At 36.4% G+C, this 107844-nt stretch overlaps 2 protein-coding genes across 3 annotated transcripts; one reads left to right on the top strand and one right to left on the bottom strand.

The window, feature by feature from the left end:
* Positions 1 to 18445: 18445 nt before the first annotated feature.
* MS3_00000720 (uncharacterized protein) lies at positions 18446 to 27376 on the top strand. Its single transcript, XM_051208380.1, has one exon. The coding sequence runs from the start codon at positions 26042 to 26044 to the stop codon at positions 26396 to 26398; it is 357 nt and encodes a 118-aa protein (XP_051065077.1). The 5' UTR covers positions 18446 to 26041; the 3' UTR covers positions 26399 to 27376.
* Positions 27377 to 39951: 12575 nt separating this feature from the next.
* On the bottom strand, positions 39952 to 89470 carry MS3_00009306 (uncharacterized protein). 2 transcript variants are annotated; one of them, XM_051217658.1, is made up of 14 exons: positions 88793 to 89470; positions 88615 to 88757; positions 85369 to 85444; positions 77008 to 77110; positions 74931 to 74970; positions 68945 to 69001; positions 68721 to 68832; positions 63945 to 64051; positions 62265 to 62324; positions 60972 to 61042; positions 57748 to 58190; positions 53357 to 53599; positions 43698 to 44029; positions 39952 to 42141 (listed from the first exon to the last, which is right to left on the bottom strand). In XM_051217658.1, exons 1-14 carry the CDS (start codon positions 88956 to 88958, stop codon positions 42046 to 42048), a joined length of 2049 nt encoding a protein of 682 aa, XP_051065075.1. In that variant the 5' UTR covers positions 88959 to 89470; the 3' UTR covers positions 39952 to 42045. The 2 variants fall into 2 exon arrangements, with proteins under 2 accessions (XP_051065075.1, XP_051065076.1); XM_051217659.1 differs by lacking the exons at positions 60972 to 61042; positions 62265 to 62324; positions 63945 to 64051; ... (5 more) ...; positions 88615 to 88757; positions 88793 to 89470 and adding an exon at positions 53651 to 53760 and having other exon boundaries at positions 39952 to 44029; positions 57748 to 58463.
* Positions 89471 to 107844: the final 18374 nt, after the last annotated feature.

Raw genomic sequence — 107844 nt, 5'->3', positions numbered from 1 at the left:
TTGAAAAGTGGGTATTTTTGCACCATTCCCATCATTGTTTCATGGTTGTCAATGTAGCTTGTTCCAAGAGTCATAGCTCAATATTATTTCTTGATACAACCAATCACAAGTAGTTTTTTTACAGTTAACTCTTATTAGTGGTAGTACGTTTAGAGACCATGAACGTCCTATACTGGCCATCCTTCTTAATCAGTCAAGTTTAGCAAATTAGTATAAACTTATTTCCTCACCTATTTTTATATCGTGATATAGATCTTCGATTTATCCACTACTCTGGTGATAATCTTGTCACTAAACGATTGTCGTTGAAATCTTTATTCTATTTCTACCAATGTAAGTATTTGTTTAAACACTATTAGTGAACACAAATTAACAAATATGTACCGACCCAACTTGTCCTGTTTCAACTAGACACAATGAACGGAAGCTAACATAAAGAACGGAAAAATATTAGAGATATTAATAGGTACTGAGAGTAGTGGGAAACTCAGTCAGCCAATAACAACGTAGAACTTCGTGCGTACGTACATCAGTTCAAGTTATCATACCACATTAGAACAGAGATACATTGGTCGATTCAAATCTCGTAGTGGTAGAGGTAGTAAGAGTATAAGCAGTAATTGGAAAGATTAGGGTTTGAAGATGTTATTCAAGGAGTATAATCCAGTGAAATAAATTTGGAAAGAGAAAAGAGAGAGATAAGGAAAGTTCAGAAGACTAGAATTTGGGAGAACACAAAGAGTGGATGCACCTGCTCACACCATTGCAAACGATTTTGAACCATGTTATCCAAGGTCTCTAACCATCGGTTGCTATCGTCTCACGGATCCCAACCAGGCTCAGTTCACTTATCAGTGACTTCATGGATTTATGCCATGTTTTGGTCTGGCCGCCCCTAGCGTTCTTCAAACCTACTCCTACACCATAAAACATTGCACGTCAGGGCAGTCGGTGGTTGGGCATACGTAACACATGTCCCAGTCATCTCAACTGATGAAGTTTCATTACTTCATCAATTGGTTTGCCATCTTTACCTAGTATCCGTTTCCTAGCAACTGCATTACTTACTCGGAGGTCCCAGGATATACGAGCAATGCTTCGAAGACACCTATGATCGAATACTAGTAACCTACGAATATCCTCTACTTTTACCGGCCATGTTTCACTGCCATAAAGTAGGACGGAACGAATCGCTGCACAGTAAACACGTCCTTTGATTGATAGACGTTTATCTCGCCTACGGAAATGTGATGCAATCCAATAATAATAAGAGATATTATTATTATAAAAGCCTTATTCATTACCAGAAATGTTGATGTAAAGATATCTCATCACCAGTTGTGCAATATTATTGATGTGAACAGGGAAACAAAGAAGCCATGACAAACAACAAAAGCTGTTTTTGGGGGACATTATTTCACTTAATTGAAAGGTTGCAGAACACTAACATTTAGTTTTACACCTAGTTTATTCTACACACCATAAGCTTTCGTTTGATGCATGATTCACTCCTGTACCCTATTCAGCTTCAAATCTGTAGTAATTTAAACGCAACCTTCACTAATCTATTTTTCCACTGGAATTCCCAGATTTGAACATAATTATATTTTCCTAATTGTCTGTGCGTTGTGATCATTTTAGTCATCTATTTGCTCGTATGTTATTCTTCACTAATCTGAATTGGAGTTGTGAGTTGTAAATTGGAAATCGGAATCAGGAATGAACCGAGTAGTGTTTTAGTTGACTCATCTTCTCTCTATCTTTATCATTTATCAAGCAATCGGGTGATGGAATAGTTTTTATCTCTCTAACTAAGGTAGTTAGTGTCACCTGGAACTCATACGTTTCTAGCGTCAAGGCTAAACCAGTTAGCCTATTGTATCAAGGCTTTTATCTGGATTGAGACAAGTTATTTTGTGTATATTACTGGGTAGACTGGTCAAAGACCTAACAGATGTGATTGCTTTGTTTTCTGGGTCTTTGATTATCTTTGAACTATCAGGTTTAACTTAATTCATTGGAACTTCACCAACTGTATACACTGACTGGAACTAAGAAGACTTGTTTTGTGTGGTCGTGTAATTATTTTCAAAACACTTAATATAAATGCATTTGAGCGTCTAGTGTAATTGTTGAATATATTAAGATTATTCTGTTTGTTTGTGAATTCCGAATTCTCTCGACTTTCATCATGAGGCGTCATAATTCTTCTAAATGAAGTTACTTAAATTCCCAGTTCAGAGTTTAAATGCTTTAAGTTGTTTATTCCTGTTAGCGTATTTAATAAGATGGTTTTCTATGGGACAGAGTTGCGGACTACTTCCCCAACCCTCCTCCTTTACCCGAGTTTAGGGCCGTCAGTAATCCTAGTTCAGGTGGATGATTTTGATGGAGTTTTGTTCTCTGAGCTGGATGGTTTGAACATGGAGCTTTCATCATTCTTCTAACACAACATCATCTGCATAAACTTTACGAAAAAACACATATTTCCATCATCAGTTTTTCTAAGTAAAAAAATGATTTGCGAACATGAACATAACACGAACAAAACGTGTTAAAGTCATATTTTAACCGGAAAACATGATTTTTAAAAGTTCAATACCTGGAATATGAAGTGAATTATAACAGTGAATTAAGCCGAATTCAAATTTATGGTGATATTTCAAAAGTAAATGATAAGTAATTTAATAATTGAATTCATGAATCAATTGAATCTAGGTCACCATGGTAAACCTGGAAGCATTGGACGACCGTTTCGTCTTAGTATTATACTCCTCAGCAGTGCACATTCACGATACGCCTAGCGAGATTCTAACCCAAGACCTATCGGTTTCGCGCACGAATGCTTAATATTCATTATTTTAAAATTCATAGAAATACATCCAACAAGGTTCATTCAACTAGTAATGTAAATTGTGTTGTATGAATTTTCGATGTTCAAACTTTGAATTTGACTAAAGAAAATAGTTTTGTTCCAAAATATTGCTCTGTTTATCACTATTTCTACGTAATAAACTGTACATTACAAATGTAGATGATCTGTATCAAATGATTGGAGGTCAACTAACAACTTAGTCACACTTTAGGGTTAGTACCTAATGTGCATTACCTATTTGTCGTATCCAAGTACTATGTCTATCTTGATGACTGTACAGTACAAAAGACGTTATTACAAAACTAGATTAGCAAGATTAAGTAGAAAGAAGAGAGTGAGATCACCACCGCATGGCCCCGCCCATAGCGTGGAATCAATTTCCAATATCATGATGGACTGAAATTTATTACATAGGATGACTATCAAAAATGTTGAGATAAAAGAGGTTGAGGTCAAAATCATTGACTTAACATTTTCTAGTGGGGAAGTCGTGTCTCGAAACATTCCTTTCATTATGTGTTCTCCCAGTAACCTCCAAATTATATGTGATTTACTTTTATATCAGAAGCTCTATTTACCTGTAAGCATTCAAGATGTTCATTGATAAATGCGAGAATCAAATTCCACTATCTTGACTTTTTTGTTTGATGTCATGTAAACTCAAGGACACAGCTGATGTATTAATTATAGATTGATTTCTGGTCCTAACACGTCATCGTTCTTCGGTCCTTCTTTAATTTTGAATATGTCGATGGGACAGAAACGTCACGTTTTTGTTCGTATTAGCTGTGTGTACTATCGAACTGCTTTGATTATCTCACTGCATAAGTGTGGGATCACGATGTTAGTTTCAGGTTTTGTTCAAGGGAACTTAATGATCACATTCTAGTGACAGTAAATCTGGAAGACTTCAGACCGTAAATGAACATCAGTAACTAGAGCTGATCTTCTATCATACATTTGAGCTTAAATTGTGTTCATTCTGTGTTTACAACGCCGACATGCTATACGAGGTCATCTGTCTCATTCATTATCAAATTCATTCAGAAATATCAAGTAACAAATAGTGAGGAATTAACATCAAACTATTGATTTTGATTAAGATGGATGTCTCATGAAATGTTCTTACCACATGGGTCTTAGGTTAGTATTCGGTTGCAATATTAGTATAATACCACTAAGTGGACACTTGAAGTATCATCTTACTCACTAGAACCAACTTTATACAAGTCATTGTACTTCCACAATCATGTATCAAACGTGACATTTACTCCTAGATCATAGACAAATACAATATCCTACTACTAACAATACAATCTGTTGAAGGTGGACCAATGTGAATAAGAACTTATGATATTGTTTCAATACCATCTGGAGGTTCATCAATGACACAAACTTCATTTCAAAAGGATATATTCTCTCCAACACTACATCACAACTTCATATTAATTCGTTAACAGAAATAAATCTTATCTACATGTTGATATCATCACAATAAATGTCTAGGACGTTGAGAAAGGATTATTTAAATGACTAATATTTGAACGAGGAATGTTCTTTTCGATAAATCCACTTCACATTCTAAATGAATAATCTGATGAATTGGTCAAGTTAATGACAAAGTACATCGTTTAAATTTTGTGAAGTATGTGAATTGTAGGATTGTCAAACAAAATAGAATAAAATTGTTCATGTTGATATGACTGACTCACATGGAATGTTAACTTGAATCAGATTACAGGTTAAGTGAAAAATTTTCAGATCCATCATCAGAATATAAATATAGGTCAAATAGGGTGAGAGAAATATTAGTGCAATTACAATTCAATCAAATGTTTAATGGATGACTGACTATATTGTGTAAAAAATTATTATTAAGATATAATAATTTAATAGTTGAATTCATGAATTGATCTAAGATAGACCACCATTGAAAAGCTGGATGCACTGGGAGGGTGTTTCGTCCTAGTATGAGACTCCTCATCAGCGCAGGTGCACGATCCCGCACGCGAACGCTTAAACTCTAGATCACTGAGCTAACCGGCATCCACTGGTGTTAATGTCGAACTTCAACCAATCCACATAATAAGGTGGGATGAATGTGAAGTAAATGAATCATGTATTGAGAAGTTTAATAATGCTTTTTAAGCAAGAGTACTACTACTACTACTACTACTACTACTACTAATAATAATAATAATAATAATAATAATAATAGTAATAATAATAATAATAATAATGCAAAGATTTGTGAATAATGATAACAGAAACAAGTACATTTGACTATGAAATGTCGTAAGTGCAATAGTCAAATTAGGGTAGAAAACACTAATCGTAGTTCTCCAGCGTTGAGAGATTTTTGTATCGTTCTGCGTAATTTCTGGGTTGATACTTTGCTAGTCGGATGACCTTCGAATTGTAGGCGCATGAACAGAGATTTCTTATTCGCCGTTTGTATTTCGCCAATTCTCACCTTCGTGATCATATATTTAATAATAAACTTTCTAGGGTAACCGTCCTCCCTAAGAGTATTACGCAAGGTGTTTAGCTCATCTTTAAGTATATCCGTAGAACATATAGTGCGTTTTCGGTAACTAAGAGTTTTGATAAGGTTTCGTTTGTACTAAAGAGATACAAAGCTAAGGAAATATGTATACTGCCCAGTCCAGGTATTTTTTTCCGTTTAAATTCCCTTTTTAATGATCCATCCGCTCTCTTAGTTGGGAGGACTTCCAAAAAGGCTATTCTACCATCATTTTCTTCCTCAAATTCAAACTCAATGACTGGATGCACTTCATTAAACTGCTGAAATGTATTATCTTTACAGAGGATGAATGTGTAATCCGTATATCGACAGTAAAATGTGAATTTTTGAATAAACTTTCTGAGTGGACTATTCTCTAGTTTGGCTAGAAAACTGTCAGCTAGTATAAGGCCCAATGGTGAAACCATAGCAGCACCATCCGTTTGTTTACCCATTTCTCCGTTGAATTTGAAATTCATATTCATGGTGCATTTCAGTAATAACTCTTTTATGACATTGTTAGGAACTGTAGTTTCAATTTCATGTCCACTCAGTTGTTCACATATATATTCTACGGTCTCTATGAGTGGGACATTTGTAAATAATTATGTTACATGTAAAGATATCATCTTTAGTCCCAAATTATTTGTCGTTTTGATCTTGTCAACAAATTGGGTGGGTGTCGAGTAGAGTCAGGTATCAACCTCAGATCCTGGGTTCGAATCTTGCGTGCGGGATCGTGCACCTGCGCTGATGAGGAGTCTCATACTAGGACGAAACACCCTCCCAGTGCATCCAGCTTTTCAATGGTGGTCTATCTTAGATCAATTCATGAATTCAACTATTAAATTATTATATCTTAATAATAATTTTTTACACAATATAGTCAGTCATCCATTAAACATTTGATTGAATTGTAATTGCACTAATATTTCTCTCACCCTATTTGACCTATATTTATATTCTGATGATGGATCTGAAAATTTTTCACTTAACCTGTAATCTGATTCAAGTTAACATTCCATGTGAGTCAGTCATATCAACATGAACAATTTTATTCTATTTTGTTTGACAATCCTACAATTCACATACTTCACAAAATTTAAACGATGTACTTTGTCATTAACTTGACCAATTCATCAGATTATTCATTTAGAATGTGAAGTGGATTTATCGAAAAGAACATTCCTCGTTCAAATATTAGTCATTTAAATAATCCTTTCTCAACGTCCTAGACATTTATTGTGATGATATCAACATGTAGATAAGATTTATTTCTGTTAACGAATTAATATGAAGTTGTGATGTAGTGTTGGAGAGAATATATCCTTTTGAAATGAAGTTTGTGTCATTGATGAACCTCCAGATGGTATTGAAACAATATCATAAGTTCTTATTCACATTGGTCCACCTTCAACAGATTGTATTGTTAGTAGTAGGATATTGTATTTGTCTATGATCTAGGAGTAAATGTCACGTTTGATACATGATTGTGGAAGTACAATGACTTGTATAAAGTTGGTTCTAGTGAGTAAGATGATACTTCAAGTGTCCACTTAGTGGTATTATACTAATATTGCAACCGAATACTAACCTAAGACCCATGTGGTAAGAACATTTCATGAGACATCCATCTTAATCAAAATCAATAGTTTGATGTTAATTCCTCACTATTTGTTACTTGATATTTCTGAATGAATTTGATAATGAATGAGACAGATGACCTCGTATAGCATGTCGGCGTTGTAAACACAGAATGAACACAATTTAAGCTCAAATGTATGATAGAAGATCAGCTCTAGTTACTGATGTTCATTTACGGTCTGAAGTCTTCCAGATTTACTGTCACTAGAATGTGATCATTAAGTTCCCTTGAACAAAACCTGAAACTAACATCGTGATCCCACACTTATGCAGTGAGATAATCAAAGCAGTTCGATAGTACACACAGCTAATACGAACAAAAACGTGACGTTTCTGTCCCATCGACATATTCAAAATTAAAGAAGGACCGAAGAACGATGACGTGTTAGGACCAGAAATCAATCTATAATTAATACATCAGCTGTGTCCTTGAGTTTACATGACATCAAACAAAAAAGTCAAGATAGTGGAATTTGATTCTCGCATTTATCAATGAACATCTTGAATGCTTACAGGTAAATAGAGCTTCTGATATAAAAGTAAATCACATATAATTTGGAGGTTACTGGGAGAACACATAATGAAAGGAATGTTTCGAGACACGACTTCCCCACTAGAAAATGTTAAGTCAATGATTTTGACCTCAACCTCTTTTATCTCAACATTTTTGATAGTCATCCTATGTAATAAATTTCAGTCCATCATGTCTACAGACTACTTTACTGAACTACTGAGATAATTTTCTGATTTTTTCGAACATGCTTTGGTTGATCACAAAACTCTGAAGACAGTGTTTTGATTAAAACCTAGTGTCTCATCTGTTTTTTAACCCAAGAAATTCATTCTTTCTAGATCCTTGACGAAATTTGATGAGGAGATCATATAGATTACTGCAGATGAATGTCACTACAACCGTCACTTGCTCAGCCTGGCCCATCCCTATTTTCATCATGGATAAACCGAAGTGATCTTTAAGAATTTGTGCTGATTGTCAAACGGATCTCAAGTCAGCTTCAGATCAGAATCACTGTTCTTTTCCAGTAGAATAATGACTTATTTACCATTCTCAATTATGGATATCTTTTCACAAAATTTGAACTGTCGGATGCATACTTGCAGGTAGAAGTTGCCCTAGAATGTCACAACTTACTGAATATAAATATATTTCGTCCTCTTTTCTAGTATGCCCAACTATTTTTTGAAATAAAAACGGCTTCAGCCTATTTTAAAAAGCTGATGGACACTATTCTAGTCGTATACTTGTATGATACATTGGTTGCTGTGAGAACATTGACAACTCTTCTCAGTCGAACTGATGCAGTCCTAAAACGTATCTACTTTGGTTTCCACAAATAAATCTTCCTTAGAAGATTTGTATTTTGAAGTAACTAGAATGTAGATAAGATGGAAGCTGTTGGATCCTGATATTGAATTGTTATCTCAGTTACTTTACAAACAGTTTCTTTTTATTGTTAATGTGTAGCTGGATACTTAAAGAACATGTACAATGTGTCATTTTAGAGTAACTGGAAAATTCAGAGATAGACCCTTTCACTCTAGAGTTAATCAATCATTTTCAACATTGAATATTACTCTGTCAATATTTTTTTTTCAGTGGGTAACAAGAATGTGTTACTAAGGATCTATCTTTCAACAATAACCAAAGATCCATACGTATTATATTAGAAATCTGTTGTACATTCATTCATAGTAATGAGTTCTATACCTACTGTCAAGGCTTTGTTAGAATCCTCAATAATCATTTATGCAAAAAAAGAAATAGCTAATAACACCTATCATAAGAGTTCATATTACTGACAATGAATTACGTAATAATCATTTCGAATAAATGAACTTAATTTAATAGTTGAATTCATGGGTCATTTGAATCTGGACCGCCATAGAAAACCTGGAAGTATTGGATGGCCGTTTCGTCCTATTGTGAGACTCCTAAGCAGTACGCATCCATGATCCCACCTCTCAGGATTCGAACCAAGGATCTATCAGTCTCACACGCGAACGCTTAACCACTAGACCACTGAGTTGGCCAGCACCCAATGGTATTAATGTCTAACTTCAAACAATCCATAAAATTGCGCCACCGTCCACCATTGTCTTCAGTGAGTTACTATCTCACAACAGACCCGGTTGAACTCAACTAGTCACTTCTTCTCACTAGAACTCCAGGAAATACCTCTTGGAGACCGTCACTAGTGAGCATATGATGATTATAATTAGAGAAGGGTTTATGTAGATATTATAGTAATGTATTAGTTGAAATCATGAGTCAATTGAAGTTAGACGAATATGGAAAACCTGGAAGCACTGGACGACCGTTTCATCCTAGTGTGGGATTGATATGATGGAAAGAAAAGTCAATTTTCGATTGAATTACTCATTATGAGTTTTATTCAACATTACATCCGTTTGATTCAACATGAGGATCATTCAGTGTAGTATTTGATTGTTTTCCCAGTATGATATTTTCTTCTGTATAATATACGATATTCTTGTATCACAATTGATTGATCACTGGGTGGTGATCAATGTCATGCTTGTCTAGTCCTTATTCTTGTATTCACTTGACATGAACTATGCTCACTAAGTGATTTATTATAACTGAGTATGTGATTTAATCCTAATTATTAATCAAAATGGGTGTACAATCAATATATAAACCAGTGTATTTTAGACTATTGTGATTCATTATTATTATTATCATCATCATCTTCGTTGTCATAGTGTTTTGGGGCTAATAAATCTTCACTTATACCAGTCTTTGTGTCCTTACTTTCGTATCGTAGGAATCGGAGAGGTCCCTCGTTCCGAGTATAAGTGATCAGCGTTTTTTTTCGGTACAGAAATCAGCGACGACCAAATATAACAGGGACTCCTCAGTGGGGCGCATCCATGATCCCGCCACATGAGATTCGAACATAGAACTTATCAATCTCGCGCACGAGTGCTTAACCACTAGACCACTGAGTTGGCCAGCATCCAATGATATTAATGTCTGACTTCAACCAATCCATGGTGGTCTAGCTGCAATTAACTCATGAATTCAACTATTGAAATTGCTATAATATCCACAAAAACCCTTCTTAAATTCACTTAAATCCTAGTGGTATCCATTTTAATTGTTATATTTGATATCGTCACTGATTTCAAGCTTGAAAATTACACTCACCTTTAACCTATTCTGAAATGTATATTTTTTTCTGAAATCAATATATATATACCTTTCATTATAACACATTAATTATGTTCTGTGGTATACATTTCTTATAAGTAATAGTACTCCATGATATGTTTGCTTGTATATGATCTCAATTTAAGCTAATATGGATCTGATTAAATACGAAGGTATCATGTAAATTAATTATGTTTCGTTGATTATCATTTCATTCTATGCATAGAACAGGTCACATTTATCGATTAACCGTTATTTTATTTGTGTAACTGAGTATTTAAGTGAATCAGTATGATAAGATTACAAATAGAAGTTAAGGGAAAGTAACTAATTTCTTTTTCTGAATTATTTTCAATCTCAAAAAAGTGTATGTAGCACTTTATTTATTATTTATTTATTTAAACACATAAACATTAGTACAAGGGGGGGCACCAAATAGATATGCGCCACACTTGGTCATTCGATTTGTTTGAGGGCTGAAATACTACGCAGGTGTCCAAACTGAAACAGGTGGTTTTCTTAGAGGGCCACACTCGGAGCCTTTGACCTAAAGGTCCGACCCATAAAGCAGTAGAGCAACGTAAGGAGATGCAGTCTCATGGAAGCCGGTGACTGACAATAGGTCCATACACCATTTGTTCATTCAGGATCCTAGAGCCCATGTACAGCATTGGTTTGGAATGAGGTTTTTCAACTCCCCTAGATGGATCCTCTGTATCCACCAATCCGGTTAAAGCCACAAACTTTCGCTTCTCGTCCTCTCTATTTCGTAAACAACACCCCCGCCACGAGAAGGAGTTGAGTAGGACTTCACCGACAGTGGTTATATGCACGTGGCCACTTGAGAGCATTGCGAGAGGTAGAGCTGACTCTTTCCACCCTTGGTCGTACCAGGGCATTTGGGGGCATGTAGGAGTTAAAGTTTTCAGACCATTTCAACATCATCAAAATAAAATCAGGCTTACATTCTCAGAAAAATAACCAATGAATTATTATGATTGAAGCTTGTAACTCTGTAAGTATTTAAGCGCTTTATTTAAACTGACAAAGTAAGGCCATTGTTAAAATGAAGTGTTGATTCAAAGTAGGTAGGGACCCTATTTCCATGATACGTTTTGTACACCTAGTCTATAGTTGACGATCTAATTATTGATCTATTACTTGTTCCCACACACTAAGCTCTAGTTTTTGAGATGATACAAAAAAATGTATAGCTCAGGTGAAACAATGGATTCAGTGGTATTTCGACTTTGAGGAGTCCCATATGAGGACGAAACGGCCTGTTGAACAAATAGATTTTAAATAGTTTAACTACGATGAAAATTTTTAATTTCCTTGAAATCACCATACTTTATACCTTTCTAATTCGTTCTTCCTGTACTATATCCCTATACACAATCTTTCTCTTTATACATTACTACCAATGAAGTAACTACTTCTATGAATATGGTGTTCATTTTGTTGTGCTAATGAGGTATGGCAACATAGACCTATGCGTATACGTGCCTTGTCCTACGTCGTAGCTGACTGATTGACTGACCTTAACAGAAAATACAAGATTTTCATTTAAAGTATGGAAGAAAAAAGAAGGGAAACAATAGGAAACCATACTGGATGTTCATTGTGAACTAAATTATGTAAATACTTTTTTAAGAAATAACAAGTGGAAGATTATTTTAATAATTTTTGTGAGGACTAGACGTTTTTATTGTTGAAATCATGGACCGATCTTCTTATTAGATTAAAACTTGGTAAGTTGTAATTTGATTGAGATCATGAACTGATTGATGTTAGACCACCATTGAAAATCCGGAAGCACTGGACGGCTGTTTCGTCCTAGTACGGGACTCCTCAGCAGTACGCATCCACGATCCCGCCTCTCGAGATTCGAACACAGGACCTACCAATCTCTCACGCGAACACTTAATCTCCATACCACTGAGTCGGCATCCAACGGTGTCACTGTCTAACCTCAACCAATCCACGAAATTGCGCAACCATCTTCGATTGTACTGAAGTAGATACCTGTCTCTACCCACTTCACTGGTCACGGCTTTGTTGAACGTGTTTCTTTGTAGCACGGCAACAAATATCCTATAGAATATCCACAATTCATTGACAAGAAGTTAGTAAATCACTTCGTGATATTCGATGACTTGTACTTTACGGTTGAACAATTACACATCAAAGCAGTAGCATGTAAAATTTCAAATGGCATCATGTTTTTTCTTCTCTAATGAATGACCGATTCCAATCAAACTACTGACTTTATCCAATAAATTGTGCCAAGAAACAAAGAATTTACACTGAATGTAGTTTTTAAAAGACAAATGAAGTGTAGTAGTAGTAGTAGCAGCAGCAGTCATCAGTTCAATAGGAAATAAACATTCATTTTCTTTCCAATGGTCAGAATGATATGCATTAATAACTAAAACACATTCTAGTCAAACAAAAATTGTGTATAAATTCACTTGGTGCTGTTTTACTTGTATCTTCCATTTGTTATTTAAAAAAAAAAAAACTGCAATTGGTCAGTTTCATGTTGACATATGTGTGCATCCTGTGCAAATTGCTTTGATTATATATAGCCTTAAGTAACAAACTTTTTATATGTATGTTGCTAGGAGAACAAAATTAATCCGACCCACCATCTTGACATTGATTCAAAACCCCCAATACTGTAGAAATATAAAAAACAAACAAGATATTAAGCGAGAAAATTTGTTTGTTACCAAGTTGGTCAATAAATGAAAATATCATGATAACACCATCATCTTATGATCACATGTTATCCATCTCGAATACTTTCAATGTAATAGAAAGAAACATTAACTCCCCCCCACCGTTCATCTTTTCAAAGTTTAACCAATCAACTAGAAGAATGTAACTAATCGAAGTGGTATAGACATATCTTGATATATATATATATATATAGTTAAAGTAGACATGTCTATCCTACAATTGCATACAAATCTATTATTAATCCTATTCTGATTGGTTTATTGAAGTAAGATAGACAGCTCTATTTGAAGTTAATATATAAATATTTCAAATGACAGATCAATATTTCTAATCAATTCGTTTTGGCTTATCCATCTATCAGTGACTGATCTTAGTATTCAAATGCCTTGTATCTTCCAATCTGCCTAGCCTAGGACAATAGATTACATGGGTTACTAATCTAGGTTGTTGGTTTCCTTTGTCCACATGACCCAAACAATAAACCATCTATAGAAGTCATTTGATCTTCAAACATCTAGTGATTATTTAAATCAATCTGTTTTCTTTTTTTGTATAAATCTCATCTCTAGAATTTGGGCACAAATCATGAGTCAATTGAAGCTAGACCACCATGGAAAACCTGGAAGCAGTGGAAGGCCGTTTCGTCCTGGTATGGGACTCCTCAGCAGTGCGCATCCATGACCCCCGCACCGCGCGGGATTCGAACCCAGGACCTGCTGGTTTCGCGCGCGAGCACTTAACCATTAGACCACTGTCTTTTTTATTTGTATTTACGTAAGACGGTCATCGTTGATTCCATCATTAAGATCGTCAGAATTTCAATTGTGAAAGGGAAACTTACCATCTTCAACTGAGAAAATCTATATTCCAAGTTAGAAAGTTATTAATTTTAATGAAGATTTTGTACAGGTTAACAATCATCAGCTACGTTTTTGTAGTCACTAAAAATCTATACATTCAGGGATTCAAGCCAGTGATATTCAATAATTCATTCAGATACATTACTACCTGTATGTTCGAACATCGGGGCGTACCATGTGCTCACTAGTGACTAGCTTCGTCAGGAAATTCTCGGAGTTCTGGTGAGAAGCCGTGACCAGTGGAGCTAATCCGTGTCGTGTAGAAACAGGTGTCTACCTCAGTACAATGGAAGATGGTCGCGCAATTTCGTGGATTGCTCGAGGCTAGACATTACCACCATTGGATGCCGGCTCAGTGGTCCAGTAGGTTAAGCGTTTGCGCGTGAGACTGAAGACCCTGCGTTCGAATCCCGCGAGAGGGATCGTGGATGCGCACTGTTGAGGAGTCCCACAATAGGACGAAACGGCCATCCAGTGCTTCCAGGTTTCCAAAGGTGGTCTGACATCAATCGGTTCACGATCTCAATCAGAAATAGATGTGTTTGATTTCTCCGTTTTGTTACATGAACATCATTCTTGATCTTAGATTACAAGTGAAATTTCACGTTCTATTTGTTTCTTATTGACATTCATCAACAAAGCATACCTGTTGCATTGGTGGAAACAGATGCTCTTTTAAAGGTGTTAACCAGAGTTACATCTGAGAATCTTATTGTCGAGTCTATATGAATTGGCTACAATATTAGATAAACAGTGTTATTTGATTTTACCTTCAATACTAACAATATTTCATCAATGAAATTCTAACACTCATTCGACCTGACAGTTGATTATATGTTCATAATGCAAATGAATTTCAGCATAAACAGGTTAATATTCCTCTTTTTTGGATGAGATGGCTGTTATTGCTGTTATTTTTCTTATCCTATAAAAGAAAATAAGTAATATCTTAAAATATAACGCCTTTGTAATTTTTTTCTAAACTGGACCATGTTGTATGACGATTTTCATGACAGAATGATTCAATCTCTGTTGGTATATAGTCACCTTGAGTGGATATCTTGATATGGTCTTTATTTAGACTTTGGTTTCATACAATTTTATCGTGACTATTTGTGAGATTTTGTCTGGACACTTTGTCATATCTGAGACTCATCAAGTAGATATCCTATAATCTCCAAGATTGTTATTGTGTCCCCTGAGAATCATAATCACAGTCATTTGAAACATTGAATAGTTATTTATATTGTAATGATGTTTTAAACCTTGTTCTGGAAGATATTTTGATGATATTAGAGCCTTCCCGTACTTCTTTGAACAGAATCGGTGTAATTCTTTGTGTGGTTGGAATTTTCTTCTTCATGATTGGAGTACAACAACATCTCTCCTGAATTTAGTTTCTTCTGTTCAGTTTGTGTGCAGTGGGTTTCATTGATTCCAGACAGTGCCAGGTTTTATCTGTTCATTCCTTCTGCTATTTGAGTGACCCTACTTGTTTACCCTCCATTATCTAAGCATTCCATTTACCACCATTACTCTTTGATCTGGTTTTTAACAGGATAATCTGTCTCGTGGCTTCCCGATAGTCTCGGCCTTCATTATGAGATGTAATAAATCTTTTATGAAAGACCTTCGATTCCCAGGGCAAAGTTTAAACGGATTAGTTGATTTATCCTAAGTCAATGTTTTTAAAGCGATGTTCTTTCTTATGAAGTGGGGTTGCTAACCCTATCCTCAACTCTTGTCTCTTATTTGGGATTGAGATTGGCAGTAATAGAAGGCTTCCTGCGTAGATCATAGTGATAGATGGTAGAAAGCTAATCATTCACTAGTTTACATATCCATATATTTAGTGAGAGCTGTTTCTGACTTGATTTATTCACTATTTACATCAAGACTGTGTTGAATCTGTGGCAGCGATTATGAATCGAGGTTCGGTTGAGTTTACGATGATTTCCATTTACGTGCTATTGAGATAATGCCAATACGAAAAAGGATCAATTACATACACAATAATACAGTAATTGATATACACACTGTTTCAATTGTAATCCTCCAACGATGGTACTCACAAAGAAAGCAAAAATGAAGAGAAAGATTGATGCCCAGAGAAAACAAAAGTGACTCAGAACCGATCTATCAAAACTAACAAGATATGACATTAAGACGCAGGAAAATGCTGTAATAACTAATCAGAAAATGGAAAAAAGTCATCAGTGGTTGAGATCATGAGTCATTTGAAGCTAGACCACCATGAAAAACCTGGAAGAACTGGATGGCCGTTTCGTCCTATTTTAGGACTCCTCAGCAGTGAGGACCCACGACCTCGCCTCACATGAGATTTGAACCCAGGATCTAATCAGTCTAGCTTGAATTGACTCATGATCTCAACCACTGAAATTATTATAATATGATATGAAATATGAATTAGTAAAATCTACTCGAGGTTATTTTTATAAGGAAGAAATTAACATTTATTAACAAACACTAGATAACTCGACGCCTTTCTAACAGACTGTCTTTGTATTAGTTTATCAAATGGAACTTATTCAATTCTACAATATGAATTCCTTCATATAGACTAATTATAGTTTGGTGTTATTGTATTATAATAAGCTGATAATTATTGATATCTATTGTGTTTTTATTTAATCAGTAGTATACTGTCTAAGTGTCTAATTATGAAACGCCGCTTTTGAATCTTGAAAATCAGAAAACCTATAGTTTCAGTCACTCAGCAACAACGTAGAACTTCGTACATACGTACGTACATCAGTTCAAGTTGTCATACCACATTAACACAGAGATACAATTGTCGATTCAAATCCCACAGTGGTAGAGGTAGTAAAAGTATAAGCATTAATCGGAAAGATTAGAGTCTGATGATGTTATTCAAGGAGTATAATCCAGTGAAATAAATTTGGAAAGAGAAAAAAAGGGATATGAAGAATTCAGAAGATTAGAATTTGGGAGAACACAAAGTGTGGATGCACCTGCTCACACTATTGCAAACGATTTTGAGTTATGTCATCCAAGGTCTCTAACCATCGGTTGCTATCGTCTCATGGATCCAAACCAGGTAGTCTACGCCTACCAACATGGTTCAGTCCACTTGTCAGTGACTTCATAATGTGAACTTGAATCAATTTTTAGGTCATTCGAAGCATATTTTTAATGAAGTAGCAAAACGTGAATTTCATCTAAATTCTTCAATAGATTCACTTGGGTAATGTCAATTATTAATCAAAGAGCTAGTCCTTTAGCGTTAATCAATTTTACTATGTGGTTTAAGTGGTTTAAAACAGCATACACTGTGTTGTGGCACCAGGTACATTAGTCCCATCAAGAATACAAGTATATCTTGCTGATGAAAATCAAACTCCACAAAATCTAGTCTTAAAGTTTCTTATCAGAACGGGTTTTGTGGAGATTTTTAGAAATTTCAATAGTTGAAATCATCAGTCAGTTGAAACTAGCGCTCGCGCGCAAGACCGATATATCCTGGGTTCGAATGTCGTGGGAGGTAGGATCGTGGATGCGCACTGTTGAGGAGTTCCACAATGGGACGAAATAGCCGTTCAGTGCTTCCAGGTTTTCCATGGTGGTCTAGCTTCAATGTACTCGTGATTTCAACTACTAAAGTTTCTTGTTGGAAAATTCCAACTACTTAAACATTTCACATTTCCATCACTTAGTCAATTCTTCACAATATATTCCATATTGTCTTTTACATATGAATCAACCTATTAAGTTCGATAACGTCCAAACTGTTGGACTAATTCACTTGAGGAATAAATAATCATCCTTTAATTTATAATTCCACTTCAGTTCATGAATAAGATTCAGCGATGAATGCATTTCTATGTAAAGAAAAGAGAAAGAAATAGAAATTACTTGTAATGAATGAGAAACTAGATCTAAAGAACAATCTAATCAATTTTAGGCTATTCAATAATAATGATTTAGATACAAATGTATTATTGATTAAAATGAAAAACGGAATAATTTCTGAATGATCATTGTTGAATATATTGACCTAGAAAACATCATTATGACCCAGTTATATTGATTTAAAAGAATTCATTTAAAGAATATTGATATTCTTGGTATAGGGATTAGTGGAGATTGTAGTATTATCATAGTTGAAATCACTGGTCTATCTAAGCTAGACCACCATTGAAAACCTGGAAGTACTGTATGACCGTTTCGTCTTAGTATGGTACTCCTTAGAAGTGCTCGTGGGACTCGAACCCGAGACCTACGGACTTGTGCGCAAACTCTTAACCTCCATACCGCTAAGCTGGCATCCAACTGTGTCAGTGTCATTAGATTAATTGAAGCTAGACATTAACACCGTTTTATGCCAGCTCATTAGTCTACAGGTTGAGTGTTCGTACACAACTTCGAATATTTTGGGTTCGAGTCCCGTGCACACTTCTGAGGAATCCCATACTAGGATGAGACGACAGTCCAACTTTTAAAAATTGATATTCACTAATAAATCTGTAGTGAAATTTACTTTATACGCAGATTTCATGATAAAATATTTGTAATAGGGAAACTAAAGATTTTGGTACCTTATGTAGACGACATATTTACTCTTGTAAAAAGTATCCAACTGGAAAATATTCATAAGTTGATCAACATTTTTTCTGATGAAGCTAAATTTAAAAGATTTCATTCTTATTTCATGTCTTTATGGTCAGATAAAACACAAAAATTTCGTAAATATATAAATCAAATTAAGAATTACAGTTGTGACAAGCCAACATTACATCGGTTGATGAGGTTGTTAATCTTCATCGACTGAGATGGTTGGGCCACATGTTACGTATGCCTGAACACCGATTACCACGACGTGCAATGCTAACCGGTGTTGGACATGGTTGGAAGAAAGTTAGGGGCGGCCAAACCAAAACGTGGCATCAGTCCTTGAAGTCACTAACTTCTAGTTTGAGCCATGTTGATAGATGCAGACTACTTGGTTGGGGTCCGTGTGACTATCGTAACCAACGGTTGGAGACTCTGTGTGACGTGGCTCAGAATCTATCACAATGGCGTTGGAGTATACACTCTCTGTCTTCCCTTAAACTATGAGATTAAATTCGCTTCATATCTTTCTTTCTAAGAACTGATTCTTTCTTCCTGTACTATATCCTTATATGCAATCTTTCTTCTATATATTACCACCATTGAATTAACTACTTTTATGAATCCGGTGTCCATCTTGTTGTGTTAATGAGGTATGGCAACTTGGACTGATGCATATATTTGCCTGGTCCTACGTTGTAGCTGACTGACTGACATTACATCAGAAGCATTCTATGCTAACGTCCTGAAAAGCTGAAACTTATTACGTAACTCACATTACAGAAATTTGGAGAAAATCATATTACATCATACTTATTCACTCGGTTTTATTAATATAAAGATTTTCATGGACTTTGTTAGTCTTCTTTCTCTGTATCAGTGACTAGTCAATTGTTAGAAACGATGAGTTCTCACTGAATCGAATTGATAGAATAAAATAAAGATCCAAAGTTCAACTTATGGAATGCCATTGTAGTAAAAATTCTGATCAACTGTGACATCAGATGAATACTTATTTAAAATCCAGAAAGAAGTAAATAGTTGTTTTCTTTTGAATGTAGATAGAAAACATCTTTGACATTTTGGTATAAACTTTAGTTGTAACTCAGAATTTCAGTCTTCATTCATACATTCAAATGTATGCATCTAATACTAGATTCTAGTACTTAGAGAGAGGAAGACTAAAGAACACATTATCCTGAGAAATGGAAACAGACATAAGAATGAACAAAAATTGGACAGAACTAGAATGGAAAGCCCCAGACATAGTGGATTGGAGAATGCTGGTCGGCGGCCTATGCTCCATTAGAAGTATCAGGCGTAAGTAAGTACTTAGAGATAATTGATAGCAAGAAATCATTCCAGCTGTCATTAACATTTCATCTTTCACGTATAGATATCTTGCTTATTCCATTATTTATATTTCTCGAGATAACTGAATATCTTCCTCACAATAATCAAGAAGTTGGCTTAACATTCATTGAAGAATATTCATTGATTATTCAATGAGCTCAATTTTTCATTTTGGTTGGTTGTTTGTTATTCTGTACTCATTTCATTGTCACGTTATTTCTTCATCTATATGTAATATAACAATTGAATTTATGAATCAATTGAAACTAGACCAACATCGAAAACTTGGAAGAACTGGACGGCCGTTTCGTCCTGTTGTGGGATTCCTCAGCAATGCGCATCTCTTCTCATAATAACCATCATATGCTCACTAGTGACTGGCTTCAAGTGGTATTTTTCGGGGTTCTAGTAAGAAGCAGTGACCAGTGGAGTTCAACCGAGTCTGTTGTGAGATAGTAACTCACTGAACATAATTTTGGAAGTGTCGTTCAATTTTGTGGATTAGTTGGAGTTAGACATTGACACCGTTGGATGCCGGCCGGCTCGGTGGTCTAGAGTTTAAGTGTCTGCGCGTGAGACCGTTAGGTCCCATGTCCGAATCCTGCGTGCTGGGTCGCCCACGTGTACTGCTGGTGAGTTCCACAATACTAGGACGAAACGGCAGTTCAGTGCTTCCAGGTTTTCAATGGTGGTCTAGCTTAGATCAACTCATGAATTCAACTATTAAGTTACTTATCATTTACTTTTGAAACACCACCTTGAATTTGGCTTAATTCATTGTTATGATTCACATCATCCCGCCTCGCGAGATTCGAACACAGGACTTATCAGTCTCACGCGCAAACACTTAGCCTCTGAACCACTGAACCGGCCGGCATCCAAGGGTGTTAATGTCTAACTTCAACCAGTTCACGAAATTGTGCCACCGTCCACCGTTGTCTTAAGTGAGTTCCTATCTCCTGGGTTTGAATCTCGTGAAGCAGGATCGTAGATGCGTACTACTTAGGAGTCCCACAATATTTATTTATTCCATTCATCTTAAAGGATTGTTACTATTGTAATCTAACCAGTTAATAAATTTAATTTCTTCAATAGTTTTTCATAAGTCGGTTTCTGAAATTTTGATAAGATTGTGATACTTCAGTATACTGTCCATTACGTGATGTTTTACTGTTGGGAACCAAGTCAAGATGAAATGAGCAACGAAGCATTTTAGTACATAAATTGTTTTTCTCTTTTCAATCTGCTTTTTATATTAATTCAAATACAAACCAATCCATTATAATTCTACTGGTGATTCAACAGTTAGTAAGTAGATTATTTGGTGAGACTATAATTTATGGACGATTTTTGAGCGACGCTAAAGTGTCCTTGCGAATGTCTGACTAGGGCTGAATGAGGGTTTTAAACCTGTGTGAAGGATAAGGATTGTGATTTACACTTGATGTTTATGGTTAGAAACTATATTTAGGGTTTTCATCACGAACTGACATTAGCTAAAATGTCAAGACGCTATTTAGCCAAATGGATAAAGAATTTCGCTCCGAAATCCAAGACCTCTTATCATAAATCTGATTGTTTCATCCATAAATTATGGTCTCCCCGATTATTTTCTTAAATATCACTTCTAAGAATAATGTTAGCTCCAGAATCCTCAATGAAAAAAGGTGTATCAACCTAGTCTTGACTACCGGCTACTATAAGATTGCATCTCCTAACGTTGCTGCATTGCCTCATCGATTAGACCTTTAGGTCAAAGTCTCAGAGTGTGGCCTCCTAGGAAAACCATCTGCTTCGGTCTGGGTATTAGGGCAGTATCCTAGCCCTCACATATATGGCACATATATATTTGGTGCCTCATTGTACCAATGTTTATGTGTTGAAATAAAAATAAAATAAACTGGATTGCATAGATTTGAAATAAAAGTGTTCACTAATATGACTGTATGATTTCAGTTAATAATGTTCCTATCTCAGCGGTAGATCGCATTCATTCTTGATTCAAAGAACCTGTTGATTTGTATTGACCCTACATAAAGTCTTAACAGAAATATAAATCAATGACTATAGGCATTATTAAACTTTGGTTCGGACAAGAAGCAGTAGAGATATTCAGACAGTTTTCATCAGTATTCTTCATTAACGGTAAGATGAATTTTGAACTAAATGAATTCTATCATAGTAGTATTCTTACCAATACTGATTCCTTTCATACTCACTATTCTTATATCATGAATTCAATTTAGAAAATGTACCGGTAACTACAAAAAACAGAGTACCTTGACGATTAGCTTATAAGATCGACATAAGTACCAATATTTATTACTAACTTCTCAGAATTAAATCATCTCAAAGCAGAAGTATGTTGTAAATAATTGAAATAGAATTAGACAAATGTTTTATTCTGATATGAAAAAAGAGAATAAGTTTGTTTGTCCTCATAATTCATCCCGTTTTTGTTGTTGCTGGATATACATCAAAAGTCCTTGAACTGAGAGTATTCCATTCAAAAAGTTATCGGCTGAAGAGTCCCAAAATAAGATGAAACGGCCGTTCATTATTCTCATGTCTGCTTCCAATTCCCAATGGAACGTGTTCTTCGACATTCCACTTTTCCGTTTCCTTTCAGGATTGCAAGTTAGGGCTTACCTCGTGATTTCCTCAGTTTATTTCCTACCCACTTTCAACACTTTTTCCTAATTTCCTCTTCAGTTGGAAGCTGGTTTGTCCTCTCCCACAGTAGGCTATTGCTGATGGTATCCAGCCAACAGATATTCAGTATCTTACGTAGACAACTGTGTAAATATAATTAACAAGCCAAATAAACCCATTCAAATTATGTATGACTCATTCATTCTGCTGACCAAAAGTTTACAAAACTCAAATCCTCGGCTCGAATCTCGCGAGGCGGGATCGTGGAAGAGTCCCACAATAGGATGAAACGGCTGTCCAATGCTTCATGGTTTTCCATGGTGATACAGCTTCAATTGACTGATGAATTCAACTATTAAATTACTATAATATCCACAAAAACCTTTCTCTGATTAAAATCCAATTACACGGAAATATGTCTAGGTCAATGATTATCAAAATCCAATGTTGGAAATTCCAACTTGTTAGTGTAATTTTCTTTATTATAATACGCATCCTACTACTGAAATAAGAAAACTTGACCCGTTGAGTACGCAAAGTGATGAGTCTTGAAGTATGATGAAATAAATGAAAATATCCGTTGGTTTCCCATAGGTTTACAGCTTATGCTAGATCATAATAACAAATCAAAGAAATAAGCAGAAACTTAAAGTCGTTTTGTGAATTTCAATAGTTGAGATCATGAGTCAATTGAAGCTAGACCATCATGAAAAACTTGGAAGCACTGGACGGCCATCTCGTCCTATTGTAGGACTCCTCAATAGTGTGCATCCACAATCCCACTTCGTGACGTTCGAACCCAGGACCGAAAATTCAATTTTCTGTGAATGTATTTCTCTCCCTTCTGGATAGTCTTAAAAATTGGTAGATTCATGTAGGACCTGTGATACAGGTTTGAAACTTTCTCTCATAAATCCGTGACAATATTTCCAGCCGGTATAGATATAACTGAAAGATGATTTAAAACCACAGAGTATTAGATAGCTGTCACGTCCTAGGTTGGAATCACTTACAATTGAGCATCATCCGCAACCTGAAAACAACTCGGTCTTGTATAGAGTAAAATACCATTCATGCAAATAATTAGTTGAATGAAATTAGAATAGGTAAGTAGACGTATAAATAAATGACAAATAGAATGGAATAAGAATACCCAAGAATGAACCATCAAGTTGCTAATAGATATTTAACAGATCAACTTTAAACTTGTTTAGTTGGGTTAGGATAGCGACAAACTGCACAAGTCACATCAACTACAAACACAATAATATCACCTGCTCAAAGATGACCAATGATGAATTTGTACTAAATACAAAGACAACAAACTACATTGGTTTTCAGACTGATCTATATAGAATCAAGAACAATGATCTTTTCATACAATGAGAAATTGACCAATCAAACCATAAGGATAGAAAAAACACATTTCATTTTACTTGACCTTAGTAATACATAAACAATGTGACCAGTGATAAGCTTATTACACTAACCAATTAATTATTACAAACATGCGTACAGATTAAATTCATTTGGTGTTTTTAAGCAAAGATGAATAGTGGCTAGCAGGAGAATCCAGTTTGACGCGGGTTTCACCATTTTTGGGAATCATCAGCTGGATGTACCTACATCCCACAGATGATGTTCACTCCGGGACTCGAATCCAGTAAGGATCGTTCAGTTCAAACGCCATCGCATTATCCACTTAGTTACTGAGTTCTGATATCCACTTGCTTGTGCAATGGAGTGAAGTTTACATTCACTTGGTATTTTTTTACTCGTATCTTCTCATTGTTATTTAGGACTGCAATTGATCAGTCTCTTATTGGTATATATACATCCTGTGCGGATTACCTCGATATAACCTTAAGTCACAAGCTTTTTCAAGCAAAGATGGATAGTGGTTAGCAGTAGAATCCAGGAGGCGCATTTCATCCAACTGAATTCTCATTTGGTATTGTTTTTCACTAAGTGAATTTAAACTTTCCCGCATTGCACAAACAGATGACTATCAGGACTCAGTAACTAAGTAGATAATGCGATGGCATTTAAAGCTAATCGTACTGGGTTCAAGTCCCGAAGTGAACATCAACCCTGAGATTCAGGTATATCTAGCTGACGAGTCCGAAACAGAACGAAATGCACGTCCTGGTTTCCACTGTTAGCCACAATCCATGTTTGCTTAAAAATGAGTATAGATTTTTAACGAAATGATAAACAAATTATATCGTGGGATTTCTACCTGAAGTTTGTGCTGATGATGTCGTTCAGTATAACCATGAAAGCTTCAAAACCAAATTATTCAGCTCAAAGAACAAAACTTCATCAAAATCATCCACCTGAACTACAAATCTTCTCCACCATCTCATATATCATGGGATTATAGAAATGGTTATGTTGTGTGTCTATGACTACAACTCCTTGCGAAACGTCATTTGTGTATGATGAGTGATACTGAATTCAGGATTTAATTGACAGATGATAAATGTGAAAATACTAGAAAGTAAATTAGATATTCTTCAAATCATCAGTCAAAAAGTATCCGTTAACTATTGTATAGAAGTGGAATTAAATAGGCTCATTCTATCCAATCCATTATCTGTTAATTGAATGTATCTGTAGAAGTATCTTACTCATTTACTTACTTACGCCTGTTACTCCTCGTGAAGGAGCATAGGCCGCTCACCGGCATTCTCCATCCAACCCTGTCCTGGGCAATCCTTTCCAGCTCCTTCCAGTTGTTATTCATCTTTTTCATGACTAACATCATATACTACTTATATCAATATAAGTAGTACACACCACAGTATTACTCTTAGTTATTCTTTATATTACTATTATTGTTAACATAATAGATGGTTACTGTAGATGTGCCATACCAGTCTTAAGAACAGTAGTCTATTAAGATTTGTAACGTTCACAGATGAAATACTACCTTCCAATACAATCTCTAACTAGAAACAATGTGGGAGATCATGTATAACTCAATCTAATTGATCAACAGCTAAAGATAACATCATCCTAATTAAGACTAAAGTTGTCATAACACAGCAATCCTGTTGATAAAGCTTTAGAATTTTTTAAAAGACTCCTTTCTAGTTTTTTTGTTGTTGAAATACTGGTACTCATTTGGATCTAATATATTCAGCTGATAAAGCTCAGATAATCACAATGAAGCAAGCGATATTGGTCATAATATTTTCAACATTATTAAAAGGATTGTTTACTTAAATTGTGAAGCATTAACATAATAGAGAACCACTCGAAAATTACTAATTACTAGTTAACTGTTTTAGCCTTATTTACAGTACGTCAGTTCACAATAATGTCGACATAGATATGAATCCAAAGTATTATTGAGATTCAATAATTAATGAATTCTGAGTTATTACGTACTTACTTACGTATATTAACCCTCCTGGAGCACAGGATACCCATCAAGATTCTCCATCCAAATCTATCCTGGGAAATCCTTCCCAGTTGCTATTCATTCTTCTCATGTGTGCTTCCAATTCCCGAAGCAATATGTTCCTTGGTCTTCCTCTTTTCCTTTTCTATTCAGGATTCCAAGTTATAGCTTTTCTCGTGATACAGTTTGCTGGTTTCTTCAATGTATGTACTATCCACCTCCAACGTCTTTTCCTACTGATGAAGAGACTGCTACTACACTGGTTGTCTTCACCTGCATTTATTGGTGTGTATGGGATAGAAGGGACATGTCATCTGATAATTCCGAATCATTTAGTTGCATGCAAGCTATCCACTGTATTCTGTGCTTCCTCTCATATATCGAAGTCTTCATAATTCAGTCAACCACTAGAAGAAAGAGGAAGGGGGAGAGTAATAATCCTTATCTGACACTGTTCTTCACTTGGAATGTGTCTGTTAGCTATCCTCTATGCACCACTTTACACTGTAGTCCGTCGGATGAGTTCCATATGATGATGGAAACCTTCTCAGCTACACCATAGTGTCGAAGATAGTTCCGTGAGGTCATCCTATCCACACTGTCAATGCTTTCTCATAATCAATGAAGTTGATGTATTGTGACGAGTTCTATTGAACTAATTGTCTAAAAATGATCCATAGTGTCGTGATTTATTCTATACACGACAAATCTTATTAACGTTTTTTTAGTTAGGTTGTTTTCTACGATATAGAGTTGTTGACTCCACGTCTAATCGTTTTTCCTTACTCGGGCTTAGGACCGGCAGAGTTTCTAAGTTATTAGTCTAAGTTAAATTCTATGATTCCAGGCATTTATTGATCCTGACTGTTGTATTGTTGTGTTCAGATCGCTCCTGCTTCCAAGTAGACGCTAATATTACAGAATGTTTTTTTACCACAAACTGACATCAAACTAACGACCTAATAAATATAGTTTTTCTTTGTAATTATGTAATCAATAGTTTCTATGTTAAACATAGAGTGTCTTTATTTCTAATGAGGGTAAACACATTGTTAACTTCACAATTGATTAATCACTGAGTGGTGATCAATGTCATGTGTGTGAACTCCTTCTTAGTGCAGATAGAATATTATCGACCAATGTCGAGTCACCTAGACTAGTGGCCACATTACAGCTTGGTCGATAGCATTCGATCTGCATTTGGAAGGACTTGACACACATGAAATTGATCACCACCCAGTGATCAATCAATTGTGATTAAATCTCAGTCCTACATGTGGTCAGTCGTGGCTCGAATAGCTCAGTGGTAACATCTCTGACTGTGAAGCTAGGCGACACGGGATCGAATCCGTCAGGAAGCATCAGTTCCCCTAAAGATTACAGGTACACGTTGCTGAAGAGTGCCAAGTAGCACGAAACGTAAGTTCAAGGTTTCCTGTTGACTACCTTCAACCACCAACTCCGCCTGGAGTCCCTCCGCGGGCTACTACCGGTCCCAAGCCCGGATAAAGGAGGAGGGTTGGGCATGGGGTTAGCGTCCCCATCCCGTAGAAAACTAACTCGCTAAAAAAACGCTAACCAGAAAAAATTATTCAAACCTTTTAAACTCTACCCTGGGAGTCAGAAGATCTTCATTTAGAAGAATTATGACGCCTCATGATGAAAGCCGAATCCCTTCGGAAGTTATGAGGCCGATGCCCCTTCTGACAACCAGAGCGACCATTTATTTAGGTACATGGAATGTTCGTACAATGTGGGACACCGGAAGAGCCTTCCAGATTGCTGCAGAAATGAGAAGATACAACCTAGAGGTACTTGGGATCAGTGAAACACATTGGACACAAGTTGGACAACAACGACTAACTACAGGAGAGTTCCTGTTATACTCCGGCCATGAAGAAGAAAATGCACCACATACACAAGGAGTTGCATTGATGCTGTCCAAACAAGCGCAAAATGCACTTATAGGATGGGAATCTCATGGACCAAGGATCATCAAAGCCTCGATTAAAACAAAGAAAGAGGGCATTTCAATGAACATCATCCAATGCTATGCGCCTACCAACGACTACAATGAAGACGCTAAAGAATAATTCTACAATAGGCTGCAGTCAATAGTCGAGAAGTGCCCAAAAAAGGACCTGACCATTCTGATGGGAGATTTCAACGCCAAGGTTGGAACGGACAACACTGGATATGAAGACATCATGGGACGACACGGACTGGGAGAAAGAAACGAAAATGGTGAGAGATTTGCAAACCTATGTGCCTTCAATAAGCTGGTCATAGGCGACACCATATTCCCACATAAACGCATACACAAAACCACATGGACTTCACCGGATCACTCTACACAAAACCAAATCGACCATATTTGCATCAACAAAACGTTTAGGAGGACTATAGAGGACGTGAGAACCAAGAGAGGAGCTGATATAGCATCAGATCACCACTTGCTGGTCGCCTAGATGAAATTGAAACTCAAGAAGCACTGGACAACGGGGCAGACATTATCACAAAAGTTCAATACGGCCTTTCTTCAGGATACTAACAAACTCAACGAATTCAAGATAGACCTCAGCAACAAGTTCCAGGCCTTTCATGATCTACTCAATGGAGAAGGAACTACTGTGGAGAGCAACTGGAAGGGGATCAAAGAGGCAATCACTTCAACATATCATGAGGTCCTGGGTCATAAGAAGCACCATCACAAGGAATGGATCACTGTTGATACACTGGATAATATTCAAGAAAGGAGGAACAAGAAGTCAGCAATCAATACCAGCCGAACAAGAGCAGAAAAAGCCAAGGCACAAGCTGAATACACAGAAGTAAACAAACAGGTGAAGAGGAGCATCAGAACCGACAAACGCAAATATGTGGAAGATTTAGCAACGACGGCGGAAAAGGCTGCAAGAGAAGGAAACATGGGACAATTGTATGACACGACAAAGAAACTCTCTGGAAATCGCCGCAAACCAGAACGACCAGTGAAAAGCAAAGAAGGCAAGGTAATCATCAACATTGAAGAGCAACAAAACAGGTGGGTAGAACACTTCAAAGAACTCTTGAATCGACCAGCTCCACTGAACCCACCCAACATCGAAGCATCACCCACGGACCTCCCAATCAATGTTAGCCCACCAACAATTGAAGAAATCAGCATGGCCATCAGACAAATCAAGAGTGGCAAAGCAGCAGGACCGGACAACATCCCAGCAGAGGCACTAAAAGCAGACGTAGCGGCAACTGCAAGGATACTCCACATTCTCTTCAAATAAGATTTGGGATGAGGAACAAGTACCAACAGACTGGAAAGAAGGACTTCTGATCAAAATACCGAAGAAAGGCGATCTCAGCAAGTGTGATAACTACAGGGGCATCACTCTTCTCTCAATACCGGGAAAAGTCTTCAACAGGGTATTGTTAAACAGGATGAAGGACTGCGTAGACGCCCAACTTCGTGACCAACAGGCAGGATTCCGTAAGGATAGATCGTGTACAGACCAAATCGCAACTCTACGGATCATTTTGGAACAATCAATTGAATGGAATTCATCACTCTACATCAACTTCATTGACTACGAAAAGGCATTTGATAGCGTGGACAGAACAACACTATGGAAACTTCTTCGACACTACGGCGTGCCTCAGAAGATAGTCAATATCATACAGAACTCATATGATGGATTACACTGCAAAATTGTGCATGGAGGACAGTTGACAAAGTCGTTCAAAGTGAAGACCGGTGTTAGGCAAGGTTGCTTACTCTCACCCTTTCTCTTTCTCCTGATGATCGACTGGATCATGAAGACGTCAACGTCTGAAGGGAAACGCGGGATACAATGGACATCTAAGATGCAGTTGGATGATCTAGACTTCGCAGACGATCTGGCCCTTCTATCCCAAACGCAACAACAGATGCAGGAGAAGACAAACAGTGTGTCAGCAGCCTCAGCAGCAATAGGTCTCAATATACACAAAGGGAAAAGCAGGATTCTCCGATACAACACAGAATGCACCAATCCAATCACAATTGACGGAGAAGATTTGGAAGATGTAAAAACCTTTACATATTTGGGCAGCATCGTTGACGAACAGGGTGGATCTGATGCAGATGTGAAGGCGCGGATCGGCAAAGCAAGAGCAGCATATTTTCAACTGAGGAACATCTGGAACTCAAAGCAACTGTCAACCAACACCAAGGTCAGGATTTTCAATACAAATGTCAAGACAGTTCTACTGTATGGGGCAGAAACCTGGAGAACTACAAAAGCCATCATCCAGAAAATACAGGTGTTTATTAACAATTGTCTACGCGAAATACTTCAGATCCATTGGCCGGACACTATTAGCAACAACGTACTGTGGGAGAGAACAAACCAGATCCCAGCGGAGGAAGAAATCAGGAAGAAGCGCTGGAAGTGGATAGGACACACATTGAGGAAAGCACCCAACTGCGTCACAAGACAAGCCCTCACATGGAATCCTGAAGGTCAAAGGAAAAGAGGAAGACCAAAGAACACATTACGCCGAGAAATGGAAATAGACATGAGAAAAATGAACAAGAATTGGAAGGAACTAGAAAAGAAGGCCCAGGATAGAGTGGGTTGGAGAATGCTGGTCAGCGGCCTATGCTCCATTGGGAGTAGCGGGCGTAAGTAAGTAAGTAGCTTCAACCACCATCTAATCTCAACATTGTTAACATAGATAAAGGTCCAACACTAGGATGAAACGACCGTTCAGGTCGTTTCCAGGTTTTCCACAGTGATCTAGCTTCAATTGATTCATGATGATCACAACGATTAAATTAAAGAATCTTTTTTTTATACATTTCAACTTTTCTATACAAAATTCCATTTCATCATTGTCCAATATTTAGATAAAATGGGAACCAAAAAAAAAAACAATCCTACAATATACAATTAACGATTAAAGTAAATAAATGTTATTTTATCGATTTTTTAACAAAAATAATAATCAATATTGACTTCAAGGTCATTAGTACACTTTATTCAATTAAGCGGCTATTGGTCAGAATATTCATGTATATATATATTAAATGAACTGTTGAAATTAATAAGAGGAAAAATAGTTGAATAAAAAGATCCGTATGAATCAATGAAATTGGATCCAATTCTATGCAAATAATTTAAATATTAAAGTTTATAAAGGAATATTCAATCAATTTCAAATAGTTAATGTTCATATTGTACTGTCTTCAAATGCTCTGGTACGGCGAGGGTGGGGAGAGTCAGCTCTCTCTCTCTCTCGAAATGCTCTCACATGGCCACTAGAATACAGCCATTGCCAGGGAAGTCCTACTCATTACCTTCTTGTGGTGGGGGTGTTGTTTACGAAATTGAGAGGGCGAAAAGTGAATGTCCGGCACTTTAACCAGGTTGATGGATATAAAGAATCCATCTAGGGGAGTTGGTAAACCCTGAATCCAAATCAATGGTGCACATGGGCACCAAGATCCCTAATGAACAAATGGTGTATGAATCAACTGCTGATCACTGGGCTGCATCTTCTGAATTTGCTTCACTGCCTTGTGGATCAAACATTTAGATCAAAGGTTCCGGATGTGGCCACCTATGGTAACCACCTGTTTCGACTTGAACATCCTGGAAGTATCATAGCCCACATACAGATCAAGCGACTTGTGTGACGCACATGTATTAGGTTCCCCTTTGTACCAATATTTGTTTGTTCAAATAATAATAAATAACATATCGTACAACTGTGTTAGATAACTTCACGTTTCACAGTTGGAATCACAAGTCTATCTTAGCTCGACCATCATTGAAAACCTGGAAGTACTGGACGGCCGTTTCATCTTAGCATGGGACTCCTCATCAGTGCGTATCAACGATCTCTCACACGAGACGCGAACTCATGACTTTCGGTCTCGTGCGCGAACACTTAACCTCTAGACCACTGAGTCATCATCCAACGGTGTTAATTTCTAACTTCAATCGATCCATGATCTTGCTCACCCCTTCATCCACTGTTTTCAGCCCCATATATATATGGCGCTATGATGAAATTTTATCAAAACGAATGTTCTCTATCCATATTATCTTTGCTGTCAGTCATTTCTAATCATCACCCAATACCACAAATTGAGACTGTCATTGATTCAAATTATTCATCATATCGAAAACTTGATCATCTGCTTCAAATGAGTATTATAAAATAGGAAACGAGATGTTTGTCGTTCGCTATAAATTAGATTGTTTGAATAGTCAATATACTTTAGATATGAATTCACTAAAATCCTGAACATGTAACAATGATTAACATAGTGATTAATAAAATCGTTTAAATGGATTATATTGCATTTCTTTTCAACATTGAACATAATCACCTTAACTTGTGCTAATCTAAACACACTATAAGTGATGAGATGTAGTTGCTAGTGTGATTAGCGGTAATTTTTCTTAATCCAAAACTCATCAAACCTACCATCATCAGGTTAATCAGTTGGAAGTAATAAATAATCAATAAAAAATATATATAGACCTTAACGTGATTGGTTGTTTACAGTGTTATATCAATCAATATATCGTATCATAAGTGTAAATAATTATCGGAAACCATTAATCGATAATCTTTTTTTCAGCATTAGTAAATGTTATAAACATAGGTGGATGGTAGCTAACAGTGGAATCCAAGATGTGCGTGTTATCCCATTAGGAACTCATCGATCGGATGTAACTGAATCCTCGAGTTGTATACAGTCCGGGACTCGAATCTATTACCGTTCTCTTCAAACGCTATCACGTTATCCACTTAATTATTGAGTCCATATAAATGGTGTTTGAAGCGAACGGTACAATTGGGTTTAAGTCACAGAGTGAACATCAACTCTGAGATGGAGGTATATCCAGTTGATGTGTCACAGATAGAACGAAACGTGCGTCATTTATTCCACTGCTAACCACTATCCATTATAAATCTGTCTCGGTAACTTGGTACTGGAAAACATTGAATGCGAGGACAAATAGTTAAAACACAAAACTGGTGATAATGATTTACTTGATCCCGTAAATAAATCAAAATAATAAATGAATAAACTTGGTATTGTTTACTTGTATCTTCACATTAATATTTAGGACTGCAATTGATCAGTCTATTGTTGGCATATGTACATCCTGTGAGGATTACCTCGATATCGCCTTAATTCACAAGCATTATTAGTAAAGATGGATAGTGGATAGCAGTGAAATCCACGACCCGCATTTCGTCCTATTTAGGAGTCTTCAGCTGGAGGTACCTGTATCTCAGAGTTTAGGTTCACTCTGGGACTCGAACCTAGTACCGTATCCACTGCTAGCCACTATCGAACTTCGTTTAAAATGAATACACTGTTGTTTATATGATTTATGTAAAGTCAAATTAATTCGATCTAGTAGTTCTTAGCCAATAAAGTATTATGTCAATACATATTTCTAATATCACACTGACCGAATTTCATGCTGATTCTATCTTATTGAGTAAACAAGATTTTTTCCATTTCCAAAGCTACTCGACTACCTCAATTCAATTACATGTTGTATCGTGTACAATTTACACTGTTAGAGTTGAAGATGTTTAGCGATCTTGTTTTCTAGCATTTATTCTATTTAACTCTTACATCGGAAATCTCCTTCAAAAACTTGCATTTAAGTTTATTTATATAGATTCTGGTGTCACTTACTAGAGGTATACTACATTCTAATCAAGGATTTTCTGACAGGTTTCAAACATATGAACGACAACTAGAGCATCACCATATTAAATGTACATTTTGGAGTCACTAAAACACTCTTGGAAAGATGACTGTATTCCCTTGGGACTTTTAAGTCCTACTTCGTTTGGAACATGAATATAATAATGCATTATGTAACAAAATCTATCTGACAATTATGAATGTTCAGACATTTACTTCAGACAATTGAACTGGTTATATAAACAATAAAGTTAATATTTAAGTTATCTGGATGTTCGAAATCGATTAATACATTCAATGATAAAACGGTTAACCGTATTCATTTTGTTCCTTGTAAAATTAAGTTTTAACACTTGTTGAAACCATGTGCTGACTGGAGTCAGTCAACATTACTCTACGTCAACAGGTAAATGGATAAAAAAGATATGGGTGAGACCAGATGATGAGAATAGTACTTTGCATATTTAAGAAATAATTCATAATTTCTTAAATTTAACTAAATTTTAATTGCTAAAAATTATTCACTTAATCAATCCTTTACAATTCATTGATCACCACCCATCTCAGTCCTACATGTGGTCAGTCGTGGCTCGAATAGCTCAGTGGTAACATCTCTGACTGTGAAGCTAGGCGACACGGGATCGAATCCGTCAGGAAGCATCAGTTTCCTTAAAGATTACAGGTACATGTTGCTGAAAAGTGCCAAGTAGCACGAAACCCGGGTCCAGGGTTTCCTGTTGACTACCTCCAACCACCATCTTAACTTTACCGATCTATATAGACAATTCTCCAATGTATATGTTATTTAGTCCCTTTTAAATTTTAAGTGCGATACTGTTGATTTTCTTGTTGTATGTTTCATATTTTTCTGTTTAAAAAACGATAGGGGGATTTATTCTTAAAAATACTTATTCGAAGATACAAATTCTTCTGTAAAGAAATGAGAACTAAAAATGGTGCATAGTTGCTAACAAAGAGACTGAATAAGAACCTGTTTCCTATTGATTTACACAAACTGGATGGATCTTTAAAGAGACCAATCACTACGTCTTATGAGAAACATGCTAAAGAATGAAATGCATGATCCTGATTTTCTTCCCAATGTGAATTCTAAGACTGGGTTTCGAATTTAGGATGAATTTGAGATTATCAGTAGAATGTTGTATAGATTATTACGTTTTCGATTGAGATCATGAACAGATTGATATTAGACCACCATTGAAAACACGGAAGCACTGAACAGCCGTTCCGTCATATTGTGGGACTCCTCAACAGTGCGCACCCACGATCCCTCTCGCAGGATTCGAACCCAGGACCTTCAGACTCGCGCACGAATGCTTTGCCTACTAGACCACTAAGCTGACCGGCATCCAATGGTGTTAATGTCTAGCATCAACCAATCCACGAAATTGCACAACCATATTCCATGGTACTGAGGTAAGTATCTGTCTCTTTCCGACACGGATTAGCTCCACTGGTCACGGTTTCTCACTAGAAGTCCGAGACTTCCCTCATGAAGCTAGTCGTCAGTGAGCACATAGTAATTATCAGTATGGTGTTGTGGAGGAGTCCCACAATAGGACGAAACGGCCGTCCAGTGCTTCCAGGTTTTCAATGGTGGCCTAACATCAATCGGCTCATGAATTTGAAATGTTAAAGTTCATTTTATTTATGTTTGCGGAAATTTAATTCCGTTAGATAGTATCATCACTAACCAACATAGACTATTCCTATCTTTTATTAAGTCAATTTTACACTATCTCATTATTCGTAATTTGATCTCACTACTATGAGTGACTGTTATCTAAGAGTTACATAGATGACTAACAAACAAATGTATGTATTACCGAAAATATAATGATGTTAATATCAGATAATTATTAGCCAACTTTAACAGTTTACATCACAGAATGATTTTGGGTTAAACAACCATGGAAAATTAGGAAGTATTGGAACACTATTTTGCCCTAGTATGGAATTCATTAGCAGTGCACACTCACAACATAATCGAAGATCAAACTACAGGACTTTCGAGTCTCAAAAAGACCACTGAGCCAGCGTCTAATGTCTTATATGCTAAGCTTCAAACAATTAGGAATATTATGCAGCCATCTTCATCGATGGGTAACTGACTCAGCCGTCGTGATCAGATAGTAGATGTGCACTGCTAAAGAATGTAATACTAGAACGAGACAGCTTACCAGTCTGTGATGTAAGCTATGAAATTCAACGACGTTCAAAAACTCTCCGTAGTGTTAGCTGACTGTTAGACTACAATGCTAGGTTAAGTTTAACAATCCTTGTGATTTTTATTCAGCGGTAATAATTGAGATATCTTGAATCATTATGTTGATTTTCTTCCTATATAAACTACATTGAATTAATCTATGGAAACCTCTGAAAGTTGAATAATCCTTAATGATTTTCTGTTGACAACAAACTAATAGTGTAAATGATACTTCCTATGAATAAACTATTGATGTAAACTGTGTGTTTGCATTATCTTGGAAGAAACTATATTTCATTGCCGAATTTGAACAGTATGATTCGAATGATAGTTTACAGTCCTATCATTAATTGATTTCTTTATTGTACCAAGTAGTATAAGCATGTAATTCTTGAGTGTTGAGACAACACCACAAATGATGACGAGCATCTATTTCAATGGTTAAGATCATGAGTCAGTTGAAGCTAGACCACCATGGGAAACCTGGAAGCACTGGACGGCCGTTTCGTCCTATTGTGGGACTCCTCAGCAGTGCGCATCCACGACCTCGCCCCCTGCGAGATTCGAACCCAGGACCTACTGGTTTCGTCCAGTGCTTCCAGGTTTTCCATGGTGGTCTAGCTTCAACTGACTCATGATCTTAACCATTGAAATTACTACAATCTCCACAAAAATACCCATCTGAATATCTATTTGTTCAGAACATTCTATCGACCATAAATAATCAATGTACTAACGAAAAACAAATCGTTCTATGATGAAGACTATAACTGTCATGAGAAATATGCACGACTTGATTGTTTACTTCCTCTTTATTATTGTTATTATCCCAAGCAGACTGTAGCATACATTCATACAACGAGAAATAGATGTATATACAGACTAAGTTACTTCAATCAAATTTACTGATAGGATATGAAGATCGCAAATACACTAGACAATTATCAATAAGGGGTCATTTGTCTAGACTTAAGAAATTGATATAAACTACCCTTTTTTTTGATTAGTCATCGGATTTATCTTTTCCCTATTATCATTAGTCATTTTGTTTATTATCTGTAACATACAGATTTTATAAGTTTTCTGCTAGTTGGTCACTTTTCAACAAAGTATACCTTTAGTCCTTGAAGGAACTGATGCTCCACATCACCCAGTTTAACATTAAAAGACATTATCATTGACCTATTTAGACAGTGACAGATCTCCTCTAGCATGATGTTTAATATGAACTAATATCAACTAGTGAACTAATGAATATTTCAATGTATTGGAAGGATATCTGTACCATTCTAGAGCACCATACTACCTAAAAGCGATCCATTCGATACTGTGTATCAGTGTACGTGTGTGCATTGTTTAAAAAATATATTTATCTAATTGCTAGGGTTGAAGCTATCACGAGTTCACTTAATCTGCGAAGGAGAACAAGATTCGGTGACCAAACACCAGTAAGCTAGCTATTGAGGTATCCCAACCCCGCTAACTAGAGGGAGAAGTCCAAGCTTGGAATGGGTAAGTATATCCTACAAAACAGCCAGAAACGAGCGATAACAACAAACACAATTCAAAACGTATATATACAGTACAAAACCGTTCTTGGGGAGAGTTACTAAATAGCATACTAAAAGACGCAACGGATCAATAGCATTTAAGATATTTCCCGGTGGGAAATACGACATGAAGGTGACAAGAGTGCTTTTGGCGCGAAAACGGAGAAATTCAAATTTTCTAGATAAAATTACAAAATTAGGTCCTTTCCCAAGTGAATTCTGGGGATCTAATGTCTCCAACATTAATCCAAAATACCAGTTCAGTACTTCATTTTCAATATGCAAATATATTTTATTCACTGAACATTTAAATAAGTATGTAAAAAGATATAATTTTCTATCTGATCCTTCTAAAAACTGAATATTTCAAACATCATACTTAGGAAACTATCGATTTCAAATATACTAATAGTAACAAATAGATAGATAGTTAACCATATGATATCTTAGTTTACTTACCTGATTTATTTATTTTAACACATAGATATAGGTACAAAGAGGCACCAAATACATATGCGCCACACTCATCTCATTTGTTATTTGTGAGGGCTGTAATACTGACCGGGTGCCCAAACCGAAGAAGGTGTTCCTCTTAGGGGGGCCACACCCGGAGCCTTCGATCTGAAGGTCTGATCCACAAGGCAGTGGAGCAACGTAAGGTGATGCAGTTAATTCATTTCAAATTGAATTAAAACTCATATTAGTTGCACAAGTGATTGTTTATTTGAACTCAGTAGCTAGATGGATAAAGCGATGGCACTTGAAGTAAACAGCTCTATTGGGTTCGAGTCCCGGCGTGAACATTAACTCTACGATGCAGGTATATGTGGCTGAAGAGTCTCGAACAGGAAGGGATGTGCATCTTGGATCTTATTACTTGCTTAATACCATCTATTCTATACTAAGATGGAAGGTTGTTCCGTTGCTTAGTAAACGAGTTCTCCACGAAAATAATCCAAATGTAAATTGGTGTATGTCTTACTAAAAGTTGAATGGTTTCTTTTTGTTGTTATGGCACCAGAGTGTATAACACATTGAATGGATTAACTTCTTGTTTTTTTTTTATGAATCAATTAGATATCTGTCACTAAAAGACACTAAAATAAACAATCAAACATTTGTGTATCACATTGTAATTCACACCAAATGTATAAAAGAGATGAGAATTTTCTTATTTAGCCTTTTAACAATAATATACATATTGCAAAGTGTATTTCATATAGTCATCAATCAAGTGATCTAGGATTGAATATTGAACAGAAATAAAGTAAAAAAAAAATCGATAGGGTATTGAAAAGTTCACAATGTTATGTTGTTTATTTTTTTTTAAAAAAAAGAACACAACTTAATCAATAGATAATGTGACTGATGTCGAAATAAACAAGGGGAACTCCTAATATTACTAAATGTCCTACATAACTTGATGGATATTGATTTTCTCATTTGGATTAATTAGATCTCATAGAATTGCCCTGTATCTCAGTTAGATGATATTATTATACATTAATGGAGATAGTATTTTGATTTTTGTTGTAGTTGAACACAATGAATAATGACGGCTAGCGGCTAGCAGGAGAATCCAGTTTGACACGCGTTTTATCATATTTGGGAATCGTCAGCTGGATGTACCTACATCCCACAGATGATGTTCACTCCGGGACTCGAATCCAGTAAGGATCGTTCAGTTCAAACGCCATCGCATTATCCACTTAGTTACTGAGTTCTGATATCCACTTGCTTGTGCAATGAAGTGAAGTTTACATTCACTTGATGTTGTTTTTACTTGTATCTTCTCATTGTTATTTAGGACTGCAATTGATCAGTCTCATGTCGGTATATGTGCATCCTGTGCGGATTACCTCGATATAACCTTAAGTTAAGGCTTTTTTTAAGCAAAGATGGATGGTGGCTAGCAGTTCAATCCAGTTGACGGAGTCGCAAATAGGATGAAACACTCATCTTGGATTCCACCATTCATTTTTACTTATAAAAGTTTGTGAATTAAGACAATATCGAAACAATCCACACAGGATAAACAGATACCATTAAGAGATTGATCGATTGCAATCCTAAACATCAATAGGAAGATACAAGTAAAAAACACAACACCAAATGACTGATCGCTTCAAATTCAATAAATAATCTTTTTAAGCAAAGATGGATAGTGACTAGAAGTAAAATCCAGGATAAAGCGCATTTCGTCTTATTTGGGACTCGTCAGCCGAATATACCTGCATCTCAGAGTTGATGTTCACTCTGGGACTCTGAATGTAGGTACATCTAGTTAACAAATTCCAAATAGGACGAAACGCGCTTTATTCTGGATTCCATTGCTAGCCACTATCCATCTTTGCTTGAAAAAGCTTGTGACTTAAGGTTATATCGGAGTAATCCGTACAGGATGCACATATACCGACATGAGACTGATCAATTGCAGTCCTAAATAACAATGAGAAGATACAAGTAAAACAATACCAAGTGAATGTAAACTTCACTTCATTGCACAAGCAAGTGGATATCAGAACTCAGTAACTAAGTGGATAATGCGATGGCGTTTGAACTGAACGATCCTTACTGGATTCGAGTCCCGGAGTGAACATCATCTGTGGGATGTAGGTACATCCAGCTGATGATTCCCAAAAATGGTGAAACCCGCGTCAAACTGGATTCTCCTGCTAGCCACTATTCATCTTTGCTTGAAAAATTTTGTGACTTAAAGTTATATCGAGGTAATCCGTACAGGATGTACATATACCCTTATGAGACTGATCAACTGCAGTTCTAAATAACAATGAGAAGATACAAGTAAAAAAAAACAACAAATCAATTCAATAAACAATATTACCATAATTTATTATCAGAAGGGGTTTGTGGAGATTTTTAGAAATTTTCACAGATTGAAATCATGAGTCAGTTGAAGCTAGACCACCATGGAAAACCTGGAAGCATTGGACGGCCGTTTCGTCCTAGTATGGGACTCCTCAGCAGTGCGCATCCACGATCCCGCACCACGCGGGGCTCGAACCCAGGACCTACTGGCTTCGCGCGCGAGCACTTAAGCATTAGACCACTGAGCCGGCATCCAATGGTGTTAATGTCTAACTTTAACCAATCCACAAAGTTGCGCCACCATATACCATTGTCTTCAGTGAGCTGATATCTCACAACAGACCTGGTTGTACTCCACTGGTAACGGCTTCCCACTAGAAGTCCAGGAGTATCTCTTGAAGTCAGTCAATAATGAGCAGATGATTATTATCAGAAGGGGTTTGTGGAGATTTTTAGAAATTTTCACAGATTGAAATCATGAGTCAGTTGAAGCTAGACCAAGAAAGTTAATTTAATTATTATTTTAATACTTTTATTAAATAGTCAATGTATATTTATTAAAAATGAGAAATGAAAAACAAAAAAGAAAAAAAAAGAAGGAATGGGTTACCTACCTACCCAATAAGAATAAAACTCATCATGAAATAAAGAAGAAACACAAAGAAGAGAAGATAAAGAGGAAAAAGAAACGAAAAAAAAATAATTTCAGTCTGACGTATACAATTAACAAAATAAAAGAAGTATATATGTCGATAGAGAGTGTGAGAGAGAGGGTGGGGGTATATATATATGTGTCTGAAAGAACTCAAAAGGGATAAACAATTATTGGAACATGTGAAACAAAGACCAAAGATAGTAATAATAATAATAGATCTAGGGGTAGGGTATTATTAATCAGCAGTAAACAGACAAATGTGAAAAGACAATTTTATTTAAATAGAAAGACAAAAATAGTTGGGAACCCACCCGTACACACATACACAGAAATCTCATTTGTAACAAACAGATGATGTAAAATGAAAGCATAAAAAAGAAGAAGGAGAGGGGAGGGAAGGAAGGGGGCATTAAATAAAGTAACAATAGGTCAATTCATTTAACCGTCTATAGGCCATATGATAAGATGAATGTATATATATAGGATATTTATAAGCATAGGTCGGTATAATTTCAATGATATGAATGTCACAATATGTTAAGAGAATATACAGATATATAACTTGCACACACTGCACAACATACATCGAAGAAAAAAGAAAGGCATATACATCTTTGGAACACAATGGGGTCATTATTGTGTGACAAAATAAAAAGAGACCTATTATTATTCTATATATATATATAACATAAAATATTATCAACGGCATAGAAACACACAAACACAATCATGTAAAAATTCTTCATCTGTAAGTTTAGAATAAATAAATGAATGAATGAATGGAAGAAACAAACACAACTCGAGTGCAAAACAGAACAACATACAATACTGATCCTTATTTCCCCATTTATACACTTACTACTTATTAATAATAATAATAATAATAATCATAGAAAGAAAGGTGAATTATAACTCCGTGTACTTAATGACAGACAAAAATTCAGTTGGATAGACATGCACACAATACACACACACACACATGTATGCATCTATATATAAAGAAAGGCAGGAAAAAGAAATCAATCGATTAATCAATAAAATAATTGATGAAGAGATAGGGAAGGATATGTCTTTCCTCTTTTTTTAATTCGTTCATGATGGATACACAAACACACGCACACATATATATATATATATATATATATATATATATATATATATATATATATATATATATATATATGGAGTGGTTGAACCAACAAGAATACCTAGATGATAAGTAAAAATTTTTTTATCAAAGAAATGGATTATTCATTGAACGATGAACTATTCCATTATTATTATTCAATAGAATAGGATTATTCATAAATGATTGAGTTTGATATGAAATCTATAGAAAGATGAAAAGACAGAAAGAAAGAAAGAAAGAAACAAGAATTCAATCATGGATTCTAACAATATTATCATGGTGATAATGAATGCATTTGATTATTCACAATGAATCTTAATGAAACAATAAAATATGTGAATGTTATTCTAAAGAAAATATCATCTCGGAATCAGAGTTTATCCAACTCTTCTAAATGGATCTTTTATACTTACTCATCAATAACCTGGTGTTAAAACACAGGATATTTGCTTTGCATTCTTTCAATTTTGTAAACAATACTAACGCAACAAGAAGATAATAAGTAGGAATTCCCTGACAATCTCTATATTACCTGTGGGGAGAATTGCCTAAATTTCGACTGTATCAGGGCACTAATAGGGAGCACTAAACACATTACGATAACCACCGACTAATAATGCTGTTTTATAGCTATTTAGTAATAACTTAAGTGTAAATAATTGGATTGGGGCATTCATTATAGAGAATGAAGCAAAATGCGACCCAAGATCTCCTCACAGCGCTGCTGGATAGTGAGGGCAACCCTGATAGCCAAATTAAGCAGTCGATAGAGATCGGACTAGTGATTGATTAACTCGGATTCCAACTCGAGGCCCACTTAACTGTAACGAGCTATTTGATGCACATGCTTATGAATAAGAATTTCAGAAGTCCTCAGGCCTATGTAGTTCATGTATATATGTGCAAGAGGTATGTGTTTGGTGTCGTACAAAGGAAATGTTAGTTGCAAAATGTCAGCCATATGTTTAACAAAATCAGCGACCTATCCATCAGGTCGAAGACATAATAATAATAGGTGGTACCAAGTACTAGCGTGAGGCGACTAACAACCTCCCTCGAGAGCGTGCTTATGCTTGTGTGCGTCAGGAAGTACAGGGATGGTATCTATGCACTGAATAATATGGATGTAATGTATAAGAGATATTCTGTTGTAGCAAATACGTTTCAAAGGGAACGGTGAACATCTACCCTTCCAGGTGGGTACTCGTATGAAAGTTTGTGTGTTAACTAGTATGCAAGTAGATTATACATATGCAGGGCAAGTAAAATTGCGAACTTTTTAAGTTGTTTTTCGGTGTGATACCATTATGTATACAAAGACCAGTGAGCCGCGGTCCCCACAAAATCACATTCAGACGGTGGGCTTGTAAGCCTTTAAAACACGGAATGTGTTCCAGAAGGACCACTAGATCTCCAAAGTAAGATGGAACACCTACAATATTGAAAACAGAGAGATAGAACATAGTCAGTTGATGATGGTCAAGAAGAAATACTATTACCTTTTAACTACTAACAAGGTGGGGGTTGGCATCGTGAAATAAATAAAACAGAAAATGATTAAAAATTACACAAAACATACGAGGTGACAACAGGTAAATAATAAAAAAAAACTAGAAACTACTGTTCACTGATAATGCTTGGATTCAAATGCTAGACAAACTTAATTACCACATTAAAATACTTAGCTCCTGAATTGAGTTACATAAATATCGAATTTATTTAAGATTAAAAGCGCACCGACTTGAGAATGAACTCACATTAGACTGAGCTGATGCAGCCCATGGATTAGTCGGATTCAATGGAATCGAAGCAGTTGGTTGATGATTAGTATTAACTGGACCTATAATTTGATTCAAAGAAGGTGATTGATGAATAGTTGAAACTTGTGACATCTGTTGATTAGATACTGTTGAAACTTGAACACATGGCATAGTTCCAGACCAATTGATTGTAGATAAACTTCCATCGGGAGCACGATAAATACGACCAGCTTGTGTGGATGAATAACTGTCACAAATAGACAAATTTCCAGCTATTTGAGCGATTTTATCGTCTAGTGAAATTAATGATTTTGACGGAATAGTATTCGCTGTACAAAAACAAAACAAAACAAATATAAGACATTTGTTATTGTAAGCGGACGGATGCAGTGACATCGGGTAGAATAATGATTACGTAATACTGAGTATACACTATGCACGATTGATTAAGGTGATCAAAATAATCATGTAGGGTAAATCAAAAGTACGACAAATTAGATGCTTGAATTAAAAAGTCAAGAATATTCATAACGGTGCAAAAGAAAAAAAAAACACGATTCAACAAACTGATAGTCATGTATGAAACCGGTGAGTTGAAATTTCGTTGTTTAGATCAACGCCGACAGGTATAATTTAATGAATGTAACTAAAGTAGGGAGAATAATCAGAGAATCAGTTCATATTATAAGAATATTTATTGATTTATCAGTATTCAGCAATTACTAATGAACGATATAAACATTTTATGAATAACCAAAACGATAGTAAGATATCTAACGCTTATGAATGTATTCAAACACTGAAACTTAGTTTTATTATTTATTCGAACACATAAATATTGGTACAAGGGGGCACCAGATACATATGAACCACATGAATCTCATTTGATTTGTGTGAGGGTTGTGATACTGATCGGGTGCCCAAACCGAAGCAGATGGTTTTCTTAGGTGACCACATCCGGAGGTTTCGACCTAAAGGTCCGATCCACAAGGTAGTGGAGCAACGTCAGGAAATGCAGTTCCATAATAGCCAGTGACCAACGATTGGTTCATACGCCATTTGTTCTTTCAGGATACTGGAGACCATGTGCACCATTGGTTTGGAATCAGGGTTTCTCAACTCTCTTAGGTGAACTCTCCGTGTCCACCAACCCGGTTAAAGTGCCGGACATTCGCTTTTCGTCCCCTTAGTTTCGTAAACAGCACCCCCGCTGCGAGAAGGCAATGAGTGGGACTTCCGTGGTAGTGGCCGTATACGCGTAGCCATGTGAGAGCATTTGTAGAGGGAGAGCGGACTCTCCTCACTCTCGGCCGTACTAGGGTATTCGGGGGCGCTGAAACTTAGTGATTAGAATCATTTAGAATATAAAGAAAACAACAATCATTTCACACCAATTCCATTGAATAGTAAGTAATTCCAAGTGGGAAAAAGAGAACAAGTAATACAATCATCTTGTTTATTCGACAACGATACACCGGGAACAGAAACTATTCTGGTCTGAATACTCTAAATGTCGAAAATATTTAAATTATTAAGTGTAGGAGGTTTGTGAAGAATAGGTGAATTTTCATAGTTGTATACTATGTTTAAACAACCATTGAAAACTAGGAAGTATTGTTGTTTCGTTCTAGCATGGGACTACTCTTCAACAGTGTGCATCTCTAATCTAACCACTACCAAATATCTACTAAGTGATCAGTCAGCTTTGAACTTCTCAGTTCCCACAGAAGGCCAGTCTCTGGCAGAACAACTCAGTAGTAACATTTTAAACAGTGAATTTTGGTGACCTATTTTCGAATTGCACATGGGGATTGCAGGTTTGCCTGTTGAGGAGTGTCAACTAGTCCGAAAACCAGGTTAAGAGAGAATCCGACTTGTGCTAGTTTAAATACTACGACTAACAGGATTTTAAATAGTTTAAATAAAAAGCATTTCTAATAGGGAGCATTTAAACGTGTTCATATGACGTAAGTCAAATTGGTCAGAATCGTTAACACATGACTTGTAGGTAAAGATATACTGGGTCAACCAAACGTATCAGTTCAGGGTCAAATGATAGATGAAAGATACTGACAAACACACGCAACTATTGGTCAAGGTTTGACCTGATTATCTAAGAGAAACAAATACATTCTTTTGAATGAGTTCATGCATATATTTCTATTCGATTTTGTCAATATAAGCTTTCTAATCATCCTCAGTTTTTCTACTCAAATAGCAGATTGTGTTATATCCGAGTGAAGATTAAATAACGAGTAACTTATGAGACATATTAATTGACTAATATTATCTATATATTCTTATGGTATGACTGTTCAGTAACTAGATTATGTATATCTATATTCCCCTTGTTATAAGCTTTATTTCGACCTATAATTTATTGTACGATTTACTGTTCTTAAGCTAGGTTCAGTTTATTGACTACTGCCTCCCACGTTCACAGCCACTTTTTGGCTTTATTGTGTACAAATGTTATTTCCTATTTTATGGTGCGTTGCGGTCTATTTGTTTGATGTATAAACCCAGTATGTCTGAAGTAAATGATTCGATTCGATTCGCATCGCATAGTGGAAGCTGGTATTGGTGTTCTGGACTCAAGTGGACGGGCTAGGCGGACATAGGACCAATACGGACGCTAGTCTGCTCATATCGGTCGAACGTCACTGGTTGGACACAGTGCTAAGATTGTGTAAGTCGTATTTTGATTAGTAGGTAAATCACGTGATAAAAAGCCAGACACAAAGTCACAACAGATTGGACTTGTACCATAGGCAGCGTTTATCACATCGTTACCAGTTTGGGGCAACCGCCCAACAAAGCAAAATAACATGAATAAAAAAAGATTAAGCGTAAAAACGAGATTTATCTCTTAGTTTATTTATTCATCTCAGATATAAACTGTATTATCGATCTTAACAATGCATGTAAGCAATAGATGATATTTTTGTGAAGCCATTATATTACTTTGCTAGAAGCATTGGACAGCTGTTTCGTCATGTTGTGGGACTCCTCAGCAATGCACATCGATGATCCCGCTCTCCAGGTTCAAACCCACGAAATTCGGTCTCGCGCGCTAACACTTAACCCCTAGACCACTGAGCTGGTCGACATCCAGCGGTGCTAATGTTTAGCCTCAACCAATCCACGGAACTGCGCGACTATTTTTCATTGTACTGAGGTAGATACCTGTCTCTACTTGACATAGATTAGCTCCACCGGTCACGGCCTCTCACTAGAACTCCGAGAATTTCCTCAAAAACTTCAAGTTTTACATGATTTGTGTAGCAAATATTATTTTGTTTTCAATCGCTATTTTTTCTGTCAAATGTCAACATTAATATGGTTGTGAAGAGTGGTGCGTAATTTTTTCTTTGAAAGAATATAAAATCACAATATTTTCTATCGGTTACAGTAGGACTGAATAACATAAATTGTAGAATTTGGTATTAACTGAGTTATAGTGTTTTAATTTCTACTTGGAAAATTGTTTTGATCGATATGAGGTTATTGGGACAGTTGAATTAAATCGAAATTAAAAATCGATCAAAGTTACACAACCTGAAATGGCCGAATGGATATTTCTTTCTATTATGGGACTCCATAGTGGTGTGCGTACACTACTCTGTAAACGAGAATCAGACCTAGAGCCCTCAGTCTCAGGAAAGTACCTACCGAAGACGATAGGAGATGGTTGCGATTGAAGTTAGACTCGAAGCTTCGTTTATGTACAGAAAATCGAGGATATTTATGGCATTTCAGGTGGCTTTGGATTTCTGGAACCTTACTAAACATAGTAGCAGGATAGCTAATCATCCTATCAGAAATGCGACACGTGACTCTTCACTCTCTAGATGTTTCTAAAATACTTCTATTCAATGTTGATTGGATAGAATGTTTTCTAGCGTTTTCAGGATCCTTCTGGGCTTTTTTCGAGGAATATTCTGTATCTCTCCAATAAAAACAAAACAATTGATCGATATGTCAATACATTAACAAATGTACATATTTATGTGGACTTAATAAAAAAATACAGTTAATTAAATGGTAACTACGAAGATGTATAAAAAGTTACTCTTGCATTTTCCATAAAGGACTGACTTAAGTTAGACAACCAGTGGACATTAGCAAGGACTGAATACGTTTCTTTCTGATATAGGAATCTTCAGTAGTGAGCATCTATGACTCCATTAGGGATCAAAGTGAAGACTTCAAGACTACTTATAGTTTGTATTATATCGTTCACATTTCTCACTTTAATTGATTTTCAATATTGTGGGATCAATGTGAATTTCTGTTAGTAATATTTGTCTTATACCTGACATAATTGAACTGCACTAATCACAGTTTCTTACTAGAACTCCATGAAGTCTGAAGATGCTGATTTCTACCATTAATAGGATCATGGATGTACACCATTGAAGAGTCCTAATACTAGAACAAGACGGTGGTCTTATGATTCTTGATTTTCAATGGTTATCTGACTCAAGTCAGTCCATGATGTGAAATGTTAAATCAAACAATCAAAACTACACCCTAGAATAAAAACTAGTTTTATTGATTTTCCGCCTTGAAATGATTAATTCGAGTGTTCAAATTCAAATGAAAATAGACTACTTAAGAAAAGTAGTAAATTCACCGGAAATGCTATAAGGTGATGTTATCAAGAGAGTTAATACACACATGTAATTTTATTGCAATTAACTGTATATCATTATCATTATTATTGATGTGTAATAAATCTGCGAGTACAGTCAAGACTTTATTAGTTAGAGATTAACGTATGTTTTCTAAACACCGATTGTTGTTGTTGTTGACTTAATGTCGTGACAACACCGTCACTGTAAACGTACAAATATCGCAATTGAATCACTTAGACAAAGAATAAATCTTAAGAACGGGGATTTGTGAAGATTGTAATGATGTTAATAGTTGACTTCATGAGTTGATCTAAGACAGACCACCATTAAAAATCTGGAAGTATTAGACAACCATTTCATCCTAGTTTGGGACTTCTCAGAAGTGCACATCCACGATCCCATATGTGGGACTCGAATCAAGGACCTTCGGTTTCGCGCAAGAACGCTTAACCTCTTAAACTGAAAAAGATTCATATTTGTCATCTGGATTTAATGTGAACACATTGGATATATTTTATAGTAAAATGTACTTGGTTGGAGTTTCAATGTAAAATTCAACACAAAAATGCAAGCACATCCACAGCCGACAGGTCATTCGAAATACGATAGAATACTGTTCCTATATTCTACTATTGTTCACTGATCAACTTGAAAAACTATAATTCCTCTCTGAATTTATTATGATCTATAAAATAATCACCAGATTTAAGCAAATAAACAATATTATCAGAAGGGGTTTTTCGAACTCCGCCTAGAGTACCTCCGGGGGCTACTGCCGGTCCCAACCTGTATAAAGGAGAAAGGTTGGGGTCAGCGACCACATCTCGCAGAAAACTAACTCTCTGAAAAAACGCTAACCAGAAAGGGGTTTTATGGCTCGGTTGTCTAATGGTTAAGCGCTCGCGCGCGAGACTGATAGGTCCTGGGTTCGAATCTCGCGGAGGGCGGGATCGTGGATGAGCACTGCTGAGAAGTCCCATACTAGGATGAAACGACCGTCCAGTGCCTCTCGGTTTTCGATGTTGGTCTAGCTTCAATTGACTCATGATTTCAACTAGTGAAATAAACAATAGTTGAAGCAGAAAAATAACCGAATGTCTATATATATATATATATATATATATATATATATATATATATATATATCTGTATGTACAGACGTATAGATCAGACTATAGTAGGTAAACTTTAACAGACCTTTCCTAGAAGACGTCAAACATGTCAAACAGAAATATTACCCGTATTTGTTGAAATGTACTGATTATTAAAAACTAAGTGAAAATCAATTAACATGTTATTTTGATTCATATTATTAAGTGCTTTAGGAGTAAACGAAAAGAGAGAAAATGAAAAAAACAAACAAACAATGACAACTAGTAAACAAATTAAAAGGTGTGATTTTCGTCTGATTTTATGTTTAAAACAAACAATAACACTAGTTACGTTATTACTAGTATTAACAAAGATGAAAGGAATAGTAAAATCTTATCAAATTATAGTGAATCAGCAGGTCACAGTTAAATCAACATAGAACCTGGCGCATGTGGATATCGTTTCAAGTTACTGCAACCAAATGAATACCAAACGTGGAGTAGTAGTATTAAAGGTAGTGGGAAAGATCAGGCATAAACAATATGATTAGAAAGAAGTAATGAATTTGTGGAATAGAAGGTAAAAAATAAAGTTGATTTAGAACAGATAGAGTGGGATTGACAGTGGTATCTAGGACGCGTGTTTCGGCTTACTTGGGACTCATCAGTCGGATGTGCCTGGATCCCAGAGTTGATGTTCACTACGGGACTCGAACCTAGTAGAACCGTTTGCTTCAAACGCAATCATGTCATTCACTTAGCTACTAAGTTCAGATAGGCAATACCTATTCAACCGGTGTGAGATTTAATTCAATTTTGACAACGGGACAATCCAAACCATTTTAAATTGAGTTGAAACTCAAGATGTAAGAGAAGACAGATAGTGAAGACATCTACGCCATTGTGAATGATGAAGGTATATGTCAGCCAAAGTTTTCAACCACTGGCTATGATAATCAGTCCAAGTGTCAATGATTTCATGAACTGATTCCATATTTTGGTTTAACCGTAATTAATTGTATCCTAACTTACTCACAAGTCAATCGTAACTGGCTCATCGAGATAGGCGGTTAGGAATAAGTAACACATGCACTAGCCACCTTAGTCGACTAAGGGTCACGCTGTTACAATTGTGAACCGATTTACCATCTCTATCTAAAAACCTACATCTGATCTCAGCACTGCTCACTTGGTGGCCCCAACATATGTGAGTAATACATCAAAGACAACTATGATCGAGTACTAGTAACAGACGAATGTCCTGTGCTTTTGAGAATTATGTTTCATAGCCATAAAGTAATACAGAGAAGACTGTTGTGCAGTACACTCACCTCTTCGTTAGGAAATATACATTTTGTGTAGCAATTTCTCCAGACACTAATTCACCAGAGTTGATGAAACATTTGAAGTGAGGCGGTCAACGCGCCCAACTACTTCACTGCATATCGTTAGTTAACTTAGTTTAGTTTTAAAGCAACATTTAGAGAGACGGATAACATCTAGAATTTGATGTTTTTTAGTTGCTTTTCGATCTAGTTGAATTGATCGATTAGTCAAGTTTACAATATACTGACTGAATTAAGTACATCGAACATGACAGTATATTGTCATATCCTAAAGAAGAATAAATGAATGGTGACTTCTGAGAACCATTAATCGACTAATATTATATATGTTTTCTTATTGGATAACTATTAAGTAAATATATTATATGTATATTCATATTCCTTTAATCATAAGCTTTTATTTGACCTATTGGCTACTGTTCTACGATTTACTATTCTCAATTTATTAGTTACAAACTCTCATAATCACAACCACTTTTTGGGTTGATCTTGTATAATTGCTACTTTCTATTTTATGATATGATGCGGTCTGGTTTGCTTGTATATAAACTGAGTATATCTGAAATATATGATTCATACAGAGGAAGTTGAGGTTGTGTTCTGGACTCAAGTAGTCAAAACTAGACGAGATGAACCAATAAGGACTCAGAGTTAACTCTAGGCTTCTCGTACTGGTTAACGCGTCATTGATCTGGCAACGTACCAAGACCGTATAGGTCGGTATTCTAGTTGATGATTTACTCACGGGGTATTTTAACAGGTCCATATAACGTAACATATACAATGTTTAGTATAGAGATTTAAAGGACTCTGTAGTTATTGACATAAATTGATAAAATGAATTTGTAACTCTGAAGCGGACAGTACTGAGTTTGAGCCACGAAGTGAACATCAACTCTGAGGTGCAGGTACATTCAGCTGACGAGTCCCAAATAGAACGAAACGCGCATCCTAGATTCCATTGCTAGCCATTATCCATCTTTGCATATAATGTTTGTGAATTAAGGCTATATCGAGGCAATCCTCACACAATATACACATATGTCAAGAAGAGATTAATCAATTTCAGTCCCTAAACATCAATTGGAAGATTCAAACAAACAATACCAAGTGAATTTTGTTTACTTGATTGAAAGTTAATCACAATTATAAAATGATCTAATATGAACTATCAATAAGGATATTTATCTATTTATCATATGGTCCAGTGATAACGATAAATAATAAACAGAATATACATTATTTGGTGAAGAACTACAAATCTGTGTACATGATTTATATGTATTAAAGGTGAAGGGCGATGATTATGGTCAATTGTACACAATATAATTAACCAGAAACATCGCCTATATATATGTACACATACACATATACACACTTCAAGTTCACATTTATGTTTTGTTAGCGGATTTGTATGGTTAAAAGCAGATAGAATTAACCGGCCATGTATAACTGTTTTCTGTACTCATATTTAACTAATCTATTCAAGGCTGACAGCATAAATGATAGGACTTAGGATTAAACATAGTTACTGATTACAGAGAAAAATTGATATAAAGCTGATTGTAGGAAAGAAAAGAACTTACAGTGAACATTACATAAGTAGATCGATCAATAAAATAGAGACAAACTCAAAATGAAAATCATTTGAGAAGTAGACTGATCTAAGAGGTTGATTTGCATACACGATCCTGGATGCGGGAATCAAACTCAGGACTTCAGCTTCGCGCAAGAACGCTTAACCTTCAAATCATTAAGTCGGCGGGTGCGAGACAGCTATTTGCCCCAGGCAATAGATATAGGGTTGCGCAATATCATGGATTGATTGTTAGACATTAAAACCGTTGAATCCCATATTAGAACAAAGAGGTCGTCTAATGCTTTCAGGTTTTCAGTAGTGATCAAACTAAGATCAATTCGTGATTTAAGCCGTGAAAATTCTATAATAATCACTTGATCACAGAGTGGATTATTTTAAACCTAACAGTACTGCATATTCAATCAAACCTTATTAGGTGGATAAACTGGGCTCGAACCTATGCTTCATGAGTTAAACACTGGCGGCCTAAACTGATATAACGGGATGAAAGTGTGGATGTATAACTTCTGAAACTATTATAGAAAGGATTATTATTTATGCTTCAATTGTATAATTAGTACACGTTTGTACTGTTGCAACTCTTTAACTGTGTTGCTGTATGATCAGACACTTCAAACATGTTAATGCATGAGTTTTGAGTCATGATTTAATTGAGTACTATAAAGAACTAATCTGCTCTCTATTTAGTCTTCTGACTGCTCAGTTTGTTGGAAGAAGCTCGAGGACCGGTAAGCGTTAAGGTTTTAATTCTTGTTCATTGGCTGATTTATCAATTGACAAGTAGGTCACCGGTCCCATTGGCTATATTAGTGAAATAAACGATAATCGGACTCGACAGAGACAGAGACCACATAACTGCTCTCCTGTCATTACGACCTGATCATACGGAATCCAACAGAACTCAAATAATCTGTTTTCCTTCGACATAACAAACCTTTGAACAGATATATATGAAAACAATAGTCATGTACGTCAAACTCACAATTAGACTGCATTTGCGGAGATGTGGAAGTTGAATTAGCAGAAACTCGCTGATTCGACATGAAGTCTTTGGATGTAATCGATAACTGAGGATGAGTATTGAATAAAAATGGATTTGTAGAATGCAACTGACCAGGGGATATTGCCACAGGAACTAGAGTTGAGGTTGACTGAGCAGAGAGAAGTAAAGGTGGACTTTTATTCGACCCAAATGGTAATGAATTAGTTGGAACATCATTGAAATCTATAACAAACAAAAATAATAACATAACTACGACAAAATTAAACGACTCACTACATGAATTTGTATCTTTCAAAACATGAGGAAAAGTAGAAGACAGTTCTTCCTGGACATAGGCTTGGTGTGACCGTCTTTGGTCTTCTTCTAACTTAAAATTGGACACTCTAGAAAGCATTACAAAACAGAGGAAAGTAATAGCCGACAAGACATAACACATGTTACGGTTAGCACGAAGTTGCTGTCATAGATTGTGAATGATGGAAACATTTTAGCTTATTAAAGAATTTTTGAAAAACTTCAAATATACTGATGTAGTAGTAATTGGCCTACACTAGCTAGGAACTCACACGTACATACTGTGTAATGATTATCAGTGTCAGACAAAAGGCAATATTTACCATTAACCTGTAAATGTCCTGGCACGACTGACGTTGGAGACGACTCACTCTTTATCTCGAAATGCTTTTACATGGCCACGAGTATATGGATATTTTCAGGGAATTCCTACTTACTGTCTTCTCGCCGTTGTGGTATTGTTTACGAAAGTGAGAGAACGGAAAGCAAATGTCCTGTGCTTTAACCGGATTGTTGGGTACGGAAGATTCATCTAGAGGAGTTGGAAAACCCTGATTCCAAACTAATGGTGCACATGGTTTCCAGGGTCCTGAGGGAACAAATGACGTACAAACCTAGTCTTGGTTACCGGTTACCATGGGACTGCATCCTTGAACGTTGCTTCATTGCTTTATGGATTAGGGCCTCTAGGTTAAAGTGTTGGACTGGCCAACTAAGAAAATCACTTACTTTGATTTGGGCACCTGGACAGTGTACTAACCCATACACAAATTGAATGATAATTACATTGTGTAGAACATACATATTTTGGTGCTCCTTTGTGTCAAGATTTGTGTCTAAATGAGACAAATCAGTAAATAGTTTTCTTGAACTGAAGGCACGGTCAATCAACAGGTCCTATCATAATGTTTGATTGTGAAGAGAAAACATAGGAAATATATAATTTCACAGGTTAAAATCATGAGTCAATTGAAGCTAGACCACCATGGAAAACCTGGAAGCATTGGACGGCCGTTTCACCCTAGTACGGGACTCCTCAGCAGTGCGCATCCACGATCCCGCACCAACTGGGGTTCGAACCCAGGACCTGCTGGTTTCGCGCGCGAGCACTTGACCACTGGACCGGCATCCAAGGGTGTTAATGTCTAACTTTAACCAATCCACAAAGTTGCGCCACAGTATACTATTGTCTTCAGTGAGCTGATATCTCACAACAGACCTGGCTGAACTCCACTGGTAAGTTAGACATTAACACCGTTGAATGCCGGCTCAGTGGTCCAGTGGTTAAATGCTCACGCGCGAAACCAGTGGGTCCTGGGTTCGAACCCCGCTTGGTGCGGGATCGTGGATGCGCACTGCTGAGGAGTCCCGTACTAGGGTGAAACGGCCGTCCAGTGCTTCCAGGTTTTCCATGGTGGTCTAGCTTCAATTGACTCATGATTTCAACCTGTGAAATTTCTAAAAATCTCGACAAAACCCATTCTGTTAAAGTATCTAATTGTAAGAGCTTATTGGAAAATTATTTCCCCATTTGAATGGACGTAATGTAATCGAACAATTCTTGTTGTAATCAATTCTATTCACGTTTGCGACAAAATGTAATAATAGAGTTAACTGTTTATCCCTGAAATCCATTTACTAACCTCATGTCATCTGATAAGTTTGAGGGGTACAGAAACAACTCTGAGAATGCATTTTTTGAAAAAAAAATTTGTCGAATATAAACGATTTACACTTGTTGAAAGAATACAGATTAAAATAAATGAAGTTATTTGATTAACTTTTAATGTAAACACCGAAAACATAGTCGGTATTTATCTATTCCGATTTTCCATTGTAATGTAAAAAGTTCATCAAAATAAAAAGGTGATGTATTTTAGATAACAAGTCATTTGACGTTATTCCACAAATATTGGAGGTGTAAAAGAGGTCATACTGACGTAGTTGGTTTTTGTGCATTCGATTTTACTCAATCTTTTTCTCTTGACATATCTTAATGTGGTATATTTAGCAAATTAGATTGGTTCACATTGTGATGTCTAGACTAAAGAAATGAACTTTACAGATAAAAGATAATATCAGAAATTCATATGAAGTCAATTACAAATATGCACAGTGCAGTTATGATTAAACGATCCGGTTCACAGAACAAAACACCTATTGAATTCTTATTTTCCTCAGTCACGGGTATGAGGGCTGGTATCACTTCCCGGCTGCCCACACCGTGTAAGGGTATTTCTTGAGGAACCTGAGAAGGAAGTTGGATTAGTGTTGACCTTAACGATCTGGGAGCGTGACCACAGAGCCCAAGGGACAACTGCTTGAAGCCGGTCGCACACGGCCTCTTTGTGGGAGACTTTTAACATATTAGCTCCGTTCTTTAAAGGGCCTTACCGCCGGAGACAGAAATCCGTGAGGTAAGGTGGGGTGTGACATTTTTAGGGTTGACCTTTTCTAACCCCTTCCTTCCTTGTGAGAAGGCAGCATCGCTGCAGATGCTGGTTGTCCGAGGGAAACACCTTATTGCTGTCACACCCCTCTACAGTCAGCAGTACGACTTCACCCTCAGACCTTGAGTTGCTGCCTTTAGTCTTACCGTTCTCCAATCGACCTGCCTGGCATGGTAGAACCTACAAGAACATATGTTCCAGCCAATAAAGCTCGGTTGGGTCATCACGATAGGCAAGCCCGACCACCGCGTCAAGGTAGCAGCTACGGTCCTACTGGCCTAGGAATATCGTTTTCATTTCAATAGCATATGTATTTCTCCATTCATTAACGTAATCATTATTATTCTGTTGTATTTCTAATTACTTCTTCGATGGTATGTAGATATTTTTCTTCTTTGACTAGATCGAATGTTGAAACTTAGCTCTTTATTTATTTTATCAACCAGACATTAATTTCCGAATGGGAGTTTGTGGAGATTATAATAATTCTAATAGTTAAATGCATTAGTTGATCTAAGCTAGACAACCGTTGAAAACCTAGAAGCATTGGATGGCCGTTTCGTCTTAGTACGTGACTCCTCAACCGTGTGTATGTGTGGGGCTCCAACCCAGGACATTCGATCTCGAGTGTGAACGCTTAACCTCTAAACCATTGGGCCGGCATCCAACGGTGTTAATGTCTAACATCAAACGATCCATGATCTTGCGCAACCATTCATTCATTGTCTGAGGTAGATATTTATTTATTTATTTGAACGCAAAGATATTGGTACAAGGGGGCACCAGATACATATGCGCCACATAAATCATCCGATTTGTGTGGGGGCTTGGATACTGCCCGGGTGCCCAAACAGAAGTAGGTGGTTTTCTTACGAGGCAACACCCGAAGCCTTTGCTCCAAAGGTCTAATCCACGAGGCAGTGGAGCGACGTAAGGAAACGCAGGCCCATGGTAGTCCGTGACCAACAATAGGTTCATACGCCACTTGTTTGCTTAGGATCTTTGATACCATGTACACCATTGGTTTAGAATCAGGGTTTTCCAACTCTCCTAGTTGGATCCTCCATATCCACCAACCCGATTGCAGCGCCGAACATTCACTTTTCATCCTCTCAATTTCATAAACAACACCCCCGCCACGAGGATGTAGTGAGTAGGACTTCCCTGGCAGAGACTATATACGCGTGGCCATGTGAGGCCATTTCGAGGGCGAGAGCGGACTCTCCTCACTCTCGGCCGTACCTGTATCTACTCGATACGGACTAGACTCCACTGGTTACGGCTTCACATTAGAATTCCAGGAAATCCATCTTAAAGCCAGTCACTAGTGAGCACATGATAATTATTATCAGAATAAGTGGTTTATCGAGATTGTAATAAATTTAATAGTTGAATTCACGAATCGATCTAAGCTAAACTACCACTGAAAACCTAGAAGTACTGGACAGTCCTTGGATTCGAGCCCTACATACAGGATCTTGGATGCTTACTGCCGAGGAGTCCTATACTAGGATGAAACAATCATCCAATACTTCTAGATTTTCAACGATGATCTAGCTAAGATTGACTCTTGGATTTAACTTATAAAGATATTCATTTCATTTATGAATAATAAAAATAACTAACCAAGTAGATTCTTTTCAGATGTTATTATGGAATTCTGTTCAATAGATGACAAAAAATTATTGAATTGTTGTTTAGCATTTGTTTGAGATAATTCATCAAATGATAATAAATCGAGAAAATTATCATTATCGGATTTCATTGAATAATAATTTTGTTGATTTATATCATTCATATTTATATTATTTTGATCATGATGATGATCTGAAAATTTATGCTGTCTTGCAGTAGATACAAATGATTCTAAACGTGTACGTTCTTCTTCAATAATACGTTGACGTTCTGTAGGAGTTAATATAAATTTATCTGATCCAGTTGAATAATCCAATGATTCGAAATCATTATTATTATTATTATTATTATTATTATTATTATTATTATTATTATTGGATATTGATGGATTTGTTGTTGGTTGTGGTTTTGGAGATATATTACTAGTTATTTTTCTGTAATATCAAGGAAAATGAAAGAAATGATAGATGAACACTATGGTGTCGTGTCGGTGATTATTTTAAGCCCATATTACCTTATTCTAGCTTTCGGATAGCCCATTCTATTCATTCTACTTGAGTCACATTCTGACCTTGTTATACGAGGAGAGACGACATATATATTTCAATATCAATCATCATTACAAACACCTTGGAGTCAGATCACAAGCCACTAAAGTGGAGAGCCCTTTCGATAATATCGTTCGATCTAAACGACGATTAAATAACGGGCCCCACAATGGTTTTATCAATAATAGATTGTATTTATTAATTGTTAATTAATATTTATAATAAGAAAAATTAATTCAGCGAAAAGTTCTCTTTTCGGCGAATTCATTTTCAAAGATGTACAATCGCAAATATATATACTTATTTTTACAGGATGATAATACTTACTTACTTACTTAAGCCTGTTACTCCTCGTGAAGGAGCATAGGCCGCTCACCAGCATTCTCCATCCAACTCTGTCCTAGGTAATCATTCCCACCTGTTTCCAGTTGTTATTCATCCTTTTCATATCTGATTCCATTTCCCGACGTAATGTATTCTTTGGCCTTACACTTATCTGCTTCCCTTCAGGATTCCATGTTAGGGCTTGCCTCGTGGTGTAGTTTGACGATTTGCGTAGTGTATATCCTATCCATTTCCATCGTCTTTTCCTAATTTTCTCTTCAGCTGGAAGCTGGTTTGTTCTCTCGCACAGAAGGCTGCTGCTGATGGTATCCGGCCAATGGATGTTGAGTATCTTGCGTAGACAACTATTTATCAATACTTGCACCTTCTTGATGATGGTTGTTGTAATTCTCCAAGTTTCAGCTCCGTACAGTAGAACTGCCTTGACATTCGTATTGAAGATTCTCACTTTGATATTGGTTGAAAGTTGTTTTGAGTTCCATATGTTCTTCAATTGTAGGAATGCTGTCCTTGCTTTCCAATCCTTGCCTCTACGTCTGCATCTGAACCTCCTTGTTCATCGATGATGCTTCCCAGGTATGTGAAGGATTCTACATCTTTCAGAGTTTCGTCATCAAGAGTGATTGGATTGCTGTTCTCTGTGTTGTATTTGAGGATCTTGGTTTTCCCTTTGTGTATGTTGAGGCCTACTGATGCAGAGACTGCTGCTACACTGGCTGTCTTTATCTGCATTTGTTCATGTGTATGGGATAGGAGGGCCAGGTCATCTGCGAAGTCCAAATCGTCTAATTGATTCTGAGCTGTCCGTTGTATGCCGTGTTTTCCCTCAGATGTCGAGGTCTTCATAATCCAGTCAACCACCAGAAGAAAGAGAAAGGCAGAGAGTAGACAGCCTTGTCTGGCTCCGATCCTTTCTTGAGATGCATCTGTCAGCTGCCCTCCATGTACCATTTTGCACTGTAGTCCGTCGTATGAGTTCCGGATAATGTTGACAATCTTCTCAGAAACTCCGTAGAGTGGAAGAAGTTTCCATAACGTTTTCCTATCTACACTGTCAAATGCCTTTTCATAATCAATGAGGTTGATGTACAGTGACGAGTCCTAGTCAACTGATTGTGCACGACCAATCCTTACAGAATCCAGCTTGTTGATCTCGAAGTTGGGCGTCTACTGGATGATAATAATACTGGTAATAAAATTCTTTTAGACAATGTGTGATAGGTTAAATAAGCAAAGTTATTAAAAAAATTCTTCAAAAAAACAAGTAAAGTTTAATAATCGTTTGATTGTTAATGGCATAAGTATTTATTGAAAGATAGATAGGGAAACGTATAGCTCAGTATGATAAGATAAATGTTGAAATTGAGATCAGATGTAATGAGGGTGATCGTGGAGACAAAATGAACCAGTTGGGGGTAGAAAATTTAAGGGGAAGATGGAGGGTGAGGCAGATGGCTGTAAACGAAGAAGAGTATGAAGAGAGAGAGAAAAAATAAAAAATTATAAGACATCAGGAGCATGGTAAAAGAAGGGGTTGTACCAGTCGTTTTTGCACACACAATTCCGATTTTTCCAGATGTATGGCTAATGCTTCGGCAATGTAAAGAAGATGCAGTCTAATGGTTTTTGGGAGACTTCTGCTTACCTTGTAGATGACTTTGAACGCAGAGTCTATCTTGATTGAGTGATCTGTGTTCACAAGGTGTTCAATTACTGAGCTTTTTATTGAGCCGCTTCCTACTCTTTTTAGCCATACCGGACAACGTCCGTGAATTCTTTGGGATAAAGTACACATCGAACGACCTATATACCTAGCTCCATATGAGCAGGTAAATTCATAAATGCACATTGAGTTGGTCAGATGCGATAATTTATCTTTAAGATTATTGGTGAACAATGAGCGGCTGGAGAATACTATTTGCAATGTTGTTGTGGAGAATGTTCTTTATAAATAATTGGAAATTCTCCTCTTTAGGGTGTGTGTGTGACTCTGTAGCTCTTGAATTCGATGTTAAATTACCTGATATAAATGATTAAAAAAAATCCGCTTATATATACACATTTATTGATCACTGAGTAATAGTAACCCAATGTCATATTTGTTTGATGCTGATCAAGTTTAGTCGATCAGATTGTTGTATGACTATCCAAAATGAATATCACAGATCTGGATTCTATCAAAGACGATGATGATGATATGATGTTTACCAAGAATTTCATATTTGACTAAATATGTCCTATTGAATACATAGTTTACATAATCCAATAGCATATTAAATGAATGATATATTGTGAGGAAAATCTATTACAATAAACACTTACTTCTCAACTTGTTTATGACTTTCTAAGTATGTTAAATGTTCTTCAAGGGCTTCTAAAACTGATGGAGGGACCTAGTGATTAGCGTAATATATTTCAAACAATTAGAACATACATATTGAACATGAAAAATAAAATGTCAAATTGGGCAAATTAGAAGGAAAAGTAATATGAATTGCATTATTTTGGACAATAAATCAATATTCTCAGGATAGATTTAGTGTGAGAATAAATGATATTTGAACACATTAAGGGGGAGGGGTTGAATCTACATATGATATCTAAGGCTTCAGTAAACCCTAGTATTTTCTCCTAGAGACTCTTATATGACACCATGAACGTTGATCCGATATCAAACAAACCTAAGGCCAGTCTGAACCCGACGTTTAAAAATGGACAAAGATGTTAACCTGTCTGGTACTCTTATTAGAAATATTGTAATTCACTGGTTATTTTAGCCATTTAGGTATGTGTGTTTGGGCATCGTTACATGAAGACCACAACTGCTCCTTCCAAAATGTATCAATACATACATATAGAGTAATAAACACAATGGTATGTAACACACTTTTTGCATAGTGTTTAGGTTTTGGTAATGGATGAACTTTGACTTTTCAAAACTGAGTTGAACTGAGTAAAACGATCTATAGACCTATAATTTAAATTTTTGCTTCAACATGAGACTATTTGAGTTACATGTGAATGATAGGGTGATATGAAGACATGTGAGATTAGCGGTTGGATGCTTTTAGGTGACATGGTTCAGAGTTGTTCACGATAGCATCGATGCGAATACCTTTCCATTCTGTGTTTTCAAACTATATTCTAGATATTCAGTTGTTTTCTTTCTCATTACAAAAACATTATTTCCATCTCTTTTTAATTTGTCTTGGCGTGGTTAATACGATAGGGCAACTTGAACCAACACATATCTGCGCCATGCTCTACGTGAATAGTGACTGACTGACATGAAGATAAAAAAAACCAATGTGACGTTTGGTAATTGGAATTATGAAATCTCCTTGGGAAGAATCATTCTTTAATTTCCTTCAGGAAAAGAACGATACCAAAATAACTGAAATGAGGAAGTTATAATTTTGTTTAAACATTTTTCGTCTGACAATATTGCAGTTATCATGTCAATGGTATTTAGCTACTATCAAAATTGATAGTAGTATAAAAATAAGTCATAGAATAACTAAGTAGATACTATCCGCGGGCAAGTGTGGCGGTTATGATCAAGCGCTAAGTTACTTGTTTATTCTACACTACAAAAGATATTTTATTTACACTTACTGGCTTGAAAGGATTATTTTCTGAATCAATTGATAGGGGTGTGCCTCCAGGTTCAGCAGACTGAAGTAAAAAAAGATCGAATGAGTTTATATTGATTTACAAGTATTTTAATAAGAGATATTTGTAAGGAAAGTATTCATGTTAAGAACTGTAAAAATACAGAGTAAGAAATTTCGTTGAAGCGATAAACAGTCTCAAACTTGTAGTGCAACGAAACAGGAACAAGAGAATGGTAAACTTGGCAATATGCACGTATTTTATCACAATTAATTGATCATCGGGGGGTGATCAATGTCATGTGTGTCAAGTCCTTCTCAGTGCAGATCAAATGCTATCAACCGAGTTGCAATGTGGGCACTAGTCTACATGACTCGACATTGCGTGCACTATGATGAGATTAGATGGTGGTTGAAGGTAGTCAGCAGGAAACCCTGGACGAGTGCCAAGTAGCACGAAACCCGGGTTCAGGGTTATTTTATTTTCACAAAAGTAATATACAGAACGAATTGTTGTGCAGTCAACTGGTTCTTCAATTTGCACTACAAGTAGTGTAGGCTGACAAAATATAACCAAGCTTTCTGAATCTATTAAGAAATTTTGTTACGAACTAGAATAACAGGGCTGATGAAACTCCCAAAACACATGAAGTGGTCGATGAATTAAACCAATTCATTCGTAATATCATCGTTAATTTAGGTGTTGGTGTAAACAAGTCTTGAAGAAACCTTTTGAATCTGGAGGGTATGAAACGAATCTCAAATATATATATATATATATTGTCAACCTACACTACTTGTAGTGCAAACTGGAGAACAAGTTGACTGCACAACAATCCGTTTTGTATATTACTTTTGTGAAAATAAAATAACCCTGAACCCGGGTTTCGTGCTACTTGGCACTCGTCCAGGGTTTCCTGCTGACTACCTCCAACCACCATCTAATCTCAACATAGTGCGCGCAACGTCGAGTCACCTAGACTAGTGGCCACATTGCTTGGTATTTGTGTAAATGATAACAATCGTTCTAATGACATACTTATTATTGATGATGTAATTGTTAGTTTGGGATGAATATTGGGAAAATTTGAACTTTTCAGATTATTATCATTTATATCTTTATTGTATAATTGTATAGTTGCAGTTCTATATTAACCTTATCGTAAGCTTTCAGTGAATCTATTAACTGTACATTTTTAATATCCCTTAATCATTGTCAATCACTTATGTACTATTTGCTCCACCCTTTTATCAATTATGATATGATTGTATGCTAAAGTATAACTCCTTATTAACTGGTATGTGTGTGTGTGTGGTTAGGGCATTTCAAGTACATTATTCTATGAATTTCGAGTTATGATTTAATTAAGTACAATAAAGAACTAATCTGTTTCTCCCCCATCTACATCTGATTAATTACTGAGTAAGAACAAAGAATTTAAAGATCAATAAGTGTTGATTAATCAATATATCAATTAGTAAATAGATCTTAGTCGATAATTGAAAGTTTAATTGGTGAATAATCTAGCACATAATATCGATCAACAATCTTAAATCATAACAAATTAATGATCACAAGACACAGCAATATTAATATGCTATGATGTTACAAAATATTTGTAATCCAAACAAACAAAAAAACAAGATGAAATACACAAAACCAATGAATCACTGAATTAATTACCTCAGCAACTCTTACAAATGTATTCATAGATTCCATACGTTTTAGAAAATTCTTATAAATCTCTAATGATACCCGACAATCTCGTTTGGACATAGTGAAATATCGACCTGTGTGCATATCATTAAATAAATAATATGAAGGGGGGGAGGTGATTTATATTTACACACAAGAAAAAAACAAACAAACAAAATTAGAATATCATTATTCAATTAAAAAGTAATCAGGGCTTGGAGAACGGTAGTATCATGTTTCTTAGACAATGTATATGTAATGAAGCAGGATGAGTATCTTGCTCCGGTCAGGGTACCCGAGCAAATATCCCGACCCACATAAAAATCAACTGACTTGTGAGGCGTATATGTATTCAGTGCCCCTTTGTACCAATATTTATGTGTTCAAATAGAAATAATAAAAGGATGAGTATTGTTTAGACTAGTCCAGGAATAATAATGACATTAATGACTGAATGTTATGCTAAAAATTCTTTGAGTACAGTGATGCTAAGACTACCATCAAGCATTTACTTAGGATTCATCTTATTGATTATTATTATCAATGGTTTTATTCAATATTATATTTTTAGTACAATAGGTTGCCTTTTCTGATGGCTTGATCGATTCTGACGATAATATTTGAAATCTTGAAGTGATACTAAGCGATTGTCTTGTAAATCATTTAACTAGGATTCATGAATTGCGATTACACCACAATTACGATACATGTTTAGACTTAGTAGGAATTGAAGACAGTTCAACTTGCCAATTAGTGATCGCTAATTAGATGTAAGTAGTTCAGGAATCCACATGTGAATAATGATGCCACTGATTAAAATTTTTTTGTAACTTGCGCAGTGAAAGATCGTAAACTTTTCATAAATGTGCCTGAATAGACTATGCTATTAATAAACGTAATGATGTGTTAAAACAAACAAAACAGATAACTTGCTTAAATATCTAGATGGTAAGAGAAAAATGTAGTCTAAATATTTAAGCAGGCCGCCTTCAGACATCTGCTACAACAAACTGAGGAGTAAAATCAGTAAAAAAAAACAAAGAAGCCGTGACCAGTAGAGTTAATCAGTGTAGGGTAGAGACAGGTATCTAACTCAGTACAATGGAAGATGGTCGTGCAATTTCGTGGATTGGTTGAGGTTAGACATTAACACCATTGGATGCTGACTCAGTGGTCTAATAGGTAAAGCATTCGCGCGCAAGACTGAAGGTCCTGGGTTCGAGTCCCGCGAGCGAGGTCGTGGATGAGCACTATGGAGGAGACCCACAATAGATCGAAACGACTGTCTAGTGCTCTCAGGTTTTCAATGGTGGTCTAACATTGATCGATTCACCGTTTCAATAAAACCAAGGGTTCACATTATAATATCTAAGGGTATGCAAAAATGCATATGTGTATGTCAAGTAAGTTAGTAAGGGAGTTACCGTAGAGACAGCTTAGTTGAATATAAAGAATACCAATGAATTCATTTGAATCATTTGTATGGTAACACGAAAAACTTTAGACACATACAATTGATTTGTAGTAAGAGTGATTAATCACACCCAACTCTATATTCATTCTTAAGTTTACTTTTCATAGAAACTTTTTGATCATCAATAAAATGTATGACACTAAAGTACAAATTAATTTATTAAAGATGAAATTAAAATGAACTCAATTTTACAAGCTTAAATTGTTAATTTGAATCATCATTTAGATAATTGGAACAGTGATTTAATAATAAAAGTACTTGATTTTCAATCACACTATACGACAGATTTAAACGTTACTCGATATATTTTGATTTGATCAATCAGGCAGTAATTTGGTGCATGCTACTTATATCGACAGATATTGAATTGAAGAAATTTAGAAGTGAAAGAAACATAAAGGATGTCAAGAACAACCATTCGATTTGTGTGAGCGCTGGGATACTGCTCGGGTGCCCAAACCAAAGCAGGTGGTTTTCTTAAGGGATCACAGCCGGAGCCTTTGACCTAAAGGTCTGATCCACAAGGCAATGGAGTAACGTAAGGAGATGCAGCTTTACGGTAGTCGGTGACCAACGATTGGTTCATACTCCATTTGTTTCCTCATGATCCTGGAGTCTATATGCACCAGTGGTTTGGAATCAGGGTTTTCCGACTCCCGTAGGTGAACCCTTCATGTTCACTAACTCGGTTAAAGTGCCGGACATTCGCTTTTCGTCCTCTCAATTTCGTAAACAACACCCCCACCACGAGAAGGCAGTGAGTGGGACTTGCGTGGTAGTGGTTGTATGCACGTGGCTATGTGAGAGCATTTAGAGAGGGAGAGCGGATTCTCCTCACTCTCGACTGTACCAGAGCATTTGGGGGTGTTTATTCATTACAATATCACAAATTCTTGAATTAAAAGTATGACTTGCAGTCAAATATATGAATCTGTACTTTTTTTAATGAGTTAATATGTATATTTACATTGGTTCAATTGTTAGACCACATTAGGTTAGTGAGATGAAATGATTATGACAAATTTCAAAGTAGTAAAAGCAGTAGTGTCGTGTATGTGCTACTTATATTGGCAGTAAGTTGAGTTTTCCCCATCTAAGTTTCGTTCACTACAATAACAGTAACAATAGTAGTAGGAATGATTAAACATACAGACAATTATCAACTGATTTGAGCATCTTTGGCTAGTAAATAGGGACTAATCAAAGCAATGTTCACTTAATGATTTTAACATACACGAGTAATTCTTTATTCTTCTTCATCTGTTAAAACTGTGATACAGATGTGAGTTTAAGATTCCATCAATAAACAGTGCCAGGTATGTTTTATTCCTGGCGCCTTTTAAATCTTTTTTTCCTTATTTTAAATCAAAAATGCAACAATTAATTCATCGAATGATAGAAATGTTCCTGATCTGAGATACACTACTTTGTTAAGAGTTGTATATATCCATATAAAAATTTGTGTCTGTTATTAGCTGAAACAAGAGACTTTCGTAAGTTATTCGCTATTTTCAGCATACATATCATAACTACTTAATCGAGCCATATAGGCTGGAATACTTGAGCCTTTAGGTCCTATCATTCCGGATAGATTATTTGGAGAACGGGTAAGACGAAAAGCAGCAGACTAAGGTACGAGGATGGAGTTGTATTACTGACTATGCTAGGATATTATAGGAGTAAAGTGTTTCCTCCAGACAACCAACGTCAGCATTGATGCTGTCTTCTCACAGAGGAGGGGATTAGAAAAGGTTAGCCATAAAACTGTTACATATTACCATACTCTATGTGTTTCCAACCCCGGAAGTAAGGCCTTCATTTACAACTGCCCACAAGAAGATCGTGTGCAAGTGGTCTGAAGCAGTTTTCCCTTGGTATATGCGGTTACGCATTCCCGTCTCCAAAACCACTACTAATCCAGTTTCTTTTTCATAACAAAGTAAGTAAACGAAGATTTTTCAAAGTATAAAATACACTTTAGTGGATGTATGAAATACGAGTGATCAAGTTATAACTTTTGGCCTTGTGCTCTATTAATATATAACGTAATGATACCGTCAATCAGAACAGTAACTTATCGACAGGACCGATGACGCACAAACTCGTACGAGAAGTCTATAGTCCTTATCACTCGTTCTTCCTTCCTAGCCCTGCCTATTGAGTTCAGAACGCCAATAGCAGCCTCCGCAATATGAATTGTATATTTCAAACATACTGTGTTTATATACAAGCCAAACGGACCACATCACTACATAAAATAGGAAATAACGATTGTACAAGATCGAGACAAAAAGTGACTGTGATAGTGTGAGCGACTGTACCTAATAGACTGAGTATAACTTCAGAATGATAAGTCGTATAATAATAGTCCATGGGTCGAAACGAAGCTTATAATAGGAGGAATATGAATATACATAGTTTAGTTATTTAACAATTATACAATAGAAATATATGTACAGTATTAGTCTATAAATAGATCCCAACAGTTGCTATTCATTATTCTCGTCGGGATATAACAGGTCATAATATGACAAGATATTTAAAACGATTAGATATACATCGATCCGTACCAGTGCGAACAATATCTAGCATTCGTTAAATTCGTCAATCAAGTACAGGCTTATCATATACTTAGCTATGAGCGCTTACATTATTTTTGTGAGAGCTGATTGACAACTAACTTAGCCGTTTAAACCTTGAGTGGCTTTGAGTACTATTAGAGGTATGAAGATAGTTTTCAATTCCCGGTTACCCACACCGTGGAAGGGTTTGTCTGGAGGTACCTGAAAAAGAAATTGGGTTAGAGTTGGTCTTAGTGACCTGAGAGCGTGAATGCAATGTCCAAGGGAAAACTGATTGAGGCCGGTCACATACAACCTTTTTGTGAGTAATTTTCGTGTTAGCTCCGTACTTGTTGGGACCTTACCACCGGAGATGGAAATCTGTGGGATGAGGCAAGGTGTGCATTTTTTGGAATCGATCATTTCAAATCCCGTCCTTCCCTGTGGGAAGGCAGCATTGCTATTATGCTAGTTGGCTGAGGGAAACATCTTACTGCTGTCACACCTCTGTACCTTCAGAAGTATGACTTCGTTTAAACCGAAGTGGATGCAGCAAGATTCGAAACTAAAACCTATTCCTTGGAAATTGAGCACTTTGATCACTAAGAAAAAGGTAGCACAACAGAGAAAATCCTAATTGTGCTCTTTCATCTGTTGAAATAAAAGTTAATTAAACAAGAAAGAAAAAAACAACTAATACTACCATTAAAACAAACAATAAAAACTTACCAATTAGATTAATCATACCCTCATTATACACAGCGTATAAACGAATTAAATCTCGATAAAGAGATAAATGAGCAACTCGAAGAAGTGAATTCGACAATTCATTAAGTGTAGCCTAAAAGATTATTATGAAGTAATAATGATCATCATGGGAAGGCTTGGAATTCAGAATATATATACATATACATGATTATGTAATAGAAATATTAGAGATCATTTGTACTTACATCGAACATAAGTAGAGCATCTAATTGTTTCTCAATAACTGGTAAAGTTTTCATTAGCTAGTATGGTTTAATAAGGGAAGATAAGCAACAAAAAAATTGTGAATAGTAATATTGAAGTCTACATATTTACTAAGAAATAACAATGAAATATAATTTGAGTGTAAATTTTCAATATTGAATGACATCCATTGAAGAATTATTGAAGTACAAAGAAAAGCACGATTAGTATTTCAGCTTATACATACGTATCACTATGGGGTTGTGGAGATCTTGAACCGATTGATGTTAGACCACCAGTGAAAACCTGGAAGTACTGGACGGCCGTTTTGTCCTATTGTGGGACTCCTCAGCGATGTTGGTCTAACATCAATCGGTTTAAGATCTCAATCTATAACTTAATAATCTCGACAACCCTATACTGATAATTACTATGTGCTCACTAGTGACTAACTTCGTGAGGGAAGTATCGGAGTTTTTGTGATAAGCCGTGACCAGTAGAGCTAATCCGTGTAGTGTAGAGACAGGTACAACGGAAGATGGTCGCGCAATTTCGTGGATTGGTTGAAGTTAGACATTAACACTATTGGATGCCGACTCAGTGGTCTAGTAGGTAAAGCGTTCGCACACAAGAGTGAAGGTCCTGGGATCGAATCCCATGAGAGGGATCGTGGACGCGCACAGCTGAGGAGTCCCACAATAGGACGGAATAGCCGTTCAGTGCTCCCAGGTTTTCAATGGTTGTCTAACATCAATCGGTTGATGATTTCAATTCATACATATGTAGTTAGTCAATAGTTAGAATGAAGAAATTCCCAATTACTGACCTCAATATACTACTATTGTAGTAAACGAGAACTCAAATATGGTAAACTAATTTATTGTTTTATGCAGAATTACACAGTGCCTTCGTAAAATATGAAAATCATACATTAAATATGTTATTTACACATCTACCTTCAGTTATTCTTTACATTACTTCATGATTCTTATAAATCTGTTGTTATTCGGATTGCCATCTGTTTTCCTACCTGTTCTTTTCAAATTCAATCTTCTGTTGTCAGGGATTCCTCTTCCGATTAGTGTTACATACTAGTTATATCTGTCCACATAAGGGGTGTACATCACACTATTATCATTTATTTACACACAGTAGATGTTAAATAACTACAATCAATGTAAATATGCAGTGATTTATCGGTTTTGAGTTTTATACTGCAATTTAACTACATCAACTGTCTTCATAATCCAGGAGATGAGATATATTCCAGAAGTAAAACTACCCAACCAAACTTAATATGAGTACAATAAAATGTGAATGAGAGTAAATAGTTATTTTGTATACTATAATGACAAATCAATCATATTTGAGATAATACCTTTTGAACTAACAGTTGATAGTAATTATTAAGACTATAATTTATGAACAACCTTTGAGCAATGCTTAATTGATCTTAAAAATGTCGACCTATTTACCAATGTTAAAAGAATGTTATAAATTAGTATGAGGGATTATGATTATGATTTACAGTTCGATGCTATGGTTAGGAATTCGAGTTAGAGTTAGTTCTCATTACAAACCGACATCGAACGTAATAGCAAAATGCTATTTAGTCATATAGATGAATGGATTTCGTGCCAAAATACAAGACGTACTATCTTAAATCTATATTGATCCGTACATAATTTATGGTCGCGCTCATCCACATTTCAAACTACAGAAAAATCTAGTTCACGATCAGAAAATGATATGTAAATAATTTAAGTAGTTTATCTGAAGAAATCACCATAATATAGAATGATTTTACTATTTAATGAGTGAAATTGAAGAACAAAATGTTGATCGATAGATGATTACACACAATGATACAATGCAGCTGAGTGATAGCTACTAACGAAGCCATTTATATTAACCCAACAACAAGAATGATTAGAAATTAAAAACAAGACCGGCTAGCCAGAAGATTTGACCTTTTATGAAATGAAATAACATTTTTGTATACAAAAGATTAACATAAAAGAGAACATGATAACATGTTACAGGTGATTGATTGAAGGAAATCAATTTGTGCGCCGCTCACTCTACAATTAATTAAGATCCGATTGTTAGGAATAATTCTTGGGCACTGTATCACCCCTCTTCAAAAATGATGTAGAATCTTTCTGTAGTGACGGAGTTTCTTTTCCATCTAAAGATTTTGACTACATGATTGAAGTGATGTTCAAGGTACTTGTCTGATAAGGAATAAAGTCAACTTTTTTCTCCTCCCTTTTGAAACTGAACGTTTGTTATACGGTATCGATGTGCTGTAACTGAAAACGTCAATGGTCAATCTGAGGCATGTGCCATACACTTAGCTAAGTGTTATGAAACCACTATTGAAGATTTTGAACTGTAAATTGAAAAGTTTTCAGGAAACTTGGACTACGAATGTCAATTGGAAGTGACTTTAAGACTCATAACCAACTTTATTATATTATCGGTTGCAATCAGTGCATTAGTACGAAAACTTTGATTTTCATCTGTGATTTTCTTTCCTAAGCTGTATTTGACTTCGAGCTAATAACTTGTGAGTAGTGTACAGATTTTGATTACCGCAGGTATAAAATAAAAAAATATAAATGAACCCATTTACTAGGTACTTATTCGCGTATAGAGTCTAATAGGAATATTTGGCTTCCCGAATCTAAGTAAATGGGGTGGGGTTCGAATCCGGGAGTTAATGATTGAAAGTTAAACATTCTAAGCACTAAACCACTGCTCCACTTATGCAATAGTAATTTTGATAAGTTCGATCTGAGATTGCATCAAATGTGAAGGTATAACGATTTCCACTTACATAGAATACGGGAGTTTATGATTTTGCATTGATAGACACTAATAATTTATATGCTAACATACAGTATGTGGTTTCTAAATCAATAGATTGTTAACTTCTTTAAATTAACCGGTAGACATACATAACGTTCATTGTCCATTTTATTAGTTTGACCTTTATAAATTTAGATCTTTTGTATGCAACATAAACAAAATACACCGCTCTCACTCTCTATTCACAATCTTGTTAAAAAAAACCAAAAATGAACATGCTTTAAATGCGATAAAAACTATTGAATCACGTTCATATTGATGGAAGCGGTTGAACATTGTTTAATCAAATCTGACTGATTTTTCCTATACAAAGTGTAAACATTAATTTTATCTTTTGATTAAGATCATGAACCGATTGATGTTAGAACACCATTGAAAACCTGGAAGCACTGAACGGCCGTTCTGTCCTATTGTGGGACTCCTCAGCAGTTCGCATCCACGATCCCTTCCGCGGGATTCGAACGCAGGGCCTTTAGTCTCACGTGCGAATGCTTAACTTACTAGACCACTGAGCCGGAATCCAATGGTGTTAATGTCTAACTTCAACCAATCCACGAAATTGCGCGACCATCCTCCATTGTACTGAGTTAGATACCTGTCTCTACCCTACACGGATTAGCTCCATCAATTGGTTCAAGATCTCAATCAAAAACTTAATATCCACAACCTCTATACTGATAATTAATTTTACCATTAGTATGGTGGATTTGTGGAGATAGTAAAATTGTTTTTTACATTACAAGTTACTGATCTCAGTTAGACCATGATTGAGAACCTGGAATGATTGGATGACCGTCTTGTTCTTGCATGAAACTTTTTATAGTAGTTAGGGTCCGCGACCACGTACGCAAGAAGCGAAAGCTAAAACTTCAAGCTTCGCGCTGGAACGCTTAACTCCTATACAACTGAGCCGGTATCTAATGGTTTTAGTGTCTAATTTCAATCAGTTCACGATATTTCGAAACCCTCATCAATTACCTGTGGTGGATGACTGTCATACATCCGAAATGGATTGGAATCCACTAGAACTACAGGAGTTACATTTTGGAAGAGTCCCATACTAGGGAGAAATGACCATTTAATGCTTCCAGGTTTTCAAGTGATCTAGCTCAAATCAATTCGTAATTTAAGCTGAAAATTATTTAAATGATTGGAGTTAAACCAACTATTTATTAATGAACAATATTTAATCATTTAATCTTGATTTAGACCAGATGATTTTGATTTAAGAGAGATCTAGGAAAAGTAGTTATATTAGTTTGGATAAAATTCTGTATGATCATTTGATTTACCCGAATCACAATTAATTTATTATTGCTATCCTGAAACTATTTTATTTTATCCATTTCCAATGATTACATAACCGTTTGTGTACTTTATTCAAAGTAGACATCACTATAGTGACTAGTACACTATATTACAAACACTTCGAGGTTAAAATAACTCAATTCACAGTAAAAAAATGCAGTTTTTCTAAAAGATAGATGCAACTCTTTAAAGAAACTGCGACAAGACTATAATTTGTGGACGAACCAATCATATTGAGTACAGGTCTTAGATTTTGGCGCGAAATTCACTTATTCATTCGAATAAATAGTTTTGGCATAATAGCTGATGTCAGTTCGTGATAAAAACCCTAAATCTAATTCCTAACCTTAACCATCAACTGTAAATCATAATCCTTATTCTTCAAACTGCTTAATAGCCCCCAAATGCCCTGGTACGGCTGAGAGTGGGGAGTCCATTCTCCCTCTCGAAATGCTCTCACATGGCCGCGTGTATATAGCCTCTGCCAGGGAAGTTCTACTCAACTCCTCGTGGCGGGGGTGTTGTTTACGAAATTGAGAGGAAGAAAAGCTAATGTCCGGCACTTTAACCGGGTCGGTGAACATGGAGAGTCCACCTAGGGGAGTTGGAAAACCCTCGTTCCAAACCAATGGTGCACATGGGCTCCAGTATCCCGAGGGAACAAATGGCGTATGAACCTATTATTGGTCACCGGCTACAATGGGACTGCATCTCCTTACGATGCTCCACTGCCTCGTGGATCAGACCTTCAGGTCAAAGGCTCCGGTTGTGACCTCCTAAGAAAACCACCTGCTTCGGTTTGAGCACCCAGGCAGTATCACAGCCCTCACACATATCAAATGAGATTTGTGTGGCGCATATGTATCTGGCGCCTCCTTGTATGTGTTAAAATAAAATAAAAAAATAAAAACTGCTTTATAACTCTCATTTAGCCCTAGTAAGTAGGTAGCGTCGCTTAAAGGTCGTCCATAAATTAAAGTGTCACCGGAATTATTTGTTTTTAGGGATATTTTCTAGTTAAACAATGGTCTTATTGGCGTCCGTTACTGAGAAAGCTCACAAGTTTTTGATCACATTGATAATAAGAAATCAGACGAGAACATACACGTTTTAAACAATCAACAAAGTAATCTTCATTTTAAAAAATGTATCATGACTTTGAATCAATGCATTTCTAAATGATATCAGTGACTAGCAAGTTGTTTGAACAGGTCAGACTGATTCACCTCTTTTTCTACTAAGAACACTATTGTCAGCTTTAATTAATAGCATTACTCGATAGTTTTACTGGAGACGAAAAATGTATTGACACTACTTATGTTCTAAAGAACTTTTATTATATGATAATAAACGACTAATATAGACATACTGATCACATATCGAGTTATTTAATCCAACAATCAAAATTAATCGTTTAGCCTAGATCACAACTATCGCTACCGATTGTCATTCGAATAACTTCTGGGCAGTTTAATTTGACAAATCATGTTTGTTTTTACGAATTTTCTAACTAGATAGTAATGATTCTATTCGATAGGGAACTTCACGAAATTCTAAAAGAAGGAATTATGAAGTCAATGAAGTTAGTTGATATACGGATGGAGGATTAATGGTTATACTGAAGTTGAATATACGAACTGTTAGATTTTTACAATTCAGTACGTAACTGATACTTCAAGTTTGATTTTGTATAGAATTGTAGATGATAATTGACAAAAATTCTAATGGATATCCCAGAAAATTTAAAAGATGAAATTCAAAGTCGAACTAAATCAATTGATATGTTGAATGGAAGTACTAATGACTTACTTTATCTTGAGGCATTGTTCGCATATCACCATCTTCTTTCCTATAAAACATAATAAATCTGATGTATAATTAACTGTTTCTCCCTTTTTTTAATTAATATTTGATAAACTATTAAAAATTGGAAAACAATTACCAAAAAGAAACAAACATAAAACAAAATACTGGTAATAATGGAAAGATAACAAGATAAGAACTAGACCACTGAGCCGGCATCAAACTCACTGAAGACAATGGTGTACGGTGGCGCAACTTCGTAGATTGGTTGAAGTTAGACATTAACACCGTTGAATGCCGGCTCAGTCGTCTAGTTGGTTAAGCGCCTGGTGCGAGACTGATAGGTCCTGGGTTCGAATCTCGCGGAGGGCAGGATCGTGGATGCACACTGCCGAGGAGCCCCATACTAGGACGAAACGTTCGTCCAGTGCTTCAAAGGTTTTCCATGGTGGTCTACTTTCAATTGACTCATGATTTCAACCAGTGAAATACCTAAAATCTCCACAAAACCCCTTCTGATATTAAATCAATGTTACATAATCGAGAACAGGTCAGTGATTAAAAAAATATAGACAGTGAAATAACATTCATAAACAATATAAGATTACGTAATAAGATGTGTTCAGATAATTAGACAATGAAACGTATGTTTTGAAAAACTGTGAGGGGGTGAAGAAAAACAAACAAATGAGTACCGAAAATAATAATGAATAAAATCATTTACTAAGGTCAAGGGAGAGATAAAGGTGTTACAAATACCTTATGAACAAAAAGACTTGGATTGTTAGCTCGAATTATTATAGCTTCTGCTATGTGTAAGAGATGAGATCGAACACCATAAGGAAAACTAGTAGGAATATGACAAATCACTTTAAATAATCTATTTCTGTCTACTACATGGCCGATATTCATCAAGTGTGATAGAACAGAGCTACGTATTGTTTTGACAGTACCTTTTCCTAACCACGAAGGGGAGTGTTTACTAACTTGTTGGCTCAGCTGTCTGGTAGTGCGCCCAATATAGGTTTCTCCACAGGATCATCTGAATTCTTAGATACACACTGATGTGGTAGAACCAGGTAACTTATCCTTTAGTTGAGGAATCACCATGAACCGAGTGGAGTTCAATAGACAGAGGTTAACTGTATTAAACGTTCTCTTCACTGCTCTAGTCAGTCTATTACGTAGCACATCAGCTACATCTTCATTGAATTGCAGCTTCAGGAATAGAGTTTTCTTATTAGCCGTTGGTATCGCTACTTTCATGTTTGTTACATGCAACTGCTTCTTCAGGAAACCTTGTAGGTAACCCACTTCAATTAACATATTATGAATAAGCACAAGTTCCTTGTCTATAGTATCGACTGAGCATATCTTTGTAGCTCTATTTGATATGCATCTGACTAGGTTTCTCTTATAATGAATGGCTACAAAGCCCAAGAAATGTGTGTATTGGCTTGCTGAAGAACTTTTTCTATATACACTTCTATTGATAGAACCACTTTTCTCTTTAACAAAACGTCAAGGAAATGTAGCTGATTACCAAGTTCCTCTTCACAGGTAAATTTGATTGCTGAGTGTTTATTGTTAAGTAGCTCCAGTTCTTCTTTTCCAATGTTCTGATCGACGATAATGAAAGTATCATTAATGTAACGACAATAAAAGTCAACAACTACCTGAAAAACAGATCGATATTAGAATCCCTGAGAGTGGTCTCAAAGAATTGCTTCTGAAATCTATAGTAAACGTCTATTCTGTCCTCAATAATACGTATTATAGACAAAGTGATGGAATAGAGATGGGTTTACCTCTAGATCCTATTCTTGCTGATTTTTTTCTTGCGAAACGAGAAAACGAACCTCTCAAATAGGTTATCGATTAGCTTGACTTTGTTAACGCGTGGAGAAAATATTACAAGAAATGGGCATACTACTGTGAATAATAACAGTAGTATTAACGACTACTATCAAAATGTACGAGAATTCATGCCATCGTACTTCAAAATACGTTCTTATTAGAGTTGGATTAAAGTGGACACTGCAATCAGATGGGCAGCAGCGAAAAATATGGTACAATAACTTACCCGCGTTTTAAACGACAGAAGTCGAAGGCTACTTCACGATAGGAAGCTGCTTTTTCATCCAGATATTTTGCATATGGTCGTAGAAACAAGGAAATTCCATGGGCTGAATATGATAGTATTGGGGGGAAAAAAGAAATTATGGAGAGATATATACATATATATCATCGAGATCAAAAATAAATCATTGAGGCCTCTAGGAATGGGTGTAGCCTAAAAGCGTATAAAAACGTCACAATCTACAAGATAAATTGTAGCAACTGTGATCAACATTTCATGAGACAAAGTGATTGCTTTCTTCATCTATGTCTACACGAACGCTATTCAGCTTTTAAAGGTAATGACATAGCTCCGTTTATATTGATGCATGTGGAAAACTGTGGACATGCGTTTGATTATGGAAGCGTTAAAATATTGGACAAAGGAATTCCGACATAATGGACCTTTGAAGTAAGTAGATAAGTCCATGTATCAGGTTAATTGTGTGTTGGTAGTAGTGACAAAAAGTCAACCTTAATATAGTGAAGGGAAAAGCAGCATACGTCAGTCTGAACAGTTTTCGTCTGTGAAAGGTTAGGTGTACAACAATTTATTGCTAACAATCCTGCATTTTATTTGCGATACATAATCTCTCCAGCATCACTGTCCAACGATTATCTATTGAATTATTGACCTCTTATGTGTTTGAACAGAATTAAAACCGGTTTCCAATTCGTAAACCGTTTCCAAAACAGGTATTTAAGGCTTGGAAACGTGCAATATTTCCGAGATTATTAGGTCATTCAGCGACTTCTGTGTATCACTATTGCTGTAGAACAATGGAAAGGCCGCCAGCTTACCATGTGATACAGTATTGTTAGTTCAGTGCGCCCCCTGGATTGTCATATAGATCATCAAATTAAACAGTACAAAACACTATTATATATGGTCATGAATCAACCCAATGGAGAATGTTGTAGTTTTGATTTTATTTTATAATTACAGTCAGCCATACGTAACGTAGAACATGGAATAAATCTGTACATAGATCCAAGTTGCCATCACCCCATTAACACAGCGAGATGAAATTATCAGTGCGAATCACAGAGTAGTAGATACAGTGACAGTATTAGTGGTAATAGAAAAGATTAGACATCGAACATACAACTCGAGAAGATATGCATTAGTGAACTAAAAACAAATTTATGAGGTGATTCGGAAACTTGGAATCCCAGGGAAGAAGAGTGAATGGATTGTGAACGATTTTGAAGCATATCACCCAAAGTCCCTAACTATTAATTACGACAATCAAGAGCAACCCAGCCACGTAGCAAACATCTACCTACAAGGCTCAGTCCAATAGTCAGTGTCGTCACGGAGTGATGCTGTTTTTGTCTGCTTGCCCTTAACTTTCTTGCAATCTACTCCTACACCAGCCATCACTGTGGGTTGAGGTAGTCAGCTGACAGACATACATAAAACATGTCCCAACAATCTCAGCCGATAACGACTCGCCACCTCCTCAATCGATTCGCCATACTTAAATAGCTGTCTGCATGCAACCTCAGAACTGTTAACTCGATGGTCCCAAAATTTACGAGAAGTCGTTCGAAGACACCTATGATGGAATATTAGTAACATACAAATATCCTCTATTTTTAAAGACCACGTTTCACACCTATAAAGTAGAACCGGACAAATTTCTCAGAAGTATACTAGTCCCCCAGTTGGCAGACGGATGATTCGCTTATGATACAAGTAATACAGGTTGACAAAAGTTGATCGAACTATCTGATACTGTGCCGTAATTTCGTCAGAAACCAATCCATCGGGGGTGATGAGACTTCTAAGACAAGTGAAGTGATCAGTACACTCAACTACTTCACTCTTCATCGTTAGTTCAGGTGTTGATGCAGACCAGTTGGGAAGCAACATTATGCATTTAGAGAAGGATATGCTAGCATCGGCGTTTAACGTCATCAGGACACTCTGTACTTTTCAGCGTCTCCGCCAAACAGAACCGTATCATCTGCGTTAGGAGATCAACTCTAGAAAAGTTGGACGATTATAATGATCTCTAAAGGAATGTCTATAACGAAGTTAAATAAAAATATAGAAAGCAAAGAAGCTTGACAAACATCACTTGAAGTTCTCGATTACAATGTCATCTCCTCATAAGCTCTGATTTAGCCAATAGTGTTTGAATCATTAATTATTACTTTAAAGTGTTATTCTCTCAACTATATTTTGTTACTTTCACTGTTTCGATTTTTATTCAATGGTAAATTTGTCTTGTACTAGTCAGTCAGTCAGTAACAACGTAGAACTTCGTACGTACGTACATCAGTTCGAGTTGCCACACCACATTAGCACAGAGATGCAGTGGTCGATTCAAATCCCGTAGTGGTAGAGGTAATAAGAGTATAAGCAGTAATCGGGAAGATTAGGGTTTGGAGATGTTATTTAAAGAGTATAATCCAGTGAAATAAATTTGGAAAGAGGAAAAAAGGGACATGAAGAATTCAAAAGATTAGAATTTGGGAGAACACAAGGAGTGGATGCACCTGCTTACACCATTGCAAACGATTTTGAGCCATGTCATTCAGGGTCTCTAACCATCGGTTGCTATCATCTCGCGGTCCCCAACCAGGTAGTCTACACCTACCAACATGACTCAGTCCACCTGTCAGTGACTTCATGGACTTGTGCCATGTTTTGGTTTGGCCGCCCCTAGCTTTCTTCCAACCTACTCCTATACCACTGAACATCGCACGTCGAGGCAGTCGGTCGTTGGGCATACGTAACACGTGTCCCAGTCATCTCAACTGATGAAGTTTCACTACTTCATTAATTGATTTGTTATCCTTACCTAGTACTCGTTTCCTAACAACTGTGTTACTTACTCGATGGTCCCATGATATACGAGCAATGTTTCGAAGACACCTATGATCGAATACTAGTAACCTACGGATATCCTCTACTCTTACCGGCCATGTTTCACTGCCATAAAGTAGGACGGAACGAACTGCTGCGCAGTAAACACGTCCTTTTGTTGATAGACGGATATCTCGCCTACGCCATAAATGACGCAAGTTGGCAAAAGCTAGTCGAGCCTTCTGTATCCGTGCTGAGATTTCGTCACACACCAAACCACAAGGGCTGATGAGACTTCCAAGATAAGTGAAGCGGTCGACACACTCAACTACTTCACTCCCTATCACTAGTTCGGGTGTCGATGTAACCCAATCCTAAAGCAACATTTTGCATTTCGAGGGAGAGAATCGCATCCCGAACATGCTTGCATTGTTGCTTAGAGTGGTCAGAAGACTCTGCATTTTGTCAGCGTCTTCACCAAATAAAACTATGTCATCTGCATATTCTAAGTCAACAAGTGAACCTCCCGGTAGAAGTTCAACCCCTGGAAATTTAGATGAGGAGAGTGTTATCTCTAAAAGTACGTCGACCACAAAGTTGAACAAGAATGGGGAGAGTGGACAGCCCTGACGAACACCACTTGAGGTAATCAATTCTGATGACAGTTCGCCATAAGCTCTCACTCTACCAGTTGTGTTCGAGTAGAGAGCCTTTATAAGGTTAATGTACTTCTTTGGTACTCCTTTCAGTGACAAACACTGCCATAGAACCTCACGATCAACAGAGTCGAATGCCGCCTTAAGGTCGAGAAATACTATGATTGTGGGGCGTCTGAATGTGTGTCTGTGTTCTAGAACCTGACGTAGTGTGAATATCTGATCTATACAACCACGTCCAGGTCGAAAACTGGCCTGGTTTTCTCTAATCTGCTCTTCACGAGCTTTGATTAGGCGTCGAAGTATTATTGAAGCTAATATTTTAGACACTATATTAGTCAAACTGATTCCTCTGTGATTGTCACAAGAGGACTTTTGTCCTTTCTTATAGACTGGCACAATCAGTGATTGAGACCAGTCAGATGGGATTACGTCCAGTTAATCTCATTGCTAATACTGGACCACCATCCTTAAAAATCTCAGGAGTAAACCTGTCAGGGCCTGCTGCTCTCCCTCGTTTCAGATTTCCTATGGCTTTTTCAACTTCGTAAAGGGACGGAGGACCTACATTAACTTGCCATTCAGGTTGACTAGAGATCGTGGGAAACCGAAGTGTGGCTGAAGGCCAGTTGAACTGATCCCTAAAGTGTTCTGCCCATCGATCCAATCTCCTGGATTGAGAATGAATAATATGCCCATCTTTCTCTGAGATTGTTTCGCTAACGGTCGGGTTCCTAATTCCGGTTTCCTTAACGAGTCTGAACAATTGTCTGCTATTACCTATTGCCGCTGCCTTTTCCATCTCTCTTGCTTTCGCTACCCACCACTGTTCGCGATCATTGCGTAGACTTCTTGTCAGCTTGCGCTTAAGCTGACTCCGCTCTTCATTATGTTCAGAGCCAGGTGGAATGAGTTTCCGAGCATCTATCAGTGCGATAGATGCTGCTGAGATCCAGTGTTGCTCCCTAACCTTCTGGTTTACCTTACTAGCAGATATCACTGCTGTTTCCACAGCTTTTCGGATATCATTCCATGCTGCATCGGGGTGGGCATCACATACATACTGTTTTCCTAGTTGTTCCTGAAATATACTCTTAGCTTGACTATCATTAAGTAGGCCCCTAAGAGGTTTACTTGCAGCGTCTTTCCTACGTCCAGTAAGACGCAAGCAAATGCGCGCTCGCACTAGAGCATGATTTGAATCTAGGCATGTGCTCCAGAATGAGCGACAGTCTTCTATCGAGCCCCTCCATCGGTGGCTGATAGCGATGTAATCTATTTGGGTCCAACGTTGGGACGAATTAGGGGGTCCCAATGTTAAAAGATGTTTTTCCTTATGTTTAAAGTTAGTATTTGCAAGGAACAGGCGGTTTTCTGAGCATAGCTGCAACAGACGGTCGCCATTATCTGTTCTTTGAGCCACGACACCATAAGATCCACCTAGGTGTCTTTCCCTATCGCTTAGTTTACCTACTTGAGCATTAAAGTCACCGGCCACTATTACTACATCCGAGCGCTTAGCTTTTCGGAGAAGGTCCGAAAGCTTTCTGTAAAACTCATCTTTTACATCATCTGAGCTGCAGTTAGTGGGAGAACAGGCAGAAACGACGAAGAGGCAACGACGAGTGTCCCTATCTTTCCGGATTCTTACTGTTCCGTTCAGTCGGACAGCGCACAAACGACTGTCTACTGGGATCCACTCTAAGAGAGCTAGTTCTGACCTAGTACTCAATGCTATACCTACGCCGGCGAGACCACGGGAAGCAGAATCAGGGCTTCCAGATACACGAAGCGTAAATCGAGTTGGTTCTTTATTTTGGCATGGTGAGGTCAAATGAATGACGCTACTTGGATCATGTATGCGCGTTTCGGAGACGCAGCACACATCGATGGCGCGAGATTCTAAAGTCCTAGCTAAAGAAGCCTGCTGTCCTATTTGGCACAGCGTTCGTACGTTAAAAGCTCCTACGTGTAGTTTAGAGCGTGGTTTCAGGAGACCAGGAATAGCGTTCCACGTACTCGAATCGTTTGCCCTAGCGGTGCGAGGTGATAAAGAGACGTGAGGAGGGTTAGTCATGGAGATAAGAGAGGTATTAGGAGGTGTAGGAAGGATTTGAATGTGATCAACTTGGTCTCGTGTGCTGTTACGGGTATGAGGGTTGATGTCACTTCCTGGCTGCCCACACCGTGGAAGGGTACTATGATTACTTTTAAAGAGCTTGTCTTACTTTCTTTTATTTACTAGAATGGGAGGATTGGGTGAAAAGTATCTTTTTTGTTGTTTACGGTTTAGAGTGTAAAAGAGTAGATTATAAACAATATAGTGATCGGTTTATTTTGTTAATCATATGAACTAATATACCTATATATGTATATATATGTTGTAGGTGAACAAAAACTGAATTCATTAAGGATTATTGGATGTGTTGTGTTATAGATTGGTAGATTAACAAAGTAAAAGAAAAAAAAAGAAAAATCAGCTAATTAATTCATAATAAATGAATACAAGACAAAAAGAAGAACCGATCGACATGCAAATACACATAAAATACATCGACATTATTACTATGATTAGTAAGGGTTTACAGTATAAATTACAACAGTTGAACGTGATCAGTGCACAAAGAAGAAATTAGGTTATTTAACAATACTGAGAAGAAAAAAACAATATGCAGTACGATGTAGATAATCTAACACAAGTATTAAGTTATTTATTTCAAATCAAAGAATCATTTGGATAATGTAATGAAAAGACAAAATTTATCAGAACTATATATGATACGTATATTAAGGTAGTGTATTTATGAATGAAATATAAACGTCAACTAGATAGATAACAAAGTGAATCACATCATTATGGATAATAACTCAATATTACCACGGTAATATACCTAATGAAAGTAGAAGATATAACGTAGGAAGCAAGTTTTCAATCATAGGTATCTCTCTACAAGGTATTGGTTGTATGTAATAAAACTATTGAGTGAATGATCCTAAGGTTAGAGGAAAGGTATTAGGTTAAAAAAAAGAGCAAGTTGACAGATGAAGCTATAAACCCTCGTCGATTGAGTTCGTCAAGACTTGTGTTACGTATGCATAACTACCCCATACTTGAAGTGGGACATTAGATGTTATTAAGACAAGTTAGAAAAAGGATTTGATATTAATAGATTGAACTCCTAACTGTTGATTTGAGCCATGTTGATAGATGCGGACATCTTGGTTGGGGCACATGCAATAATCGTACTAATTGGTTCGAGACTCTGAGTGGCGTGACGTTAAACCATTTACAGTGGTGCAGTTGTATCCATGTTCTATTTTCTTGATTTTTAATCATATAAAGATTCTAAACGGTTACTTGTCGAAGATTATAAATTGGTGTAAAAGTCAGTTAATGCCTAAATCTCCTCTTAGTTTTATTGCGAATAAAAGGGTTTATATCTGTTTACCATCTAGAAAAGCACCGAACAGCATAGTTTTAAGAAAGAGACTGGAAGGAGCTGTTGAGAAAACGTACTATGCCGGTAAGTAGATAGTTATTAAAAAAACTAAGCTTATGATTCCACACATGCCTAGAAATTGCCAAAACGATTACATTACTGGATTTGTCAATTTACATGTTTGTAATTGAGGGTTATAGAACATGTATCAAGTTGGCCTTAAAATCAGTGACAAGCGCTGAAATATACAAAGGAAGTAGAAAACCATGTTCACCGACAGTAAGACATATGACAGAAACGGGCTATAGAATTGACATGAACACAGCTTTTAAAATGCTGCATGGGGATTCCCAAGAACGAGTCCTTAGGCTTATAGAAGCGTTAGCTATTCGCGAATTTAAACCCCTTCATTATGTGTACAGAAATCATTTGTTGTAACCTTGAATCTAACCTGGTAATCTTTTAGCCATTTAACGACTTAGAATAATGTGATAATTTCCTTTTCTTTCCATATTACATTGACTTTTTATCGCTCTTATTTACGATTGAACCTCTATTTGATTGAATTCTATTGATTTCTAAGCGAAATGCCATAAAAATTATGAGAGTAATCAGATAGTTTAAAGTGTATGGTGTAAATAAATCACATCCTTTAAATCAACTCCGTCTTTTAATTTTCCCATCACAATTTATGAAAGGGATTAACTGCTTTTTGATTGTGTACATCTGAAGTTTTCTATCTATTTATTTAAACACATGAATATTGGTACAAAGAGGTACCATATAGATATGCGCCACATAAATCATTCGATTTATGTGAGAGCCGGGATACTGCTCGGGTGCCCAAACTGAGGCAGGTGGTTTCCTTAGGGAGGTACACCTGGAGTCTTCGACCTAAAGGTCCGATCCACAAGGCAGTGGAACAACGTCAGAAGATGCAATTCCATGCTAGCTGGTGACCAACAATAGGTTCATACTCCATTTGTTCCTTCAGGATCCTGAAGCCCATGTGTACCATTGGTTTAGAATCAGGGTTTTCCAACTGTCCTAAGTGGACTTTCTATGTCTACCAACCCGGTTAAAGTGCCGGATATTTGCTTTTCATTCTTTCAATTTCGTAAGCAACACCCAGTCGTAGAGAGAAGGCATTGAGTAGGACTTCCCTGGTAGTGCCCATACACACGTAGCCATGTGAGAGCGGACTCTCCTCACTCTCGGCCGTACTACGGCATTTGGAGGCTGTGGTGTGTTAGAGATTAGAAGAGAATATTGTCTTGCTAGTATGTTTTTATATACATAAATAAAGAAAACATTTGAAGCAGCAAACAAATAAACACAATTTTTGAATTTTATATAAATTGAAAAATGACTGTCCACTATGCAATATAAATTTAACCATTAGATCAAGAACATACCCTGAACACTGTTGCGATCATGTAAACTTGGTACATAGAAATGGCAGTTATTTGAAGCGATGTATTGTGAAAATCTCTGAAATAATAACCAAGGAAATTATTATTGTAATTTATAAAATAGTTTTCAAATAGAAAATTAATAGATAACTAGGACTCAATCGTTTATATGGTATAAACTAAGTAAATTGGAATACTGCATGTTTGTGTTCTACCCTTTGAATACCATTTACTACGAGAGAGTTGCTGATACCACTCGCCTGTTGTACCCGGTGAAACTGAGTTAGAATCTGTGACTTAATGGTTGGAAGTCGAATGACTGCGAACCACGGTTGAATTATATTAGGATATAGTAAAGATTTAAGTGTGTTGTGACTGGTGCATGAACTTGTATACAATTTTATTCTGAGTACAGTTGTCGCTAACGTCTAAACCTATCGCTGAGAAGTCCTGACCATGTCACACACGATTAGACTTCCTACAACGCTGTTTTTTTTTAGTGTGGGATATATCATAGAGATCTTTCTTCGACACTAAGGGGTACCTGAGAAGATTGTCATTATCATGCGGAATTCTTGAGAGGAACTGTACTACAAGATCATGTATGAAGGGGACCTAACATATGTATTTTAAGTGTGGACTAGTGTTAGACAGAGCTGTCTACTTTTACATTTTCTTTTTCTTTTGGTCGCTGACTGGGTTATGGAGAACTTAGTATTTCCGGAAAGATGCGGAATAGTGGAAACCTTAGGCACAGATAAGTGATTTTAACTTTGCAGATTACTTAAACCTGCTATCGCATACACAGCAACGAATGCAGACGAAGAAAGGCAATAAGTATGGCAGAAATATGCTCCCAAATACCTTGGGGAGTCTGCTTCCCCTCTCGAAATGCTCTCACATGGCTACGTGTATATGGGCACTACCAGGGAAGTCCTACTCAATGCCTTCTCTCTACGACTGGGTGTTGCTTACGAAATTGAAAGAATGAAAAGCAAATATCCGGCACTTTAACCGGGTTGGTAGACATAGAAAGTCCACTTAGGACAGTTGGAAAACCATGATTCTAAACCAATGGTACACATGGGCTTCAGGATCCTGAAGGAACAAATGGAGTATGAACCTATTGTTGGTCACCAGCTAGCATGGAATTGCATCTTCTGACGTTGTTCCACTGCCTTGTGGATCGGACCTTTAGGTCGAAGACTCCAGGTGTACCTCCCTAAGGAAACCACCTGCCTCAGTTTGGGCACCCGAGCAGTATCCCGGCTCTCACATAAATCGAATGATTTATGTGGCGCATATCTATATGGTACCTCTTTGTACCAATATTTATGTGTTCAAATAAATAAATAAAGGAAAAATTAGGATCCTAAAGTATAAAAGTGTAAGTGCCAACCATATTACACTCAATAGTGAAGCTCTGGAAGAGGTGGAATCCTTTATGTACCTGGGTAGTACCAGGGGGGATCCCGTACAGATATGAAGACACGAATTCGTAAAACAACGGAATGATCTCTACAACCGAAGATCTGAGACCCAGAAGAAATGTCACCGAACACTAAAGTCGAAAATTTCAAATCTAACGTCAAAACAATTCTGTTATATGGATCTCATACTCCGACAAGCACCACAACCATCTCTGAGTCACAGGTATTTATAAAGAACTGCCTATAGAAGATACCCGATTCATTGGCCAGAGACCAACAAACCAGCTGCCAGTTGAAGAGGAAGTTAGGTAAAGACGCTGGATGTGGATAGCGTACACTATGCGTAAACCACTGAACTGCAACACAAGGAAAGCTCTGACTTGGAATTCCCAAGCCAAAAGGAAAAGGGGAAAACTAGCGTACACAGCACTGGGGATCGGAAACAGGGATCAACACCATGAACAGCACTTGACGACAACTGAAAATAAGGAATGTCTAAGTTAAATAAAAACAAAGAAAGCAAACAAGGTTGACAAACATCACTTGAATTTGTCAACTACAATGTCAACTCTTCATAAGCTCTTATTTAGCTAGTAGGGTTTGAACCACTAGTTATTACTTCAAAATGTTATTCTCTCTAATGCATTTTGTTACTTTCACTGTTTCGATGTTTGTTCAATGCTAAATTTGTCTAGTGCTATGATTACTTTAAAGGAAATTATAGTCAGTGAAAAGATTTGTAATGTAAAAAATGAAATTACGTCCAGTTCTCAGACCAACTAAGATTACAGTCAACCTGAAAACTAGAACTGTACTATGATCCTTCGAGTTCAGGGGGTTTAATTCACTATGGTTTACTGTTCTCCCTTGCTTTCTATTGGCCATAGCTTTTTCCGCTCAAAGAGTAGAGGGGTTTATGTCGATGCCCTACTTTGTTTGGTAAAAATAGGTAAGTGAAGGGTAGCTAGATAGCAGCCAAATTATTTTTTCAAAGTTTCGCCCCACTATTCCAGTCTTTTGGGCTGAGAGTGAATTACTGTCCTATATCGTTCAATAGCAATCACCCTAAATCCCTCATTTTTAACACCACTTTAAGAAGACTGAATAACTGTATACTGTTGCCTATTTCCATCACTTTCGCTTTAACTAGCTATACATTTAGTCCAACTGACCAATTATAGATTCCTATACTTTACTTCGGTCAACACTATACGAAAATTAGTCACGCTACCCTACAATGAAGATCAAATTGACTAGAGTTTAACTTGATAGTTTTGAAAGTAAAGTAACTTGGCGTTTGAAAGATAAGGGAGATCTAACGTACAGGTGGATACTTTCATGGAAGCTCAGGGAATATGGCACCATTACACTCCCGAGAACGCCTATTGTCTGAAACGGCACCACCTACCCGGTAGACAGTACTTAACTGTCGGAATTACTTTTTTTCTGTGGAAATACATATGCAGGAACTGAATCTCTCTACTTGAAGGGTAAATTTTGGGGAAGCCGCAGTAGAAAACTGGGGAAACGATACAAGAACACTAGAATTTCCCCAGGTCTGGGGAAAACCCCCAAAATGTTTGCGGAAAATGAGAGCTTTTCCTCAGAATTACCCAAAACTTTGAGGAAAACCAACAAGCGTTTCACGACTTAGGGGAAAACCGCAAAATTCCCTCAAAATAAAAGGACTTAGGTTTTTTAACGTGAAACACTGGGCTCATGAGTTTTCTCAATATATGCCCCAAGAGAAACAGCAGTTCACGGTACACACAAGCTTTACAGCTTCAGTTAATAAATTTTATCAAAATAATGTTCTAACCTCGTTCCCAAACTGCATTAAGTGGTGTATCGTCAGCAATGCTTTGAATACAACAACCAAGTTGCTATGTTGTGTGCGAATGACGAGTTGGTTGGCGAAATCCGGGACTGAAAGGCGGGGTTCAAACGTACATTGTACAAGATCTTTAAAATTCATAAACGGTTATCCTGACACTTACAGGACAAATGTTTTCTTTTAGGAGCACACATTTCTTCTGTTGTAGCTTTGCAAATAATTTTAACAATTACAGAGCCTGACAAAGTATACTTCATCGCTGTCATCAAGTCCGAAAGGCTCTGACCAGTTCCACTACCAGCCAACTGCCTAACGACCTTACCAGCCATCACTTCGAAAAAGCAACGCAACTATTCGTGAATGACGCGAAAAAAATGTATCCAATTACTTTGTCACTAAGTTGTATAAACTGATATATTTATTTGCGCCATCTTCTTGCTTTTTTGGCATTGTTACAGGTATCTGGTTATGTCCGATGGGCGGTACGACACAGGGTGTTGGCTAACTTAAAGCGGCCTGCTTGAGCATCTGGACTACCTGTTCCTGCCATTTAGATATTTCAACAAGTTATCTATTTTTGTTTGTTTTAATATATCATTATGTCTATTAATCGCATAACCTATTCTGCTACGTTTCCGAAAAGTGTACAACCTTTCGTTGTCAAAGCTACAAACAACTCAATAAGAGACAATGTGGTTGCTGGCAATATACAACGAAAAGAATGCACATTATTCAGATGTTCATTTAGTGAACTGCTAACATCTAACTGGCGATCATTCAGTATTTATTGCGAGGACCGACCAAGAAGAAAGAAACGGAAACTTGTTGAAATACTTTGTGCTGAGAATTCTATATTGTACCAATAATATAATATTGAATAAAGCTAACAATAATAATAATAATAAATAATCTCAGTGTGAAAATAAAGTGATAATTCGAGTGCTGAGAGAAGACGATAGTTTGAAGAATAAATAAATTAGTTAATTGGTAATGTGTAAGAAGACCGAACTGTAATGATCAGAAGGAAAAGAGAGACGATAACTAGGGCTAGTTAATGGATATGGGTTAATGGTGACCGTGGTCATCTACGAGACATACACCAAACTCAGCTGGTCTTAGAGTGCGGTATCAATCCACGAGTGAGTACGTGTTTTAGAGCTATTTACTGAGGGGGCTATGGAAAATTCTGCTGGAAGGGAATATCAAATGAGGGCAGCGTCAAATGGGAAAGATGAGTGTACTTGGGCGCTAGCTCTTTGATGTGCAGACTCTCGAAGGTTGCCTCGAGGAGCATGGTGATGATGTTCTGGCAATATACACGTATTCGAGTGGCTTATTATTCCTGATATGTTATATGACACTATCAGATCATACTCTTATTCTCCTTCAGCTAAAAGAGAATAATTTCAGGCGTGTGAGTCTGTTCTCGTAGGACTTATGCTTTGGCTTGGTATAAAAGAATTATATTTCTTTTGAAGGGAGGGGACGGAACGACATTGTGGACTTAAAGGTGAGGCCGTGTGTACATTGTAAACAGTGTTTGAAACAATTCGATTGTGATTACTCAATTCATCTACGCATGAAGGAGAGAGTTGTGTTTATCTTGGTTGCATCTTTCATGTATTTTGAACTGCTGTCTAGGCTCTCAGAGGTTACAAGCCTGAGATCACACTTCGACGAAACATTGAAAAGCAGGCGTTGTGCGTAAAATGAAGCAGAGTGTACATTACATGAAATTTTGGTAGATTAATTATCAACCAGTTATCTAGTGCCCGATTCTCTATTGTTGTAATGTTCATTAGAAGCTCAAATGAATCCACTTTACTTTTTATGAACCTTTAGGTTTTGAAGCCGTCTGAATTAATCACTCCCGCTGAGCTAATTTTTCTAACAGGTCATTAAAAGACCATGGATGGAAGTTAACATAAACGAATTTAATTTCTTAGACATACAAACACTGCCTTTACTGTTCCGTATTCACAAATATAATGCATTCGACAATTATTGCACGTGCCAACGTTTATATCGAGTGTGCTCTTTTCTTGTTCTTTGTCTAATCATAGGAAATTTGGAAAGACACAATGTTCTGTAATTGCTCAACATGCACAGGCTACATGAGCGCTACGATCAAATCTTTAAAGGAGACCTTCTACTTGTGTCAGGCTGTACCGAGAGATCCGTTCCTTCTTTAGTCCTGGATCCTCACCTTCCGGATCTGAGCTTACCCTGAGGTACATTGTACTGGATGGTGTACCTCACTATCTCCCAGTGATCAGACTCTGCTAGCCTGCGCCACTTTGTTGGCTATTGAGAGTGCTGAAGATGCTTACTCATCACCATGTAGTTTGCTCTAGTCCCCTTGTTGTATCATAAAAGTATTACGCCTGGCAAGCTCGATTTTTCATCTGTGATTTCACACGATAGCTATATTTTAGTCGGCACTACGAACTAAAGGTCAAACTAAGAGATGTTCCCGATTTTTTCCAGCTCAATCATAAGACCTCTTACGTTGCTGCAGTGGCACTTAATGGTTTGCGTCATTACCTGGTGCTCCGCTGGAGCGATATGTGTCTTCAGATTTTTAAGCAGATCGTTGTTACAATTTTGTTGGCCAGTTCTGTTCTAGCTGGTCGCTTAAGAGTACATTTGTAGAAGTCAGTAATAATTGGTTGGTTTGTATTTCGGAATTTTTACTAGTGTAAATATAAACAGCTTTTTTGTTAGTATAAATTTTTTATTGACTGCTAATTGTTCGTTTTCGTAATCTGATCAGTTGGAATCCATCTAACTCAAACTACATGAATTCGATGAAAAAATTTGCAATTTTATATTTAAATTTTATTTCACTGAAACATTCACTCAGACAATTTCATCGTCCAGTGATATAATATTGCGACTTCAAGGAAAATGTTACGCAACGTCTGTCCAAACTCCATATATTATAGTACCGGTCTATAAGACATTTGTATTCAGCATCACGTTGTGCAAATGATTGTGGTGTTTGAATGGACTAATGATACCTTTGTACTGGTTGAATGCTTGATTTCGAATTCTAAATACAATACATTCGTTGGTGCCTGTGTCTTCTTAATTCAATTGCGTTAATCCTGGAATTCCTAATTCATACGACAATTAGAATACTATATTGGCATCGTGATGGAACCTGCAATGGAAAAGTTGGATATTCATTCAACTCCTGAAGCTTTTGAGGATTATTTGGAAAGGTTCGAAATTTGGAGCATGACCAAAGAAGATGATGAGGATGTTAATATTGTGGCACACTTCCTCACATTCATTGGGAGAGAAGCGTACAGCTTATTAAAAACTTTAGCATATCCAGAAAAACCTATCTCACTCCCTTATGCAACTCTTAAAGAGCTATTATTAAGTCATGTAAAATGCACCAGTTTTGAACGCCGTGAAAGGGCGAAGTTTCATAAGATGATTCGTCAAAATGACCAAAAGGCTCGGGAATTCATCCTTGAATTACAGAAACAAGCTGCCAAGTGTAATTTCGGTGATCAACTTCATGTGCAACTGAGAGATCGATTAATTGCAGGAATTAACATACCGAGTTTGGAAAGAGAGCTGTTAAAAATGCCAAACTGTTCCTTTCAAGATGCTAGGACTGCGTGTATTAACTACGAAGCAGTGAATGAACTTGACATCCAGTCGATGAAGATTTTTGTTAATTTGCTTAGTCGTCATGATGAACTACAATGTCAGGGTCAATCAAATTTGCGTTCATTTAACAGTGATTCCTATTCTCGTGTAAATACGAAAGGTGTTTCAACGAGGAATTACAAAGCAAATCACAAAGGTGAGATGAAGTTTGGTAAATGTTTATCATGTGGAAAGTTTCATGCTCGCAATCCATGTGTATTTCGTAATGCTAAATGTTTTAAATGTGGTAAGGTAGGACACATTCAGTCAGTATGCAATGCTACTGTCCATTTTGCTTCAAGCTGTACTAAACCTTGTAATTTAAATTTAAATAATTCGGATGTTTCTAATGATCATTTATCTTTATCAACGATTTCAAAAGACAGTGCAGAGTCATATGACAGTTCAGAGTTAGATGAAATCCAGAATTCTTGTGAGACAACAGTTCCTAATCAACTGATTTATCAGAATTCTCATGCTATTGTACCAGGTATGACTTTTCCTAATGATTCACATATTTCTAATGAAATTACTTGCAATATTGAGGAAAATATGTTAAATGAACCTATTCATGATCGGAAACCTGATGTGGTTTGGATAGATGCTGGTTTTTCTAACGATCCTACGCTCTGCAATGACAGTCCTAATGAATTTCATGAGAATATTTCAGAAGAATCAAATCCTAATGTCGTATCATATATTACCTCTCCTCATAATGCATTTGATCCTTGTGAAAAACCTGCTCAATGCGAAGCACGAGTACTAAGTGACCTCGAGTTTGATTACATTTCGGATGATTTCATATCAACTGCTGTTTACCCTTATCACAAAAACAGTTCTAATGTTTACTCTAAACAATGTGAGAAATATATTTTAAATGAAGCCACATTATTCATAACTTGGGGATATAAAGATCCAACATTATTTCGTGGGGAGGATAGTGTTGAAAAATCTATGGTTCGAATTCTAGATATTAATGATTTCATTACAAAACCGACATGCTGGTTGTATACAATTCCAGGTGAGTCTGTTCCGATTTCGTTTGTTAATTCCAATACTAATGAGCACTTTCTAGATACCACGAAGTTTTTATCTTATACAATGTCGGACAGACTCAGGATGAACTTAACAAGAAGACGTACAACCGATTACAAACACTTATACTTCTATTTAAGCTGTGGCGGATGTGGTGTTTGAATGGACTAATGATACCTTTGTACTGGTTGAATGCTTGATTTCGAATTCTAAATACAATACATTCGTTGGTGCCTGTGTCTTCTTAATTCAATTGCGTTAATCCTGGAATTCCTAATTCATACGACAATTAGAATACTATATTGGCATCGTGATGGAACCTGCAATGGAAAAGTTGGATATTCATTCAACTCCTGAAGCTTTTGAGGATTATTTGGAAAGGTTCGAAATTTGGAGCATGACCAAAGAAGATGATGAGGATGTTAATATTGTGGCACACTTCCTCACATTCATTGGGAGAGAAGCGTACAGCTTATTAAAATCTTTAGCATATCCAGAAAAACCTATCTCACTCCCTTATGCAACTCTTAAAGAGCTATTATTAAGTCATGTAAAATGCACCAGTTTTGAACGCCGTGAAAGGGCGAAGTTTCATAAGATGATTCGTCAAAATGACCAAAAGGCTCGGGAATTCATCCTTGAATTACAGAAACAAGCTGCCAAGTGTAATTTCGGTGATCAACTTCATGTGCAACTGAGAGATCGATTAATTGCAGGAATTAACATACCGAGTTTGGAAAGAGAGCTGTTAAAAATGCCAAACTGTTCCTTTCAAGATGCTAGGACTGCGTGTATTAACTACGAAGCAGTGAATGAACTTGACATCCAGTCGATGAAGATTTTTGTTAATTTGCTTAGTCGTCATGATCAACTACAATGTCAGGGTCAATCAAATTTGCGTTCATTTAACAGTGATTCCTATTCTCGTGTAAATACGAAAGGTGTTTCAACGAGGAATTACAAAGCAAATCACAAAGGTGAGATGAAGTTTGGTAAATGTTTATCATGTGGAAAGTTTCATGCTCGCAATCCATGTGTATTTCGTAATGCTAAATGTTTTAAATGTGGTAAGGTAGGACACATTCAGTCAGTATGCAATGCTACTGTCCATTTTGCTTCAAGCTGTACTAAACCTTGTAATTTAAATTTAAATAATTCGGATGTTTCTAATGATCATTTATCTTTATCAACGATTTCAAAAGACAGTGCAGAGTCATATGACAGTTCAGAGTTAGATGAAATCCAGAATTCTTGTGAGACAACAGTTCCTAATCAACCGATTTATCAGAATTCTCATGCTATTGTACCAGGTATGACTTTTCCTAATGATTCACATATTTCTAATGAAATTACTTGCAATATTGAGGAAAATATGTTAAATGAACCTATTCATGATCGGAAACCTGATGTGGTTTGGATAGATGCTGGTTTTTCTAACGATCCTACGCTCTGCAATGACAGTCCTAATGAATTTCATGAGAATATTTCAGAAGAATCAAATCCTAATGTCGTATCATATATTACCTCTCCTCATAATGCATTTGATCCTTGTGAAAAACCTGCTCAATGCGAAGCACGAGTACTAAGTGACCTCGAGTTTGATTACATTTCGGATGATTTCATATCAACTGCTGTTTACCCTTATCACAAAAACAGTTCTAATGTTTACTCTAAACAATGTGAGAAATATATTTTAAATGAAGCCACATTATTCATAACTTGGGGATATAAAGATCCAACATTATTTCGTGGGGAGGATAGTGTTGAAAAATCTATGGTTCGAATTCTAGATATTAATGATTTCATTACAAAACCGACATGCTGGTTGTATACAATTCCAGGTGAGTCTGTTCCGATTTCGTTTGTTAATTCCAATACTAATGAGCACTTTCTAGATACCACGAAGTTTTTATCTTATACAATGTCGGACAGACTCAGGATGAACTTAACAAGAAGACGTACAACCGATTACAAACACTTATACTTCTATTTAAGCTGTGGCGGATGTGGTGTTTGAATGGACTAATGATACCTTTGTACTGGTTGAATGCTTGATTTCGAATTCTAAATACAATACATTCGTTGGTGCCTGTGTCTTCTTAATTCAATTGCGTTAATCCTGGAATTCCTAATTCATACGACAATTAGAATACTATATTGGCATCGTGATGGAACCTGCAATGGAAAAGTTGGATATTCATTCAACTCCTGAAGCTTTTGAGGATTATTTGGAAAGGTTCGAAATTTGGAGCATGACCAAAGAAGATGATGAGGATGTTAATATTGTGGCACACTTCCTCACATTCATTGGGAGAGAAGCGTACAGCTTATTAAAAACTTTAGCATATCCAGAAAAACCTATCTCACTCCCTTATGCAACTCTTAAAGAGCTATTATTAAGTCATGTAAAATGCACCAGTTTTGAACGCCGTGAAAGGGCGAAGTTTCATAAGATGATTCGTCAAAATGACCAAAAGGCTCGGGAATTCATCCTTGAATTACAGAAACAAGCTGCCAAGTGTAATTTCGGTGATCAACTTCATGTGCAACTGAGAGATCGATTAATTGCAGGAATTAACATACCGAGTTTGGAAAGAGAGCTGTTAAAAATGCCAAACTGTTCCTTTCAAGATGCTAGGACTGCGTGTATTAACTACGAAGCAGTGAATGAACTTGACATCCAGTCGATGAAGATTTTTGTTAATTTGCTTAGTCGTCATGATCAACTACAATGTCAGGGTCAATCAAATTTGCGTTCATTTAACAGTGATTCCTATTCTCGTGTAAATACGAAAGGTGTTTCAACGAGGAATTACAAAGCAAATCACAAAGGTGAGATGAAGTTTGGTAAATGTTTATCATGTGGAAAGTTTCATGCTCGCAATCCATGTGTATTTCGTAATGCTAAATGTTTTAAATGTGGTAAGGTAGGACACATTCAGTCAGTATGCAATGCTACTGTCCATTTTGCTTCAAGCTGTACTAAACCTTGTAATTTAAATTTAAATAATTCGGATGTTTCTAATGATCATTTATCTTTATCAACGATTTCAAAAGACAGTGCAGAGTCATATGACAGTTCAGAGTTAGATGAAATCCAGAATTCTTGTGAGACAACAGTTCCTAATCAACTGATTTATCAGAATTCTCATGCTATTGTACCAGGTATGACTTTTCCTAATGATTCACATATTTCTAATGAAATTACTTGCAATATTGAGGAAAATATGTTAAATGAACCTATTCATGATCGGAAACCTGATGTGGTTTGGATAGATGCTGGTTTTTCTAACGATCCTACGCTCTGCAATGACAGTCCTAATGAATTTCATGAGAATATTTCAGAAGAATCAAATCCTAATGTCGTATCATATATTACCTCTCCTCATAATGCATTTGATCCTTGTGAAAAACCTGCTCAATGCGAAGCACGAGTACTAAGTGACCTCGAGTTTGATTACATTTCGGATGATTTCATATCAACTGCTGTTTACCCTTATCACAAAAACAGTTCTAATGTTTACTCTAAACAATGTGAGAAATATATTTTAAATGAAGCCACATTATTCATAACTTGGGGATATAAAGATCCAACATTATTTCGTGGGGAGGATAGTGTTGAAAAATCTATGGTTCGAATTCTAGATATTAATGATTTCATTACAAAACCGACATGCTGGTTGTATACAATTCCAGGTGAGTCTGTTCCGATTTCGTTTGTTAATTCCAATACTAATGAGCACTTTCTAGATACCACGAAGTTTTTATCTTATACAATGTCGGACAGACTCAGGATGAACTTAACAAGAAGACGTACAACCGATTACAAACACTTATACTTCTATTTAAGCTGTGGCGGATGTGGTGTTTGAATGGACTAATGATACCTTTGTACTGGTTGAATGCTTGATTTCGAATTCTAAATACAATACATTCGTTGGTGCCTGTGTCTTCTTAATTCAATTGCGTTAATCCTGGAATTCCTAATTCATACGACAATTAGAATACTATATTGGCATCGTGATGGAACCTGCAATGGAAAAGTTGGATATTCATTCAACTCCTGAAGCTTTTGAGGATTATTTGGAAAGGTTCGAAATTTGGAGCATGACCAAAGAAGATGATGAGGATGTTAATATTGTGGCACACTTCCTCACATTCATTGGGAGAGAAGCGTACAGCTTATTAAAATCTTTAGCATATCCAGAAAAACCTATCTCACTCCCTTATGCAACTCTTAAAGAGCTATTATTAAGTCATGTAAAATGCACCAGTTTTGAACGCCGTGAAAGGGCGAAGTTTCATAAGATGATTCGTCAAAATGACCAAAAGGCTCGGGAATTCATCCTTGAATTACAGAAACAAGCTGCCAAGTGTAATTTCGGTGATCAACTTCATGTGCAACTGAGAGATCGATTAATTGCAGGAATTAACATACCGAGTTTGGAAAGAGAGCTGTTAAAAATGCCAAACTGTTCCTTTCAAGATGCTAGGACTGCGTGTATTAACTACGAAGCAGTGAATGAACTTGACATCCAGTCGATGAAGATTTTTGTTAATTTGCTTAGTCGTCATGATCAACTACAATGTCAGGGTCAATCAAATTTGCGTTCATTTAACAGTGATTCCTATTCTCGTGTAAATACGAAAGGTGTTTCAACGAGGAATTACAAAGCAAATCACAAAGGTGAGATGAAGTTTGGTAAATGTTTATCATGTGGAAAGTTTCATGCTCGCAATCCATGTGTATTTCGTAATGCTAAATGTTTTAAATGTGGTAAGGTAGGACACATTCAGTCAGTATGCAATGCTACTGTCCATTTTGCTTCAAGCTGTACTAAACCTTGTAATTTAAATTTAAATAATTCGGATGTTTCTAATGATCATTTATCTTTATCAACGATTTCAAAAGACAGTGCAGAGTCATATGACAGTTCAGAGTTAGATGAAATCCAGAATTCTTGTGAGACAACAGTTCCTAATCAACTGATTTATCAGAATTCTCATGCTATTGTACCAGGTATGACTTTTCCTAATGATTCACATATTTCTAATGAAATTACTTGCAATATTGAGGAAAATATGTTAAATGAACCTATTCATGATCGGAAACCTGATGTGGTTTGGATAGATGCTGGTTTTTCTAACGATCCTACGCTCTGCAATGACAGTCCTAATGAATTTCATGAGAATATTTCAGAAGAATCAAATCCTAATGTCGTATCATATATTACCTCTCCTCATAATGCATTTGATCCTTGTGAAAAACCTGCTCAATGCGAAGCACGAGTACTAAGTGACCTCGAGTTTGATTACATTTCGGATGATTTCATATCAACTGCTGTTTACCCTTATCACAAAAACAGTTCTAATGTTTACTCTAAACAATGTGAGAAATATATTTTAAATGAAGCCACATTATTCATAACTTGGGGATATAAAGATCCAACATTATTTCGTGGGGAGGATAGTGTTGAAAAATCTATGGTTCGAATTCTAGATATTAATGATTTCATTACAAAACCGACATGCTGGTTGTATACAATTCCAGGTGAGTCTGTTCCGATTTCGTTTGTTAATTCCAATACTAATGAGCACTTTCTAGATACCACGAAGTTTTTATCTTATACAATGTCGGACAGACTCAGGATGAACTTAACAAGAAGACGTACAACCGATTACAAACACTTATACTTCTATTTAAGCTGTGGCGGATGTGGTGTTTGAATGGACTAATGATACCTTTGTACTGGTTGAATGCTTGATTTCGAATTCTAAATACAATACATTCGTTGGTGCCTGTGTCTTCTTAATTCAATTGCGTTAATCCTGGAATTCCTAATTCATACGACAATTAGAATACTATATTGGCATCGTGATGGAACCTGCAATGGAAAAGTTGGATATTCATTCAACTCCTGAAGCTTTTGAGGATTATTTGGAAAGGTTCGAAATTTGGAGCATGACCAAAGAAGATGATGAGGATGTTAATATTGTGGCACACTTCCTCACATTCATTGGGAGAGAAGCGTACAGCTTATTAAAATCTTTAGCATATCCAGAAAAACCTATCTCACTCCCTTATGCAACTCTTAAAGAGCTATTATTAAGTCATGTAAAATGCACCAGTTTTGAACGCCGTGAAAGGGCGAAGTTTCATAAGATGATTCGTCAAAATGACCAAAAGGCTCGGGAATTCATCCTTGAATTACAGAAACAAGCTGCCAAGTGTAATTTCGGTGATCAACTTCATGTGCAACTGAGAGATCGATTAATTGCAGGAATTAACATACCGAGTTTGGAAAGAGAGCTGTTAAAAATGCCAAACTGTTCCTTTCAAGATGCTAGGACTGCGTGTATTAACTACGAAGCAGTGAATGAACTTGACATCCAGTCGATGAAGATTTTTGTTAATTTGCTTAGTCGTCATGATCAACTACAATGTCAGGGTCAATCAAATTTGCGTTCATTTAACAGTGATTCCTATTCTCGTGTAAATACGAAAGGTGTTTCAACGAGGAATTACAAAGCAAATCACAAAGGTGAGATGAAGTTTGGTAAATGTTTATCATGTGGAAAGTTTCATGCTCGCAATCCATGTGTATTTCGTAATGCTAAATGTTTTAAATGTGGTAAGGTAGGACACATTCAGTCAGTATGCAATGCTACTGTCCATTTTGCTTCAAGCTGTACTAAACCTTGTAATTTAAATTTAAATAATTCGGATGTTTCTAATGATCATTTATCTTTATCAACGATTTCAAAAGACAGTGCAGAGTCATATGACAGTTCAGAGTTAGATGAAATCCAGAATTCTTGTGAGACAACAGTTCCTAATCAACTGATTTATCAGAATTCTCATGCTATTGTACCAGGTATGACTTTTCCTAATGATTCACATATTTCTAATGAAATTACTTGCAATATTGAGGAAAATATGTTAAATGAACCTATTCATGATCGGAAACCTGATGTGGTTTGGATAGATGCTGGTTTTTCTAACGATCCTACGCTCTGCAATGACAGTCCTAATGAATTTCATGAGAATATTTCAGAAGAATCAAATCCTAATGTCGTATCATATATTACCTCTCCTCATAATGCATTTGATCCTTGTGAAAAACCTGCTCAATGCGAAGCACGAGTACTAAGTGACCTCGAGTTTGATTACATTTCGGATGATTTCATATCAACTGCTGTTTACCCTTATCACAAAAACAGTTCTAATGTTTACTCTAAACAATGTGAGAAATATATTTTAAATGAAGCCACATTATTCATAACTTGGGGATATAAAGATCCAACATTATTTCGTGGGGAGGATAGTGTTGAAAAATCTATGGTTCGAATTCTAGATATTAATGATTTCATTACAAAACCGACATGCTGGTTGTATACAATTCCAGGTGAGTCTGTTCCGATTTCGTTTGTTAATTCCAATACTAATGAGCACTTTCTAGATACCACGAAGTTTTTATCTTATACAATGTCGGACAGACTCAGGATGAACTTAACAAGAAGACGTACAACCGATTACAAACACTTATACTTCTATTTAAGCTGTGGCGGATGTGGTGTTTGAATGGACTAATGATACCTTTGTACTGGTTGAATGCTTGATTTCGAATTCTAAATACAATACATTCGTTGGTGCCTGTGTCTTCTTAATTCAATTGCGTTAATCCTGGAATTCCTAATTCATACGACAATTAGAATACTATATTGGCATCGTGATGGAACCTGCAATGGAAAAGTTGGATATTCATTCAACTCCTGAAGCTTTTGAGGATTATTTGGAAAGGTTCGAAATTTGGAGCATGACCAAAGAAGATGATGAGGATGTTAATATTGTGGCACACTTCCTCACATTCATTGGGAGAGAAGCGTACAGCTTATTAAAAACTTTAGCATATCCAGAAAAACCTATCTCACTCCCTTATGCAACTCTTAAAGAGCTATTATTAAGTCATGTAAAATGCACCAGTTTTGAACGCCGTGAAAGGGCGAAGTTTCATAAGATGATTCGTCAAAATGACCAAAAGGCTCGGGAATTCATCCTTGAATTACAGAAACAAGCTGCCAAGTGTAATTTCGGTGATCAACTTCATGTGCAACTGAGAGATCGATTAATTGCAGGAATTAACATACCGAGTTTGGAAAGAGAGCTGTTAAAAATGCCAAACTGTTCCTTTCAAGATGCTAGGACTGCGTGTATTAACTACGAAGCAGTGAATGAACTTGACATCCAGTCGATGAAGATTTTTGTTAATTTGCTTAGTCGTCATGATCAACTACAATGTCAGGGTCAATCAAATTTGCGTTCATTTAACAGTGATTCCTATTCTCGTGTAAATACGAAAGGTGTTTCAACGAGGAATTACAAAGCAAATCACAAAGGTGAGATGAAGTTTGGTAAATGTTTATCATGTGGAAAGTTTCATGCTCGCAATCCATGTGTATTTCGTAATGCTAAATGTTTTAAATGTGGTAAGGTAGGACACATTCAGTCAGTATGCAATGCTACTGTCCATTTTGCTTCAAGCTGTACTAAACCTTGTAATTTAAATTTAAATAATTCGGATGTTTCTAATGATCATTTATCTTTATCAACGATTTCAAAAGACAGTGCAGAGTCATATGACAGTTCAGAGTTAGATGAAATCCAGAATTCTTGTGAGACAACAGTTCCTAATCAACCGATTTATCAGAATTCTCATGCTATTGTACCAGGTATGACTTTTCCTAATGATTCACATATTTCTAATGAAATTACTTGCAATATTGAGGAAAATATGTTAAATGAACCTATTCATGATCGGAAACCTGATGTGGTTTGGATAGATGCTGGTTTTTCTAACGATCCTACGCTCTGCAATGACAGTCCTAATGAATTTCATGAGAATATTTCAGAAGAATCAAATCCTAATGTCGTATCATATATTACCTCTCCTCATAATGCATTTGATCCTTGTGAAAAACCTGCTCAATGCGAAGCACGAGTACTAAGTGACCTCGAGTTTGATTACATTTCGGATGATTTCATATCAACTGCTGTTTACCCTTATCACAAAAACAGTTCTAATGTTTACTCTAAACAATGTGAGAAATATATTTTAAATGAAGCCACATTATTCATAACTTGGGGATATAAAGATCCAACATTATTTCGTGGGGAGGATAGTGTTGAAAAATCTATGGTTCGAATTCTAGATATTAATGATTTCATTACAAAACCGACATGCTGGTTGTATACAATTCCAGGTGAGTCTGTTCCGATTTCGTTTGTTAATTCCAATACTAATGAGCACTTTCTAGATACCACAAAGTTTTTATCTTATACAATGTCGGACAGACTCAGGATGAACTTAACAAGAAGACGTACAACCGATTACAAACACTTATACTTCTATTTAAGCTGTGGCGGATGTGGTGTTTGAATGGACTAATGATACCTTTGTACTGGTTGAATGCTTGATTTCGAATTCTAAATACAATACATTCGTTGGTGCCTGTGTCTTCTTAATTCAATTGCGTTAATCCTGGAATTCCTAATTCATACGACAATTAGAATACTATATTGGCATCGTGATGGAACCTGCAATGGAAAAGTTGGATATTCATTCAACTCCTGAAGCTTTTGAGGATTATTTGGAAAGGTTCGAAATTTGGAGCATGACCAAAGAAGATGATGAGGATGTTAATATTGTGGCACACTTCCTCACATTCATTGGGAGAGAAGCGTACAGCTTATTAAAAACTTTAGCATATCCAGAAAAACCTATCTCACTCCCTTATGCAACTCTTAAAGAGCTATTATTAAGTCATGTAAAATGCACCAGTTTTGAACGCCGTGAAAGGGCGAAGTTTCATAAGATGATTCGTCAAAATGACCAAAAGGCTCGGGAATTCATCCTTGAATTACAGAAACAAGCTGCCAAGTGTAATTTCGGTGATCAACTTCATGTGCAACTGAGAGATCGATTAATTGCAGGAATTAACATACCGAGTTTGGAAAGAGAGCTGTTAAAAATGCCAAACTGTTCCTTTCAAGATGCTAGGACTGCGTGTATTAACTACGAAGCAGTGAATGAACTTGACATCCAGTCGATGAAGATTTTTGTTAATTTGCTTAGTCGTCATGATCAACTACAATGTCAGGGTCAATCAAATTTGCGTTCATTTAACAGTGATTCCTATTCTCGTGTAAATACGAAAGGTGTTTCAACGAGGAATTACAAAGCAAATCACAAAGGTGAGATGAAGTTTGGTAAATGTTTATCATGTGGAAAGTTTCATGCTCGCAATCCATGTGTATTTCGTAATGCTAAATGTTTTAAATGTGGTAAGGTAGGACACATTCAGTCAGTATGCAATGCTACTGTCCATTTTGCTTCAAGCTGTACTAAACCTTGTAATTTAAATTTAAATAATTCGGATGTTTCTAATGATCATTTATCTTTATCAACGATTTCAAAAGACAGTGCAGAGTCATATGACAGTTCAGAGTTAGATGAAATCCAGAATTCTTGTGAGACAACAGTTCCTAATCAACTGATTTATCAGAATTCTCATGCTATTGTACCAGGTATGACTTTTCCTAATGATTCACATATTTCTAATGAAATTACTTGCAATATTGAGGAAAATATGTTAAATGAACCTATTCATGATCGGAAACCTGATGTGGTTTGGATAGATGCTGGTTTTTCTAACGATCCTACGCTCTGCAATGACAGTCCTAATGAATTTCATGAGAATATTTCAGAAGAATCAAATCCTAATGTCGTATCATATATTACCTCTCCTCATAATGCATTTGATCCTTGTGAAAAACCTGCTCAATGCGAAGCACGAGTACTAAGTGACCTCGAGTTTGATTACATTTCGGATGATTTCATATCAACTGCTGTTTACCCTTATCACAAAAACAGTTCTAATGTTTACTCTAAACAATGTGAGAAATATATTTTAAATGAAGCCACATTATTCATAACTTGGGGATATAAAGATCCAACATTATTTCGTGGGGAGGATAGTGTTGAAAAATCTATGGTTCGAATTCTAGATATTAATGATTTCATTACAAAACCGACATGCTGGTTGTATACAATTCCAGGTGAGTCTGTTCCGATTTCGTTTGTTAATTCCAATACTAATGAGCACTTTCTAGATACCACGAAGTTTTTATCTTATACAATGTCGGACAGACTCAGGATGAACTTAACAAGAAGACGTACAACCGATTACAAACACTTATACTTCTATTTAAGCTGTGGCGGATGTGGTGTTTGAATGGACTAATGATACCTTTGTACTGGTTGAATGCTTGATTTCGAATTCTAAATACAATACATTCGTTGGTGCCTGTGTCTTCTTAATTCAATTGCGTTAATCCTGGAATTCCTAATTCATACGACAATTAGAATACTATATTGGCATCGTGATGGAACCTGCAATGGAAAAGTTGGATATTCATTCAACTCCTGAAGCTTTTGAGGATTATTTGGAAAGGTTCGAAATTTGGAGCATGACCAAAGAAGATGATGAGGATGTTAATATTGTGGCACACTTCCTCACATTCATTGGGAGAGAAGCGTACAGCTTATTAAAAACTTTAGCATATCCAGAAAAACCTATCTCACTCCCTTATGCAACTCTTAAAGAGCTATTATTAAGTCATGTAAAATGCACCAGTTTTGAACGCCGTGAAAGGGCGAAGTTTCATAAGATGATTCGTCAAAATGACCAAAAGGCTCGGGAATTCATCCTTGAATTACAGAAACAAGCTGCCAAGTGTAATTTCGGTGATCAACTTCATGTGCAACTGAGAGATCGATTAATTGCAGGAATTAACATACCGAGTTTGGAAAGAGAGCTGTTAAAAATGCCAAACTGTTCCTTTCAAGATGCTAGGACTGCGTGTATTAACTACGAAGCAGTGAATGAACTTGACATCCAGTCGATGAAGATTTTTGTTAATTTGCTTAGTCGTCATGATCAACTACAATGTCAGGGTCAATCAAATTTGCGTTCATTTAACAGTGATTCCTATTCTCGTGTAAATACGAAAGGTGTTTCAACGAGGAATTACAAAGCAAATCACAAAGGTGAGATGAAGTTTGGTAAATGTTTATCATGTGGAAAGTTTCATGCTCGCAATCCATGTGTATTTCGTAATGCTAAATGTTTTAAATGTGGTAAGGTAGGACACATTCAGTCAGTATGCAATGCTACTGTCCATTTTGCTTCAAGCTGTACTAAACCTTGTAATTTAAATTTAAATAATTCGGATGTTTCTAATGATCATTTATCTTTATCAACGATTTCAAAAGACAGTGCAGAGTCATATGACAGTTCAGAGTTAGATGAAATCCAGAATTCTTGTGAGACAACAGTTCCTAATCAACTGATTTATCAGAATTCTCATGCTATTGTACCAGGTATGACTTTTCCTAATGATTCACATATTTCTAATGAAATTACTTGCAATATTGAGGAAAATATGTTAAATGAACCTATTCATGATCGGAAACCTGATGTGGTTTGGATAGATGCTGGTTTTTCTAACGATCCTACGCTCTGCAATGACAGTCCTAATGAATTTCATGAGAATATTTCAGAAGAATCAAATCCTAATGTCGTATCATATATTACCTCTCCTCATAATGCATTTGATCCTTGTGAAAAACCTGCTCAATGCGAAGCACGAGTACTAAGTGACCTCGAGTTTGATTACATTTCGGATGATTTCATATCAACTGCTGTTTACCCTTATCACAAAAACAGTTCTAATGTTTACTCTAAACAATGTGAGAAATATATTTTAAATGAAGCCACATTATTCATAACTTGGGGATATAAAGATCCAACATTATTTCGTGGGGAGGATAGTGTTGAAAAATCTATGGTTCGAATTCTAGATATTAATGATTTCATTACAAAACCGACATGCTGGTTGTATACAATTCCAGGTGAGTCTGTTCCGATTTCGTTTGTTAATTCCAATACTAATGAGCACTTTCTAGATACCACGAAGTTTTTATCTTATACAATGTCGGACAGACTCAGGATGAACTTAACAAGAAGACGTACAACCGATTACAAACACTTATACTTCTATTTAAGCTGTGGCGGATGTGGTGTTTGAATGGACTAATGATACCTTTGTACTGGTTGAATGCTTGATTTCGAATTCTAAATACAATACATTCGTTGGTGCCTGTGTCTTCTTAATTCAATTGCGTTAATCCTGGAATTCCTAATTCATACGACAATTAGAATACTATATTGGCATCGTGATGGAACCTGCAATGGAAAAGTTGGATATTCATTCAACTCCTGAAGCTTTTGAGGATTATTTGGAAAGGTTCGAAATTTGGAGCATGACCAAAGAAGATGATGAGGATGTTAATATTGTGGCACACTTCCTCACATTCATTGGGAGAGAAGCGTACAGCTTATTAAAAACTTTAGCATATCCAGAAAAACCTATCTCACTCCCTTATGCAACTCTTAAAGAGCTATTATTAAGTCATGTAAAATGCACCAGTTTTGAACGCCGTGAAAGGGCGAAGTTTCATAAGATGATTCGTCAAAATGACCAAAAGGCTCGGGAATTCATCCTTGAATTACAGAAACAAGCTGCCAAGTGTAATTTCGGTGATCAACTTCATGTGCAACTGAGAGATCGATTAATTGCAGGAATTAACATACCGAGTTTGGAAAGAGAGCTGTTAAAAATGCCAAACTGTTCCTTTCAAGATGCTAGGACTGCGTGTATTAACTACGAAGCAGTGAATGAACTTGACATCCAGTCGATGAAGATTTTTGTTAATTTGCTTAGTCGTCATGATCAACTACAATGTCAGGGTCAATCAAATTTGCGTTCATTTAACAGTGATTCCTATTCTCGTGTAAATACGAAAGGTGTTTCAACGAGGAATTACAAAGCAAATCACAAAGGTGAGATGAAGTTTGGTAAATGTTTATCATGTGGAAAGTTTCATGCTCGCAATCCATGTGTATTTCGTAATGCTAAATGTTTTAAATGTGGTAAGGTAGGACACATTCAGTCAGTATGCAATGCTACTGTCCATTTTGCTTCAAGCTGTACTAAACCTTGTAATTTAAATTTAAATAATTCGGATGTTTCTAATGATCATTTATCTTTATCAACGATTTCAAAAGACAGTGCAGAGTCATATGACAGTTCAGAGTTAGATGAAATCCAGAATTCTTGTGAGACAACAGTTCCTAATCAACTGATTTATCAGAATTCTCATGCTATTGTACCAGGTATGACTTTTCCTAATGATTCACATATTTCTAATGAAATTACTTGCAATATTGAGGAAAATATGTTAAATGAACCTATTCATGATCGGAAACCTGATGTGGTTTGGATAGATGCTGGTTTTTCTAACGATCCTACGCTCTGCAATGACAGTCCTAATGAATTTCATGAGAATATTTCAGAAGAATCAAATCCTAATGTCGTATCATATATTACCTCTCCTC

The sequence above is a fragment of the Schistosoma haematobium genome, chromosome 5 (genome assembly GCF_000699445.3).
Source record: "Schistosoma haematobium chromosome 5, whole genome shotgun sequence".
Classification (NCBI taxonomy): domain Eukaryota; kingdom Metazoa; phylum Platyhelminthes; class Trematoda; order Strigeidida; family Schistosomatidae; genus Schistosoma; species Schistosoma haematobium.
Note: the sequence above shows the minus strand (reverse complement) of the source record. Positions and strands in the feature narration are given on the sequence as shown.

Excerpts from the sequence above, each read along its gene's own strand:
- MS3_00000720 (XM_051208380.1), top strand. The coding sequence starts at position 26,042 with ATGTACTATCCACCTCCAACGTCTTTTCCTACTGATGAAGAGACTGCT.
- MS3_00009306 (XM_051217658.1), bottom strand. The coding sequence starts at position 88,958 with ATGGCTGGTAAGGTCGTTAGGCAGTTGGCTGGTAGTGGAACTGGTCAG. Across the intron at positions 77,111-85,368 it reads TGATCGCAACAGTGTTCAGG|CCCATGGAATTTCCTTGTTT; the intron begins GTATGTTCTTGA and ends TATCATATTCAG. Across the intron at positions 74,971-77,007 it reads TTCTGTCGTTTAAAACGCGG|GAAAGAAGATGGTGATATGC; the intron begins GTAAGTTATTGT and ends TATGTTTTATAG.